The sequence below is a fragment of the Myxocyprinus asiaticus genome, chromosome 16 (genome assembly GCF_019703515.2).
Source record: "Myxocyprinus asiaticus isolate MX2 ecotype Aquarium Trade chromosome 16, UBuf_Myxa_2, whole genome shotgun sequence".
Taxonomy (NCBI): domain Eukaryota; kingdom Metazoa; phylum Chordata; class Actinopteri; order Cypriniformes; family Catostomidae; genus Myxocyprinus; species Myxocyprinus asiaticus.
In genome coordinates, this window is record NC_059359.1 from 48,914,249 (window position 1) to 49,058,427 (window position 144,179).

At 39.6% G+C, this 144,179-nt stretch overlaps 1 protein-coding gene and 1 pseudogene across 1 annotated transcript; both read right to left on the reverse strand.

Annotated features, from left to right (window-relative positions):
• Nucleotides 1-20,718: 20,718 nt before the first annotated feature.
• On the reverse strand, nucleotides 20,719-106,610 carry LOC127453811 (nuclear factor of activated T-cells, cytoplasmic 1-like). Its single transcript, XM_051720500.1, has 14 exons — nucleotides 106,488-106,610; nucleotides 95,110-95,216; nucleotides 94,831-95,063; nucleotides 86,311-86,366; nucleotides 86,059-86,204; nucleotides 85,898-85,938; nucleotides 83,782-83,856; nucleotides 77,009-78,002; nucleotides 73,034-73,193; nucleotides 44,646-44,848; nucleotides 37,663-37,835; nucleotides 35,957-36,097; nucleotides 28,429-28,484; nucleotides 20,719-20,958 (listed from the first exon to the last, which is right to left on the reverse strand). Exons 1-14 carry the CDS (start codon nucleotides 106,608-106,610, stop codon nucleotides 20,719-20,721), a joined length of 2,748 nt encoding a protein of 915 aa, XP_051576460.1.
• A 35,264-nt stretch (nucleotides 106,611-141,874) lies between these two features.
• The window catches only part of LOC127453812 (uncharacterized), a 7,317-nt pseudogene continuing 5,012 nt past the window's right edge, over nucleotides 141,875-144,179 (reverse strand).

A 144,179-nucleotide genomic window follows, 5' to 3' on the forward strand; every position in this document is an offset into this window, starting at 1 on the left:
TATGAGGACATTCGCATATCTTGAAAAACATGGCCGCACCAGACCAATCAACTTTTAGCAGCTATTTTAACTAGTATTTGCCCAATCGGAAACCAAACCAGGGCAGAAATATTCTCCCAATATTAATTATCAAAAAAAGTTAGAACCTTCGATTCATCGTCACAACGGTATGCCAAAATGTTCAAAGTGGCACTTTTACGTAAATGGCTATAACTCTTGAATGAATTGAGATATTTTCACCAAACTTTACATACTTATGTATGGGCTCAATCTGAGGATGCATAAAAAAATCCATAAGGTTTTGCCACTTGGTGGTGCTATAACAGGAAAAACATGAAATTGGCTATAACTACGGAACCGTTGGTCCGATTGTCTTCAAACTTCAGTGCAGTGTGTCTTAGCTGCCATCATTGTCTTTGAGGACATTTGCGTAAGTTGAGAAACATGGCCGCCATCGGCCAATCAGATTTCACCAACAATTAGACAAGGTTATCAAAGGTTGATCGGATGAAACTCGGTGGACCTATTTGACCCTTGGCCTAAGATGTCTGTGCAAAGTTGAAAAAAAAAAATCGGCCACTGGGAGGCATTATCACGATTTTTGTGCACGTTAACGGTTTTATATAGCACAGTGTTTACAAAAAACACAAGTAATTCATATCATATGATAGCTCTTCTCATTCTGAACAAATTTGCCTCAAGAACCATTGGTGTCAGTCAAAACGTTCATTAAATATTTGAGATTACATTAGAAACATACTTTTGCGAACTAGTCCTAGGCTTTTCGCCCAATTCGAATGAAACAAGTGCCATAAGATTCTATTTATCAATAATTATCAAAAAAAATTTAACTTTCGATTTTACGTGTCGATGGCATGCTAAAATATAAGTAGTTGACTTTTACTTAACTTAAATAACTATAACTCTTAAACAGAATGAGATATTGTCATGAAATTTGACACATTATAAGGACACACATATAAGAAATGGGTCTTGGCCACTTGGTGGCACTATAAAAATAACAAAATGTAAAATGACTAACAACGGGACCTCTATTTCCATCGAGTTGGCATTTTGTATTCAATTTGTGCATTGTCTTTTTTGCATATTGTTTAAGAAATACTTAATATAATGCAGAACATGGGATTAAAGGCCCTACGGTGCTTGAACCCGATAATTGTTGCTTGTAGCTATATTTATTATTATTCTGCCGCAAAACTAATAATGCAGACCAAACCGTAAGTCCTAGAGACCTGAAATTTTCAGGTATGCTAGAACTCCAGCTGACATGACTGACGTATATTTTCGCCCTGATCAGCCACACGGTGGCACTACAGTTATCAAAACAAACAAATTTTCCAAAATGGCCATAACTTTTGAACCATATGTGAAATTCAAGTGCCTTATCTCATTGGATTCCATGGCTCAAGAAAAACAAAATCTCTAATTTTACTTCCATCATGAATTTTTTTTCGCAATTTGTGATTTTACATAAAACATACTTTTGCGAACTAGTTCTAGGCCTTTTGACCAATCGTAACCAAACCAGTGCAGAAATATTTGTTGGAGTCCCAATATCAATAATTATCAAAACATTTTGAACTTTCAATTCAGCATGGCCATGCCTATCCAAAATGTCCATAGTATGCGGGGCCAATTTTACTTAAATGGCTATAACTTTTGAATGGAAATAGCTATCTTCACCAAACTTTACATACTAATGTAGGAGATCATTTTGAGGACACACAAAAAATGTGGCTGCGATTGCCACTTGGTGGCTCTATAATTTGAACAAACATGAAAATTGCTCTTTCTATGTTACCCCGATTGACTTGAAATTTTGAATGTCCAACACCCCATCAATACCTAAGAGGACATTTGCATATCTAAAAAAATATGGCTGCCATTAGCCAATTAAAAATCATGTGCTTTTAGACAAGGTTAGCAATGGCCGATCGAAACGAAACTTCATGGGCTTATTCGACTCTGGGTCACAGACATCTGTATGACATTTGAAAAACAATCGGCCACCGGGAGGCGCTATCACATTTTACAAGCACAGAAATGTCTGTATGTCTCGCAGTGTTTAACAAATACTTAAGTAATTCATAAAGTTAGATAGGTCTCCTCACCCTGAACAACTTTGCCTCAAGAACTATTGCTGTAAATTAAATCAAAAAAATAGTTTTCGAAAATAGTTTTTTGTCCGATCAAAATGAAACCAGATTATAAAGATTGTTTGGAGTCCCTAAATCAACAATTATCAAAAACATGTTGAACTTCATGTTTTGCATGGCTATAATAGACCAATGAAATCTTGTGGGCGGAGCCTAAACCACATAAGGCTATAACTTCTGAACAAAATGAGCAATCTCAACCACACTTGAGACAAATGTGTAGAGTATCAAAGTAAGGACACCTAATAAATTATCCTTGGATTGGCCACTAGGTGGCACTATAATAATAATTAAAAATCTACAAATGGCTCTAACTATGGAACCTGTCATCTGAATTACTTGCTGTGTCTGTTCAAGGTGCCAACAAGGTCCATGAGGACTTCTGCATATCTTGAAAAAACATGGCTTCTGTTGACCAATCAGGTTTTAGCAGCTTTAAGACAAGGTTAAAAAAGACAGATCGGAACAAAACGGGGTGGGCCTATTTGTCTGTTGGTCTTGAGACAAAGAGGTCTGCGCAAAATGTGAAGGAAAAAAAATCGGCCACCAGGTGGCGCAATCGCATTTTGGTCTGTCATTTTTATTTGTATAGCGCTTTTCACAACACACATCATTTCAAAGCAGCTTTACAGAAATTAATGGTTTAACAGAAAATAAAACTGTAATATCTATAAAGTCTTCACTGTGTAGTTTGATTAAATAGGATTGTAAATTGTGTATAAAAATAAATAATTAAATCAATAATGGTATTTATAACCCCAGTGAGCAAGCTGAAGGCGACTGTGGCAAGGAACACAAAACTCCATAAGATGGTTAATGGAGAAAAATAACCTTGGGTGAAACCAGACTCACTGTGGAAGCCAGTTCCCCTCTGGCATGTTTACATGCATGTAAATTGTTGAATAATGTACGGTTTGTCACAAACTTACATACTGTTTATATCACATGATACATCTCTTTCTAAACAACTTTGGCTAAACAACAATTGATGTAAATAAAAAAATTAATTAAATATTTGAGTTTTATTGAAAAACCTACTTTTGCAAACCTGATAGTTATAAACATAATGACATTTTTTCACTGTTTTTGGTGATATCTGACAACAAGCACATATGTAATTGATTTATTGATCAATAATTAAACTGCTTCAATGGCTTGAATTCCGAGAATTGCTGCTTGCAGCTATATTTAGCGGCCAAGCACAGAATGTGCATAGGCACCTATTGTTTCTGTAAGTGTTATTTTATTATTATTATTATTATTCTGTATACGTTTCCTATGGCAGCCCATAGAACTGTTCACGGGAAAGTTATGAAATTTTGCACACAAGTAGAGGACATTCTGAAGTACTACCATAGCACATTTATCTCAAACCCTATAGTGCCACCAACAGTTCAAAGTTTCCCTCATGTTTATGCTAATAACTTTTTAACCGTAAGTCCAAGAGACAAACTTCCTGAGCTAATGCAGAATTGAAAGCATACCATGTTTTTTCGAACTCGTCCTAGGCCGTACGTCTGATTTGCATGAAAATTGGTGTGCTTCATCTGGAGACACTCAGGACAAAAAGTTATTAAAATAATTTTGATAGACCGAACCGTTTTTGAATGGCGCTTCAACAAATTCAATGAATAACGTGTCAAATTGAATTTTAGGCTGTATTTTTGTGACGAAACTTGGTATGTTTCATAGCCATCATGCCCTGAGGTGACCTGCAGCGTTTCGGCACAGCACACTCTACAGGTCAGGAGATACAAAAAACAGCTATTTTTGCTTATAACTTCTGAACGTTTTGTCCTAAAATCACGAAACTGGACTCTTTAGATTCTGTGGGGCATACTGTGTTGAATGATACCAATTTTGCCTATGTCGGCCATTTTGAAAATAAAAATGTTAACAACTTTTGATAATTTTTGCCTATTGTTATGACATTGGTCTTGACAAATTCCTTGGGTCAAGCCAAGTTCAATGATACAACATTTATCATGGTCGGCCAAACTTCCTGTTGGCCATTATTAATTTAATTGAAAACCAACTTTTTCTAACTCCTCCCAGAGCGATAATCGAATTTTCACCAAATTTTGCTCAGATCATCTTCAGACCATGCTAAGTTTTTGTGAGCTTGCAGTCTAAACTGAACGTAACAACACCAAAAAACCTGTACCACCAAATAATTCCAAAAAACACCTCTTTCTTGTTGTCATTTTCACTCATTCCACTAAATTTACTCAAATTCACAAAATTACTCTATAGCATCGCCTCTAATCATCGAAATAATTCACTCTTACTCACAAACTTGCATGTTGATTCAGCCCAAGTTGCTCGTAAAGCCTACGATTAACTTACACTAACGATGCTTTTGGGAAACACAGCCAAGAACAGTTAATAAATGAACATCTGTCTCACTGCACTGCATTTCTTTACTCTGTCATCTCTGACTTCAAAATAACAAATATTTGGTCTATTATCTCCTTAACTGGCACTCCCCTTTTTTAGCATTTACCAGAAAATTACATTTTCTTTTTTTTTTTTTCATAATTAACATTTTTTATTGATTCAAAGAAAAAACACAACAGAGAAAAACACAACATATCCACACCAAATCAACATTTAACTTTTAACCCTCATTAACATCCCTCCCCAAACACCAATCCCACCCTACCCCAAAGAACACCCCTGTGGTCACATAAAACAATACACACACACAAACAATTAAATAAAAATAAATAAAAAATAAAATATATAATAAACATGCATAATTAAACTAAACATCTCCCTCCTCATCCCTTCCCCTAGAGTCCTCCATAACTGCCATTTGGCAGCAATGGCAAATAAGTCCTCCAGCCCCAGCCTTCCATCTATCATCTTCTCATAAGCCTCGACCCTCCCCATCTCCGCACACCACTCCGGAAATGGTGGCGCTCCATCTGACTTCCATCCCCTTAAAATAATTTGTCTGCCAATCATCATGCCAGTCAGAACCCAATTTCTTATATATTTGTCCCCCGAATTTATAACTTCCCCATCGCCCAAAATGCAAAGTCTGGGACAAAGTAAAATTTGAGTGTCCAGAATGTCATGCAAATAATTCTGAATCTTTAACCAAAAATCTTGGATCTTAACGCATCCCCAAAAAACATGGGCTATGTCTCTAACTTCTGATTGGCATCGCCAGCATGTGGGTGTGTCTTTAAGACCAAGCCTGTATAATCTAGAGGGGGTCCAATAAAATCTTTGTAAAATCTTAAATTGCATAAGGCGAAACCTTGCATCACTAGATGCAGTCTTGACATTTTTCAGAATCTTAGTCCACACTCCATCCTCCAATAACAAATTCAAATCTTTCTCCCATAATCTCTTAATAGAAGTTAAGCTCCATCCCCCATACTCTGAATTAACAGGGAGTAGTACACTGATGCCTCATGATTTTTTCCAAAAGCCGCAATCACCTCTCCCAAAGCATCTGCCTCCTCAGGGGGGTGTGTGCTACTCCCAAAAATAGTACAAAGCAGGTGGCGCAATTGTAAATACCTTCCGAACAGGACTGATTTTAAATTGACTCCCATTCAAGATGTGACAACTTTTCCCTGTAATAACTCCTTTAGAGGATTCAATCTACTTACTATCACTCCACCACTCATACTTTCTATCTATCATGCCATCACTTTCTTTTTCTATCTTTACATTACTCTTTTTATTCTTTCTTTCACTCTATCACTTTAACACCCTAGCAACTGCATACAACCTAGCAACCATTTAGTGCACCCTAGCAACCAAAACCCATTGACTTCCATTCAAAATGTCTCAGATGGATATCTTCTGATCAGAATGTCCTACAGACATGAGAGTTGGATTGTTTGAATTGGGTGAGCAATCAGTCTTCAAGTATCATCATGGAAACTACTCAGCCACGCCCTAATAACCATTTAGAGCACCCTAGCAACCAAACCCCTTTGACTTCTATTCAAAAAGGCTGAGTGTGATATCTTCAGGTCAGAATATACTACAGACATGAGAGTTGGCTTGTTTGAATAGGGTTAGCAATCAGTCTTCAAATATCATCACGGAAACTACTAAGCCACACCCTAGCAACCATTTAGAGTACCCTAGCAACCAAACACCACTGACTTAATTTTACTAAGGTGGGTATCACAGGATCAGAATGTTGTAGAGACTTCCAGGTTGACTTATTTCACTCAGGATAGCAAGGAGCCATGTTAAGTATCACCCTGGTAACTGCCTAGCAACTAGATGGGGTTACCCTAGCAACCAATTTGCCATTCAGAAAAACAAGCAAGGGTTAGGGTTGCATAGGACTTCTTGCAGCTGGCTGTCTATCTGTATGATGTTCCATCTGTCTGTCTGACTGTAAGACCTTCAAACTTCCAAATCCTCAAACTATTTTAAACTATCAGACAAGGCTTTGTCAAGCCAACATAAAGTTTTTCTTCAAACTTTACTATCTAGTTTTATTTGTTTCCCTGTCTCAACTTCGGGACTCCTATCCTGAGGTCACCAGAACCGGCCAGATCCAGCTCCGTTCCTGCTTGGTGTTGGACTCGCTGTGTGATGATGACTAATAGCAGCCGGTGCCAGCCAAACATCACTTCAATCTATTATGATGGACTTCAGAGGATGAACTGATGCCAACTCCAACCATAAGACGTGGGATACTTCATATGCCAAAGCCTGAACCTTGGATTTAGGATAGACCTCACCGAAATTACCAGCCAGTTTGACTGCGATGCACCTAACTGTTCTCTGCCTGTATCACCTCGATCTAATGATGGACTACACTCTTGAAATGGAATACACAGACTATCAATTAATTGCCAACAAATCACTTCATCAGCCAACTAACAAAGACAATTGCATCTATGTGAACTTCTGCAGTTAATCCAGGATGGACTTCAAAGACATTAGTCATTAATCTTTCAGTTCATTCAAAATCTTTGTTTTAAACACTGACCCTTAACACTTAGTTTAATAATTTTAAACCATGACTTGCACTATATAAGTAATATTGGCATTATATTCATGATGTAAGCCAGAGGGGAACTGGCCTCCACAGTGAGTCTGGTTTCTCCCAAGATTATCTTTCTCCATTAACCAACATCTTATCGAGTTTTGTGTTTCTTGCCACAGTCGCCTTCGGCTTGCTCACTGGGGATATAAATACAATTATTATTTAATTACTTATTTTTAAACAATTCACAATCGTATTTTATCAAACTACACAATGATGACACTAAGACTTTATAGATATTACCGTTTTATCTTCTGTTAATTCTGTAAAGCTGCTTTGAAACAATGTGTTGTGAAAGGCGCTATACAAATAAAAATGACTTGACTTGTCTTGGCTGGAAATCGAGCAAGCTCACACGGTTCCTGCTTGGCGATCTGCAGAGGGAGACAGGCCACGATCAATTCTGGCCAAATTTCTGAGATCATCCAACAAAGATCTTGTGTTACATGAGGCGAGGAGTAAAGGAAGGCTTTCCTGGAAAAACCACAGCATTTTTTGTTTCCCAGACTTTGCGAATTCAACAAGAGAGAAACATGATCGATTCAAGGAATGCAAGAAACTTTTACATCAATGGAAGGTCGCTTTTGCACTGATATTCCCAGCCAAACTGAGAATAGATGCTAAGGATGGCCGTAAAACATTCACATGCCCACAGCAAGCGATGTCCTTCATAAAGTCAATGGAGTGAGTAAGTCATCTTGTGGTACTCACGTTGCAGCCGAGTGGACCGGCTCACTGAACATTCACTTGACTGTTTGAGGAAACTGAGCGCTTTTTTTGTGCTGTTCCACCTAGTGGCTGGAGTTTACTTTGTAGAGTAACACACCTTTAGGACAGTTTTATGGATGAAGCTACACACTCTTTGTACTTATTCCTCCTATTGTCTGGAGTTTGTTTTGTGGAGTATTTCTTGCAAAGACATTGGAGTGATTAAGTCATTTGTTTGCACTCATGTTGCAGCTAAGTGGACCGGCACACTGAACATTCGTTTGACTGTTTGATGAATCTGCACACTTTTTTTGTGCTGGTTCCACCTAGCGGCTGAAGTTTATTTTGTAGAGTAACACACCTTCAGGACAGTTTTATGGATGAATCTACATGCTCTTTGTGTTTATTCCACCTATTGGCTGGAGTTTGATTTATAGATTATCTTTTGCCGTGTAATTCTGTCTCACGAATTTGTATAGAAACACCAGACTTCAGTAATCCAACGGCGAAGTTGTCGTGGGGTTTCTCGTAGGCGTGCATGGACTGTTTGAGTTTAGAGGGTCGGACCCCAGTTGGCACTGTCATGCACGGGGTTAATTCACACCTTATTTTCTATTTGTATGGTTCTGGGGGATGTTCGGGATTTGATGGTTGCACTAATGTTGGAATGTGGTCTTTATGATCTTGTTTTTGACACACAATCAATTTTTTCTTATATGTCAAAATGTAAAATGTTAATATTAGTGAATTGTCTCTCTCCACGTGGAATGTGAATGGGTTGGGGCAACCCATACAAAGAAGCAAGGTTATTTATCTTCTTAAGTGTAAAAAATATGATATAGTGTTTCTTCAAGAAACGCATCTTTCCCTGCAGGAAGCTGAAAAATCTGGGAGGATATGGGGTGGGCATGTCTTCTTTAGTGCTGGCTTGAGTAAGAGCAGGGGAGTCATTACACTGATAAGTAAACATCTACAATTCAAAAGTCTCAAACAGCTTAAAGATAAATTAGGAAGAGTCATTATTGTTTTAGCTGAAAATCAGGGGCAAAGTCTTATTTTGGCTAATATTTATGCACCAAACGTTGATGATCAGGGCTTTTTTATAGATCTTGAAGGGATGTTGCAAGCTGCTGGCCCCTCATTATATAATACTGGGTGGAGACTTTATTCTTTTGATGGACTCAGTCCTCAACCATAGTGAAGCAAAAGTGTGCAAGCCCCCTAGAGCAACATTTTTTCACAGGATGTGTAAAAATCTTGGCTTACAGATATTTGGAGACTTTTGAAACCATCTGGAGGGACTATACATTTTTTTCATCAGTCCATAAGATTTATTCTAGAATAGATTTTTATATATATCTAAGTCCCTCATTTCATTAGTTGCTGATTGCTCAATTGTAAACATTTTAGTCTCAGATCATGCCCTGGTGTGTTTAGAGGTGTTGCTACATATGGAAATCATATAGCTGGCGCTTTAATGTATCCCTTTTGCAAAATCCTGTATTCCAACAAATGTTAAAGGCTGAAATCAATGTCTATATGGAGACCAACTGGTCCTCAGTATCCTCTGTGGGCATGGCTTGGGAGGCACTTCAGGTAGTTCTTAGGAGCCGGATCATACAGTAGGCCGCATTCACCAAAAAGGGAATATTAAAAGTGCCGAGGCAGAGCTGAAGCACCGAATGTCGTCTAATGGCCTCAGAGAATTGACCTGATTGAAATACATATATAATACTATTTTGTCACGGAAGGTGGAGTTTTGGCTATTCAGGGCAAGACAGTCATACTTTGAGTCGGGGGACAATATATATAAAACAGAGGGAGTCTTTTTCTACCATTCCCTCAGTGAAATCTGCTGGTGGTGAAATATTTACCTCGGCCATTGATATTAATAATGCATTTAAAGAATTCTATCTTGATCTCTATAAATCCACATCTTCGTCTATTGAACCATAGAAATTTGTGGAACCATTAGAACTTCCTAAACTGACAAAAGAAATTCTCTTGATTCTGAGATAAACTTGGAGGAGTTTGGCGAGGTAATTAAGGCCTTGACTACAGGCAAGACTCTGGGGCCAGATGGCTTTGCCGCTGAGTTTTTTAGATCTTATGCTACAGAACTGACTCCACTTTGCTAGAAGTTCATATGGAATCCTTAAAGAATGGAAAGAATCCGCCAACCATGACGCAAGCCCGGATCAGTCTGATTCTTAAAAAAGACAAAGATCCAAGTGAGTGTAAGAGTTACTGTCCAATTTCCCTGATCCAGCTAGATGTTAAAATATTGTCAAAAATTTTGGCTAACTGATTAAGTAAAGTTATGACATCTCTGATACATATATATCAGTTGGGGTTTATTCGGGGCCATAACTCTTCTGATAACATTAGGCATTTCATTAATGTCATGTGGGCAGTAGCGAACAATCAGTCTCTGGTTGCTGCCATCTCACTTGACGCCTAAAAGGAATTTGATATGGTAGAATTGGATTATCTTTTTAAGATTTTGGAAATGTATGTGTTTGGGAATACTTTTATTGGGTGGATTAAGTTACTTTATAGACACCCGGTAGCGGTGGTTCAAATGAATGGATTAATTTTCAGATTTTTTACTCTGGATAGGGGCACCCGACAGAGTTGTCCTCTTTCCCCCTTATTGTTCTGTCTTGCCCTGGAGCCATTAGCAGCCACGATAAGAAAGGAGGATGATTATCCAGAGTAAATTTTGACCCTTTAATAAAAAATGATGTGGTTAGATGGGCTTCATTACATTTATCTATGATTGTGAAGGTTAATGTTATTAAAATGAATTGTATTCCAAAATTCAACAACCTGCTATAATCTCTCCCTATACATGTCCCCCTATCTTATTTCAAGCAATTTGATAGCATAGCATAGTCCTTCATTTGGAATGGTAAACGTCCTAGATTACATTTCAGTAAGTAACATAGGCCGATTGACAAAGGTGGACTAGGTCTACCCAAGATTTTGTTTTCTTATTATGCATTCGGTCTCAGACATTTAGCTCATTGGTTAGTCCCACCTGAGAGAGCCCCATCCTGGTTCTGTATTGAACAGGAAGTTCTTGCCCCTGTTTCACCATGGCAAAGCCTGTCTATCAAACCGGAAAAGTTAAGTTGCACCCCGTTATCTCGTATTTGCACTCGGTATGGACAAAAGTGTCCAGAGTGTTTAATTCGGACATTTATTTAAATGTTGCCTCGAACATGTGGCCGAACCCAAAATTATGTATTAATAAGTCCCCTTTCTGCTAGACAGAGTGGATTGTGAGGGAGGTTAATACACTTGGTGACCTATTTGAGAGTGGAGCGTTGAGATCCTTTGAAAATATGTTTCAACATTTTGGGATTCCCAGGTCTCAGTTCTTTAGGTATTTACAGCTGTGCCACCTGCTCTGTACTATTTTTGGGAGTAGCATACACCCCCATAAAGTGGCAGAGTGGTGATTTCTGCTTTTGGAAAAGGTCATGAGGCATCAGTGTATTACTCCCTGCTAATTCAGAGACTGGGGGACGGGGCTTTGGCTTCTCTCAAGAGATTATGGGAGAAAGATTTAAACTTGGAATTGGAGGAGGGAGTGTGGGCTAGGATTCTAAAAAACATTAAGTCTACATCTAGAGATGCAAAGGGGCGCATTATGCAATTTAAAATTTTACATCGATTCTATTGTACCCCCTTTAAGATTATATAGGCTTGGTGTTAAAGACACACCCACCTGCTGGCGATGGCAATCAGAAGGGGGTCACAACCCATGTTTTTTTGAATTGAGTTGAGCGCGGATGCTGCGGTGGATGGCGTGAAGCCTCCACACGAGCTATGTCTAGGATCTAGTCCTAGGCTGTTCACCCGATCGGAACCAAACCAGTGCAGAAAGATTCTCTGGAGTCCTAAAATGAAAACCAATAAAAAGGAATTTTGAAAGTTTGGTTCATCACCAAACGGAATGCCAAAATGTTACGCCAAAACATACGTAGTGCGCACTGCCACTTTTACAGAACGGTTATAAATCTTGAACGGAAAGAGATATTGTCACCAGATTTTGTACACTTATGCATGGGGGGTCATTCTAAGGACATACTCCAAATATTACATGTCTCTACCTCTTGGTGGTGCTATAATAATTAAAAATCTAAAAAGGTCTAACTATCAATTCACTGTCGCAAAGCTATGCCAAATGGAACATATCGGGAGTGACCACTTTTTCTTGAATGGTTAAAATTCTTGAACAGAATGAGATATTATCACCAAAATTTAAACACTTATGTAGGAGATCAATATGAGGATATATGGAAAACAAATGTGTACCTCTGCCTCTTGGTGACACTATAACAGTTAGGAGTGTAAAAATTACCATATATCTGTGCTTCCTAACATGATGTTTCTTAAAATTAAGGCGCTTTATCATTGTTTTAGGTGCTAACAGACAGTCTAATTAATATTTAATATCTGTTACATATATACAGGACCTTAAAGGCTTGAACCCCATTATTCACTGCTTGCAGGTATATATATTATTATTATTATGCTGCCCTTAAACTGATCGTGCAGACCAAACTGTAAGGCCTAGAGACATGAAACTTTAGGGAATGGTAGTAGTCACACAACGTAGACATACACGTTCTTAACCCTGATCGGTCAATAAGTGGCACAATAACACAGGCAAATGTGTTTTGGGCTATAACTGCAACCGTAAGGGCTAGAATCAAAATATTTATTTCCTCTGAATCCTTGAGTCAAGCCCTAAACAATTTATATCTCTGATTTCATTTCCATCTATAATTTTTTTCCGGCATTTTAAATTTTTTGAAAAACATACTTTTTTGAACTCCTCCTAGACCCTTAGTCCAATCAGCACGAAATTTGGTATACATTATCTACAGACCTCCCTAACAAAAAATTATCAAAAGAATACCTCAAAGATACCTCAATTCATTCTGAAGATATTAACGATACAATTCCTTCAGTTTAACGTGATTTGAGTAATTGATCAATATTTACTCAATGCAAACTCCAAACATAACCAAACTCGATATACATAGTCGACAGTATGTTTAGAAGACGTCAGCAAGTTTTGTACAATTCCACCCCTAGGGGACACTGCAACTAAAAAACTGTTATAACCTTGCAGCAGTTTGAGCGACAAAGTTCAAATACGCATCTTTGGTTCAAATGATAACATATTCGTAAAAAATTTATTCGACAAATGAACAAAAATGTCTGCCAACGGCCAATAAAATTTCAGCACCTTATAACTCGTATTGGGAATGACCGAGGGTTCTGGAAATTACTATACACAAGCAGGGTGTCAGTTTTGTGACAATAGGCCACACGGTGGTGCTATAATTAGCTAATTCGTGTTTTTGCTAATAACTCCGGAATGGTATAGACTACAATCAATTTTGTAGCTTCTCTGAATCCACCAGTGCCCTCTAATGATATTGTCACTTGGATTTCCATTCCCAACCGAATGTTTTTTTTTATCATGTATCATTATTTTTTAAAACCTACTTTTTCTTACGCACCCTAGGCCATTTTCCCAATTCGCACGAAACTTGGCATACATAATCTACAGACCCTCCTGACAAAAAATTATCAAAAGAATTTGATACATCTAATCATTCCGAAGATATAAGCAAATATATTCTGGGGCGTGGCTTACAATGACTAATTAGCTTATATCTTGTAAGAGCAATTTTCAAACTTAACAAAACTTTGTACACATAGACAAGAGAACACTCTGAGGTTACATGCCAATTTCCATTCATTTCTTAAGCTAGGGGGCGCTATACCTTAAGAAAATCCAAATTGTGCAACTGTGCTCAAAGCAGTTGAATTAACTCCAGAACTGTATATGATAAAAACATATATTTGTATTTCTGTGAATCCATCAGTGCCTCCAAATCATTTGGTTATATGAATTTCCATTTCCACAAAAAAACTTGTCTACTATTTTGATTTGATTTAAAAAAATATTTTAACTCGTCTTTTGCTGTTTGCCCGATTCACATGAAGCTTCGTACACATTATCTACAGACATTCCTGACAAAAAGTTATCGTTCAGAAGATATTAGCCGACAGGTTTTTGCATGTGGCATATATCTTGTGAGCCCAGTTTTTAAACTTAACAAAACGTAAAGTTCATGCGCAAAAGAACATTTTGAGGTAACATGCAAAATGTCATCAATGTCATCAGTGCTATAACAGAAGAAATAGCTATTTTTACAACTGCATTTTAGACATGCTGTTTTACTGTTTGCCTACCAGAGGGAGCCACAAGACAAAAAATTGTAAATGTCTGATTCCACAGAAATTCTAACATACTGTATTTTGCCACAGCCCCTGTAAATCAGATAATCTTTTGAAGTCCATTAGACACCGCTCTCTGACTGTCATTAAATTGTTGCAGGGATTACATAATGGTTAAACATTTCGTGCATCTTAATTCAGGTCATTTTAAATATGCATAGTGATTTAACACCGATTTAACATTTAAATCTCAGTTATGGATTAACTTTAAATTTGCAGCTGAGGTCAAATAAATATTAAATTGACCTACAATTAAACATGAATAACTTTATAAAAGAACATTGAATATACCGTCAGCCCTCTGAGAAACATTTATCATATTATTTATATTTATTATGGACCAAAATCTATGGCCATCAGCCGCAATATATGCTTTCAAATCCAGGGTGCGAGTGTGATGGCTCATCTCAGTGTTGGCGTGATTACTGCTTCCCCAATTCTCTCGAGAAGAAATTATAAAGAAGCGTTAATTCGGCACTTAATTAGAGCATTTATAAGTAACAGGTGATCATTGCTTGTAATTGCAACAAAATTTTTTAAGCTCTTAACTATGTTTCTATGTTTCTTAACTAAGTCTCACGTACCTCAAGTGCACATACTTATCTCTGTTTATTTCAAGTTGGACATCTTAAGAAAGTAATGATAACTTGCCAAGTCAGAGTAAGATCATGTTTAACCACTCTGTGGATTCAGTGAAGAATTTGCTAGAATGACTCAAAATGACAATTGTTTGTGAGACTTTCTGAACAATTAATTAAATGAACTGAAGATTAACACATTCGTGAACTGGACTGATGTGTTTATCATTGCGTGCACAGCAGTTGCGGATCGCACCAATGGAGCGGGTGAGTAAATGATGAGAGAATTTTCATTTTTGGATGAACTATTCTTTTAAAAGGCACCAATACCATAAACATAAGGTAATATGTTTCTTTTGACCAATTGTGTTTGGATTTCAAACAGAGGGTCTCTGATTTTTTTTACTTTCTACATCACTCAATACATAAGTGTGTTGCTGCACGATTATTGTGTTGCTTAAAGCACAAGCAAAAAGTATTATAAAAAATAAAAGTATGAAAAAAGCAGTTCATTAATTCTGTGCGCAACAGTCACACAATAAAAATATTTTAAAATGTCTGTTTTGTTAAATAGTCACGAATGTCAAATAATAATAATAAAAAAAGGGTTATGGTTTATGTCAGCGGTCACCAATTAGCGGACCACAGTCAGGGTCCGGACCTCGGCTGGGTTCCATTCGGACCGCGAGACATCATGACATCGGCTGACCCATCTCACTGTTTCTGCACTTCAAGCGATCAGCACGACAAAACAACGGAGCTGTGTATAGCGCAAGCACTTCGGCATAGATAGCACTGATCTTTCAGTGCTGTATACTCAAATATTTTTCTCTATTAGAGAGCACGCTTCATTTATACCCTTTCGTGCTCTGCGCGCATTGCTAGACATGGCGCCGCGTACAGATTTGCAGATGTGGTGATTTTTATGACAGTAGGCAGTAGCAGAAAAATACAGTGCGTAGCAATATAGATACTGGCATCTTTAGCTAAAACACGCTGCAGAAAACAAGAATGAAGCATAGTGAACTTCATGTGTCTGAAATTAATCCGACCATTCAGCTAAACCAGGTTTAGGACAACGTGCTTCCAGAGCGCCTTTAAACAATTACGTTTTTTTACGTCTAACATTGCTTTTATTATGATCAGCATGTTTAAAGTCTTTCACAAACTGATCATTTTTGTGAAAATTAATCAAAGATGTCAACATCTCTGGCATAGGTTCATGGGCACTACCATCTCACAGGACCTGAAGTGGGAGACACACATTGACTCCACTGTAAAAAAGGCCCAGCAGTGGTTGTACTTCCTTCGCCAGCTGAGGAAGTTCAACCTGCCACAGGCGCTGCTGATACAGTTCTACTCAGCAGTCATTGAGTCTGTCCTCTGCACTTCAATAACTGTCTGGTTTGGTTCAGCTACGAAATCAGACATCAGAAGACTACAAAGGTCAATTCGGACTGCTGAGAGGATTATTGGTTGCCCCCCCCTTCAAGAACTATACACTTCCAGAGTGAGGAAAAAGGCTGGAAAAATCACTCTGGACCCCACTCACCCTGCCCAATACCTTTTTGAACTGTTGCCTTCTGGCCGACACTTCAGAGCTTTGAGCACCAGAACCATCAGGCAGAGGAACAGTTTTTTTCCTCAGGCTATCCATCTCATGAACAGTTAAATTGCCCCATTGAGCAATAACTATGTGCAATACACAGTTTAGTCTTTCTTATATTTATCCAACACATCCAACCTCTTCTGCCATTTCATTCCTCTGGGGGAAAAAAAAAAAAAAAAAAAAAAAATGTACATAACAGATTTGTATTTGCACTGTACATAACAGATTTGTATTAGATTGCACTGTGTATGTGTATATGTATGTATGTGTGTGACTGTGTGTGTATGTGTATAACTATTTTTTCTTTTTATTATTAATATCTATGTGTTGCTGCTGTTTTTGTATTGTTTTTGTATTGTTGTACACTGGAAGCTCCTATCACCAAGACAAATTCCTTGTATGTGTAAGCATACTTTGCAATAAAGCTCATTCTGTTTTTGATAGATGGCAAAGAAAAACAACCAGAAATGTGATATTACTAGTAGTATAGTGGAGTTCTCATGAGAATGTTTCCATTATTTGATATTTATATTCCATTTATAAGCCTACTTAACTTTAGCTAACAGTATTTTAAGCTTTACTATTGTGATGTACATTGTTTGTTGTTGGCAGATTTTCACTTTATGGAAAATATAAAAACGGTCCATTCAGACTTTTACATTTTTATACATTTTCTCTTGGGGGTACCCCTGAACCTCCATGATGTATCTTTCTTCAGTCACAAGGCCTGCTATGCCCCTTAGGTATATCAATTATACAAACACAAATACTGGACTGCTGCCATTCAGCTTCAAAACAAACAGTTGATTTTATCTTTTAATATTCATATCAAAGTGCACTCGATTGATGAACTTATTGAAATGTTTGAAACTTTTGGTAGAATATTTCCCCAACCCCACTACTTTGGCTTTGTCTCTGGGGCCCAAATATCATAATCCTTGCCTAATTTTGAAGAGACTGTTTTGACTTTTATATTTTTTCTTTTACAAAGTACTACTGCTGCCAACTTATACATTTATAATAACTATTTCATAAAATTAAGCATTCCTTATGTCATTTCATAGCTACAGTATACTGACTACTGACACCATGTAAGTTATTGCCTGGGCCTTTGCTGGGAAGGAAATGTAGAGACCGGACCTCTTGGAACTTTAATTGAATACCCCTGGTTTATATCAAATCAAGTTAATATTTATTGCAACAACAGATGCCTATACACAGGATATAGTATTCGGAGGCACCTCTGCTAGTCATGCTCGTTCATAAGAACTATTTTGCATATTGCATTGTTATGCAGGACTGTTTGCAGAACACACTGCAAGAGTTCAAATGTTTTATATATTCGCATATGTCATTGGCTATGTTCTGTTCATGGTTAAATTATTTTATGGAGAAATAATGGGTATACAAAAGCAACATTACACACTCAATGGATTTCCCATTTATTTATCATCAAAGGTGTTTCTTGTCTTCTCAAATTTATTATTTCTTTTAGATCTGCATACGAAAAGGTTAATTAGTGTTTGATAAAGAAGCGCTTGGTGCAGATGTAACCTGACACCAGTACCCGCTCGCACTGCAAAGCTTAATAAACAGATCCTATCTGATCATATCCAATTTTTTTGTCTCACCTGTTTTCACTTAAGACATATTTTATAAGTGTTTACAGACTTTTTACAGAGTGTGCATTCCCGTGCTGGTAAAAAACATGCAGAGTGTTTTATCTACTTTCTATAAACCGCCCTGTAATAATTAACTTTAATTTATTGCTGCATGTTATGTTTATTCATGCAGACAAAACTATCATAAATATCATAATAAAATAAATAAAAAATAAACAAATAATTCCACCTTCCTAGTAGGAAAAGTGCAATAGCACATCACTTGATGTTAGATGTTGATGTTCCAACTTGGAAATTCCTACAAATTATTGCACTCAAGACGCAGAGGCCTGTCGTCACACAAACATTCCAAAACAAGAAAGATGACTTGGTACTATACCTTGACATTTATTAAAAAATATCACTCTGTGAAAAGACACATGTTCTAATCATGCTACATTGTACTCTTTCTATAAGTACCTGTAATGCAAATGCAAGCATTGCAGCATCATTTATAATATGGTTGCTCTGACATGTCTCTGACTACAGTCTAACACCTGCTAGGCTAACAGGATTGTTCCAATTTTGTTTTCTTATAATAGTATGATCATCACGCAATTAAATGTCATAATGATCAAACATCAAAGATATCAAGTAGCAATATCCCACATCCAGGTTTCATGTAACACAACATAATAACTAGACTTTCATTCTGATAACAGTTACATAATGGCAACCAAAAAAATACAATTCCTGCATTCATCTCCAAAACATCACATTCTGTGACAATACCAGTCCGGTATCATGACATATAGGGAACTTTGTACACTCTGTATACAACAGAACTTTTGTTGTCTATTGTTAACCAGTTGTTACTTTTTGCATTTCATGATTATTCCTATGAACTTACTCTAAGACGCTTGAACCCCAATAATTGCTGCTTGCTACTATATTTATATATTGAATTATCGTTATTTGAGGGGCTCTCAATATTTACATATGCAATTAATTGCAATTAATTAATCGGCATACCACGTAATTAATTCGATTAAAAATTTTAATCGATTGACAACCCTAATTTTCTTCCTAGTTGTCACACAGGGTAGACTATAGGGCTACATCTTAGTAACGATAAGATTTGTCAAAAGTCCAAATACACAAATGTATTTTATTTTGCGAAGGTTTTGTGTGTTGGTTTCAAACACCTAGTAATTTAGTGAATTCTACCCTCCAAAGTAGATTTTCACTATCATCATATTTTTGTCATGGCCATTGAGTAAACAGGCAAACAAAATAAAAGCACACTAGCATTCATTAAAGGAAGGGTCAATTATATTATGAAGGCAGATTTTTACCGAAAGGCTTAAATGTGTTCTTAGGACAAAGGAATTTTTCAAGAAACTCAGGTCAGGGCATGTTGTCACATATGTTTTAAATGCAGTGGCGATTTCTCAGGGCCAGTAAAGCCTTCTCTGCTGGCGTAACATGCCTAATAAATACATATTTTTTCATCCTTTCATTCTCATTGACCTTTTTGCCTATGTATTTTCAATCGCTTTCCACTCCTAATTCATCTACAATGAAAAAAAGCATTGAGGAATTTATTACACAAATCGCATGCCCGGAGACGAAGCAGTGCGTGAGTCTGAGCTCCACCCCGTTAGGCCTTCAGAATTTCTGCAGAATCCCTCAACACTGCAGTGAATAGGCATCTAAATCAGATTGTCAGATTCATCAGCCAATCAGATTGATTTATTTGTTCTTGGTGGGTGTGGTCTGTAGGATATGTCCCAGTCCAGGCCTTCTAGCTGGCCATGAGTGATACAATCACGCTTTAATTGATGTACGTAATTTGAAAGTGAAGAGCGTGAGATCTTGCTGATGAGTCGGCTGTCATCACTGCCTCATCACCATTGAGAAAGATATACTTATGGATTTAAAAACCTGAGATGTTCTGCATGATCATGCGATTGATTAATTAAACAGGAAAGGAGGGCTGATTTTCACTTCAAGCAAATTGGTAAGTGCTTTTTGCATTGCTATAACAACAACAGGAGTTTCTAAGTGTAAATTAGGCTGCTTGAGCATTCAGTGTTTGTGCCAGCAAAATTTAAATCGCAAGTATTATTAGAGAGTTTTTCTTGGTATTAGACCTCCTTGGTTCTGGCTTTTGTGCATGGACATGTTTGTAAAATGTCAATTGGTATTATTATTTGGCTACAACGTAATGAATGATAGGCATACGGTGTTTTCTTAATGACATGAATCGCACGAAGGCCTAGACTTAAAATGCACGGGCCACAGATGTTTAAATGTTAATTTATCCAATTTATCAATTGCAATTGGCGAAAACAGTAGCCAAAACAGTGTTTAGATAATTTATACTTTACCTTCTCCATTTTTGTTGCTTCATGAATAATTTTGTGCTTCATAAATGTTTTACTTTTTACATTTTGCTGAAAAGCCCGAAGAGAGGTGTACTGTAGAGTTTGTTTCAGTCGTAGTGGTGGGTTGAGAGTAGAACGTGCCCCCCAATGTTCACCTGAAACCTACGCCACTGGTTTAATAACTTACCCCATATAGTGTGAGAACATACCCCACCCTATTTTGAAAAGCGCTATAAAATTAAACTGGAATTGGAGTAAGCTTTGATTTCTTAATGTTACAGTGAGCTCTGAGAGTACAGTGAACTCTTTTATCCCAAAAAATTCTTGGCAAATTTGATTTCATGAAATTGAGGGTAGATGGTTTGCTGTATTGCACAGATAAAGTCAGGAGAAAGGTGTTCATTAAAGCACTCACTACCACAGGGAAGATAGGTGAAGCGTTGGTACTGACTCTGTTTCCTTTTGCCACTGCACACGTAGAAACTGACCTGCACTGGACCAGAGATCTGCTGACGCCAGTACGGAGGAACTTCAACAACCAATGATGTCTGAAATAGAGGAAAATATACTCTATGACTCGCTCTTTAACAGACTTTGAAGAAATTGTTCAGCCAAAAATGTCATGTCACTCCAAACTCTAGAAACATGAAACTGGGTCTGTCGAGCTCCAAAATGGCTAAAAAAAGCACCATTAAAGGATCAAAGTTGTGGCCCATACGACTTGTGCACTATATTCCAAGTTTCTTTGAAGCCACACAATAGCTTTGTGTGACAAACAGAGCAAAATTTTAAGGAATAGTTTGCCCAAAAATTAAAATTCTGTCATTATTTACTGTCCCTCATTGTTGTCTCAAAACTGTATGACTTAGTTTTTTTATTTTTTGTGTGGAACACAACAGGAAACATTTTAATGAATATCTCGGCCGTCTTTCCAATACACTGGCAGTAGACAGGGACTCACATAAATTTTTTACAGAGGACACATTGGTATCATAAAAGTAGTCTATACAACTCATGCGTCATTTTTAAAGTCTTCTGAAGCATAAGTTTGGTGAGTAATTTTTCAATGAAAGTATTTTTAGTTGTCTATTCATGAACGCTATGAGAAAAGCTCATTCACCGTGGTTCGCACGTTCAAGAGAGAACTTACTGTTTTTAGCGTGAACGCCAGCTGGAACGTCACGAGGGCGAGTAAATTATGCCAGAATTTTCATTTTTGGGTGAACTATTGCTTTCAGTGATTCACAAAAACCATATTTCTGTCTGCTGAAGCTCTGAAATGGACTAAAAACGTTGAGCATCCATTTGATGCCAAACAGCCTTTGCGTCACATGACCAAAAATCATTGACGTCAATGCTGCCATATTTGATTTGAAAGCTTCAGCGAATAATCTTAAATTTCTTTAAATTTAAATTTCTTAAGACTTCAAGAATTCCAATCTGTTCCTCGCAGAAATGTATGATTTGGAATACAGCGCACCAGTTGTACCGACCACTTTTATAATGCTTTTTGACATTTTGGTCCCCATTCACTAACATCATATTTAAAAGAGCAGGCAGGATATATTTAAAGAATGCCCTGGCCGAATTATTTTTATTTATTTAAATTTTGGTGTACCCACAGAGAGTGTGAGCACAGAACATGTTCTTCTCAAGCAAATGAAGTCCTGAATCAATTTTATACTGATTTAATAAATATTGGGGTAAAACAGAACAAAGCATACACTCATCACTCTTGACTCTTTAGCTGTAATAAGCCATATGAAAACAAACATTATCACAAAGTAAAAATAAATTAAAAAATCTTGTTAGAAGGTGCAAAATAACACCTGGATTAATCATGCATGAATATGTAGTAATTAAATATATATTTGTTTAAAAGTTGTTGTCACAGAAGGCTAATCCATTGATTTCCTTCAGAATCAAAACACATGCTTATCATGTTCTACTAAAAAGAGAGAAGGCGACAGGAAGTGGTGTAATTCTGAAAATTTACTGTGATAAACCCTTGGACTTTCATTAAAAAAATTCACAGAACTAAATAATAACGTTATTAACTGGTTACCAGCATGTAAAAATAACATCTGCAACAACAAAACAAAAAAAAATGTGTTCCTTGAATCACTTTTCGTCCCCATTTTTAACTACAGGAAACCAAATCAAAGAGATTTAAAGCCAAAAGCATGTTGAGAGGCTTTCAGTTCTATTTAATGAGAGGAAGAACTCAGAGGGGCAAAGAAGGTGGTATTGACAGAAGCTGTATTTGTGAGTCTAGGTGAAATGACCTATTTGACAGAGCTGTGGATGGCAGGGACCTCACTGATGATGGAGGGGCAGGAAATCGTTCTTGCTGATTTGGTGTTTTATTTTTATTTTTCAGAGCAGAAGTCAAGGCTAAAGTCCCTCAGATGCTCCTAGCGCTACCTGTGGTGTGTGTCATGCCCCTGGCCACATAGGCATCAGTTCCTGCAGGCAACAGAAGAGCGGCACGGGGGGATGGGGTGGGGGATGAGGGGGCCCTGTTTATGAGCTCCAAATAGAAATAGGTCTATTTGCTTTCAACCTTTCACACACACTGTAATTTTCCAGCATCTGGGAGCAGCTCTAAAATCACCTGCCCTACAGGCCAATTAGAGTGCAGGAAACAGCCTTTGCTTCATGAGCTGATGCAATACAACATTTGCAGAGAAAACACAATTAAAACAGCAGTTAACAATAATAACATCTGGGCTAATGTTTTCATGGACCATAAAATCCAAGCAGGTTAGATGTGCTACAATGTCTAAATATTCACTGCAAATAAAAACATTTCATCAGTATCTTTGTCTTGTTTCCAGTAAAAATATCTAAACATCCTTATGATGTTTATGTTTAAAACAATAACCAAATAAATCAATATATCACCAATCGGGTACAAAAATCTTCTAAAAATTTGCTTCTCAAGTAAATATATCTTCTTTTAAGGATGTTTAGAAAAAGTTTTACATTTTAACTAGACTAAGTGTGTGTGTGTCCATTAATAATGCTTTTTGTTGAAAAGCATTATTAAACAAAAAACATAAATTCTCTAATGGGATAGTTATGGAAGTGATAATACAGCAGACTAACAGCTCACACTGAAATGTCTAGCAAGGGTAACATCAGGACAGAGAGAGAGAGAGAGAGAGCTTGACTAAATCTTGCATAAGCAATTTATGAAATATTCCTTAAAAAAATCTAGTTTCATAGATTTCATTACAAAATAGCACACCAGGCCACAGACAAAAATTGTATTTATGGACAATTTCAGTCAGGATTTAGGCCCCATCACAGAGATTGCACTTATCAGAGTTACAAATGACTTGCTTTAATCATCTGATCATGGCTGCATTTCTCTTCTAGTACTTTTAGATCTTAGTGCTACCTTCGGCACGATAGATCGCTACATTCTCTTGAATAGGCTGGAGAATTATGTTGGCATTAGTGGACTTTATCATGGCATTATCATGGTTTAGGTCCTATTTATCAGACCACTACCACTTTGTATATGTAAATGAGGAATTGTCAAATCAAACAAAAGTTAAGTATGGAGTGCCACAGGGATCAGTTTTAGGACCTCTGCTTTTCTGCTTATACATGCTTCCCCTGGGAGATATTATCAGGAATCATGGAATAAGTTTCCACCATTATGCCGATGATACCCAACGTTATATTTCTTCTAAACCCAACGAAAATTCACAATTCTCCAAATTAGCAGAGTGTATCAATGAAATCAAAGATTGGATGGCCAGAAATTTCCTCATTGGTGGGCCGTGCATTTAAAGTCTAGGCCTTCAGTGTGATTCATGCCATTAAGAAAACACAGTTTCACAATGAATAAGACACCCTATGCCTTTGGGCATCATACATTAGGTTGCAGCTAACTAGTAATACAAATTGACATTTCAAAAACATGTCCATGCACAAAAGCCAGAACTTGAACCGACACTTAATGCTCAAGCAAGCCTAATTTTAACTGCAGCATGACTGTTTTGTGAAATGAACGTCTCCCAAACAGACATTCAAAAATCATAATTTGATTTGCCATTCTGTTATAACCTACAGTTGTATATGAATCCCATAAGAAATAAAAGAAATGTGTTTTGCCTGCTCACTCATGCTTTCTTTAAAAATGGTACATATATTACCAATTCTCCAAGGGTATGCAAACATTTGAGCACAACTAGTTGAGCACATTTCTTTTATTTCTTATAGGATTCATATTCAAATGTAGGTTATAACAGAATGGCACAATCATAAAACAAAACATGGCAACAAAGAAAAAAATGAAATGACTCCTGTTCAAAAGTCTGCATACCCTTAGTTCTTAATACTGTGTATTGCCCCCTTTAGCATCAATGACAGCGTGCAGTCTTTTGTAATAGTTGTCTATGATTAATTCTTGCAGGTGGTATATCTGCCCAATCGTCTTGGCAAAATGCCTCCAGGTCATGCAAAGTCTTTGGTTGTCTTGAATGAACTGCACGTTTGAGATCTCCCCAGAGTGGCTCGATGATATTAGACTGCGATGTCCACTCTAGGACTTTCACCTTTTTCTGCTGTAACCACTGGAGGGTCAACTTGGCCTTGTGCTTAGGGTCATTGTCGTGCTGGAAAGTCCAAGAGCGTCCCATGTGCAGCTTTCGTGCAGAAGAATGCAAATTGTCTGCCAGTATTTTCTGATAACATGCTGCATTCATCATGCTATTAATTTTCACAAGATTCCCCATGCCTTTAGAGCTCACACACCCCCAAAACATCAGTGAGCCACCACCATGCTTCACAGTGGGGTTGGTATTCTTTTCACTATAGGCCTTGTTGACCCCTCTCCAAACATAGTGCTTATGGTTGTGACCATAAAGCTCTATTTTGGTCTCATCACTCCAAATTACAGTGTGCCAGAAGCTGTGAGGCATGTCAAGGTGTTGTCGGGTATATTGTAACCGGGCTTTTTTGTGGCATTGGTGCAGTAAAGGCTTCTTTTTGGCAACTCGACCATGCAGCACATTTTTGTTCAAGTATCATCGTATTGTGCTCCTTGAAACAACCACACCGTCTTTTTCCAGAGCAGCCTGTATTTCTCCTGAGGTTACCTGTGGGTTTTTCTCCCAAACAATTCTTCTGGCAGTTGTGGCTGAAATCTTTCTTGGTCTACCTGACCTTGGCTTGGTATCAAGAGATCCCCGAATTTTCCACTTCTTAATAAGTGATTGAACAGTACTGACTGGCATTTTTATGGCTTTTTATATCCTTTTCCATCTTTATGAAGTTCCATTACCTTGTTACGCAGGTCTTTTGACAGTTCTTTTCTGCTCCCCATGGCTCAGTATCTAGCCTGCTCAGTGCATCCACGTGAGAGCTAACAAATGCATTGACTATTTATACACACTGATTGCAATTTAAAAAGCCACAGGTGTGGGAAATTAACCTTTAATTGCCATTTAAACCTGTGTGTGTCACCTTGTGTGTCTGTAACAAGGCTAAACATTCAAGGGTATGTAAACTTTGATCAGGGCTATTTGGGTGATTTCTGTTATCATTATGATTTAAAAAGGAGCCAAACAACTATGTGATAATAAATGGCTCCATATGATCACTATCCTTAAATAAAAGACATATTTTTGTATGATCAGTCATATTTTCAAAATCAATGCCAAAATTTCACAATTTCTGCCAGGGCATGCAAACTTTTGAACACAACTTATTTTATTTTTTTGGCAATAGAAAATTAAAGCATTTACAGAACTTCCAAAGTCAGCTCCCCTGGGAAAACTTTTAGGAAAACATCTAACTGCCTGTTAAAACACCTTACAGCCATTGGTCCACGACATCAGTAGGTGTGACCTGAAACTCCACCTACTTTGTTTACATTGTTCAGTCAGTCAAGATCAGTCAAAATGAACACATCGGCATGCAGAGTTATTAGCGAGCTGGTGCAAATTTACCTACATCTGCTGGATGGAAACACCAAAATGCAAATAAATCTCAAATGCGCATAAAGTTTACTTAAAATGATTTAAAATGAGTTAATAAGCTATAATATAATCATTGAACTTGCTAAAATAAATCTACAAATGCTAAAAAACACTAAAAATCAAGATGCACAATGTAATGTGACATCATATTTCTTATTTTATTTCAGAAACTCACTACAACAACTGGTATTATTGAAGAATATACAGAATATACAGAAACTTCTGGAATCGCATGTTAATGTCATGTAAATTATTTCAATCTATTGACATTTCTAGTGTCTGTTAATAAAATTTGGGGCCTTCAAATATTATCTTGGACAATGTGGGGCCTTGGGAGTCAAAAAGGTTGAGAACTGCTGCTCTAAACTGCAAGTATTTTATTACTAAAAGAGTCACAGTGGCTAAAAATTTTTCGGAAGTGACGATTTTGGTCTTTTGAACACATGGGATGGAAACGTGGCTTTATTCGCACATTGTTTTTGCGATATTATGGTTTTTGGTATAAATTAAATTTGCAACTTGAATGGAAACATAGCTACTGGTGTTGCGTCTCACTAGTTTTCAGAGCCTCTAGTTATAAGCGCACTATTTTTATAACAATATGTCAAGTTAAACGTAGTTTGAAACTTTGAAAAACTCATTGCAAAATCCCTGCATTCTGTTGTGCTCCATCCAGCATCCTTTGTGCGCAAAAGCACATCTGTGGAAGGCTGAGCTGCCTGCTCATTGGTTTGATGTGGCATATTGACTGTACATCTGAAGCACTGACTGCCTCCTACTGCATCAATGTGGTACATCAAGATTGAATTGCTCCGATGGTAACATTCCTTTTTATGGAATTTATGAATTCACAGTCCGAGGGCATGATTAATTGTGTTAATAATTTATAAAACATACTGCGTTAAAGACATTCATTTCAATTAGGGCTGTCGATTTAACGTGTTAATTTAGTGCAAATAATTATATAACAAATAGCACATAAAATAACAATTACGCAATTAATCATCCCCCCTGATGTGTACGTAAATTCCGTAATAAAAGTACGGATTTTCCTACCATACGAGCCGCAAGTGGGCAGAGAGATCTTCCAATGTTCATTACGTATGCGAGATGGTTGTAGAGGTGATGTCAGCAAGCGAAATCACCGACTTCTTCGAGCTTGTAGAACATCGGTTTTTAAAAGCCGCGTGAAAAGGTGGCAGCGCGCCTCAAACCTCACAAGCAGTGCAGCCACAGAATGAGAACCGCTTACTGAGGAAGCACAACAGGTGGGCAGAACAACAGAATACATGAATCTTGAGATGTGATTTTAAAAGTTTTCACTACGTTTAACTTGACACAGCATCCTAAAAATGCGGTGTTTATGATGCTGAATACCAGTGAGACGCTCCAAACACACCCATCTGAGGCATGCACATGTTCATAGAGAGAAAATTAAAAATAGCGCAGACTGAACGCAAGAACGCATACTGTGAGAACTGGACACATTGACGAACTCAATGCAAAACAGATTGCTGTCAACTGTAGGCTTGTTTAATGACATGAGAAGAAAACAAACACTATATTGAGTTCTTAAGCCACTTTTTTATTGTCCAATCTATATTTTATTCATCTGCCACAATAATGCAAACTTAAACTGAATTTCAATCTGTATTATATATTTATTATAGGCCTTAAATATTATATTTATAAATATTTGAATTATGCATTATTTATATGAATTATCTTTATTTGATGTATGCGATTAATTAATTAATCTGCATGTCACGTAATTAATTCGATTAAAATATTTAACCGATTGACAGTCCTAATTTCAAAACTACTTATGTCAAAAACAGCTTCATAAGGACAGAAACAAATAAAAAACAAAATGCAATTTTTATGATCTCTCTTAATTAAAAAAAACTGCAGATGATCATCAAACATCCTGCCGATTCTGCAAGGGGTATATAAACATATTAACAGAACAGTAGATAGACTGTAAATATACAGTAGATAATGCAGAGATAGACTGATGTGACTTACGGACGTGAAAGAATCCTTGTCTACTTTTGCTTCAGTTTTCCACAAATGATGCCCATCTAGAAAGAAAGGGGTTTAATACAAGTTTTTTAATATAAAAACTAGGCATCAACTGTGTTTTACCTATGAAATCTCATATTACATTTATGTTGACATCTCATTAATGTATTTTCTTATCATTTCAACATCTGTTCTATTATCAAATAACGTTTGCAGCAACGTCTCCTCAAAATCAGATTGTTTAAACTGGCAGGCCACACTTCTGTTTCACAATTCAATGTGATACAGAAGCATTATTGCAGGGTTTAAAGTGTCATGAAACCACCCTAGTTCAGCACCAGTTGTTCACACCTCAGACTTAAAAAAAGGGTCATGAAAGGGTGAGATAGAGATGGCTGAACATCATAATGTTAGAGGAAACAAAAGCTAAGAAGTTTTGGGGCACTTTAATGTATATCAATTATAAGACAAAGTATGAACGTGTAACGAGTGAAAGTAATAGAACAGTTTGCAAATCAAAGATTCTGATATTTTGTTTAAACGTTTGAGAATGAATTGAAAGCAGTAATAGATATTTATTCTTACAAGGAATGTTTCGGGTTTAATACAAGTTAAACTCTATTGATAGTGTTTGTGGGATAATGTTGATAACCACAGGAAAAAAAAAAAAAAAAAAAATCGACTTTTCTAAAGATATCTTGTTTTTCGAACGAGTTCAGTAAGGTACATAAAGTAAATGGGTCCAATACACAAAACATTATATGTGTTATTTAGTATTTCAAATTTAAATGCCGGTAAACCCTGTAGGCTTAAATCCTGGTAAATTTCGCCCAATGTAAAAGAAAACAGAGTTCACAGGACTCTGTTTTTGATCAAGCCATTGTGTTATCCTGTCCACGATCAGACGTATGAAGAAGACACGATGGAATGTATGCGGTGTATTTATCGACTGCAATATCAACTGAGGTTCCGAACTCTCCACGTTGTTTAGTGTAAAAGTCAGCTCTCAGATCTGGGACAGGAACCGTTGTCACGTCCGCGTGTGATTTTGAATTCTCCGCTGTAATGCGATCTCACCATGGAGCCCCTCTCATATCTGATCTGCAAGTGCTGTTGAAATTGCGCTGACCAGGAACCACTGTCACGTCTGTGAGTGATTTTGAATTCTCTGCTGTAAGGAAGGCTCATGCGAGAAGCAGCACAGTGATTGGATGGAGGTGTTCCTTTACATGATTAATGTGGAGAAACGCTCAGAATCAAATGATGTATTAGCGTACTCTACTACCAGTCACAACCCAGAGTTTATGCATATACTGCACCTCATATTTCATGAAGTTTGATGGAGACTGTGCCAGCGGTTCAATGTCACCTGTGATTAGTGAAGGAATTGTTCATTTGAACTGCTTTTCTTGAATATATCAATTCAAAAATCCAACTCAATCTTACCCTTAAACAGTTATATGATGAATGTTGTGTACAGTATATGAGGTGGAGCACTGCTGCAGTACAGTATGTGCTCCTCACATGAGGGACTATGTGCTGCCCCACTGAAACATCACACTTCCACATCAACATTCAACATGTAAACATGTTTGCAGCTCACGCCACTGTCTGCCTGCACCTCTCTCTCTCTCGTTCACACACACAAGCAGGGTCGGGAGGGTTACTTCTGAAATGTATTCCACTACAGATTACAGAATACATGATGTAAAATGTAATTTGTAATGTATTCCGTTAGATTACTCAAGGTCAGTAATGTATTCTAAATACTTTGGATTACTTCTGCAGCACTGGTAGATTATTTCACTTGTTTTGACTATAAAAACTCTGTCAGTACAGTAAGACAAAATACACATGTTAAAAATACATTCTCTGAAAAACCTAAATATCTTATGCAGTGTTGTTTCTAAAACAAGATAAATCAAATTGATCTTGTTTTAAAGATTTGTAGATATTTTTTTACAGGAAAACAATAAAAAAAAATCATCAAGAATATGATTTTTGCCCTAATATCAAAGGTCTTACTAGAAAAAAGTAATTATGATCCAACGTGAATTTTCTTGATAAAGAAATATGATCGTGCCTGGTAACGTGCATGTAAAATGACTAGAAATAGCATTTTAGCTTAGCGTAAAGCTGACAATTTATACAAGGTTTATTTCTATTTCTTCTGCCCCAAACTTACTTCAAACTTACTTCTCTGTCTGCTCGTATGAATGTAACACATCATAAGAAAGTGTTTCACTGCTGTTCAAATGCACTTTGGATCGCATCATTTATATGTATAAATGTTTTCCATCTGAAAGGACTAAATATTAAATGAAACAAATGACAATAAAATGCAAAGTAATCTCTTCAGTAATCAAAATACTTTTTGAATGTAACTGTATTCTAATTACCAATGATTTAAATTGTAACTAGTGGAATACACACACACACACACACTATCTGTCTCTCTCAATCTCAATTAAATTCACTTCAATACAATTCAATTCAATTGAAGTACTTTATTGGCTTGGTCAGGGAGATCATGTGTCAGCAACTCATGTAGAAGGCCATCTATACAACATTCATTCTAGGACTCTTTAAGACACCATTTTCTTTCTTCTTACTCTTTCATTGTGATCAGAAAATCAAATGGGTCTTTAATTTATCTTTCCAAATCTTCTATGTTTTTAATGATGTTATTCTGATCAGACTTTTGGGTAGAGCTATACAGTTTATGGAAATTATTTTTCTATAGCTCTCCATTTTATATTGCCATTTCTTCTTGTTTTGGTTTATATAATAATTAAAATTTATATTCTGAGTGTGGGTTTATATTGTTTTAATGCCTCACAACAGATCCTGATTGTCTGGCTATCTGTGTTTGGATAATTTTTAGATGTTTTTCCTCAGAGTTTGTCTGTGTCTAATTTCTGTACCTGAGTGCCAGTTTGCTTTTTTGTGCTGTTTTGTAGAATATGGTATTTAAATGTCAGTTTTTAGGGTATTCCTGTGTTTTGTCAGTGGGGGTACAGTGACGTAAGCTTAGTTCCTCTTGGTATGCCCTGTAGTTTGGGGACAACGCTGGGGGTGGAGGGCAGGGTGTTGAATAATTATTTGTATTGCTATTTGTTTAAAAAATATGAAACGTAGGGGCCTGGGAAGCTCAGCGAGTACTGACGCTGTCTACCACCCCTGGAGTCACGAGTTCGAATCCAGGGTGTGCTGAGTGACTCCAGCCAGGTCTCCTAAGCAACCAAATTGGCCCGGTTGCTAGGGAGGGTAGAGTCACATGGGGTAACCTCCTCGTGGTTGCGATTAGTGGTTCTCACTCTCAGTGGGGCGTATGGATCGCGGATCGCCTCCACATGCTGTGATTCTCTGTGGTGTCATGCAGAGCGAGCCACATTATAAGATGCGCGGATTGACTGTCTCAGAAGTGGAGGCAACTGATCAACTGTCTTTCGCCATCCGGATTGAGGTGAGTAACCGCACCATGAGGACCTACTAAGTAGTGGGAATTGGGCGTGCTAAACTGGGGAGAAAAGGTGATAAAACATTTTTTGTCAGATTTACCCTTATCGAGGACTTGTTTTAACTTAAAATTTTCAGTTTTATTAATTACATGAAACATTAACTTCCGAAGGCTTGAATCATGCGCAGAGTGCTAAACTGCGCTATAGGAAGTGTAATCGAGCTTGAAATCATGATCGCCAAGGAGGAGACTGCTGTCAAGATGTACAGTAAAAAAGGAGTTTTATTTTGGTCTGTTCTCACCCATGTTGGGCCTCATGTATTCAGATAGAAGACAAAGAAAGCCTAACACAGTCGTAAAAACCTAACTCAAGCCCCCACATACCAAGTCGTATATCTTACTGATAAAAATCGCGCCAAAATCAAACAAAGGGAGTCCAAAACAGACTACAAATCCCATGAAGCCTTGCTCACTAAAGGATCGAACTCTCAACTCCTATTGGATGAGGCACACAACAGAACGTCCCTCAAACCATGACATCATCAGGATTAGAAATACCTCTGAAATGCTTCCGGGATTTACTTCCAGCAACTTTGTTCACAGTGTATAGACGCAGCTCATCGCTGCTCTCAGGTGCAACCTGATGGCACAAGGAAGTAACGTCCGACTTGAAACTGTGGCCATACAATCTCCATCTCGCTGGATGAGTTGAGATTACTCTGTGTTCAACCGAACACTCTAACGGATCCGAAGGAGACCGCCGAGCAATCCGCATCTTCATCCGTTTGCCTGCAGAAGTGAAGAGATTAAAGATTTCTCTTCCATCTTCAATCAAGTCGACATTTCTGACTTCTCCGCCAGCCCGCCGAGAATCAGCAGCCGTGCCCGCCGACAGAGCGAGGAAATGGCCTCCCGTCATCACCCCAGCCTCGAGGAACTGAGTCTGAGTTAAAGGACAGATGAACACACATTCTGCCTCCTCCTGCGATTTAAGTAAGAGGTTTACATCTGGGCAGAGATAAAATATTATAGTGTGTTATTCTTGTGTTTCAAGGTTTTTGCTTGTACAGTTTACGGACCGCCATGTCCGCTCATTATTAATACTCAGGGTATTAATTATCACGAATTTGTTTTGCTGTATTGTGGTCCAACCAAATTGGACTGTTGTGCATTTTCGCCATCGCGGGTGAGACCGGCAAACTGAGTTTATCCATTAAAGAGTCAAAGAACGCGGGACTTTTACGAGCAGTCCACCGCTTCTCTGAGTGATAAACTAACAGCTGCTTTCTCTCCCACGATCGCGAAATCGGCTTTAGGGCCAAGTCACTTTATTCTCTCTCTCGTACTAACCACACACACATGCACGCGACCCTTCACAAACATTCTGGCACACATTTCTGGCTCGTAGATAGCTTCGTGCTAAAGCTCAGCTTTGTCCCTAAGCTATCGTACAAGCGGATACACGCGGTAACTGGTAGACGCCATTGACTGGTTTCTCTCCGCCCACATTCGCGGCCATATTTCCTGGCCGGAAGTCTCGCGTGACACTCTAAACAAGAGTCACGTCCGCCATTTTGTGTGTGTGTCCCTCCTCACACACACACACACACACACACACACACACACACACACACACCCTCATGTGTTATAGGATTATTTTGATTCCCATATCTAATCATATCACTATTTAGTTTGTAGTTGTATGTCGGAAGTTTATTGACTGCATTGTATTAATTATTAATTGATATTACTGCATAAATAAACTTGGTTTATATTACCAAGAGAAGTGTTTTGGTTTGTTTTGCATACGCCTGTGTCATGCTGATGTCAGTGCTCGGATTCAAGCCTTCGTTCATTGTTTTTTTCCCGAAAATCGATATTCTTCGGATGTCGATTTTCCTAAGAAAACAATCTAATATTGAGACTGTTATACTATCTGGTTATTAGTCCCTGATTCCATGGTGGTGCCCCGTCAATGTTAATCCTTATTAATATTCTGTTGATTTTTGATAATTGATAATTATCTTTGATGATTGTTGAATTTGAATGATCAATAAGCTAGTGTTAATTTTAATGTTTCATCGATGTTAACAATTAAAGATTATCTTTGATAATTGTTGATTTAAAGGATTAAAAAAGCTAACATTGATTCTCATCAATGTTCTATTGATTTTAATAATTAATAATTATCTTTGATAATTATTAATTATTGCTAATAACCAAACCCGCTCCTAAACGTAGTGCACTACATTTACTGGAGCCCCATATGAGGTTTTAATGAGTTACATTCAATTAATTAATTTAAATATTAATTAATAACTAAAGAAATAATTATTAATTATTTCTGATAGTAACACTGATCTAAACAACCAGTAAAGCCCTACACCCAAAACCGACTGGATCACTTCAGAAGACATTGATTAAACCACTTAAGTCATATGGACTTTTGCTTATCTCCTTTTTGGAGCTTTTAGAGTACTGATTACCATTCACTTGCATTATTTGGACCTACAGAGCTGAGATATTCTTCCAAAAAGCTTTGTTCGTGTTCAGCAGAAGAAAGAAAGTCATACACATCTGGAATGGAATGAGGGTGAGTAAATGATGGGATAATTTTCTAGGACGCGATAAAAAGTAGAAAAATCTTAACCTTAAAAAAAAAAAAAGAAAAAAAAAAGAAAGAGAAGACCACTGTTGCCAAGCTTCAGGAGACACACTTATCAGATAGTAAATATCTAAAACTGAACGGAGACTGGGTAGGGAAAAAACACTCAATGGCCACTTGTACACCTGTACATTTATTTATTCATGTGATTATCTAATCAGCCAATCGTGTGGCAGCAGTGTAATGGGTCAGGAGCTTCAGTTAATGTTCACATCAACCATCAGAATGGGTAAAAAATTTGATCTCAGTGATTTTGGCATGACTGTTGGTGCCAGACAGACTGCTTTGAGTATTTCTGTAACTGCTGTTCTCCTGGGATTTTCACACACAATAGTCTCTAGAGTGTAAAGAGAATGGTGCGAAAAACAAAAAAAACATCCAGCAAGCGGCAGTTCTATGGACGAAAATGCCTTGTTAATGACAGGGGTCAGAGGAGAATGGCCAGTCTGGTCCAAGCTGACAGGAAGGTGACAGTAACCCAAATAAACATATGCTACAACAGTTCTAGGCAGAAAAGCATTTCTAAACATACAACACGTCGAACAATGAGGCAGCTGGGCTGCAGCAGCAGAAGACCCCTCTGGGTACCAAAACTGTCAGCCAAGAACAGAAAACTGAGGCTGCAGTGGGCACAGGCTCAACGAAACTGGACAGTAGACGACTGGAAAAACGTCGCCTGGTCTGACAAATCTGGATTTCACAGATACACAGATTGTAGGCCCACTGCAGCCTCAGTTTTCTGTTCTTGGCTGACAGAAGTGGAACCCAATGTGGTCTTCTGCTGTTGTAGCCCATCCGCCTCAAGTTTCAACATGTTGTGCAATCTGAGATGCTATTCTACTCACTACAATTGTACAGAGTGGTTATCTGAGTTACCATAGCTTTCTGTCAGTTTGAACCAGTCTGGCCATTTCCACTGACCTCTCTCATCAACAAGGCGTTTTTGTCCACAGAACTGCCACTCACTGGTTGTTAATCTACTGCTTCTAATGTGAATAGAATGTGGCAGAAATTTATATTATTTATAGTATATGCAGTGTGGAGCAAATGACAGCTGCAGTGCCAGTGACATCTTTGTCTTTTCTATAATTCATATAATAAACAAAAAAATACAAGAGACTGGAAAATATTGGTAAACCATATGTGGCCGTAATCATTTATTTATTTATGTTCCATCAGTCCAAACAATATTTTATGCTTATGAAGGTTATAAGGAAAATACTGTAATGGAATGTTATGTGGAAATCCTTGTCATGTGGCCTGTGAGGTATGAATGAAACTTCTGCATTTGTAAACATATTTGGGGTAAAAATAATGTGTCTTATTTTGCACCATATGTGGTCTCTGGCAAATTCTGCTATTTTAGACCAAGGTGCAGAGAAAAATAGAAATGGAAAAGACTTTACCTTGAGTTTTCTCCACAAACATCACCTTGGAGTCAGGCAGGAAGTTGTGTCCACTCAGGAGCATCGTCCGGCCTCCAGCAGCATGGCAGCAGTCTACACTGTGTTTCTCCAGCAGGGGCAGCTCCTGTGCTGAGCGCTGTGCTACAAACAACCAAAAACAGTCAAAGAGAAGCCATAGCTTCACCCAGCCAAATCCCCATCTGTCCCTGGGTCTCATGTATAAACCTCATATAGGTTTCATCCTAAGGCCAGAAACATACTAAACAAACACTAATGCAAATACTTGGCCAATACATTCCAAGCGTGTTGTCCTGTTGAACACACTTAATGAGCATTCCTGCGTTACTGTGGTGGAAACAAACCTCAGTACTCAAGGAGGCGATAAAGTTTCTTCAAAGTCTGTGTCATTAAACCGCATGTGTTATTGTTCAGGTGCCTAGCTATAAACATGTTGACAGTCTACCTAACTTTACCAAACTTGTTTAGCAATATGACAGTAGTTGACCTGTAAGAAAAAAAACTTACCACTGAAGAAGGGTAACACTTTACACCATTGTTCCCTTTGTTAAGGGTTTATAAAGGGGTTTATTAATTAATAATAATTAATTTATAAATACAGTATAAATCTTTGACGTGATTATAACAACATGCATGAGAAGAGTGACTTTCATACATACTTGTCAAATAATGAGCCATTTTACCTCAAATGTTATAAATGCTTCATAACACTTATTCAACATTAGTGACCTAAGAAAATGCAAAATGCAAAAAAATCATTCTGCACATATTTAAGTATGAACAAGTGTATTTATTAAGCATTTATAACATGCAAGTTAAAATGTTCACTATTTGGCAAGTATTGCATGAGTCACCCTTTTTATTTATGTTGTTATAACTGCATATCAATGATTTATAATGCATTTGTAAATTATTATTAGTCATTAACAAACCCTTTTATAAACCCTTAACAAAGGGAACATTAATGTAAAGTGTTATAGCACCCCTCGAGGCAACATTGACAATGCAACATGTACATTTATTGCTTTATGATTTGCGGCCTCACGCATTTTGGAATGCAACAACAAACTAAAACAAACTTGCCTAGCTAGAAGCTTCAGCATTCACGTACTTGTGTAGAGTATACTTAGACTAAAGTATGCATAACCACAATTGGCAAAATGTGTGTATGCACAAAAAGTAATGTAGTGCAGTACTGTATATGCCACCTTTGTGAGGATGAACTGTACCAGCAAACCTATTCAGAAAGTGTTAATACAATCTAAACGGTTGGCTGCTGTGAAACTTCCAGAAGTCAGGGTGCACAAGTTTTCATCAGTCCACCAGGAAACACAAGGTTTTGTTTACAAGTAATTAGCCACAGGATGTGGTGTCATTTGTGAGGTTCTTGGCGTAAAATCTTTAAAAGATATTCAGAGTTTTGTTTGAGGCACTTGGCAAGAAAACTAGAGACAGAACTGCTTTGCTTTCAGGATTGTGTTTAACATTATGTTAAACAATCAGTAGATTCAGTACTTATTTCATTTGGATGGATGGTATCCACAAAGTCTACACAAATACTAATTTCTTCAAACTTGAATGATGGTGATTTTATATGCTCTTCCTTTTCTAAGTAGCCAGATTAAACTACACTGTGGCTGGGCAACACTAGGTTGAGTACAGGACAGAAGTAGACACAGTGTACTCACAGCACTCAATGGGGCTGGATGCCGTTTGAAGAGACACCGTTCTGCCGTTGGGTTGACTGATGTGGACACGAAATACCATCCTCACACGAGTGTTCTTACGACCGATATCTGTTTCTCCCTTTCGCAGCTCGATGTCAGAGTTACGCAGTTTCAAAATGCCTGCGCAGTCAATTCTGTGGTAGCAGACATGGAAAAAGACAGATACAGCAACCTTCAAAAGAAGGCTTCTGTGAAATGAAGAAGAAATTTCTCCAAACTTTTGTAGTAATATTGAAAAAAACAAACAAACATTAGCTTATGTATACATACTGTATACTATTACAGTATCTGTGACCTGCTCCAGAATTTTAAATCACTTTGACCTAGAGACACTTTTTGAGAGTTGTAACGGTACCATTCCAAACTGTTGTCGAGATATGATTATTTATGGAAATTAATTGGTTAATTCCATTGCTCGAATCTGATTGGACGACTGAAGCGTTTCAAAGAGTGCTGATATAGGATTTCAACTGTACTGGGACACTGTTTGTATCACTCCACTTGTATTTGTGATGTTCCAAACCAGAGTAATGAGGTGGAAATTTTGATTAATCGCTGTGAAATTACACATTTATGCCGGGAAATGGCAACAAATGACCGTTTTTTATATTTTGTGAGTTTTTCATTGAGAGAGAGAGTCTGCATTGTCTGTCAGTGAGCGGATTTACTCACAGTCAGAACATCTGTATTTACAGATCCGTTTTCTTTGACAGCGAAAGACTCCTTTTATACGCATGGAAAATGTGGTTCTCATCAGGAATTGGATGTATGCTTGGTTAAAATGATAGACAAATGTAAGTATTATTAATCATATTGGTCAAGTAACACACAAATCATGGCTAGTATTAACACTGACTTTATCGGCCTTCCAGGTTAGGCTGTGGATTTTTGTACGCACTTCACTTCTGCTGGCCAAAATGTTTATGCTTTTAAAATTGAAAATCATTTATTGTAACACAAAAAAATTTTCAAATTATTCTTCAAACTAAATGAAAATATAATCAAAAAACGAAGTGGTCAAAAAATCCTATATAATCACCTCCCATAAAATTCAAACATTTTACCCTCTCCAACTTCTTCCACCAGCCTCTTTAGCAGTGACTTAAATATCACTCTATGACAACAGGTGGGAAAATATTTATACAAATTATATTGTGAATACAATTGTAAATGGTAAAAATTGTTCTTAGAATTACCACTCTCACAAAAATTAGATAAGACATTGCGCACGGTTATTGTGCATTGCGCTGTGCCTAGTGCGGTCAAGAAAATAGGGCCCTTAGGATGAATCACTGTTGCTGTAAATATATAGAGCAGTGTTGGGGAAGCAACTCATAACTTAAAGTAGCTAAACTACAGTCAAGCTACTCTTCTCAAAATAAGCTACACTAGCTATTAACAAAAAGTAGCTAACTACATTGAAGCTATTTAAAGTTGAAAATAATTTTAGATAAACAACAATAGATGACATTTAAATTTGCAATTAGAAGTGTCTGAATTCAATAAAGTATACATTTATTTTAAATTTAATTTTGTCATCCCATTTGTTTTACCATTATGACAATTAACCATGGTTTCAATATAGTAATATTGCAGTAACCATAGTTCAACCATGGTTCCCTATCTGTCACTCACTCGACGTTGTGTCGATGTAGTGACACTAGGGGGTCGCACTTGTCAGCCCCAAACACCTCTGATCTTTGAGAAAAGGCCAATGGGAATTGGCGAGTGGACTTTGCACGCCACTCCCCCGGACATATGGGTATAAAAGGAGCTGGCTCGCAACCACTCATTCGGATTTTCTCTTTGGAGCCGAGCAGTTGTATTCAGTGAGCTGAATTACTCCACCGATCCATTCACCTCAAAAGCTGTTGGATTTACGGCACATTACAGCGGTTTCTTCCCCTCGTGCAGCGGTGGAGTGCAGAGAACGCCCCTGGGTGCTTCAGCAGCTAAAAGAGTATATTTTCCCTTCTAAAAGAGTGGCACTGACAGAGAGCGTCTTTTTAAAGCCGACGCGGAGCTGGCGGCCATGCTTGCCCGGGCGGCTGCGAGCGTCGGGCTGGAGCGGAACCCTCCACTCTCCCCTGAACCCTCGTGGTTCCTGGGCTCAGAGCACCGCTCATGGCCGCGCTCCACCCCCTTTCTTCCCGGAGGTGCATGAGGAGCTTACGAGGTCATGGCGGGCACCTTTCACTGCCCGGACCCGGTCTCTTAGCTCCTCCACTCTCAGTACCCTCGATGGTGGGGCTTCCAGGGGGTACTCTGTGATTCCCCAGGTGGATAAGGCGGTTGCGGTGCACCTGTGCCCACAAAACGCTGCCACCTGGTGGAACCGCCCGAGACTCCCATCCAGGGCCTGTAGGTTTACGTCGTCTCTGGCGACTCAGGCCTATGGTGCTGCTGGACAGGCCGCCTCTGCCCTGCACGCCATGGCTCTCCTGCAATTGCATCAAGCCAAAGCGCTAAAAGAACTGCACGAGGGTAGTTCTGACCCAGGATTGATGCAGGAGCTGCATTCGGTGACCGATCTTGCTCTACGGGTGACGAAGGTCACGGCGCGGACTCTCGGCCAGGTGATGTCCACCCTTGTGGTACAGGAACGCCACCTTTGGCTCAACCTGGTCGAGATGAGGGAGGCTGACAAGGTACGGTTCCTTGACACCCCCATCTCCCAGGTTGGCCTATTCGGTGACACCGTCGTGGACTTTGCCCAGCAGTTCTCAGTGGTTAAGAAGCTGATGGAGGCGATTCAGCACATCCTACCCCAGCGCAGATCAAGATCCCGCATCCCGTCTGCTCGTCACTAAAGGCGTCCCCCTGTGGCAAAAACACAGGCTCCGCCGCAGCCTGCCCCGGTGGCCCAGCCCCAGTGTGGAGCCACCGGCAGGAAGCAGACGCCCCCCGTCTCACGGCCCGCCACCAAGAACCCGAGGAAGGCTTCGAAGTGCCCTTGAGATGGGCGACCCAGGGACATGGAGATCCGCTGCATTGGAGGCGGTAAGCAGACCACTCCATCCCCCGGTGGAGGGCCGGGAGAAGAATCTTTGGTTTCCTTTTCTTTTCATTTCACTGCATGCCCAAAGGGAAGAGCGGTTTCCTCATTTCCCTGGGTCACACATCCAGTGTTCACGGCCGTCGTTATCACAACCACCGGACACCACACCTTTACGGCAGGCATGGCGCTCCGGAGACGGGCCCCCCACCCCTGCGCGCCCAGCTGTGGCACAAACACACCCACGCCAGGGCGGTTTTGACGAACTACGAGGATGATTTCCCTCCTCCCTTGTCCCTGACCGGTCCTATGGTGGGTATCTGGAGCCAGGTAAGTGCTGCGATGTCCCCAGACTCAGCATGGCCACGACTTAGGGGCTCGAGCCCCCTCAACGTGGCACCTCAGGCTCCGCCCCGCCACGAGGCCCCACCCGCCGGTATGTCCGACGCGATTGTCCCCATGGTCCCCCTCGCCCGGAGTTTGGAGGCGTGGCGTGCACTCTCCAATCCGTCGCGATAGCTGACCAGGACCGTCTGACTTGGCTATGCGATTCAGTTCGCCAGGCATCCGCCCAGGTTCAACAGCATCCGTTTCACCTCAGTGAAGGGCGAGAACGCCGCTGCCCTGCATGCGGAGATCGTGACCCTTCTGCGGAAGGATGCAATAGAGCCTGTTCCTCCAGCCAAGATGAAGAAAGGGTTCTACAGCCCCTACTTCATCGTACCAAAGAAAGGCGGTGGGTTGTGGCCAATATTGGACCTGTGACTACTGAACCGGTCCTTGCACAGACTCGCGTTCAAGATGTTGATGCAGAAACGCATTTTAGCAAGCATTTGGCATCAAGATTGATTTTGAAGGATGCGTACTTCCACGTCTCGGTTTTACCTCGACACAGACCCTTCCTGCGGTTTGCTTTCGAGGGTCAGGCGTACCAGTACAAGGTGCTCCCCTTCGGTCTATCCCTGTCGCTTCGCATCTTCACGAAAGTCGCAGAGGCAGCCCTTGCCCCGCTAAGGGAAGTGGGCATCCATATCCTCAACTATCTCAATGACTGGCTAATCCTAGCTAATCCTGGCATTTCTACGGGCAGGGGTTCCCCTAGAGCAGGTGTCCAGGTGAGTCGTCGTCACGACAGATGCCTCCAAGTCAGGCTGGAGTGCCGTGTGAATCGGGCACACAATCTCCTGTACTGGGCTGTGACTGTGTTGGCACATTAACTGCCTTGAGTTGCTGGCAGTGTTGCTCGCCCTGCGGAGGCTTCGGCCGTTGATCCAGGGCAAGCACTTGTTGGTCCAGACAGACAACGCGGCGACGGTAGCATACATCAACTACCAAGGCATCTTGTGCTCCCATCGCATGATGCAACTCGCCCGCCGTCTCCTCCTCTGGAGTCAGCAGTTACTCAAGTCGTTGCGATCCACTCACATCCCGGGGACCCTCAGAGGAGAGTGGTCCAGCTAATTGGAGTCGATTCGGTCAAGCGCAGGTAGACCTGTTCGCTTCCCGGGAATCCTCCCACTGCCCGCTCTGGTACGCCCTGACCGAAGCTCCCCTTGGTACAGATGCGCTGGCAGACAGCTGGCCCCGGGGGCTACGCAAGTATATGTTCCCCCCAGTAAGCCTACTTGCACAGACTCTGTGCAAGGTCAGGGAGGACGAGGAGGAGCTTGTCCTAGTAGCACCCTACTGGCCCACCCAGACCCGTTGGTAAACCCGTGTCTTCTTTGGGCAGAGTCCCTTCTGCCACTGGTCGCCATGTTTATAGAGCTCCATCCCCTCTGGGTAGGACCTACCACTGGGACTTCTCCACATGCAACACAGCTGACAAAACTCGGTAAGACCATGTGACGTATTTCCACACATTACCTCCCCTTCGGGCAGGGTGTGGTCTCCGTGGTGTCTTCCCCTTGGGAGTGACACCCCGTCGACGTGGACCAGTTGATCAATTTCCACTCTTTTTTGGGGAGAAAAAAGAAGAGAAGAGGCCACGGCTGGGGTAGCCTGTCCCCATTTTTTGGGCAGTCGACTTGTCCCCGAGGTGCAGGGGACTGTACGACGTTCGTATGAGCGTTGGGGGAGGTTATGTGACAGCCAGGTGCACTGGCTACGAGGCACGCAATGGTCTGCCCGTCTCACACCGCCAGTCCACATAACACAGTTCAGATAGTTGTGGTGTTTCGTATAGGGGCCCCTAGTGTCACTACATCGACAAAACATCGAGTGAGTGACAGATAGGGAATGTCCTGGTTATTTTCGTAACCTCCATTCCCTGATGGAGGGAACAAGACATTGTGTCCCTCCTGCCACAACACTGAACTACCCGCTGAAATGACCGGGACCTTGTCTCGGCTCCTCAGCACAAAACCTGAATGAGTGGTTGCGAGCCTGCTCCTTTTATACCCGTATGTCTGGGGGAGTGGCATTCAAATTCCACTCGTGAATTCCCATTGGCCTTTTCTCAAAGATCAGAGGTGTTTGGGGCTCCCAAGCGCAAACTTCTTGTTCCCTCCATCAGGGAACGATGGTTACGAAAGTAACCAGGACGTTAATTTTCATAACAAATCGCATGACAACATTAAATTGAACATAAATGTATACTTAATATACACTATTAAACTAGAACACACTATTTTGTATAACTGAATTCAAAAAAATAAAGCTCCAATTTTAATTATAAGTGAATCATTTGTTTTAACTAATTCATTTACAAAGAACCGATTCACCTAAATGATTTGGTTTTCCCAGCGCTACAAGAGTGTTTGATTACTCCCTTAGCTCTATTTGCATTCACTTTGCAATATGGCAAATGAAGCATTTTCTGAATCTACAGCGCTACTCGTTAAAAAACGTAGCTTGTTACTGGAAAAGCCACACTACTGTGAAAATAGCTGAGCTACTGTCACGCTACTGAAAAATGCAGTTAAGTTTGTAGTGTCGCTACTTTTAGTTAACTACTGCCCAAAACTGTATTAGGTGAAGTAAAATTTTTCAGCAGAACCATTACAAAAGTGCAAAGCAAAACTATAAACAAATTAAGGTTACAAGGTTAGGCTGGTAGTCTGGACTGGCCAATTTTGGTCAAACTAGGGAAAATGTGCAAAAAGTGCAATGTTAAGGCTGCCCTGCAGTCATCTGTTGTTAAAGTGCTTTGTTTCAGGGTTTTGACTTTTTATGTTCATTCTGCCATTGCAATGTGGAGAACATTACAGACACTGCCGTCTTGCGATCTTGTCACCTGATTAAATTATCTCTCGTCTCCCCCCACTCGTGTCTCTCTTCTGGATTGTTTTCTAATTATTAGTAGCATTTTTTTAGATACCATAATCTGTCAAAGTGATGGTAAGCTTTTCAATTATCCATCAATATTTTTAAGTTTGATTTTGTCCTTTCAGAGAAGTCTCTTTTAGCCCACACCCCAAAGAAGTGCTAAGGAGATTGTCAGTGGCTGGACAGATACTCTGCAACTCTGTGAGTCTTTGGTCACTTATAAATCTATCCAATAAGTCCTATAAATAGGATCTCTACATCCAGAGTGGAGACACATTTGACTGCAAGGCGTAAATGCAACCCTGCTAAAGATTATCCAGATAACATCTGGATATGAAATGCATGTTAATGTCAGCTGTAAATGGGGCCTCTGTTTGACATTAGAACAGCTCAGAGCCTACATTTATAATTTTAGATTTACAGCATTTCCTTTAGCACCGATGAGCCTCATGGTTTACAATGAACTTTTCATTCATCAACAAACCCATCTCAGGCATATTCCCAGTCCAACAGCTCAAATGAAGGAACAATACAGAACAGAAATTTAATCATAAACCTTGCCAAACATTCATAAAAGGAATGAAAGGAACGGAGGAAATAAATGGTAAAAATAAGTAAAAACTTAGTGGTAAGGAGGGTTAACTTTAGTTCAATATGCCACAGGAAGACTCAATGCACTCACATAGCTCTCATGTTGTTCTCAGGCAGTAAAGGGATCTCCAACACTTTTGCGTTCGACTGCAGGACCTCGTGACAGGCAGTGGAGACGGTTTTGCCAGTTATACGGTGGACCTGGTAGAAGGTGTGGGGTCGCAGCAGGCGATCGTCTGCAGTCCCGATGAATAGTTGCAGGGTGAGGGGCTCCATCTCCATGTAGCCATAGAGCTGCAACACGACAAAAAGACCAGTCCCTTCACTTTACAAATACTTCTCACACAAAATACAATTTGGACATAATTCAAGTGATTAAGTCACTAATAGTGATGTACTTATGCTTAGATATCCTACAGTAGCACAGGGGTTGGGAATCTTTTCAGCTGGCAGAAAAAAAAAAAAAAAAAAACATTGAGAGTTTTGGTTTACAGAGCTAAAGAATAGTTAATCTTATTTGTTTAATGTTTTTTATATTATTATTTTTACAGAAATACACATGTTTGAATGTAAAAAAAAAAAAGACGTTTCATACCATGTATGCCGTCAAAAACTAAAATCGAAAATACATGTGCATTTAGTTTTTTTTTCCAAAACCTGGCAGCCTGGAGTTAGAAATGACTCACATGATATACAAAGCCTGCTAAATTAAAGCAGTACAGTAACATGACAAATCCCCATCTACCAGTACATACTGTATGTCAACATTAAGTCTGCGATATGCACTTCTTAAAATTAACACCTGCCAAATGCGGGTAATCTTTGCACAGTTGCTCATCTCCCAGCCAAAGTGGCAGCCGGCCTGCCGACCTGTATGTATGGGAGTGACATTTGACAAGAGATACCATTGCTTTGACACAAAGATAAGCACTTGAAGGAACACATATAAGAACAGATGAAAGAAAAGCTACTGGTGCATGTGTCTGATTCGCTATTTGCTGAGATGTACATTGGCGCTCTGCCGCTCATGAGTTCAATTAAACGTACTCATTAAAATTTAATTATTATAACATTATAAAAATAAGATTATTATAAAACTCTTAACTCATTATTGAACAGTACACACTGTTCTTGTACTCCTCTTTATCGTGATGCGTATCATATCGTGACATTGTTGGTTATACACAGAAATGCTGTGGATAACTAAGAATAAAATCATAAATGTGATTTCTGGTGCTGCTGATTTTACAGTGTGCTTTGTAGGGCTGCCAACTACCTCACACTACAGTATAACACGCAATGTGAATCTTGATGTGATACATATGCCAAGATTCAATTAATCGCAGTACTCTACATCCCAACTGAAACGTCACCAAACGTGCACCAATAGAGACCCTGCATGTCCATGATAGAAAGAGTGAATCTGCAGGCTCATAATACTTCATGTAAATTAACTAATACTTCATAAGTGTACTAAATTAATGCATTTGCATGAAATACATAAAATCATTTATGGTTTATCGTTATACGATTGGCATCACCATTTCAAAAGATTAGCTCAAACTTTACATATGCTCTACAAACGAGACAAAACGTTATTTACGTTATTCGATTCCGAGCGTTTCTCCACATTATTCATGAGAAGGAATGCTTCCATCCAATCACTGCGCTGCCTCATGCATGAGCTCGTATTACAGCAGAGAATTCAAAATCACACACGGACGTGACAGCAGTTCATGGCCGGTGTCATTCTGATTTTTTACTCACTAGTATGGTTATGTTTAGGGGTAGATGTAGGTGTAGGCCACATTTTTTGGCTAAAGGTCTGCTACTCACGCTCCAAACTTAAGGTCAACTTATATATCGGATTTATAGATTAATCAGGGCTGATAGTTGCATTTAACTAACAGCCATCACAAAAAAATCAACACTGGAGAACTGCATTGCCGACAAGGTGGAGAGAGGATAATATTAGAGTTAACATTAGCTGTTTGAATGGTTAGAAAAATGTTACAAAGTCAAGAATAGAAACTGCATACCTTTCCACTTATTTTGCCGTTTTGAATGAAAAAAGTCACTTATGAATTCATGCAGAGTTTTTTTTTTCTTTTTTTTTCGGGGTTGTAAGACTGTCACAAAAATTATCTGCACCACTTCTGGGAAAGTCAAAGAACTCTGCGAGAACCAACGTCATAAATCTCTCACACAGAGGAGCATCTCCACCTGAGAAAACACACCTCACTGATTGGGGACAGTAAAATGCAAATCACACTCACATCTGCTCTCTCTCTCTCTCTCTCTTTCACCTCAGGTCACTTTAAGGACACTAAAAACTAAGTTATGAGTTAGCCTGTTCTGTAATGTGAAAGGTTTTCTGATCAGACATGTTTGATATCATTCAAAAGGTCTCAGTGCAACTAGTAAAACGGTCTCATTCCCTTTCAGCAAAGTCAAATCACAAGTAAGATTTAAGAACTTAATAAAATACAGTATTCTATCCGGGGCATGCCCCTCCCAAGTCTCATACAGAGACCAGATGCTGTATGCAGATTAGGTGTATTCTTTGTAAACATCAAACAACCTACTCAAAGGTTGACTCCTAAATTGTTATTAAATAAATAACAACTCCCTAAATTGTAAACCAAATCCTAAATAACATCAAACATACACATCTGAAATAACAATGGAATCGTTTGGTACTTAATGAAGGATGGCAGAGAAGCTCTGGGAATCTGTAAGCCAGATCTCCCATGCTTCGTCAGCTGCATGTAGTTTTTATCTCTACCAGGTAATTCTTATTATTGATAAATGTTTGAAGGAATCTGTAAGCAGATCTCCCATGCTGAACCGCTGCATGTAGTTTATATTTATCAAAGTCTCTCTGTAGCCTGAAGATTCACACAGTAAACATTGTGTGTAGTTTTTTCTCTACCAGGTAATTGCAATTTGTATTTCTTATGTTTGGTAAATGTTTGAATGGAATGCAACTTTAATTATATTATTATGCTTGGTTCACCGATAGCTTTGAGTTTGAATTATTATTTTAATTGGATTGTTTGAATGTATTACTATTACCTGGTAAATAAATTGTTATTATGATTCATTCTGAAGGACTGTTTTCTAGTATATTTCTTATTAACTACAAATCTATGGTCAGAGTCTACTTCAGAAGTAACCCATTAGTTAAGTATGTAAAAGGCTAAACGGTAAACCGAGAATCTATAACAGAACTTAGCCAAGTAGAATTAAACGGGAATACTAAGGGTAGGACCGAGAATCTGTAAAACAGAACTTAATTGACTGGGGCTAAACAGTAAACCGAGAATCTATAATAGAACTTAGCCAAATAAGACTAAACGGATAAAGCCGAGAACCTATAAGGACTTAGTCTAAAACTTACTAATATCTGAAACTGATGAATTTGTAGTTAAAGGACCTGTGTCCGGCCGGCACAGGACCCAAATAACATTGAAATAATAAATGCAGTCTAGAAGAGAGAATTACTAAAATTCAGAGCATAGATACATCAACGAGGTTTTTCATAATTGGAGTCAGATGAAATAAAGAAAATAATTAATGATAAGATTAATAAAACATGGAACTCAAATCAAATGATAAAAGTATTATTTAATGTCGGACAGTATTATTTAATGTAAGACAGAACATGCAGGAGACCTTCAGCCACGCCACTGGATACCGTCCTTGGACCAGTGGGTGACTTCCCCCTTACAGGGTTGAAGGGCGTCCAGTGAGGTTATAAACATGGGCGCTCCAAAAAGGTTGTTGCGAAGCAGATTTATAAGTTAATTATCAGTAGTAAATCATAATTTCATGTTAATGTCAACCTTATGTGAAAATGTTACCTGAGATTTTGCTTTAGCTTGGACATTTGCTTGCGTCAAAATACCAGGCGCGAGCACAGTACATTGTGTGAATGCACACGCACAGTAACAGTTTTATAGTTTTTGGTTTTATCGTTTTTTGACTATAAAGTTTCCCAAAATGTTTTCCGTTCTGACAAAATAAACTTCTGTCCAAGCTTCCTATGTTATGACATTGTTGTGTACAAAAGAAACAGAAGAGCATGGTCAAATACTGTATACATTATAAATCTGAAATATAAATGTGATATTCATCAGTGGGCACACTGATATATAAAATATACAATGTTTTCATGTGAGGGGACATGGATATATAATATATACATTCTAAAATTACATTTAAAAATACAAGACTTAACTCATCCGGGGGTCCGAGTAGCGGGTCTGGCGATGCATCTAATTCGGCCGAACCCTCCCCGCTCTGGTCCTGGGCATGCGAGGATGCCAGTGTGCACACACAGAGATTTTGAAGCCGGTTACTTGAGAAGAGGTGCGCTCTGCATTTTAAAGACAGCAGTGATGAAGCATTATTCACATCAGGTGTGCTTCATCCACCACTGTCAGAACGAGGGGTATTAATTATGCACCTCTCCTCACTCCTGCCCAACTCCCGTCATGAGCCTGGCTAAAGGACGGCCCTATGAGGCGGGGCAACGATGATGAGAGGAGGGGCGTGTCGTTCCGCCACAATTTATATATATATATATATTATTATTATTATTTTTATTTTTTTATTTTTTTTCAGTGGTCATGAAGCATACAGTCACCATTTGGCTTTGTAAGGCAGTGTTTTATGTTACTGCTGAGCAACAAACACATTTGATCTGTAATATCTTTATTAATATTTTCATTCATTTTAAATGGCAAAGGCTTTGAAGAAGGTACCAGTGTGGGAGAAATGTATTAAAATATGGCCATTGAAAGTGATACTTACAAAAGTTCAGCACTATTTTACATTGAGTGAAAAGTTTTCATTCATATTATACATTTTCAAAAATATCGGCCGATTAACCCTCTGGGGTCTGAGGGTGTTTTGGGCCCTGGAGAAGTTTTGACATGCCTTGACATTTGTGCATTTTTCAGTTGCTTAAAACATATTAATTGCTAAAGTCTGATAACACTGTATTCAACACAAACTAGGCTACAATAATATGTGAGCAACATGTATGTACATGTTTGTATTTTTGAGAAAATAACGTTTATGCGTGGTTTTTGAAAAAACAAAGATTTTAAGTCAATGAAATAAGGCCATATAACACATATTAAACATTTGTTCACAAGACTTTTGAGAACTGGATCTTGTAGCCTAGAGTTCCCTATTTGTCACTCACTCGACATTGTGTCGATGTAGTGACACTAGGGGTCACTCTTGGGAGCCCCAAACACCTCTGCTTTTTTGAAAGCAGGCCAATGAGAACTGGCGAGTGGAATTTGCATGCCACTCCCCCGGACATACGGGTATAAAAGGAGCTGGTATGCAACCACTCATTCAGATTTTCTCTTCGGAGCCGAGTGGTTCTATTCATTGAAGCTGAATTCATCCGTGAAGTTCATTCACCTCATCTGCAGGATTCTACAGTGCATTTCAGCGGCTTCTCCCCCTCTGCACCCGTGGAGTGCAGAGAACGCCCCTGGGCTCTTCGGCAGAAACAACTAAAAGAGTATATTCAAAAAAGAGTATATTTTCAAGAGTGGCACACAAGGAACTTCTTTTTAAAGATGTTTTTGCGTTTGTGTGTTATTCCTGGTTGCGGTCGATATCTCTCCGCTTCTGACGGCCACGATCGCTGTCTTATGTCTCTGGGCACTGCCCACATGCAGACATCGTTTGTGGATGAGTCATGTCCTCATTGTGAGAACATGACCATGGCAACGTTGTGGTCGCGGCTTGCTTTCGTTCGGAGCTCCGGAAGACGATGAGTTATCGAGCGCAGCATCGGAGAGCGGGCTCATCCAGTCTGATGCAGAGGCTTCGGCTGGGCTTCCTCCTTCGGGAACGGTTGCGCAGTCTCATGCTGACGCGGAAATGATGGACATGCTTTCCCGGGCAGCCATGAGCGTCGGGCTAGAGTGGAACCCTCCACTCTCCACTGAACCCTCACGGCTCGATGATCAGTTCCTGGGCACGGGGTGCCGCCCACGGCCACGCCCCGCCCCTTTCTTCCCGGAAGTGCATGAGGAGCTGACAAGATCATGGGAGGCACCTTTTACTGCTCGGTCCCAGTCTTTCAGCTCCCCCACTCTCACTACCCTCGATGGTGGAGCGGCCAGAGGGTATTCAGTGATTCCCCAGGTGGATAAGATGCTCGCAGTGCACTTGTGTCTGCAGAGCGCAGCCACCTGGCGCGGGCGCCTGAAGACATCGGAGAACAGCAGTTCCACTGAAACTTTTTCAGAGGCTCCTGGGGCATATGGCATCCTCAGCGGCGGCCACACCGCTCGGGTTGTTGCATATGAGACCGCTTCAGCACTGGCTTCAGACTCGAGTCCCGAGATGGGCATGGCGCCGCGGGACACATTGCATGGCAATCACGCCGATCTGTCGCCGCCTCTTCAGCCCTTGGACCGACCTTGCATGTATGCCTTGAAGTGGCGTCTGTTCACTAAATGGTGTTCTTCCAGATGTGAAGACCCCCAGAGATGCGCAGTCGGATCAGTGCTTTCCTTCTTGCAGGAGAGGCTGGAGGGGCGGCTGTCCCCCTCCACCCTGAAGGTGTATGTAGCCGCTATTTCGGCTCATCATGATGCAGTAGATGGTAAGTATTTGGGGAAGCATGACTTGATCATAAGGTTCCTGAGAGTCGCTAGGAGGTTGAATCCCTCCAGACCGTGCCTCGTGCTGAGCTTAAGGCATTCTCTTTGAAGACTGCCCTTCTGACTGCGCTCACTTCCATCAAAAGGGTAGGGGACCTACAGGCATTCTCTGTCAGCGAATCGTGCCTGGATTTCAGTCCGGGTTACTCTCACGAGATCCTGAGACCCCGACCGGGCTATGTGCCCAAGGTTCCCACGACTCCTTTTAGGGATCAGGTGGTGAACCTACAAGCGCTGCCCCAGGAGGAGGCAGACCCAGCCTTGGCATTGCTGTGTCTGGTGCGAGCTTTACGCATCTATTTGGATCGCACGCAGAGCCTTAGAAGTTCCGAGCAGCTCTTTGTTTGCTTTGGTGGTCAGCAGAAAGGAAGCGCTGTCTCCAAACAGAGGATCGCCCACTGGGTCATCGACACCATCACGATGGTATATCAGGCTCAGGACGTGCCAGCCCCTGTGGGGTTACGAGCCCAACACCTTTGCAATGTTCTACAATCTCCGGGTTGAGCCGGTCTCGTCCCGTGTATTGGCAGGCACGAGCAGGTAAGTTCCAGGACAACTGGCCGGGTGTACCACTTGCGCATAGGTAAACACCCCCAACAATGCCTTAAAAAAACATTAAGTTCATCATCAGATTCATTCACTTTCCTGCGCGTATGGAAGATGGCATGCTACACAGGTGAGGAAGCTTTACAGATGGTCCTAGATAGTGACGAAGAGTTCACATTTTCCTCAGAAGAAGAGCAGGACTCTGACGATGAACGTTTGAAGAGCAACTTGATCCAGCCGAGGATACAATTTTGGATGAGTAGGTCTTTACTTACATTAGTTGACATGCTATTTTATATAAACATGTACATATTTTACCAGTTGGACTATTTCCAGACTTGCCAGCCAGTATTCAAAGTATTGAAATTTGAAATATGTCCTAATAGGCAAGTTTTAGTTACATTTAAATGTTGTTTCGGCTAAAGCAGGTATTTAAATTGTATGATGTATGATATAAATGTGATATGTAATATGAAATAAAAAAATATGAATGTTTAGATTATATTTTAACTAGTGTTTATGCTGCCTCATTATCATCAATGAAGCTTGTGCTTGCAAATATCTGTTCGGGTATAAATGTGTAAAATGTGCTGTAAATATGCCCATATTAGAAAATCAGCATATCAGAACGATTTCTGAAGGATCATGTTACACTGAAGACTGCAGTAACGATGCTGAAAATTCAGCTTTGATCACAGGAATAAATAGCATTTTACAATATATTCAAATAGAAAACAGTTATTTTAAATTGTAAAAATATTTCACAATATCACTGTTTTTGCTGTATTTTCGATCAAATAAATGCAGCCTTGGTGAGCAGAAGAGACTTCTTTTAAAAACATTAAAAAATCTTACCGATCTAAAACTTTTAAATGGTAGTGTAGGTCTAAAGTTTTTAGGTAAAGTCTTTATGTAAAGAAAATGTATAGTCAGATTACTTTTAACTGAAACTTGATTTTGTTAATAAGCTACAAACAATACATTCAATCATTAAATCTCCTCACATTCATTCTCTCTCAGGGGAGGGGTCTTTGTCTCCTCAGGTGTGAATCACATGAATATTCATGATCATCCACGCCTCCTCGCATATGACCTTTCTAAAACTAAAAAAGTATTACAACAGTTAAATGACTATATTGTTTTGTATAAATGAGTGATCAGGATGGTTCACATCATTTTGTAGCAAAAACTCAAAAAAGATCTAGTTCTCAAAAGTCTTGTGAACAAATGTTTAGTATGTGTTACATGGCCTTATTTCAGTGACTTAAAATTTTAGTTTTTTCAAAAACCACACATAAACTTTTTTTTCCAAAAATTCTAACATGTACATACATGTTGCTCACATATTATTGTAGCCTAGTTTGTGCTGAATACAGTGTTATCAGACTTTAGCCATTAATATGTTTTTAAGCAACTGACAAAAGCATGTCAAGGCATGTCAAAACTTCTCCAGGGCCCAAAAAACCCTCAGACCCCAGAGGGTTAAGCAATATATCACAAGCAATATATTGTGCTGTTGTACTGAATACAAGTTTGTTTAAAAATGCAGTGGTGTGTTGAAAAGAAATTGTTCTATTTTTTACTTGTTAAAAGTTAAACATTTTAAGAATTACTTTGATTAAACACCATTTGGATGATGAAATTAAATTAAACTTTAAAACGTAATTCTATAAAATTAATTTTTTAAAAAAGAAAGGAAAAAAGGATTTGTGGAAAAATAAAACAGATTTCGGAAGGGCCCTACTTAAAAACACTTAAGCAATGTATACTTAATTGAAAAACACTTAAAGAAAACATGCATTTCTTTTAATTGTTTATTTAAATTTAAATTTAATTAGGCTAAAAATGTGCGTTTAACATTACATTACCATATAAGCATACAGTATTTTCACTGTAGTATCAAAATTGGTTTAGAGAACCGTGAAACTTCACTGGTATCGGTTCCGATTACTGAAACTTTGGTATTGTGATAACACTACAATGTATAAAAACATATTCATAATGTACAAAGACACATCGTTTTTGTGAGCACTTGACCATACACTCACCAAAAAAATTTAAATAAAATTATACTAATATTTCTTGTTGCACTCTAATCTCTTTTTTTGCATAGTACTTTTCTGATGCAATTGAAACTTTGTAATGCGGCACTTCTCATGCTACTGTCTCCTTAAGATGAATTGCTGGAGTATGTTCTTAAAAGGTTCCTGGTTTGGTTTAGGTTTTAGTTCCACATGGAACTAGTTCATGTGGTGGAAAAACAAGGTGAACCTGAAATAGTTCCAGGAACTATGAAAAGTTCCTGCAGTGGAAAAAAAACACCTTATGTGAACTCAAGAAAGAAAAAAGATGATAAGCAGTTTTTTTGTCAATACATTGCATTTTGTTTGTGTTTGATCCAGTCCAGGTTTTGTATGTTCAAGTACGCACATTCCGGCTCCATCTATTTATTTTTATTTTTTATTTTTTAAGTTGTAGACTTACACATGGGAGAGTCAATTGTATTTTTTATACAGCATATGTACATTTTTAATAAATATAACATGCCCTCTTCTCATTCCTGTCCATGGTTTACCACTGAGCTCTGGGCTATGAAGGCGGCCGGACGACACCTTGAGCGTCTATACAGGAAAACATCCTGTTACTTTCGTAACCTCCGTTCCCTGATGGAGGGAACGAGACGTTGTGTCAATGTAGTGACACTAGGGGTCACTCTTAGGAGCCCTCTGCTTTTTTGAAAAAAGGCCAATGAGAATTGGCGAGTGGAATTTGTATGCAATTCCCCTGGACATACGGGTATAAAAGGAGCTGGTATGCAACCACTCATTCAGGTTTTGTGCTGAGTCGTCGAGACCAGGTCCCGGCCATTTCAGCGGGTAGTTCAGTGTTGTGGCAAGAGGGACACAATGTCTCATTCCCTCCATCAGGGAACAGAGGTTATGAAAGTAATCAGGACGTTCCCTATCTGTCACTCACTCGATGTTGTGTCGATGTAGTGACACTAGGGGTCCCTATACAAAACTTTTATGGGCGTCGAATAGTCCATCAGGAACAAGTCGACTGCCCAACTACAGGGACAGGCTAGCCCAGCCGAGGCCTCTTTTCCCTCTCTTTTTTCCCCAAAAATAGTGGAATTTGTTAACTGACTGGGAGCCATAAATGTCTGTGTCGGGTGGTGTCCCTCCCAAGGGGAAGACACTGCGGAGACCACACCCCGCCGAGAAAAGGGGGGGGGGTACTTCAAGTGGAAATACATCACATGGTCTTACCGAGCCTTGCACAAGCGGTACACCCGGCCAGTCGGGGTCAGTCGGGGTCTCAGGATCACGTGAGAGTAACCCAGACCGAACTCCTGGCATGAGTCGCTGACAGAGAACGCTTGCAGGTCCCCTACCCTCTTGATGGAAGTGAGCGCAGTCAGGAGGGCAGCCTTCAAAGAGAATGCCTTAACCTCAGCTGACTCCAAGGGCTCACGAGAGCTCCCTGTAGACCCTGAAGGACTACAGAGAGGTCCCACGGAACGAGGTGCGGTCTAGATGGGTTCAACCTCCTACCGCCTCTCAGGAACCTGATGCTCAAGTCCTGCTTCCCCAGATACTTACCATCTACTGCATCGTGATGAGCCGAAATAGCTGCTACATACACCTTAAAGTTGGAGGGGGACAGCCGCCCCTCCAACCTCTCCTGCAGTAAGGAAAGCACCGATCCGACTGCACATCTCTGGGGGTCTTCCCGTCGGGAAGAACACCACTTAGACACCACTTCAAGGCTTACAGATGCCTCGTAGAGGGAGCCCTAGCCTGAGTGATCGTGTCTTCCACCGCGGGCGGTAGGGCACTTAAGCCAGACGTGGAGATTCCAGAGGTCTGGTAACGGGTGCCAGATGGTGCCCCATCCCTGAGAAAGAAAGTCCTTCCTCAGGGGAATTCGCCGGGGGGGGGGCTGTCACGAGGAGCGTGAGATCCGAGAACCATGTCTGGGTGGGCCAGTAGGGTGCAACTAGGATGACTTGCTCCCCGTCCTCCCTGACCTTGCACAGGGTCTGTGCAAGTAGGCTCACTGGGGGAAACACATACTTGCGTAATCCAGGGGGCCAGCTGTGTGCCAACGCGTCTATACCGAGAGGTGCCTCGGTCAGGGCGTACCAAAGTGGGCAGCTCAACCAAATCGACTCCAAATCAACTGGACCACCTGAGGGTGGAGTCTCCACTCTCCCCTGAGGGTAACCTGACGTGACAGCGTGTCCGCTGCGGTGTTGAGGTCGCCCGGGATGTGGGTGGCTCATAGCGACTTGAGGCATTGCTGACTCCAGAGGAGGCCACGTCAAGGGGACTCAAGTCCCGTGGCCATGCTGAGTCCAGGGACATCGAAGCACTTACCTGGCTCCTGCCACCCACCATAAGATTGGTCGAGGAGGGGGAGGAGGAATCTCGTCCCCGTAATCCACACAGGGGTGGGGGGGGTCTGCCACTGGAGCACCATACCTGCCAAAATGGGACGGTGGACGTGACGACGGCCATGCGCACCGGATATGTGACCCAGGAGACAAGGGACCCATTCTTTTGTCAGGCTTTTGGGTGCCGCAGCCTCCTGGGCATGCGGTGACAAAAGATTCTCCTCCCAGCCCTCCACCGGGGGATGGAGTGGTCTGTCGACCAGCCCCAGAGAAGTGGATCTGGGTCACCCGTCTCGGGGGCGCTTCGAAGCCTTCCTCGGTTTCTTAGCAGCCGGCCGTGAGACGGGTGGACGTCTGCTTCCTGCGGAGGGCTCCACGCCGGAGCAGGGCCACGGGAGCAGGCAGCGGCAGAGCCGGTGTTGTTGCTGCAGGAGGATACCCTTGGCGATGAGCAGATAGGGTGCGGGGTCTTAAGCCGTGCTGGGACAGGATATGTTGTAAAACCTCCGTCTGCTTCTTCACCACCGAGAACTGCTGGGCAAAGTCCTCGACGGCGTTGCCAAACAGGCCAACCTGGGAAATGGGGGCATCAAGGAACCGTGCCTTGTCCGCTTCTCCCATCTCAACCAAGTTGAGCCAAAGGTGGCGCTCCTGGACCACCAGGGTGGACATCACCTGCCCGAGAGACCGCTCTGTGACCTTCGTCGCCCGGAGAGCGAGGTTGGTCACCGAGCACAGTTCCTGCATCAATCCCAGGTCAGAACTACCCTCGTGCAGTTCCTTTAGTGCCTTGGCTTGGTGTACTTGCAGGAGAGCCATGGCGTGGAGTGCGGAGGCGGCTTGTCCAGCGGCACTGTAGGCTCTAGTCATCAGGGACGACGTAAACCGATGACGTGCGCCGCGAGCACCTTGTCCACCTGGGGGATCACCGAATACCCCCTGGCTGCTCTGGCATCGAGGGTAGCGAGAGCAGGGGAGCTGAAACACCGGAACCGGGAAGTAAAAGGTGCCTCCCATGATCTTGTCAGCTCCTCATGCACTTCCGGGAAGAAAGGAAAGGGGGCGGGGCATGGCCGGCGCCCCGTGCCCAGGAACTGATCGTCGAGCCGCGAGGGTTCAGGGGAGAGTGGAGGGTTCCACTCAAGCCTGACGCTCGTGGCCGCCCGGGAAAGCACGTCCATCATTTCCGCATCGGCGTGAGGCTGGGCGACCGTTCCCGAAGGAGGAAGCCGAGCCGTAGCCTCTGCATCAGACTGGACGAGCCCACTCACCGATGCTGCGCTCGATAACTCACTGTCTTCCAGAGCTCCAAACAAGAAGTCGAACTTGCGCGAGAGCCCGATCGGGGCAAGCGAGCGTGCTGGGGAATGGGAGGTCCGTGGGCGGATATCTTACGAAAGCAAGCCGCGACCGCAACATTGCCATGGTCATGTTCTCCATGAAGCAGAGAGATGACGACCGCAACCAGGAATAACACACAAATGGAAAGGCATCTTTAAAAAGATGTTCCGTGTGTGCCGCTCTTTCAGAAAGAAAATATACTCTTTTAGAATATACTCTTTTAAATGTTCTGCCGAAGCGCCCACGGGCGTTCTCTGCAAACTACAGATGCAGAGGGGGAGAAGCCGCTGAAATGCGCTGTAAAATCCAGCAGAGAGAGGTGAATGAACTCAGCAGATGAATTCAGCTCAATGAATAGAACCGCTCGGCTCCGAAGAGAAAATCTGAATGAGTAGTTGCATACCAGCTCTTCCTTTTTCTCCTAAACCTAGCAGTAGGCCTAGAACACTCTTTGCCACCATGAGCGAACTCAGAAAAACTCCTGTAGAAAACATCCCTGGCATTGATGCTTTGTCAATCCTTCTTACATTTCTTTCATGACAAAATTATGTTTACATAAACAGTACCAACTATTTCCCACTAACATGACTGATATTTATCCTCAACTTCCTGTTTTTCCAGGTTTATTCCCACCTCTTCATCCACTGTTAAAGAATTAATTATGATATCTAATTCCCCTAAATCTAATCTGCCCCAACATCTCTCTGCAAAACCTGTCAACCCACATTTCTCACTTGATAAAGAGATCTTTCGAATCGGCAACTATCCCTCTCAATCTAAAAATGCAGCAATTAGACCAATTTAAATTAAACCTGGATTAGACCCTTCTGGCCTCACCAACTACAGGCCCATCTCCAACCTCCCCTTTGTAGCCAAACTTTTAGAATGGGTTGTCGCAACCCAATTGCAATCTTACTTACTTTCCAAAAATCTGTATGACCCCTTCAGGTTTCTGTCCTTTCCACAGCACTGAAGCAGTCTCCATAGAGTTTTGAATGATCTCATTTTCTCTGCGAACTCTGGGGCCCTCAGTATTCTCATTCTTTTAGATCTCAGCTCTAAGTTCGATACCATTTCCCATTCCATACTTCTCTCCAGGCTTTCACCTATTGGTATATTTGGTACTGCAATTTCTTGGTTTGAATCCTATCTGTGTGACAGGCAGTACTATGTATCCAAAGGTCAACATACAGCAAATTCTCCTGTGCCTCTCTCTCACAAGATGTATCCTCAGGGTTCGGCCCTTGGTCCACTTCTCTTCATCATATATCCGTTACCTCTTGGTCACATAATTCACCATTGTTGGGCCTCATGTATACAGATAGAAGACAAAGGCAGGCCTAACAGTCATAAAAGCCTGACCACACACTCCGTCATAAATCGTACTGATAAAAACCATGCCAAAATCAAACAAAGGGAGTCCAAAACAGACTACAAATCCCATGAAGCCTTGCTCAATAAATGATCAAACTCTCAACTCCTATTGGATAAGGCACACAACAGAACGCCCCTCAACCATGACATCATCAGGAATAGAAATACCTCTGAAATACTTCCGGGATTTGCTTCCAGCATCTTTGCTCGCCGTGTGTAGACGCAGCTCATTGCTGCTCTCAGGTGTAGCCTCATGGCACAAGGAAGTAACATCCAACTTGAAACTGTGGCCATACAATCTCCATCTCGCTGGACGAGTTGAGATTACTCTGTGTTCCACCAAACACTCTAACGGATCCAAAGGAGACCACCGAGCAATCTGCATCTTCATCCGTTTGCCTGCAGAAGTGAAGAGATTAAAGATTTCTCTTACATCTTCAATCAAGTTGACGTCGCTGATTTCTCCGCAGCCGCCGAGAATCAGCAGCCGTACCGCCTGCTGACAGAGCAAGGAAACGGCCTCCTGTTGAGTCGGTGTCAAACGACGGATGAACACACATTCTAGCTGCATCCTCATGCGATTCAATTAAGAGGTTTACGTCTGGGCAGAGATAGAATATTATAGTGTGTTATTCTTGTGTATAAAAGTTATTGCTTGTACAGTTTACAGACCGCCGAGTCCGCTCATTGCTAATAATAATACTCAAGGTATTACTGTAGTGACTTATCACAAATGAGATCTGCTGTGTTGTAGTCCAACCACATTGGACTGTTGTGCATTTCTGCCATCACGGGTGAGGCCGGCACACTGAGTTTATCCATTAAAGTATCAAAGACCGTGGGACGGTTTACGAGCCATCCACCACGTCTCTAACAGCTGCTTTCTCTCCCACGATCACGAAACCGGCTTTGGGGCCGTCACTTTATTCTCTCTCTCTCTCGTACTAACCACACACACACACACACACGCGACCCCTCACAAACATTCTCGCACACATTTTTGGCTAGTAGATAGCTTCATGATAAAGCTCAGCTTTGTCCCTAAGCTATCATACAAGTGGATACACGCGGAAAACTGGCAGACGCCATTGACTGGTTTCTCTCCGCCCACATTCGCGGCCATATTCTCTGGCCGGACGTCTCGCATGACATACTCTCCACGAGAGTCATGTCCACCATTTTGTGCATGTCCCTCCTTACACACACACACACACACACACACACACACACACTCTCTCTCTCTCACACACCCTCATGTGTTATAGGATTATTTTGGTTTCCATATCTAATCATATCACTGTTTATTTTGTAGTTGTAAGTCGGAAGTTTATTGACTGCATTGTATTAATTATTAATTGATATTACTGCATAAATAAACTTTGTTATATTTCAAAGAGAAGTGTTTTGGTTTGTTTTGCATACACCTGTGTCCAATGCTGACGGGATGTCAGTGCTCGGATTCAAGCCTTCATTCATTGTTTTGTTTTTTTTCGAAAATCGATGTCGATTTTCCTAAGAGAACAATCTAATATTGATACTGTTAGACTATCTGGTTATTAGTCCCTGATTCCAGGGTGGTGCCCCGGCGAAATTAATCCTAATTAATATTATTTAGACTTTTTTGATAATTGATAATTATCTTTGATGATTGTTGAATTTGAATGGTCAATAAGCTAGTGTTAATTTTAATCAATGTTTTATCGATGTTAACAATTAATGATTATCTTTGATAACTGTTGATTTAAAGGATTAAAAAAGCTAACATTGATTCAAATCAGTGTTTTATTGATTTTAATAATTAATAATTATCTTTGATAATTATTAATTATTGCTAATAACCAAACCCTCTCCTAAACGTAGTGCACTACATTTATTGGAGCCCCATATGAGGTTTTAATGAGTTAGATTATATTATTTAATTTCAATATTAACTAATAACTAAAGAAATAATTATTAATTATTTCTGATAGTAACACTGATCTAAACAACCAGTAAAGCCCTACACCGTCATGGTTTCTGATATCACTGTTATGCTGATGATGCACAGATTTATCTAAGCACCTGCTCTCTCACATCCCTGACATCTCTTTCACTAGAAGCATGTATCACTGAAATTAAAGAATGGCTGAACTAAAATTTTCTAAAACTAAACCCTACCAAAAATGAAATAATGCTTATTGGATCTCAAACACTAATTTCTAGGCACTCTGATTTCTCCTTGGACATTGATGGAGTCCTTTTTAAACCCGCCAAGACTGCCCGTAACCTAGGTGTTATATTTGACCCCTCCCTCAACTTCGAAGACCATATCTGTTCCATTGCTAAAACTGCTTTTTACTATTTCTGTAACATAGATCGTCTATGCCATATGCTCAGTCAGTAAGATGCTCAAACTCTGGTCCATGCCTTCATCACTTCACGCCTTGATTACTGCAATGCCCTTCTCATTGTACTTCCTTCTAAAACCATCTCCAGACTTCCGATTAACACTTTTTATTGATTCACACAATTGACACAGTAAAGCAAAAAATGTATTCACAGAATCAACATTTAACCCCCATTATTCTCTTTCCCCCTCCCAATCCCCAACCCCACCCCCACCCTGACCCTCAACAAATATCCCTGTGGTCGCAACTTGAGTATACACAAAAAAACAAAAAACAAAAACAAAATAAAAAAAAATAATAATACTAATCACACACATTTAAAACTACACTTCTCTCTCCACTGCCCCTCCCCGAGAGCCCTCCAAAAAGGCCAAATAGCTGCCCCATTTTTTTATTAAATGAATCTAAGTTGCCTAGCCTTCTACATGACATTTCCTCGAATGCCACTACCCTGCCCATCTCTGTGCAACACTCTTGAAATTAGGGAGCTCCAGCCGAATTCCATACCCTAAGAATGATCTGTCTGCCGATCATTTAAGCATTTATTCCCTATATTAATGACTGCCCCATAGCCTAAAATACAGAGTCTGGGACAAAATTAAATTTGAGTGTCCAATACCTAAAACTCTGAACCCTCAACCAAAATTCTTGGATCTTAACATACCACCAAAAAACATGGGTTGTGTCCCCATTTTCTGATTGGCATCGCCAGCAGGTGGTAGTGTCTTTAAGACCAAGCCTATAGAATCTAGAGGGGGTCCAAAAGAATCGATGTAAAATCTTAAATTGCATAATTGCATCTCTAGATGTAGACTTGACATTTTTTAGAATCCTAGCCCACACTCCCTCCTCCAATACCAAGTTTAAATCTTTCTCCCATAATCTCTTGAGAGAAGCTGAAGCTCTGTCCCCCAAACTCTGAATTAACATACACTGATGCCTCATGACCTTTTTCAAAAGCAGTAATCACCACTCCCAGAGTATCTGCCGCTCTAGGGGGTTGTATGCTACTCCCAAAAATAGTACAGAGCAGGTGGCTCAGCTGTAAATACCTGAAGAATTGAGACCTGGGAATCCCAAAATGGTGAACAATATTTTCAAAGGATCTCAACACTCCACTCTCATATAGGTCACCGAGCGTTTTAACCTCCCTTGCAATCCACTCTGTCCAGAAGAAAGGGGACTTATTAATACATAACTTTGGGTCCAGCCATATGCTCAAAGCAACATTTAAATAAATGTCTGAATTAAACACTCTGGACACTTTTGTCCATATCGCGAGATAATGAGGTGTAACTTCTCCAGTTAATTTAATAGAAAGGCTTTGCAATGGCGAAAAAGGGGCAAGAACTTCCTGTTCAATACAAAACCACGGAGGGGCTCTCTCAGGTGGAAGCAACAAATAAGCCAAAGGTCTGAAACCGAATGCATAATAACAAAACAAAATCTTGGAAAGGCCTAGCCCACCTTTGTCAATCGGCCTATGCAACTTACTGAAATGTAATCAGGGACGTTTACCATTCCAAATGAAGGACAATGCTATGCTAGTGGTAGCTGGGGGCAGTGGTAGCTCAGCAGTTAAGGCTCTGGGTTACTGATCAGAAGGTCGGGGGTTCAAGCCCCATCACCGCCAAGATGCCACTGTTGGGCCCTTGAGCAAGGCCCTTGAACCTATCTGCTCCAGGGGCGCCGTATCATGGCTGACCCTGCACTCTGACCCCAGCCTAGCTGGGATATGTGAAAAAGAAGAATTTCACTGTATATGTGCAAAATGTATAATGTGTGATAAATAAAGAAAATTATTATTATTATTATGCTATCAAATTGCTTGAAATAAGAGAGGGGGACATCTATAGGAAGAGATTGTACCAGGTAGTTGAATTTTGGAATACAATTCATTTTAATAACATTAACCTTCCCAATCATAGATAAATGTAATGAAGCCCACCTGCCCACATCGCTCGAAAAACTTTTTATTAAAGGGTCAAAATTAACTCTGACTAAATCACAAAACTTTGCTGGGAATAAAATACCCAAATACTTAATGCCCTGTTTGGGCCACTGGTAGGCACCCTGCTGAAAAGCTGTTACTGGACAGTACACTGTCAGATACAAAGCTTTGGAATTAGACCAATTAACTCTGTATCCTGAGAACTTAGAAAAGGAATTAATAATTCTGTGGAGGCAAGGCATAGATCTAGTAGGGTCAGAAATGAATAATAAAATATCATCTGAGTAAAGAAAAAGCTTATGTGCCACACCTCCCGCCATCACCCCTGGAAAATCATCCTCCTTTCTTATCGCGGCTGCTAATGTTTCCAGGGCAAGACAGAACAACAATGGGGAAAGAGGGCAACCCTGCCGGGTGCCCCTATCCAGAGTAAAATAATCTGAAATTAATCCATTTGTTTGTACCGCCACTACCGGGTGTCTATAAAGTAACTTAATCCATCCAATAAAAGTATTCCCGAACCTGTACATTTCCAAAATCCTAAAAAGATAATCCCATTCTACCATATCAAACGTCTTTTCGGCATCAAGGGAGATGGCAGCGACCGGAGTCTGATCATTCGCCACTGACCACATGATATTGATGAAATGCCTAATGTTATCAGAGGAACTATGGCTCCGAATAAACCCCACCTGATCTATATGTATAAGAGATGTCATAACTTTACTTAATCCGTTAGCCAAAATTTTTGACAATATTTTAACGTCTAGCTGGATCAGGAAAATTGGACGGTAACTCTTACACTCGCTTGGATCTTTGTCCTTTTTAAGAAACAGACTGATCCGGGCTTGTGTCATTGTTGGTGGAAGCTTTCCATTCTGTAATGTTTCTGTATAAACTTCTAGCAAAAGTGGATCCAGTTCTGTAGCATAAGATCTAAAACAATTCATAAATATTAGACAAAATAAGACTTTGTCCCTGAATTTCAGCTAAAACAATAATGACTCTTCCTAATTTATCTTTACTCTGTTTGAGACATTTGAATTGTAGATGTTTACTGATCAGCGTAATGACTCCCCTGCTCTTACTCGAGCCAGCAATATAAAAAAAAAAATGCCCACCCCATATCTTCCCAAATTTTTCAGCTTCCTGTGGAGAAAGGTGCATTTCTTGAAGAAACACTATATATTATTTCTTACGCTTGAGAAATATCCTTCCTTCTTTTTATTGGGTGCACCAAACCATTCACATTCCACGTGGAGAGAGACAATCCACTCATATTAACATTTGACATTTTGACATATAAGAAAAAAATAGATTGAGTGTCAAAAACAAGATTATAAAGACAACATTCCAACATTAGTACACAGAAACCCGAACATCCCCTGACTGGCATCCATCGCTCCAAACTCAAACAGTCCATGCACGTCTACAAGAACCCCCATGACAGCCTTGCTATCGGATTGCTCAAGTTTAACTAAACTAATTTTGTGAGACAGAATTACACAGCAAAAGATCATCTATAAAACAAACTCCAGCCAATAGGCGAAATAGCACAAAAAGCATGTAGATTCATTCATAAAACTGTCCTGAAGGTGTGTTGCTCTACAAAATACTGTAAACTGTAAACTCCAGCTGCTAGGTGGAACCAGCACAAAAAGAACGCGCAGATTTTTCAAACAGTCAAGTGAATGTTCAGTGAGCCGGTCAACACAGCTGCAATGTGAGAACAACCAGATGACTTACTCACTCAATTGACTTTATGAAAGACATCGCTTGCTGTGGGCCTGTGAGTGTTTTACGGCCATCCTTAGCATCTATTTTCAATTTGACCGGGAATATCAGTGCAAAAGCAACCTTCCGTTGATGTAAAAGATTCTTGCATTCCTTGAATCGATCACGTTTCTCTCTTGTCGAATTCGCAAAGTCTGGGAACAAGAAAATGCTGTGGTTCTTCCAAGAAAGACTTCCTTTACTCCTCATGTAACACAAGATCTTTATCGGATGATCTCAGAAATTTGGCCAGAATTGATCGGGCCCTGTCTCCCTCCGGGGATCGGTGATCAGGAACCCTGTAAGCTCACTCAATTTCCAGCTTATGGCCTGCTATGTCGAGCAGATTCGGGAAGAGCCCATCCAGGAATTTCACCATATCCTGTCCCTCTTCGCCCTCAGGAATTCTGACGAATCGGACATTATTCCACCGGCTACGGTTCTCCATGTCCTCCAACTTCTCCCAGACACGCTCCAAATCCACCTTGGTCACTAGCGGATTAGCAGATAATTCCCTCTCCGATGACTCCAGATAATCGATCCGTTTCTCTACATCCCCCTCTCTTGTAACCACATTAGTGAACATCGCCTCCATGGCAGTGATCGATCGACGTATCACAGTAAGATCCTCCAAGTCAGCAACGACCTTCGTCAGCATTGCCGACATGTTCAGCATCTCTCGCCATATTTCCCGCACTTCCCCGACTAAATTGACTTAAACGGAGGGCATTTGGAGACTTAGATGAGTGCTGATTCAATTTAGTTTGGAAAGGCCCCACTTAATGTTAACTAAAGTCAATGTGAAAATGTTGACCTGATAAGGTCTTCACTATAATATGTTGAAAAGAAAGAGAAGAATGTAGATCCATGAGTAAGTTACACTATTAGACAAATCTGACCATCAACATCTCATTTTCTTAAACAAATCAAACAATGGCGTGTCTGCAAAGGATGGTTCATCACTTTCTTCTGCAGCTCACAAACAAAGATTTTTAGAAGAATAAATTTCATTTTTGGATGAAAATTCTCTCATAATTTGCTCACCTTCATGCTATACCAGATTTGTATGACTTTCTTCTGCTGAACAAAAACAAAGATATTTAGAAGAATATCTCAGCTCTGTTAGTCAGCTCTTTATAAGCTTTTGAACCTTCAAAGTTCTGATCACCATTCACTTGCATTATATGGACCTACAGAGCTGATTTATTCTTCTAAAAATCTTTGTTTGTGAGCTGCAGAAGAAAGTCATACACATCTTAGATGGCATTAGGTGAGTAAATGATGAGAGAATTTTCATTTTTGGATGAACCATCCTTTCTCAGCAGTCATTCTGCACACTATATAACCAAATGTGTGTCACTTTATTTTACTTTGTTGACTTAAAAACCAATAGTGCTTTACTGCATGCAGCCATGTATGTACAGACTATGTAGTTTATTAAAGCATAATTGAGACTGAATGGTCATACAAGGCCAAACAATGTCAACAATTTCACATTGTATTGTGAACACAGCAATGGAGTAGAGGGAGTAATCAAACACACTCACCTAAAACGTTCTCTCTCTCTCTCTCTCATCATTGTAAGTAGACCAAGTTCTTATAAATGAACTGGTTAAAATAAACGACTGCCTTTTATTTAGCGTTGGGAACTCCAATTCATTTTAGTGAGTCAGTTATTTTCGGACGGTTCATGTAAATGAATTAGTTCACATAAATGATTCACTGATTCACTTGAGCCCCGCACTCTGTAATTGCTGCTGTTTGTCACTATAATTAGATTCAGTTAATTAAGAATAATTTTATGTTCAATTAAATTCTGTCACCCTATTTGTTTAACCCTTACAAAAAATTAAACACGTATGTACTATATTAAAGGGATAGGTCACCCAAAAATAAAAATTCTCTCATCACTTACTCACCCTCATGCCATCCCAGATATGTATGACTTTCTTTCTTCTGCAGAACACAAACAAAGATTTTTAGAAGAATATTTCAGCTCTGTAGGTCCATACAATGCAAGTGAATGGTGACCAAAACTTTAAAGCCCAAAAAAGCACATAATGGCAGCATAAAAGTAATCCATATGACTCCAGTGTTTTAATCCATGTCTAAGCGATCCAATCAGTTTTGGGTCTGAACAGACCAAAATATAATTGCTTTTTCACTAGAAATCTTGACAGCAGTTTCCTTGGTGATTATGATTTGAAGTTTGTTTACACATGCTAGTGCCATCTAGTGCTCTACACATACGTCAAGCACTAGAAAGTGTATTCGAGTTTGAAATCATGATCATGCCTAGAAACTGCAATGGCAAGATGTACAGTGAAAAAGGAGTTATATTTTTTGGTCAGTTCTCACCCAAAATTGATTATTGTATTGTATTTATACAATTATCAATTATAACATATTTTTTGTTAGTAACTTGTAAGTGTAGCTAACTACTTTTTTAAAAGCTTGACTGTAGTTTAACTACTTCAGGTTATGAGTAGCTTGTAGCTAGGGAAGATACAGTTTCATTGTAGCATCCCCAGCACTGCATACGTGTATGAATACAAGTTCTTAGTTATTGGTCTGTGGTTATTTGAAAAATTATGTATAATTCAATGTTCTGTTTCAGCAGAAGTCATTAATCGTGTGGTCTTCCATGTGAAGCAAGATTTTTCCCTTAAGAATCCATTGTGAAGATGTTGGACTGTGGTGTAAAGGCAAGACAGCTTTGCAGGGTGTGAGGCATCAGCCGAAAAGCAGTTACAAAAATACCTCTGCTTGTTCCGACAGATAATGATAAGAACAGAATGATGAGAACTTATTGTATGAGACTTATTATCTGATTCCATCAAAACTCCAAACTCTCAGTAGCTGGGTTTCCATCCATATAATATATGCAATTTTTGGGATATCACATCAAATGTGCTGGATGGAAACACCACCATTTTTCCTATAGGATTTATAAAGGCATATATTTAGATGTGCATCAAAAAAGTAATGTGACTTTGCCTCAACAAGCCATGTGAATACATAATTTGCTTAGAGAATATCATCAATATCATCGCTCCCAGACATAAGACATCTGTCGCTGAACGCTAGTTCATCAGAGCGTTTTGTCTAAACCCCAAGTAATTGATTACATTTAATAAAAGAGACACATTGGCTTCAACTGCCATTTTCATTACTATTTTTTATTACTAGTGACAATTTTGTTCTCTTAAACACATTAAACACTGCTTAATTCAAAAATTGTTTTTGCGATATTCAGATTTTGCATATAAATTAAATTCGTAACTTGGATGGAAACATGTCTACTTTCAACAACTAACTGAGTACAAACAGTCTTGATTAGAATGGAAAAGGGTTAGTTGTGACCTTCTGTTTTGTGGTGGTGGTTGATGTTTTCAAAGTATTTATTTGGCCACTAACTTTAAAGATAAGTGTCCACATTTGGAAGGCTGTAAAGGTCCGTGTATACTTCATTTTTGCGCGCTCCGGATCGCCTCACGCCCAGTCGACCACGTTGCCTTTCTGAGTATACTTTTCTGACTGCGAATGAATAGGAATGTGTTCAACGCATGCAAACCACAAATGTTGTGACACTCTTTTAATACAATCAATGGCCAGCGCATGCACAGACGACGTGCACAGTCGAGGACCATGTGCGCGAGTCAAGAAAACCGCGTGGCTGTGCTGATGAAGCAACAATCACACCTGAAGTATATTTTGGCCTTTAGGCAGATTGCTCTGGAAGCACTTTGAGGGATGTGAACCCCACCAGAAACAACATCAACTGTGAGGTTCCCTTGGAGCCGACAATGCAGCTTTAGTCTCTCTCTGGAAGTCTCGCTCCCTTGAGCTTCACCGTAGGTGCCTTAATCATCAGGAAGCAAAAGATCCTCGAGGGGAAATAGAGTTTCTACCCATCTGCCTGAGAAGAATCGAACCTCTTAGTGCAGCGCTCCTTATGTCCTCTGTCTGTCCTTCTTGGTGACTCATCTAAGTCAGTCAAATTCAGGGCAGTTGGATCCAGTGGCATGCAGTGCATAAATCGGGTACTCCTTCAGTTAGTGACTGGGCAATAATTACGATTGAGCACAGCAGGAAAGCTGTCAATTAGTCCATTTGTTTAAAATAAATAATGTCATTTGGATTTGTCAGCGTAAAATCCACCATGGATTTTAAGACTGCTTGTTTTGTCTGTAGCTGGGACATGTCCCTCTGTTCACCGTCAGCCTCAGGTTGAGACACAAACGCTGCTGCAAGAAGAAAAAGTTTCCTTATTTACATTCAATGCGTAGGCCCTTCTCCTCTGAGCTGTCAAAGTGCAGACTATTGACGGCCAACCCCCAATGTGAAAATAACACATTTGATTGTTCAGATTTTCTGTCACTCTGCTTATACAAACGAATAACAGAACCCTATGCAGTAACGTACAGCGCGATAATGGTTTTGACTGGCTGTCACGGACCGCTTACACTCCGTCAAACAGGATAAACAATGAGAAGATATTTGTCTCACTAGATTTCACTTTTCAGTGCCTCTAGTCAGAAGCACTGTGTTTTTAGGATGCTGTGTCTGTGTTATCGTCAATAAAATCTCTGACGAAAACATTTGTTGACTAAGGATTCAATGATACTGAATATGAGACGAAAAAGATGCATAATGACGATAATTAAAAGATTTTATCAAAGCATACTGTTGACGAAAATATGACGAGAAAAAAAGTAACATTGCAAGATATGAACAGTGCAAGATTTAAACAGAAGAATAAAAATCTAGAGAAGCATACTGTATTTTTATAGAAGATATTAGATATGGATTCGTCTAATCCAATAATCCAGTATGTTGATGATTTCCCTGCTTGAGTTGCATGAGTTGAACACGCTGAACACCAGAAAAATGAAGCGCTTCTAAACGGGTTAATTATCTCAAATGCATCCTATTTACTGTATTCATGAGATTAATCACTATATCCACATGTCTCCACAGTATTTGACAAGAGTTTGATCTGTTATAGTTTGACACATGTCATTTTGCACATTATCATCAACAAAAAGATATTATTTTTATTGACTAAAATTATATGCCATATTAATCAGAGTAAAACTGATTAAAATTAATGAATATGACAAAGGACTTTTTCATCAAAATCTCAATGTAACCCTTCTAAACTGCTTAACTGAACTGATTTTACTTACAGCTGTAAACAGCTTTCCCTTCCGTCACACACTAGTTTTGTGGAGGAAGTGCTTAGAGAAGTTAGAGCATCTCATCTGTGGATGGCTGTATGCTGCCTGCTCATTGGTTTGAGGAGACATGTTGCCTGTACTGCTGGTGTGCTGGCTGCCCCCTAATGAATCATCTGGCTAGAATGGAACATGATTAATTGCATTCATTTTTCAAACACATTATTCTTCATATAATTAATCACACTAAATTCACACATTAAATCAAATGCCCTAATAATAACATCAACCGCAAAAATAATCTACTATGGTTTTGTTGAACAAGTACAATTTAACCACAAGGAACAACTTGGTTGGTATATTGTACAGTTTATTGCACTCGAGGTTCTCTGCCATTTTTTTTAATTCAGCGTTTTAAACTTTTAAATGTCTCCTCAGCTCTCCTGGCATTATAAGATGGTACAGTGTCCAGTGGATGCACACTGCAGAATCTCGCCAGATGTAGTAGGCCATCCGGGTATTTACAGAGACTATTTAGCTGAGAAAGGGCAACTTCTATAAAATTTATGTGAGAAATTGGAACACCCAATCGTCAACAAATTAAGAAAGGAAATCCTGCCTTACAGGTAAAAGAGCCAGTCACCTTTTAGATACAGACATCACCTGTCAATTAACTCGAGAATGCACATGTGCATTCATTTTACAAGCTGAGAAAATTGTGTTTTTTAGCATAATCTGAGATAAGCAGTACAATTTATGAGACCAGTGTTATCAGATTTTACTGCTGATTTGAAATATGTTCTTTAATCGTAATCTTGACCAACCATTTAGGAGATTTCTGTCTTTCCCCATTCAATTGGTAGGAGCTGCACCTGTATGCCGCTTGTTTACGCTGCCCGGGAGCATTCAAAAGATGATGCCGGATGGACTGACTTGCTAAAAAGACTTTGGTATTTCTCACCTACTCTTTAATTAATACTGAGGATTCAGACACACTACTCAATTGGCATACTGTTTTTGGTATTCTATATAGTAGGGAAGTATGCATATTCGGACACAGCTAAAATAAATGAAATCAGGGGTTTAAACCATAGCAAACTTTATAGCAAATGAACAGATTCTAAGCAGGTTAGTTCGACAGAAGTTTGACGATCAACATTTTCTGACGGTTACACACCTAATTTCACTGACCATTTGTTGAAAAAATAAAATAAATAAATGCTTCAATTTGTTTTTTTTTTTACAACTTTCAGGTGCAATTTTGTACCCTGTTTATAGAAATGTCAATATTATTATTTTTTTTTTATGTGAACATTTGTAAGAGGAAAAGAAAACTGAGTGTACCTTTAAATCAAGATTAAAGCAGCTTTCAAAAAAGAGCCAGAGATCTCATGAGCAGAAGATAATGTCCTGTGTGTCGCCATGCATTTTTGAGTGACCTGAGGCCTTTTAGTGGCGCCAAGTACAATATTCTGATGCTCCATGCTGATGATGCCACAGTCATTTACATCCATTGACCCCATGACCTGTTACAGACTTGACTCCTGCATCCAAGAGCCATTAATAATGTATGTGCATGCACACACACACACACACACACACACACACACACACACACACACACACACACACACACACACACACACACACACACACGCGTGCATGCGCGCACACACGCAAACACACATTCCAGTCATCAGAAAACAAAGATCCTGTTTAATAAAGACAGAGTCATGGTGAGATCTTTCTGTCTTCCAACAAGTATTATGAATCTGTCAAACTAAAACAACACACATGACTAAAAAGTGAACAGCAAGGGTAAATCTTGACTCATAATGCATCCAAGATGCAGGAGCTTGTTAAATATACAGTATAACCTAATAGACCTCCCAGATAATTGATAATAAGGATCAAGGCAGTTAGAAATAACAAGAGTCCACTCAAAACAAGGTGAGACAGCGTTTAGCTATTTTGCCACCTGTAGCTGGAACCAGCTTCCAGTAGAGGTCAGGTGTGCTCAAACAGTAGTCACATTCAAATCCAGACTGAAAACACATCTGTTTATCAATTTACTGACTGAGTACTGTACTGCACTTTACTGATTGCACTGTATCATTTTATTTCTGTTTTATTTTCTTTCATTTTCATTCATTTAAATATCTGATGAAAACATCTGAACGAAAAAGGTGGAGGTTATTAAAGACTACAAGAATGGTTGCTTCAAAATCATGGGGTGACAGTCATTAGGACCTCAGGAAGATGATTTTTAAAGGTCATAGGGATAGCAGCTTTAATATCATGGGGTGATCGACCTTCGGACCTCTTTTTCAGTGTTTCTACTCAGATAAGGAGTGCCCAAACTCAATGTCAAAATCTTAATTTTTATTTATTGTTCTTACTGATTGCACTATATCATTTTATTTCATTTAAATACCTGATGGAAACATCTGAATGAAAAAGGTGAGGGTTATTAAAGACTATGGAAGTGGATGCTTAGGACCTCAAGTAGGTGGTTATAAAAGGTCATGGAAGTGGCCGTTTTAATATCATGGTGTGATCCAACTTTCGGACCCCTAGGGCACCTGTTCAGCGTTTCCACTGAAGGGGCACCCTGAACTCAGTTTAAAATACTTATGTCTTTTTTATTGTTATTTTTATTTTCTTGTTCTTGAGTGATTTTAAAATGAACTTTTCTGTATCTTTTATTTTCTTTATTCTTAATTTCCATGTAAAGCAATTTAATTTAATACTGTGTATGAAATGTGCTATATGAATAAACTTGCCTTGCCTATTATCAGATCTGCAGTTATTTTAGGCTTCAGTTGAGTTGAATCAGTACCTGCACCACTGGGTGACCACCTGAGTGGGCCTTCACTGCCCCCCGGCTGCCCTCTGTCTCGTAATGGGCTCGGTGGTGAGATTTGGGTTGAACTTCAATCTGCAGGCTGTACGCACCAGAGTGGGACGGAAGCTGCCAGTCCAGTGGCTTTACAGGCAGACTGCAAGAGAAACATTAAACACTTTTATTGATAAAGCCATCCAATAATGCACACAAACATACGGATTCTTTTACAAAAAAAAAAAAAAACACATGATTTTTCATTTGGATTTGAATCCATACTTTTCACTATTCTATCTAGTCCAGTCTTAACATTGATGCTAGTTCATTTCTAAAATTGCAAACTAAATTTATTTTAACAGTTTATTTTAAAATTGAATGTAGTTGATTTCCAGTTTGACTATAATAACAGGCATTAATATTAACAAAAATATGCAAAACTGAACAAGTTATGGTTGAGAAGATATTTTTCCCTTCTGACTTGACACACTGTTAAAGGGAAAGTTCACACAAAAATGAAAATCAATCACTCACTCTCATGCTGTTCCAAACCCATTTGACTTCCCTTCCTCCGTTGTAAAGATGATGTTAGGCAGTATGCTAGTCTCAGTCACCATTCACTTTCATTGCATCTTGATCCATACAAGAAGTGTATGGTGACTGATGCTGTTATTCTGTTGAACATCTCCTTTTGTGTGCTCTACAGAAATTAGAAAGATATATGGGTTTGGAACAACATAAGTGTGAGTAAATGATTTTTCATTTTCATTTCTTTTTTCAACTATTCCTTCAAAAAATAAAACTGACAACAGAATAATGCTGAAAAAAGTGCAGTCTTATTGCTGTCTAACAGCTCTCCTTTTAACTGTTACATAAGCAAATATGCAGTAATAATAATGTCCATTTTGCTTACATATGAAAGAAATTCTCTCAGCTGATACAGATAATTCACAATTTTTAGCATTTAAAAATATTTTATTTATAAATAAACATTTTATTTTATCATTGTTTTTTTCATCGCTTTGGTCACATTTTATCTTTTTTTTTTATTTACAAATCAAATGTATTCTATCAATAAATATTATGTCTCAAAATTACATACTTCATATTGCATATATGACTGAAGTTCAGCCATGTAACTATGTGGTGCAAGCTGATTATCGGTTAGCCTATTGGCTCACTCACATGTGTACGGTGGCCGTGAAGCGCAAAACAACAAATCTAAAAACACAACGGCAAATCCAAAGACAAAATAACAATTCAGAAACACATCAACAAATCAGAAAACACAATGACAAATCCAAAAACAAAAGAGCAAATCAGAAAACAAGACACCAAATCCAGAAACAAAACAACAAGTTAGAAAACACAACAGCAAATCCAAAAACACAAAGCAATTCAGTCAAAACGGAAAGGGTAGGTACTATAGTTTCTCACCTGATTGGCTATGTAGAGAATACCTCCTTTCCTCAGGACTGGTTTTCTGCCCACTTGGCGATTATTTTAAAACGTATTCCAAATGCTCAATTATTCGAAATTGTAAGTGGTTTGTCACTCAGTAAAACAGCAATGGGACACTTTATAACACAGAGAGCAAAAACAGCAAGCGGGAAAAGTTTTAGGTACGATGTTCAGCCAAGGTAAGTAAGGGACCGTCTAAAACTTCCACAAACTGCGCTAAAACGCCAGTGTCCAAGCGTTAGTTCAATTGATTCGCATGTTCTAACATAACAAACACTGTTATTAAAAAAGCATTTTCTCATTCTAAAGGTTGCAGTAGACTACCGGCGTGATGGCTCACTTTCTACATTTGAAGCCATCATGTCCAATTATGAGTACAGTGAAATTTTACCAAGATATTATTTTCATATTGTAAAGGTTGTAGAAGGCTGTTATTAGATATGCTGATTTACTCTAGATGAGATTTTCCCAGGATTTGGAATTATACATATACAGTATTCAATATTTTTTTCAAATAATAGTAATAATAATAAAACAATGTAAGTTAGTCATTCACACCACTGCACAGCCTGCTACAACCTTTGTAATGTAAAAATTACATCTTGATGAATTTTAGTGGTGTTTTTTCAAAAATTATTATTATATTCATATAATTAGATATACTTGGAAAATCTATCCATTGGCAGCAACCGGAACCTTTATCATTTTGATTTTTATTAAAACATTTTAAACAATTCAGTGTTTTTTTAGTTTAGAATATGCTAATTGAATGAACGCTTTGGACGCCACCAACATTTTAGCGCAGTTTGTGGACTTTAAGACAGTCCCTTACGCACTAGATGAACCATGAGACCATAGATGAACATCGTACCTAAAACTAACTTTTCCCGCTCGCTGTTTTTACTCTCTGTGTTATAAAGTTTCCTGTTACTGTTCTCCTGAGAGACAAAACACTCCAAATTATTTCGTTTTTCAGTCAGTGACATTTTGGCATGGATTTTGATATAATCAGTGAACCAATCCTGAAGAAAGCACTAGGTCTCATTCACACAGCCAATCAGGTGAGAAGCTATGGTACCTACCCTTTCCGTTTCGATTGAATTGCTGTTGTTTTTTGTCTTGCTGATGTGTTTTATGATTTGCTGTTGTGTTTTCTGATTTGCTGTTTTGTTTCTGGATTTGGTGTCGTGTTTTCTGATTTGCTCTTACGTTTTTTTGGATTTGCCATTGTGTTTTATGATTTGTTGATGTGTTTCTGAATTGTTATTTTTTCTTTGGATTTGCCATTGTGTTTTATATTTGTTGTTTTGTTTTGCACTTCACGGCCACCATACATGTGACATGTTAAGCCAATCAGCTCACGTGGAGAAAGACAATCAACTTGTGTCTCCCTCTCTTTGTCTAATTTAAATAGCTCAATTTTGCAGATAAGCTGGTTTCACTGTAGCACACTGAAATCATTTTTCACTGAAACCCACCAACACCCCATCTTCACCTGTCTAGATCTGCTACATGAGGATTGTATGTCTATTTGAGCAGCAGCAAGTCCTACATGCTCGATACATCATGTCTTGTGTTTTATCAAAAATGCAGCAGCATGTCCACATGTGTGTCAATGCACTCAGTATGTCTGTGTATGTTCTAGCAGTAACAAGTCTCAGTACTTGCTCTGCAGCAGCAGTAGCGTAGCAGATCTAGTCCGCCAAGACTAATATCCTATCAATATGTCATTCCCACATTAACATGCTAAATATTATATATACTGTATATACAATGTATTGTTACTTGCTTATTTTTTACATGCATAATTTGTACTGTTTACAAGAATTTCCATTGATATGTAGAACAAGTGCTTAAACCGTACTGTCTCTTTAACAATAGCGGCAGTTCAAAGAGTATCTCATAGAAGTGTCTTGTTTGAGCACATATTAGATAGAGTGTCGAATGGCTTATTTACTGCATCCGTGCTATGTGTGATTATAATTAAATGTTTCTATTTTTGTTGTTTTTGATCAACAACTGACCGTACCACAACCGAAAGTGTAGACATTAAAGAGACATTATTCAAGGACAAATGGATTGCATGGATCTCGTCTTTGGACACACATTACACAGAATGAATCAAACCAAACTTTTAATCTCAACACGCAGAGAAAGGATCTTGGTGCTGAACGTATTCACCAATATACTACTCAATCACTGGTGAGTGAAATTTTAACATTTACCAGCCAATGGCTAATCAGTGGCTAAATGCATGATTTACTTGCATAGGTAAAGGATCAAACTTGGGATTTTAAGAATCGATATTGGCATCGCTCAAAGATCGTGATTAATCTGAAAATCAGTATTTTTACCTAGCCCTACTGATTTGGTGGATCTCTCTTCATAGTTATGGGTGGTGTAGTTCTTCACCTATAATTTGGCTATTAAACATGAGATGTCACACTGAGATCTGGTTTTTAGAGAAGCATATATCACTGTTATTGAGTTTTAGGGTTTAAAACCCTCTCGTACCTGACGCAAGGCTTGGCTTTGATCCAGGAGTAGGGGTGTTGTGGCACAAACAAATAGTCAGTGCAGTAACTCTCCTCTTTGAAGGGCCGTTGGGTGCTGTTGCTGTAGATATCTTCCACAGATTCTGCTTTCAGACTCAAAGTGGGGTTCTGCTCCAGGCAGGTCCTGCGAGACTTGAAGGGTACCCCGTCATCCAGGTCACCCGACCCATCTGTGCTCAGGGTGTTGATCGCAGCAACAATGGCAGAGTTTGTGTACTGGTTTGTGTTACTCATCCATTTATCGTCGGCCGTGATGGGCTGCGGAGAGCCTTGCGGGGAGGGTACAGGTGACGGGCCAGGTGAGTGAGACATCTGCCTGAGGAAGCCGCTACTGAAGCTGTACCTCTTCTTGCTTTGGCCTCCAACACTGCAGGATGGGGAATTGGACCTGGAACCAAATGGGGGCCCAGTCCAGATGTCTTCACTGGGCGAGTGGTGAGAGGAAGCAATGGAGGCCGCTGCATGAGGGCAGGAGGGCACAGAAGGGGACCCTTTGGGTGAGACGCAGGGTGACTGCCAGGATGCGTTCTGGGGAGAGTTGTCGTAGTTGTAGAAGCCCGATTCATAGGAGGCATCTGAGTTACAGCTGCGAGACGAGAGGCTTCTGGCAGGGCTGAAGTAGTTCGGGTCTCGGTATGCATCTGCGCTGGGCAGAGTTAGAGTCGTTACTATGTTGATTTGCTTGGCCATGGGATCCATCGCACTGGTCCATCCCACATCTTCCTTTGGATAATGTCTGTAGGAGGTGATTTCAATACGTGGGCTGTCCAGAGAGACCACTCCATTAGACTGGACGCCATGGGAAAGATAGTACTTGGAGGCCACGGCCTCTTCCCTTTGGCTGACAGTGATCACAGGACTCGACTGCAGACTGTGGTATTGATCAGCCAAACAAGGGTTTTCCACAGATAAAGGCACAGACAGGCTCATTGTGGAAGGATAGGAAAAAGCATCTGCAATAAAGAAAGGAAGGAATATTATGCCACTAGTCATGTTTCCATCCAACTTATGAATTTAATTTACACACATATTTGGAATATCACAATGTAGGGCTTTACTGGTTGTTGAGATCAGTGTTACTATCAGAAATAATTAATAATTATTTCTGTAGTTATTAATCAATATTTAAATTAATTAATTGGATCTAACTCATTAAAACCTCATATGGGACTCCAATAAATGTAGTGTGCTACGTTTAGGAGCAAGTTTGGTTATTAGCAATAATTAATAATTATCAAAGATAATTATTAATTATTAAAATCAATAGAACATTGATGAGAATCAATGTTAGCTTTTTTAAATCCTTTAAATCAACAGTTATCAAAGATAATCGTTAATTGTTAACGTCGATGAAACATTAATTAAAATTAACACTAGCTTGTTGATCATTCAAATTCAATCAAAGATAATTATCAATTATCAAAAATCAATAGAATATTAATAAGGATTAACATTGACGGGGCACCACCCTGGAATCAGGGACTAATAACCGAATATTAAAACAGTCTCAATATTTGATTGTTTTCTTAGGAAAATCGGCATCCGAAGAATATTGATTTTCGGGAAAAAAACAATGAATGAAGGTTTGAATCCGAGCACTGACATCCCGTCAGCACGACACAGGCATATGCAAAACAAACCAAAACACTTCTCTTTGTAATATAAACAAAAGTTTATTTATGCAGTAATATCAATTAATAATTAATACAATGCAGTCGATAAACTTCCGACTTACAACTACAAACTAAACAGTGACATGATTAGATATGGAAATAAAAATAATCCTATAACACATAAGGTGTGTGTGTGAGACAGTGTGTGTGTGTGTGTGTGTGTGTGTGTGTGTGTGTGTGTGTGTGTGTGTGTGTGTCAGTGTGGTTAGTGAGAGAGAGAGAGAGATGATTAAGTGACAGCCCGAAAGCTGATTTCGCGATAGCTGGAGATAAAGCAGCCGTGTTCATCACTCAGAGATGCGGTTTTACGAGCGGGGCTCGTAAAAGTCCTGCGTTATTTGACTCTAATGGATGAACTCAGTTGCTGTCTCACCCGCGATGGCGAAAATGCACAACAGTCCAATTTGGTTGGACCACAATACAGCAAAACAAATTTGTGATAATTAATACCCTGAGTATTAATAATTAGCGGACATGGGGGTCCGTAAACTGTACAAGCAAAAACCTTGAAACACAAGAATAGCACACTATAATATTCTATCTCTGCCCAGACGTAAACCTCTTACTTGAATCGCATGAGGACACAGGTAGAATGTGTTTTCCCCCGTCCTTTAACTCTGACCCGGTTCCTTGAGGCTCGTGTGATGACGGGGGGGCTGTTTCCTCGCGCTGTCGGCGGGCGGTACGGCTGTTGATTCTCGGCGGGCTGGCGGAGAACTCAGAAATGTCGACTTGATTGAAGATGGAAGAGAAATCTTTAATCTCTACACTTCTGTAGGCCAACGGATGAAGATGCGAATTGCTCGGCGGTCTCCTTCGGATCTGTTCGGTTGAACACAGAGTAATCTCAACTCGTTCAGCGAGATGGAGATTGTATGGCTACAGTTTCAAGTCGGACATTACTTCCTTAAGCCACGAGGTTGCACCAGAGAGCAGCAAAAAGCTACGTCCGTATTCGGTGAACTAAGTCGCTGGAAGCAACTTTGGAAGCATTTCAGAATTATTTGAAGTCCTGATGATGTCATGTTTGAGGGACGTTCTGTTGTGTGCCTCATCCAATAGGAGTGGAGTGCTCGATCCTTTAGTGAGCAAGGCTTCATGGATTTGTAGTCTGTTTTGGACTCCCTTTGTTTGATTTTGGCGCGATTTTTATCAGTAAAATTTACGACTTAGAAGGAGGGGGCTTGAGAAATGTTTTTGACTGTTAGGCCTGCCTTTAACTTCTATCTGAATACATGAGGCCCAACAACGAAAACAATTTGTGAATAAAGCAGCATTTCCATCCCATGTGTTTAAAGGTGCAATATGTAAAATTCTTCATGTAATATTCACCTTTTCTTTTGCCAATGTGTGAACGGCTTGTAACGCAACTTAAAAAATTAGCCCTTCCCGGACTTCCTAGGTTGCTTATTAAAGCCTGTAGACTGATTTTCATGTGAAGGGAGAGGGTCGCTTTTGCCGGGAAAATCCAAAGGATGTGACATTTGCGCGCTCCCGAGAGCCTTGCCTCAGTGATTCTGCTATTTAACAGTGTCAACAGACAGTCTGCAACACTAGGTAATGTTATCTTAGAGATGGAATCCAGCAAACGACCGGCTCCAAACACAACACTGACTCCTACACAAACTCCAAAAAGTAAGAGTAAGCCAAAAAAATAAAATAAATACATTTACTGAATCCAGTCTGGCTAAGTGGGAATGTGATCGTGATCGAGCGAAAGCTAGAGTGAACACTGGCAGTACATTTGATTCCTGGAGGGAACTTCATTTGATTTTGGGGATCAGAACTGACCCTGAATTGGCATTCTTCTTATTGGACAGGTAAGCTTACATAACTGCAAAGCATGTGAAATATAGTGCCATAAGGATTGATCTGTGTAATTTTAGCCAACTTGACCTTGCCTGCTAACGCCAACGAATTGCAAGCTACCTTGCTTCGTAACTTTCAAATAATTTCAACAATCTTCTCTTTATACTAAAAGTCAGGTATGCTGATTCACAGTAACTGACATAATGTTAATCTGTAATTATTCAGCAAGGCAAACTACAATAACACATGAAATGAATGCTAGACAATGTTCAAGATAATGCAAAAAGACCCATTCATTAGTGTAACCTAACTTGGTTATACAGAAAATATATACAATCTATTACTATAAAACAATTGCACATCGATATATCAAAATGACAGTTATAATGGAATCACATCAATACTGAATTGTGTCAACATATTTATAATGTACAGTCTATTTTATAAACCGGTACTGTCATCATCCACCAAATTTAGCTAACAGCTATTGATAAAGCTGGCTAGCTAGCTAACGCCAACATAGGCTATCGTATAAATGCAGTCAATGTATCATGCAAAGAAAAGTGATTACTTCAAACTACATTCTCACATAGTCAGACCTATATCCACACTTTGTTTTAGTCCTGTTCCAGCACTGGAGAGTCAGATATAATATACAGTCTCAAAGTTTGTAGTAAAACAATCATAACTGTGTAATTTTAATTATGCTACCTCAGAATTTTGAGAAGAGAGTTTCTCGGGGGGAGGGAAAGTCAGTAATTGTGAAATAACAAGCAATATTACTCTGATCCACACAAATGTTTATATATTTCTATTTTTTTTAAACAAAACAAATAAAAAGCATGTCATTTAACATTAGCACTTGAGATCAGTGCAGTAGCTCATTGTGTGTGTGTGTGTGTGTGTGAGAGAGAGAGAGAGAGACAGTCCTCCTTGGTTTGTGTGCTATATTTGCAAACCACAACAGTACGAACACAGGACATGTGAAAAAATGAACCTGTTATGCATCACAAAATGCGTGGGGAGAGCAAAGTTAAATTAATTTATGGTAGATTTCCTGCAGAAATAGTTGGATAAACTATTCACACTTCATTAAATGTGCTGGTTCAACAGTATATTTGTAACATTTCTATAGCTGCAGCATTAACAAGCTAGCTAGATAGATAAGCCCCTTTCCCACATTAGGAACTAAAGCCCGTTTTATGTCCTTTTATGTCGCTTTCGCACATGAGGAATTATAGTTCCCCTTAGTTGTTTAGAGAGACGTTTTTTAGCTCCTACTCCGTGGTAGGCACTTTTTGAGTAAAGGGACTGTGGGAGGTGCTGCAACCTGTGATTGGTCAGTTATTACATTTATTTACATTTATTAATTTAGCAGACACTTTTAACCAAAGCGACTTACAAAATGAGGAAGGATACAACATAAGCACTTCATCTTAAGGAGGTAGTAGTACGAAAAGTGCTGCATTACAATTCAATTTCAATTGCATTTGAAAAGTATTAGCCAAGACAGAGATTAGAGTGTAAATTTTTTTTTTTTATTTATTTATTAGAAAAAGTGTCTTTAGCTATATTTTGAAGACAGAGAGGGAGTCTGCTTCACGGATTGAGTTGGGAGGTTGTTCTATCACAGAGGTATAGTGAAGCCGAAATTCTGGGAAAGTGATTTTCTACCTCTTTGTATTAGAACAAGGCGCCACTACATTGCAGACCGCAGCCTTCTGGTAGGGACACAGATTTTCTTGAATGATAAACGGCAAGAGTCTGCATCCGCCATGAGTAAACAAACTTTAAGCTGCTAGCCTGCTACTCAGAGGATTGCGGCAAGTTGCTGCGTGACTTCAATGGAAGACGCGGTTCAAGTTTTCAATTGCACCTTTACTGTATGACTATACAGAAAATACTCTTCTACTACATAGAATTCTTCCTGGGATAATGGACATAAATAATAAGATGTTTATCGAGAGTGGGTAATTGTAATATATTATAAACTTGTCCATGAAATCTAATTAACATGAGGAAAGTATTGTGTGTCTGTTACCAAGTGGTTAATTTGGTCAAGACATTTCATTTTTAGTCAATGGGTGAGTAGTGTAGTCCAGTATTTTATGTTGAGTCATAAAAGCATTTATTGTAAAATATTGTGTTGATAAATAGGTTTATAATGCATTTTCAACAAGTTTTCTGCTAAATTCAGCGTGTGCTGCATGGTTAAAATAATCTCTCCTCTCACTGTGCTTCAGGGATGCAGCACTGGCCGTGTGAGACGCGCGTGCAGTGCTGTGTCCCTGAAGTCGCAGTGAGAGGAAAGATGATACGGTTTGTGTAAATTAGCCCTAACAAAAGTGCAGCTCCGATCCTGGTGTTCTCCATCGGTGTTGTTTTTGCTATTGAATTGCGCATGCAAACAACATCAGAAGAAAAATGGTGTACACTAGATGACATCCCTGCGGGGTTTCTTTGTGTGCAAATGCAAGAAGGTGAAAAGTCTCCCATTCCTCTTAGTAGTTATAAAGTTCAAGGGTGGGAATGAAACGCCAGCCATACAGACAGACAGACGCGCGCGTTTTGTGTGTGTGTGTGTGTGCGTGCGTGCGTGCGTGCGTGCGTGTGTGTGTGTGTGTGAGTGTGTACATACATACATAGAGAAGATTAGAAATCTCTATGACAAAACCCATGCAGAAAGTTAATAGCAAATTAACCAGCTATCAACACACACACACACACGTTTTGAAATTACAAATGTACAAATACATTACATATTTTTAGCATAACAATTTGAGTGAAAAGTTGAATTGAAAACTAACATGAAATTCTTAATATATCGTATGTCGCCTTTTCGCTTTAATGAGAGCATGCACTGAGAATGTTCCAAACAGCAATCTTGTGTGCGTCAGTAGAAGGTAACTGACCATCGGCACAAAAGAGTTTAGTCTACATGATCAACACAAATTTTACATTTTTCAAAATCAAAAAGCTTTTTATTAATTAAAGAAATAAAAATTTGGAATTTCGGACTTCACTGTACACAGAGTTGCATTTTATACGAACTAACGGCAACACGACACTGTGTGCTAAACAAAATACATGTCTACATTGTTAATAATATAAACAGTAATGTTTGATATTAGAATGACAAGCAGGAGGGACTGTATTTAAAGCCTTTGTTGTTTATACAACTGTGCAATCAGTCTTATAAATCTGAAAGGTTAACTGGAACTTTTGGGAATTTTTCGTTTCAGTGACTTACCCTCTGCTGCAGATGACTGCATGATGATGATGATGATGTCAGTGTGATTGACCTCGTGCTGCAGTGTGATGAAGTCTTCAACCAGTGAATGGAGATGTGTTCATGACAGTGCGTGTAGTAGTGTTTTGCATGAGTTCATGCTGTGCGTGTAATGCGAGTATTTTCCAACGCGCTCTCAGTCTTTTAAGGCTGGGAAACACCCCTACAGACGCACTGAAGCGCTCTGGGGATTCTCTCTCTCTGTGTGTGTGTGTGTGTGTGTGTTTCTTTTCTGTTTAACATCTAACCAATTTCTTACTGCATTCTCCTGGGCAGCATGTAGCCTATCATATCTGAAGAGAGTAATACAATCTATGCGTCATTTTACGATATTTTGATTAATCCTACAGTAATACTATATTAATTATTTTCTTATTTCATTCAAGGTCACGGTACAATATATATATATATAATTGTTTTTTCTTTTTTTTTTTTTTTTTTTTAGAATTAATCAACTGTGGCATGTTCTTTTGTCAGTGGGGTTACTCCTAACTAAAATTAACAGTGCCAGTATCACCGCTGACAAATTTCAAAGTTGATTTTCAAGATAAACATTTCCTACAGAATTCTACCATTGATCTTTAAACCACCTATTGGTAGTATATTTAAATACATTTTGATTAATAATCTAACATACAGTAGGCCTAAATGGCATAACAGGGTTACACTACTAACCATTTGAAAAGGCCCTTTATATTCAAAACTCCTTATATATTTCATGGACATTCACAAAAGAATACAACATGTAGAAACTCATTGTTTGGTCAGTGGATTCCCCCTCACCATACATGACCTTTGGCCTTAAGTGTCAGAAGGATGAGACCAGAGATCCAAGTGCAGAGGCAAAGGAACAGATTTTATTGATAATAAACACAGCAGAGCTGGTGAAGCATGAGGGGAACACGGCATCGACTGCAGCGTGGAGATGGAGAGTGTGTTCATAGGCTTGTGTGCATTGTGGTAGTGTAGAGCGCAGATCCACGAGGAATCCTCTGTATGATAGTGTGTTCATAGGTTTGTGTGCGTCGTTGTAGTGTGAAGAGCAGATCCAGTGCAGAGAGGTAACCTATAAGGAATACTCAGGTGAAGCGGCAAGGCAAGCGAAGCGACCAACAGGATCGTAACCACAATCCAGGCACTACAGCAAAGACTGGCAACCAATATAGAAAACATGCAACAGGACAGACTAGGGCAGAGAGAGAGAGAGAGTGGTGAGTAAATAACACACAACAACAATCTAGCAAAGAACACGATGTCGATCGATATCGTCATTCCATTCTGCTGGTGAGGCGGTGCGAGAAAAAGGTGCACGGATGCACCTTCCCGACCGAGGAAGAGTGCTGCGACAGAACAGCTCCGACACCGACCTCTGACACATACACCTCCACGATGAAAGGGTCAGGAGTGATTAGAATGGGGCGGTAGTAAACCTTTCTTTTAATTTAGAAAATGTGGCTTCAGCCCGTGGGGACCAGCAAAACTTAGTATGGGTGGAGGTGAGATCCGCCAGAGGCGCGGCGAGCTGGCTGTAGTTTCTAATTAAACGGCGATTAAAAAAAAAAAAAAAAAAATTGGCAAACCCCAGAAACATTTGCAGGGATTTGCGGGAATCTGGGGTTGGCAAATCGGAAACTGCTCTGACCTTAACTGGATCCATGCGCACTCCCTCGGATGAGACGATGAACCCCAGGAATGGATCTGACTGCGCATGAAAAGCACACTTCACCTTAACGAACAGCCGGTTCTCTAGCAGTCACTGAAGCACCCGCCTGACGTGCTGGACATGGTCCTTGATATTCTGGGAGAAGATCAGAATATCATCCAAGTAAACAAAACACAGATTGGTTGACCATGTCCCGAAGCACATCATTCACGAGCCCCTGGAATATTCAAAGTGCCCCTATGAGTGTTAAAGGCTGTCTTCTACTCATCCCCTTCCCTTATCCGAACAAGGTGATAAGCATTGTGTAGGTACAACTTCGTAAAGACATTCCCTGCAAGAGTTAAAAAGCTGAAGACATCAATTGCAAAGGATAACGATTCTTCGTGATGTCATTCAGCCCCTGATAAACTATACAGGGTCTAAGCGAGCCATCCTTCTCCATGAAGAACCCTGCCCTGCAGGAGAAGAGGAAGGATGGATGAGACCAGATGTCAGAGAATCATTAATGCATTTATTTATGGCCTCCCTCTCAGGAGCAGAGTGCGAATATAACCAAACTCGTGGGGGAGAAGTACCAGGAAGCAGATCGATTGCGCAATCGTAAGGGACGATGAGGAGGAAGGGTCGCGGCACGGGACCGACTGAACACCGCTCTCAAATCATGGTATGCCACAGGTTCTCTGGATAAATCTGCCGGTTCATCCTGAAATGAAACATAAGTCTGGATAGAAGAGACAGCACAGTTAAGACAATGGAACAGACAATACGGACTCCAGGCAAGAACAGAATTGTTTGACCAGTCAATGTGAGGATTGTGCATTACTAACCATGGGTGCCCTAGCACCACCGGTGCAGACGAAGACTGGACCAGGAGGATGGACAGCTGTTAAGAATGGTTGCCGGAGATGAGGGTAAACGGTTTAGTGGAATGGGTGACGATGGCCAGGGGTGTGCCGCTGATGGAGTACGCCGTGATGGGCTTATCCAGTGTTGGGCCTCATGTATTCAGATAGAAGACAAAGGCAGGCCTAACAGTCATAAAAAACATTCCTCAAGCCCCCTCCTTCTAAGTCGTAAATCTTACTGATAAAATCGCGCCAAAATCAAACAAAGGGAGTCCAAAACAGACTACAGATCCATGAAGCCTTGCCCACTAAAGGATCGAGCACTCAACTCCTATTGGATGAGGCACACAACAGAACGTCCCTCGAACATGACATCATCAGGACTTCAAATAATTCTGAAATGCTTCCAAAGTGGCTTCCGGCAACTTCGTTCACCGAATACGGACGTAGCTTTTTGCTGCTCTCCGGTGTAACCTCGTAGCATAAGGAAGTAATGTCCGACTTGAAACTGTAGCCATACAATCTCCATCTCGCTGAACGAGTTGAGATTACTCTGTGTTCAACCGAACAGATCCGAAGGAGACCGCCGAGCAATTCGCATCTTCATCTGTTGGCCTACAGAAGTGAAGAGATTAAAGATTTCTCTTCAATCTTCAATCAAGTCGACATTTCTGAGTTCTCCGCCAGCCCGCCGAGAATCAACAGCCGTACCGCCCTCTGAGAATCAACAGCCGTACCGGCCGCCGACAGCGCGAGGAAACGGCTCTCGTCATCACACGAGCCTCAAGAAACCGGGTCAAAGTTAAAGGACGGAGGAAAACACATTCTACCTGTGTCCTCATGCGATTCAAGTAAGAGGTTTACGTCTGGGCAGAGATAGAATATTATAGCGTGTTATTCTTGTGTTTCAAGGTTTTTGCTTGTACAGTTTACGGACCGCCATGTCCGCTAATTATTAATACTCAGGGTATTAATTATCACGAATTTGTTTTGCTGTATTGTAGTCCAACCAAATTGGACTGTTGTGCATTTTCGCCATCGCGGGTGAGACAGCAACTGAGTTCATCCATTAAAGAGTCAAATAACAAGGGACTTTTACGAGCCCCGCTCGTAAAACCGCGTCTCTGAGTGATGAACACGGCTGCTTCATCTCCAGCTATCGCGAAATCAGCTTTCGGGCTGTCACTTAATCATCTCTCTCTCTCTCTCTCTCTCTCTCTCTCACTAACCACACTGACACACACACACACACACACTGTCACACACACACCTTATGTGTTATAGGATTATTTTTATTTCCATATCTAATCATATCACTTTAGTTTGTAGTTGTAAGTCGGAAGTTTATTGACTGCATTGTATTAATTATTAATTGATATTACTGCATAAATAAACTTTGTTTATATTACAAAGAGAAGTGTTTTGGTTTGTTTTGCATACGCCTGTGTCGTGCTGACGGGATGTCAGTGCTCGGATTCAAACCTTCATTCATTGTTTTTTTATTCGAAAATTGATATTCTTCGGATGTCGATTTTCCTAAGAAAACAATCTAATATTGAGACTGTTTTAATATTCGGTTATTAGTCCCTGATTTCAGGGTGGTGCCCCGTCAGTGTTAATCCTTATTAATATTCTATTGATTTTTGATAATTGATAATTATCTTTGATTGAATTAGAATGATCAATAAGCTAGTGTTAATTTTAATGTTTCATCGATGTTAACAATTGATAAGTGTTGATTTTAAAGGATTAAAAAAAAGCTAACATTGATTCTCATCAATGTTCTATTGATTTTAATAATTAATAATTATCTTTGATAATTATTAATTATTGCTAATAACCAAACTTGCTCCTAAACGTAGCACACTACATTTACTGGAGTCCTATATGAGGTTTTAATGAGTTAGATCCAATTAATTAATTTAAATATTGATTAATAACTACAGAAATAATTATTAATTATTTCTGATAGTAACACTGATCTAAACAACCAGTAAAGCCCTACATAATAATTGGTGCCCCGTGTGAGGAATCCTACCTGCCAGTTCTGTCACAGTGTGTATGCATAAGAATCCAAAGTAATAACTTGAAATCCTTACTTCAAAGTTCGGTTCTGTTTGACAATTTACTTCTCAAAACTTGCCAAACATAAGCCAGTGTGGTGTGAAAGTGCTCTTAAGAGTGAATTAGGGGTTGGTAAATTTACTATAGTCTTCTTAAAATCTGCTGTTAAAACTCCTAACGCTTTCATCTAAATGTTACAGAGAGGTGCCAAGTCACTTCATTGACGTCCACCAAAGAGAGAACACAGTGAAATTTGCACATTACATAACAGTAGACCGTAAGCCACAGGTCGAAGCCTCTCAACTGTGCTTTCGTGTTAGCATTATATCAACTGTAAAACAACAAGCTGTCAGAGCCACTATCACAAGAATTTTTATGGCCCCAGTAAAATGAGTCACCAATCGCCCTGCGTGACTGGAGCTAAAGCTCCACAGAGGTTAGTCGACCCAGCACTGCAAGATGTAGTTGCTGCTGTCCTCCGTCTCTCCATAGAGGAGAGAAATAACCTTAACGGCTACAATGTTCGTCGTTGTGATGAAGCATTGCAGGAACTAGTTGATTATGTCAACAACCCGGTCGGGAAGCCAATGCGCACAATCCTGAACCTTGTGGGCCAAATGTTCCTTCTTCATCACCACAAAACCCAACTGCAAACCGCCGAGCACCAGGCCCAGCTCGCACAGCTGCAGAGCAGCTATCATGCGGTGCAGAGGGAAAATCTCAGCCTGCACCAAGAAATTAGGTGCACTCAAGCTGAGAAAGTCCAGGCACAGAAAGATAATGCCTGGATGCAGGAGGAAAACGAAGCCCTGCGCAGGCAACTTCAAGCTGCCCAGCTAAAAGTAGAATCAGATCAGGTAAGTGCAGCTGAAACGCACCGCACGACATCTGACATAGAAGAGGGCTCCCTTTTTAGCGATACGCATAGAAATGTGCTCCTGAGAAACCCAGGAACACACGCTAGGAGCCGAGCTACCCCTAGTGGTACAGTCTCTGACTTCGTCCTCCAAGACACCTTTCAAAATCCTCCAGCGGCCCGCTGGTTGGATGCAGGTGTCCCTCCTTATAGTTGCCCTCCTCAGTCATTTTTTAGTCACGACACCGTGCGTTTCAAACCGACTGATTCCACACCACGAAGGGGGGACAATTATTTTCAAGCCCAGAGTGGTGTGAGCGGCTCAAAGATCCCATTAGCCAGGGAGCTGTACGCAACCCGGGGTCCACCCCCACGCGTTGACTGGACTCCTTCCCCACCACGAAGGGGAGGAAGTCGTCCTCATCGCTATAGCGATCCGAGTGACTATGATGTTTCGGATGACTCGGACGACCCGTGGTCATACCGACACCAGCGCTTGCGCATCCGACAACTCGAGTCCCTCGCAGGGGACATAGAACGCTTTGACCCAAATAATCGAGATTCAAACATCGACAATTATCTTAGGGAAATTGAGCACTGCCTGATTGATTTGCCTTACACTTCGTCGCGCGAAAAACTCAAGCTCATATGGAAGACCACGGTAAGGAGTGTCCATGCGTTCATGGAAACGCTACCGACTGGTACGCGAAACCGCTACTCAGCTCTGTGTAAAGCCCTACGCGAGGAGTATTCGCTGTATATCGACGAAGCCTCCGCTACCATAGCTGCTTTCGCCATCACCCAGAAGAGGCACGAGCCTCCGCGTGAGTATTATAGACACCTGAGAACCACGTACTTCCAAGGAAGTAATGCACCAGGTCTGGAGGAGGAACGAGCTTTCAAGTCTCTCTTCCTTCACAACCTCCACGAGTGCGTGCGATATGATGTCACAATGCACTGCAGAATGGGCAACCCCACCATGCAGGAAATCAGAAAGTACGCGCAACTGGCATGGGAGACACGCGTGCGCCCTGCCCGAGGGCATGAAGGCGACGCCAGAGCCCTGGGGATCCAAGCCTCATATGCAGACCTAGTGCTTGAAGGCAACGAAATGCCTCGCGTTAAGGTGAATGCTAGAACCGGACCCCAGAGGCGCCGATCACCCCGCCAGCAGGGTAAGCAACATAACCAGGGGGGTGGTAACCAGACACACCCCCAGGGTCACGGCAGGCCTAAACAACAAAACGTTCGCTGGCCGAAAGGAAATGCGTGTTTCAAACGAAAACCCAAACAAGAAGGTGAGTGGGTAGGAAAGGTTTCAAATACCCTCAGAGAACAAGATTTGAGAGAGGAAATGGAGGATATTAGGAGACGCTTGACTGAGTTGGTAACTAAGCTTGACGTGCTCCGTTGTTCACCAGGTCCATCGACCTCCTCAAAGGAACACGGCGCTGAAACCTCATCAGTATGACTAGACGATGTACCCCCTTCCGTTAATGCCAAAGTTTACTTTGTAGGTCGGGAAAAGGGGAACAGTGTCCAAGTTGCTCCCCAAAACAGTCACTCCTAACATGCCACACCCTCCTTTTCTGACCTTCTTGGGCGATCTGTACCGTAAGGGCAACGCCTGACACGTGGGTCATTCAACTCCCACACACTACTCAACACCGGTTCCGAAATAGTCTAATGGGTTCCAACACCTTCGCAGAGGTGGCTAGAGCAAAGCTCTCCCTTGGCAAACCGTTATAGACAGAGACCAGCAACGTAAGCGTCACAAGCTACACACAAGATAGGTCGTCTATCACAAAACGGGCCTGGATTGACACCTTTCAAGGGATGATGCTAACAGACCCTGTTTACATATGTCCCATTAATACGGAACCACCATTAGTTGGCCAGGACCTACTGAACCGATTGGCTCTGCTCATTGACTGCCGTCGTGGACACATGTGGGCTCAGGTTGACATACCGAGACCACTTGGTCCAGAAAACAGTTCGCCAGCTTCAGATACACACGTCGCCATCGTCCAAAAATCCAGCAGAGACGACGACTCCAATAAGAACAATTACAGGGCCTGAATAAAACCCTTCAGGGTACTATAGTCACTGTAAATTCACAATCCGTTCTTATCAATAACACTTTGCACTCTTTAGGGATTTTGTCAGAGAAAACAACTTATGCGTGTATCGTTAGAGATCTAATGCAGGACCTCAGGGAAATTAGCTCTTCAGTCAACAGTCTGAGTGATGGAAGGATTCCAGCTTACCTGGTCTCCTTAAACCTTGTCAAACAAATCCTTAGATCTGCAACTATCTCCATTGTGCAACCTTCACAGATACACATGGCATATAGTTTTGGCATTGAAATTCCAATCCATGTAAATCCTCAGAACCTCAAAATAGGATTTATCCTCAATCTACCATCATAGGCAGAATATATATAGACTAAAATCTGTATTTAATGTTGGTTTTCAGAGAGGTAATGCACACATTCACCTCAAAACACCACCAACACTCGCCTACCATGATGACGACCCCTCGCTCTACCTTATCTCTAACCTAAACATGTGTACTAAGACAAAGTACATTCATTGGGTTTGTCAAAATGCAACCCCTTTGTTAGAGAGGTGACTACCTCTGCGGCCAAAGAGCCGAATTCCATGAACAAGTGTCATGGTAGCATGTCCATCAAAGATGAAGGAACAGAGACAAAGGTAGAGCGAGCAGGCAGTTGCTGGCTCGTTAACACACCAGCCACCGAAGTCATACGACTGCCATGATACAGCCACTAAGCTAAGGCCACTAAACTAAGGCTACCAAACCAAACGGTGTTCTTAATGGTTCCCCAAAGAGCCATCGTGCACACTGACGATATTGTCCTCCATCATCTCAACGTCAACAAACATGACGCAGAAATAGAGATCATGGACGCATTTAGAGGTCACAGCCTCACCGTTGATGACACCCTTCGACAGCAGCTTCAGGCTGAAGGGATGGAATTAGTGAAGTTCAGTCTCAAACCGACTGGCTTGACCACTATATTTCATAGTCACATAAGCAGATCGTCGTCTTACCGAGAACACCCTATCAGTTTGGTTGCCCTCTGGCTCCTCCTTAGTGGTTGGATCATCATCGCAATTATTGCACACGCCATGTACAGGTACATTCAACACCTACAGGCCAGACTGGACTCACTTCTCATACAGCCGCGTTTTACACACCAGTCTGAGCCCATCACACAGGTTAACTCCATCATTTCCAAGGATAAGCCTTTTAACCTTTAACCCTCCTTTCCTCTAACATTTTGTTCCTAGTAACCAATGTCAGGTTCTACTTTGATTTTGTGTTATGACCAAAGAACAACAAAGGATTGTGTTATGGTTAATGCTGTGCCTTCCAATAACTTGAAATGTTTATGTGTGATAAATGTAGTTTTAGAATTAGCTAGAAGTTCTATGCCCAGATGTGCCTCAATCTCTGTCCAGACGATAAAACCTCTGTGAACTCTAATGAACTGTATGGACTGTGCAACCATTTCTCTTTCCTATCAGGAATACATGGATGGCGTAACCCACAGGTTACTGTGAACCGACAAGAACTGTTCGGCCCTTCAGTTGCTCTAAAGATGCTGGACAACAACTAACTCTTCAGAACAAAGGGGGGAATGTTGGGCCTCATGTATTCAGATAGAAGACAAAGGCAGGCCTAACAGTCATAAAAAACATTCCTCAAGCCCCCTCCTTCTAAGTCGTAAATCTTACTGATAAAATCGCGCCAAAATCAAACAAAGGGAGTCCAAAACAGACTACAGATCCATGAAGCCTTGCCCACTAAAGGATCGAGCACTCAACTCCTATTGGATGAGGCACACAACAGAACGTCCCTCGAACATGACATCATCAGGACTTCAAATAATTCTGAAATGCTTCCAAAGTGGCTTCCGGCGACTTCGTTCACCGAATACGGACGTAGCTTTTTGCTGCTCTCCGGTGTAACCTCGTGGCATAAGGAAGTAATGTCCGACTTGAAACTGTAGCCATACAATCTCCATCTCGCTGGACGAGTTGAGATTACTCTGTTCAACCGAACACTCTAACGGATCCGAAGGAGACCGCCGAGCAATTCGCATCTTCATCTGTTGGCCTACAGAAGTGAAGAGATTAAAGATTTCTCTTCAATCTTCAATCAAGTCGACATTTCTGAGTTCTCCGCCAGCCCGCCGAGAATCAACAGCCGTACCGCCCTCTGAGAATCAACAGCCGTACCGGCCGCCGACAGCGCGAGGAAACGGCTCTCGTCATCACACGAGCCTCAAGAAACCGGGTCAAAGTTAAAGGACGGAGGAAAACACATTCTACCTGTGTCCTCATGCGATTCAAGTAAGAGGTTTACGTCTGGGCAGAGATAGAATATTATAGCGTGTTATTCTTGTGTTTCAAGGTTTTTGCTTGTACAGTTTACGGACCGCCATGTCCGCTAATTATTAATACTCAGGGTATTAATTATCACGAATTTGTTTTGCTGTATTGTAGTCCAACCAAATTGGACTGTTGTGCATTTTCGCCATCGCGGGTGAGACAGCAACTGAGTTCATCCATTAAAGAGTCAAATAACAAGGGACTTTTACGAGCCCCGCTCGTAAAACCGCGTCTCTGAGTGATGAACACGGCTGCTTCATCTCCAGCTGTCGCGAAATCAGCTTTCGGGCTGTCACTTAATCATCTCTCTCTCTCTCTCTCTCTCTCTCTCACTAACCACACTGACACACACACACACACACACTGTCACACACACACCTTATGTGTTATAGGATTATTTTTATTTCCATATCTAATCATATCACTTTAGTTTGTAGTTGTAAGTCGGAAGTTTATTGACTGCATTGTATTAATTATTAATTGATATTACTGCATAAATAAACTTTGTTTATATTACAAAGAGAAGTGTTTTGGTTTGTTTTGCATACGCCTGTGTCGTGCTGACGGGATGTCAGTGCTCGGATTCAAGCCTTCATTCATTGTTTTTTTATTCGAAAATCGATATTCTTCAGATGTCGATTTTCCTAAGAAAACAATCTAATATTGAGACTATTTTAATATTCGGTTATTAGTCCCTGATTTAAGGGTGGTGCCCCGTCAATGTTAATCCTTATTAATATTCTATTGATTTTTGATAATTGATAATTATCTTTGATTGAATTAGAATGATCAATAAGCTAGTGTTAATTTTAATGTTTCATCGATGTTAACAATTGATAAGTGTTGATTTTAAAGGATTAAAAAAAAGCTAACATTGATTCTCATCAATGTTCTATTGATTTTAATAATTATCTTTGATAATTATTAATTATTGCTAATAACCAAACTTGCTCCTAAACGTAGCACACTACATTTACTGGAGTCCTATATGAGGTTTTAATGAGTTAGATCCAATTAATTAATTTAAATATTGATTAATAACTACAGAAATAATTATTAATTATTTCTGATAGTAACACTGATCTAAACAACCAGTAAAGCCCTACACCAGCTTGACCACCGGAATCCGCCATCTGGAAGCTGTGGTGACATCCAGGAAATTACCCTCTGCTCCAGAGTCCACCAAGGCAGAGACAGTATGGCTGGTTGGTCCGTACTGCAGTCGGGCCGGGAGAAGAGTCCGTAGTGCGGGGGTTTTGCTTAGTGGAGTAGCGCTCGCCAGCAACCCCCTTCCTACAGACGAGCATCGGCTTTTACTGCGCAGTTTACGGAGATGTGACAGGTGCCAGCATAGTAGAGGCAGAGAGAATGGTGAGTAACCAACACACAACAACAATCTAGCAAAGAACACAAAACAGAGTGGGATAAATATAGGCAGAAAACAAATCATGATCAGGTGCTGCTCGTCTGCTGAAAGTTGGCATGATCAGCGTTCCCATGGAAACTATCAGGGTTCCGATGGCAATGCTGATTCCGTGAGCCAGCGGCACCTGAAACACATGAAGAGAACGTAAACACAAATGGAACAAACCAGCGGACTCACCGAGACCGTGACATTAAGGCCTGTGAAAAGGTGTGATGGTAAAGCTCTTACATTGAAATTATGGCTCAACCGCAATAGCATGTCAGTGCAAATATGTTTATTTACAGTAGTCTGTTGTTCACAACTAGTTCCCTGAGTGCAAAAAATATTTACAAAATAAAGGGAAAAAAGTATCAAAGAAATAAATGTATATACAAACTATTTACAGAGCTTAGCAGAAAAGCACTAGCTAGCAATTAAACTCCTTCTATAAGGATAAAAAAAACACTGATACACACAATTTTGGCAGCACAACTCCTGCATGCACAACTCCTCTCCTTCAAATGAGCATGAGCCACGCTCCTGCTCGGATTATACAGATTATACTATTATCAGGTACAGTAAGTATTAATAACATCACCCTTCTACATAAAGGTAAGTATACTTCACATATTATTATGCATATAATGTAAATATAAATATTATTCAATTAATACATAAAAGCATCCATCAATTTACAGAAAACAAACTTTTCTTTCCCCAAAACACAGAAACACTTAGGACAGTCCAGCCACTGGAGAAATCATGCAGGCGCGGTGCGGGCACACCCTCAATAAGAGGACCCGCAATCTGCCGCTCCTGTTTGGCCCCACTCTGTTACCGTCCAATCAGAAGTCTGGATGCAGAAGACGCGACATGACAAACAATTCACAACACAAGACGAAGACAAATGAAATGTACAGATAAGTTAATAAAGATGTTATGTGAACTTATCTGGTGTGTGTGGTGTGGTTATTTGCAGTGTAGAAAATATAACATGTATTGGGAATTATGATGAGGAAGAGGGCATGGCTGGGCCATGATGGTGGTCTATGAGGTTTGTGCGACAAGGGAGAGGCGAGAACACGTCTATGAATTCCGCTTGCAATTTAGCTGCTTTTTGAGGTATCTCCCTGCTATCACTGTAACAAGAAACAGCTGTTAGAAATCATGTCAACCAGCTTGACGAGCCACACCACTCCCTCTCTCCCGCAAACAGACACACGACCATGGCCCCATCACCAAAGGAATGTATGCATGTGTGAAACAGGGATGTCAAGCCGACCCAAGTGTGCACCCAAGGGAATGGCTAAACAACTGCATTTTGGAGGTAATGGTGTAAATGTCTAGAAGAGGACAGAAGTATGAGTGCTGTCACGGCTGGTGACAGACCCCTCTGTCACAAGGCCCAAATATACGTCATACTAAAATCGAAGAACGAACAGGTATGACATCATTTAGAACAAAATCTGACCAAAAAGGTGTTTCTGGGTGCGTTCCATTCCGAAGGGCTCATCCCTAAACCCTAATCCCTTCAGAGGGTTTGCCCTCCAGAGTAAGAGCTTTGGAGGGATGAAGGGTGTAGGGCTCAAAAATATCAGTAATTCGGAACGCACTTCATCATCATCATCTATGCAAGCCAAAGGAGCCGCTGCCGTCACACAAAGGCTGACGATAATGAAAATCACCTGCCCCTAATCAGAAATATTTATACATGATTTTGCCTTACTATTAACTATTTTCAGAATGCAAAACAAAACAAAATGCTTTAAAACTTTTAGACTTTATGAAGAAATGCATGCTTCATGTTTAAATGTTTTATTTAAAAAATATGAACCAAAAAAATTAACCACTATACAAATGTACAGTATATGTTCAATTATTAAATAAATAAAATGCCACTGTGTATATTTGTTTTATTTAAACTCTTTTATTAGAATGACAGATCAAGCAAATTTACAGGAAAATAACACAAACAAAAGCCAGTTCCAGACAAAAAGCAAGGGATTTAATTTTTTTTTTTTTTTTTTTTTAAAGTTCATTATAATAATTAAAAGCCTTTATAAATCACAGACTTTGTTTTTACCTATCTAGTGTGAATTCTACTCATACAATGGGGCATAAAGTCAAGTCAAGCTTTATTATAAGCCCAAGGGGCAATTTTTAGTGCAGCATAAACATTTGTTAACAAATACATTAAAACATTCATTACATAAAATTACACTAACATCAAAACACAATATTCAAACACCTTACAAGTTTAAAAGCCTTACAGCAGTGGGGATAAAGGAATTCCTATACTGATTACTTTTAAGTCTAGGAATACTATAGCAAATACCAGAAGGAAGCACTGAAAAAGTGAGTGGTTAGGAACACCAAAATTGGCTCTGGCTTTCTGTTAAACAAACTGTTCAAAAATATTTGATAATCCAGTCTGCTTAACGCCTAGTATCTTTGTATACATTGATTGACAATACCATTCAGTGTGTTCCGATGTTTAAAATTTAAATTACCATACCAACAGCAGATAGAAAAGTACAGATTCAACGTAAGATTTATAATACATGCTCATAAGAGTCCTACTGATATTAAAAGAAGAGAACCTCCATAGACAATGTAGCCGCTGCTGGCCATTCTTGCATAATGTCAAAATGCAACATGTTGTTGATAATAGTTCCAAGGTACTTGTAACTACTAGCCCATTCCACCATTTGACCTTTTATGTATGTTTGGTTGCGGGACAATAGGGCTAGATCTATAATCAATTACCATATCTTTAGTCTTTTGTACATTTACTTGCAAAAAGTAATTGTCACACCATCTCATAAAATCATTCACCACTGGACTATGACATGCCTCATCCTTATTCAACAAACTAACCACAACAGTGTCATCTGCAAATTTGAAAATAAACCTATCTGTGTATTTGCTCACACAGTCATTAGTATACAAAATGTAGAGTAAGGGTGAAAGAACACATCCTTGACGTGAACCCATGGACGTTGTTAGAATGTCTAAAAAAGTGTTGTTTACTCTGACTCTGTGTTCAATCAGTTAAAAAGTCTAATAGCCACCCCACTATCTTAAACTCCAGTTTAAAATTTGAAATAAGTTTATTTGCTCAAACTTGTGGCTTAATAGTATTAAAAGCAGAAGAAAAATCTACAAAAAGCAATTTAACATGGGTTTTGCTTCCCCCCAGATGTTTCAAAATCATATTTAACAAGGTAGTTGAGGCATCCTCTGCTCCCCGTCTAGCCTGATAAACAAACTGCAAGGGATCTAAAAGACTTTGTGTTTCCAGCAGAAGTTCATCTCTGATCAATTTCTCAAAACATTTCATCACCAAGGATGTAAGAGCAACGGGTTTGAAATAATTTAAAACTTTAGGATAGCTTGTCTTTCCTACAGGCACAACGATGGCCTCTTACCACAATTTAGGTATTTTCTGAAGATTAAGCAACTTCTGGAAGATATTATAGAAAACAGGGCCCAGCTGATCAGCACAGTCTTCAGTCTTAAGTAGATGTCCCCTAATCATATCTGGGCCAAAATATTTTATCACCTTGGTCTTTTTAAAAACTCGTATAATATCCAGCTTATTAAAAAATTTACACTCCTTATTACACATTGTCACATTCCTTAGTGCATTCACTTCATTTGTAAAATCCCCCACAATTCTTGTGCCAATTGTTTGTCGTATTGATAACCAACCAGTTTTTACTCATACATTACTCTTAGATCCAGTTATAATATGCATACTCTCCCCCTCCACTTTCTCCTTATAACTATTTTTGCCTTCCTAATTTTATACTTTATTTCTCTTTGCAAATCACACTTCCTATCCAAGTCATCTACAAGAAATGCCCAGTTTCTCTCAATCATAAGAGACTTTATAGATTTGGTTATCCACGGCTTTGTATTATCAAATGTTCATATAGCTTTTTGAGGGATAAGCATATCCTCACAAAATTAATATAGCTACTTATGACATCTGTAAGTTCATCAATGCCAGAACATGAATTTTCAAAAACTTCCCAGTTTGTACATTCAAAACATCCTTGCAGAGCTAAAGATGAGTCTGCAGACCATTTCCTGATGGATTTGTTTTCAGCCTTATACTTTTTATAGGTCACTGATAACACATTTTAATGTCACATTAGTTAAGGTTTTACTGAGTGTACTCATATTTAAATGCTCCTCTAAACGCCTCCCACAGCGGTGTGTGGGGAGTCTGAATGTTCAGAAACAGTATACTGTTGCTCGGCTGTTTAGAACTTCTTTTTACCCCTGAAAGAAGAACGAATAAGAACTTCTCTGGAAGTATATTGAGGCATTTAGTAAGAACTTAAGTGTTTTTGGTGTTACCACTGACATTAAAATAACTGTCTTATGTAAATTATTGACTACAATTTAATCACATTTTTTACTTTTTCCATTTTTAGATTGAAACAATATCTTACATAGATATTTTTGCTATCTTTATTACTTTTTTAAACTGTAGAAATGTTTCTGTGGATCTATCTATCTATCTATCTATCTATCTATCTATTGATCTCTGTCTATGTGAGTCTCTGTTTTTCTCGGCACAAGGGCATCTTCCCACTTTAATGTTTAATGTGAGTTTGGCTCTGGGTCAGGCCGAGAGGAAACAGACCCTCCGTCTCACTCTGTCTTTTTGGCAATCGTATTTTCAAAGCAATGCAAAAATAACAAAAATTAAAGTACCTTAACATTGTGTTTTGTGTGGTACACTAAACATCCCACAAAATAATGTCAGCAAAAATACATTTATACTGAAAGCATGCACACACACTTATCCAGAGCAACATAAAAAAGTGCTTAAGCTTCACATATGAACACAACACTTATTAAGGTACTTATTGTGTGTTACTGCAGTGTTTCCCAACATTTATTGTCTTATGTACCCCCACAGACCCATCAGTAAGCCTCAAGTACCCCTTCATCACTCCAAACCAGAAATGTGTTTCTCATGTTATATTGGATATTATTTAGCATTTTCATTAATAATGGCCATCATAAGTGACCATTATAAGACATCAATTATTCACTTTTAAACGAAAACAACGATATATGGGTGAAAAACAAGAGTCACAAGTATCTTCCTCTGCATTTATATATATATATATATATATATATATATATATATATATATATATATACTGATGAGCCAAAACATTATGACCACTCACAGGTGAAGTGAATAACATTGATCATCTCCTAACCAGGCCACATGTCAAGGACTGGGTAGATTAAATGGTAAGTGAACGATCAGTTCTCGTAGTCAACATGTTGAATGCAGGAGAAAGGGGCAGGAGTAAAGACCTGAGCGACTTTGACAAGGGCTAAATAGTTATGGCCAGATGACTAGGTCAGAGCATCTCTGAAACGGCAAGGCTTTTGGGGTGCTCCCGGTCAGCAGTGTTGAGTACCTACCGACAGTTGTCCGAGGAGGGACATGGTTTTAATGATGGTTATGGGAGGAATGTGTCACAACACACAGTGAAGAGCACCCTGCTGCATATGGGGCTGCGTAGCCGCAGACCAGTCAGAGTGCCCATGATAACCCCTGTCCACCATTGAATGTGCCTTCAATGGGCACGTGAGTGTCGGAACTGGACCTTGGAGCAGTGGAAGAAGGTTGCCTGGTCCAATGAGTCCCATTTTCTTTTACATCACATGGACATCTTTGTACGTGTGCGCGGTTTACCTGGGGAAGTGATGGCACCAGGATGCACTGTGGGAAGACAAGCCGGTGGAGGGAGTGTGATGCTCTGGGCAATGATCTGCTGGGAAACCCTGGGTCTGGCCATTCATGTGGACGTCAATTTGACATGTGCCACCTACCTAAACATCGTTGCAGACAGGTACACCCCTTCATGGCAATGGTATTCCCTGATGACACTGGCCTCTTTCAGCAGGATAATGTGCCCTGCCACGCTGTACACATTGTTCTGGAATGGTTTGAGGAACATGATGAAGAGTTCAAGGTGTTGCCCTGGCCTCCAAATTCCCCAGATCTCAATCCAATGGAGCATCTGTGGGATGTGCTGGACCAACAAGTCCGATAACACAGGACACCTTCAGGGGTCTTGTAGAGTCCATGCCTCAGCAGGTCACGATGTTTTGGCAGCACATGGAGGACCAACAGCATTTTAGGCAGGTGGTCATAATGTAGTGGCTCATCAGTGTGATATAGATATATATATATATATATATATATATATATATACACACACTAGGGGTGTAAAGGTACACAGAATTCACGGTTCGGTATGTACCTCGGTTTTGGGGTCACGGTTCGATACGAGTTCGGTACAACAGGAAAAAGCAACAAATCCCAAATGCTAGGTTTCTTTTCATTTATTTTGAACAGACAGTAGTGCAAATTACAGTTTGTTCCACCTTGCATTTAGTCCCCCCTGAGGTAGTTCGTTCAGTACAGCCTCCTTTAGTGTATTAAGCACTAAGCAGTAAACAGAATGCACTCTTGCATAGGCCATATTTTGTTTTTTTTTGTTTTTTTGTGGGGTTGGTAAAAAACGAAAGATATTTGGTCACAATCAGCTACAAAACTGAAAAGCATCTCTTGTGTTATAAAAATACAAAATAAATAGAATGATGAAAAATAAAACTTGTGCATTAGGAGAAGTCATTATTGTTTTGGGTTGGTGCATACAGTGCATCTGGAAAGTATTCACAGTGCTTCACTTTTTCCACATTTTGTTATGTTACAGCCTTATTCCAAAATGGATTAAATTCATTATTTTCCTCAATTCTACAAACAATACCCCATAATGACAATGTGAAAGAAGTTTGTATGAAATCTTTGCAAATTTATTAAAAATAAAAAACGAAAAAAAAAAAAGAAAAAAAAAAAAAATCACATGTACATAAGTGTTCACAGCCTTTGCTCAATACTTTGTTGAAGCACCTTTGGCACCAATTACAGCCTCAAGTCTTTTGAGTATGATGCTACAAGCTTGGCACACCTATTTTTGGGCAGTTTCTCCCATTCTTCTTTACAGGACCTCTCAAGCTCCATCAGGTTGGATGGGGAGTGTCGGTGCACAGCCATTTTCAGATCTCTCCAGAGATGTTCAATCGGGTTCAAGTCTGGGCTCTGGCTGGGCCACTCAAGGACATTCACAGAGTTGTCCCGGAGCCACTCCTTTGTTATCTTGGCTGTGTGCTTAGGGTCGTTGTCCTGTTGGAAGATGAACCTTTGCCCCAGTCTGAGGTCCAGAGCGCTCTGGAGCAGGTTTTCATCAAGGATGTCTATGTACATTGCTGCATTCATCTTTCCCTCAATCCTGACTAGTCTCCCAGTTCCTGCCACTGAAAAACATCCCCACAGCATGATGCTGCCACCACCATGCTTCACTGTAGGGATGGTATTGGCCAGGTGATGAGTGGTGCCTGGTTTCCTCCAGACATGACGCTTGCCATTCAAGCCAAAGAGTTCAATCTTTGTTTCTCATGGTCTGGGCGGGCTGTCATGTACCTTTTACTGAGGAGTGGCTTCCATCTGGCCACTCTACCATACAGGCCTGATTGGTGGAGTGCTGCAGAGATGGTTGTTCTCCTGGAAGGTTCTCCTCTCTCCACAGAGAAATGCTGGAGCTCTGTCAGAGTGACCATTGGGTTCTTGGTCACCTCCCTGACTAAGGCCCTTCTCCCCCGATCACTCAGTTTGGCCAGGTGGCCAGCTCTAGGAAGAGTCCTGGTGGTTCCAAACTTCTTTCATTTACAGATGATGGAGGCCACTGTGCTCATTGGGACCTTCAATGCTGCGAAAATTTTTCTGCACCCTTCCCCAGATCTGTGCCTCGATACAATCCTGTCTCGGTGGTCTACAGACAATTGCTTGGACTTCATGGCTTGGTTTGTGCTCTGACATGCACTGTTAACTGTGGGAACTTATATAGACAGGGGTGTGCCTTTCCAAATCATGTCCAATCAACTGAATTTACTACAGGTGGACTCCAATCAAGTTGTAGAAACATCTCAATGATGATCAATGGAAACAGGATGCACCTGAGCTCAATTTTGAGTGTCATGGCAAAGGCTGTGAATACTTATGTACATGTGATTTTTTTTCATTTTTTATTTTTAATAAATTTGCAAAGATTTCAAACAAACTTCTTTCACATTTTCATTATGGGGTATTGTTTGTAGAATTTTGAGGAAAATAATGAATTTAATCCATTTTGGAATAAGGCTGTAACATAACAAAATGTGGAAAAAGTGAAGCGCTGTGAAGTAGATGGTCTCTTCTTTCTTTGCTGTTTTTACTGTTGTGGCGGTTAGCAAACAGTGTTGCATTACCGTGCACGCCCCCTTTTGGATTGGAGTGGATCGCCTGTGACTGACTCAGATGTATTCTTCGTCTGACTGCATGCACCGAACCGTGACATCAGTGCCGTGATGGTTCGGGACGAATACATGTACCGTTACACCCCTAATATATACACATACATACAGGGCCATAGTTTCCAGGAGGGATGGGTTAACCCCCCCCCAATAATCACAACAAGCAAGTACAAATATATATATTCTGTATGCACATAAATTTGTACAATGAATGTAATCCAAACTGCAGAACATCATGGTTACTTTCATAACCTCCATTCCCTGATGGAGGGAACGAGATGTTGTGTCAATGTAGTGACACTAGGGGTCACTCTTGGGAGCCCCAAACACCTCTGCTTTTTTGAAAAAAGGCCAATGAGAATTGGCGAGTGGAATTTGCATGCCACTCCCCCAGACATATGGGTATAAAAGGAGCTTGTATGCAACCACTTATTCAGGTTTTGTTCTGAGGAGCCGAGACCAGGTCCCAGCCATTTCAGCAGGTAGTTAAGCATTGTGGCAAGAGGGACACAACGTCTCGTTCCATCCATCAGGGAATGGAGGTTATGAAAGTAACCATGATGTTCCCTATCTGTCACTCACTCAATGTAGTGACACTAGGGGTCCCTATACAAAATGCCACAACTATCTGAACTGTGTTACGTGAACTGGCAGTGTGTGACGGGCAGACCGCTGTGTGCCTCGTAGCCAGCGCACCAGGCCGTCACGTAACCTCCCCCAACGCTCTTATGAGCGTCGAACGGTCCTTCAGGAACAAGTCGACTGCCCAACGTTAGGGACAGGCTAGCCCAGCCGAGGCCTCTTTTCCTCTCTTTCCTCCCCAAAGAGAGTGGAATTTGTTAACCAACTGGGATACATAAGTGTCTGCGTCAGGGGGTGTCCCTCCCAAGGGGGAAGATACCGCGGAGACCACACCCCACCCAAAAAGGGGGGGGGGAGGTATTTTGAGTGGAATACATCACATGGTCTTACCGAGTCTTGTCGGAAGTATGTCATGTGGAGAGGTTCCATGGTAGGTCCTACTCGAAGGGGGAGGAGTTTCTACAGAGTGGCCTCTGCCCAAGGAAGACGCAGTTTACCGTCAGGGAAATGATTTTGCGGAAGATATCACATGGGGTCCAGCACATGTGGAGCACCTACCTCAGTTCAGGGTCTCATTAGCACACGTACTGGGCCGGCAGCGAGTTTCTCCGCAAACTCAACTGCCAGAGGGCTAAGGAGGAAAGTCATCCAGGGATCACAGTCTGTGAACACAACTGGGAGTCAAGAGCACACGTCTTCGCCTCAAGGGAGGGGAAAGGCGCTATGCGCAAGCGGTACACCCAGCCAGCTGTCCCGGAACTTACCTGCTCGTGCCTGCCAATACACGGGATGAGACTGGCTCAACCCAGAGATTGTAGAACCTCGCAAAGGTGTTGGGTGCTGCCCAGCCCACTGTTCTGCAGATGTCTGCCAAAGAGGCGCCACTGTCCAGTGCCCAGAAGGCTGCCACACTCCTGGTAGAGTGGGCTCGTAACCCCGCAGGGGGTGTCACATCCTGAGCCTGATATGCCATTGCGATGGCGTCAATGACCCAGTGGGCGATCCTCTGTTTGGAGACAGCACTTCCTTTCCGCTGTCTACCAAAGCAGACAAAGAGCTGCTCGGAGCTTCTAAAGCTCTACGTTCAATCCAAATAGATGCGTAAAGCCCGCACCGGACACAGCAATGCCAAGGCTGGGTCTGCCTCCTCCTGGGGCAGCGCTTGCAGGTTCAGCACCTAATCCCTAAAAGGGGTTGTGGGAACCTTGGGCACATAGCCCAGTCAGGGTCTCAGGATCACGTGAGAGTAACCTGGACCGAGCAGCATGCACGATTCGCTGACAGAGAACGCCTGCAGGTCCCCTACCTTTTTGATGGAAGTGAGCACAGTCAGGAGGGCAGTCTTCAAAGAGAGTGCCTTAAGCTCAGCTGACTCCAAGGGCTTCTTTTCCAGAAGATGAGAGAGACCTTTCAGCACCGTCAGAAGCTTGTTAATGACCCAGGCAGAAGTGTTCATATCCTCTCCAGCTTCCCAAAATTCCTGAATACTAAAGGATTGGTAAGTTTGGAATGAGATGTTTAGAATGGCTTGAAATTTGAATGTATTTCCTGTAGAAATGGTGGATCAAGACTTCACTCTCCTATTGATGAAGAGACATCCTCCAGGCTGCTTCAGAAATGGGATGTGTCCTTCAAGCCAAATGTCATAAAAGAGGCTAAGCAGCTCACTTCAACGCCAGAGTTGCGTCGCTTGGTGCGGTCAGCAGAAAGTCCCCCAGGAAGTGATCTTGCTGAGGCAACAAATGAGTTGCATTTGTTTTGCTTGTTTTAAAGCATTTGCTATAATTGAAATTACAGTTGCTTCATTCATTATTTTCATGACTATATGATTAAAATTAGGAAATGAAAGCACCTGTGTCTTTTACTAGATTTAATTTGTTTATTCTGTGTAACTCTGAAAGCAATAGATATATGAACAATAGATGGATGACTGTTTAAAACTATCTCATAATGCCTCCCTGTTCTCATTCAGACTTGAAAAGTATTAAATTTGAAGAGTTTTCAGTTAATTTTTGTGACTCTTTGTCCTCAGCCTATGACCAAGAAATGGCCTCCTTTTTGTTGTTGATACATCTCCTTCCACCACCATCAGGGGACTGAAGTCTCCAAAAATTAGTGCGCGTGATGCAGTTGAAAGACTTGTAGTCTTTCATAAGGTAATTATATTATTAAGGTGATGATAATAATTTGTCACGTCACCTTCTTAGCCACATGTGTAAATGAGGGTTGTTAAAATGTGGATGAAATTGAAATAAAGTTTTCACAGGCATTCCCATCTTGCACTAGCCAGAGAGAAGATGTATGAATAATCGCTTCTATAATATAGTTTTTTTCTGTGGCTGCACATTATTCTTCTGTCTGATGTTCAGTTTCTTTATCTCAACCCTAGTCATGCTGCAGTTTGGAGGAGCATTTCTGCCACCAGCAGGGTCAACAGCCGTACCTCCTCGCTGTTGGGCGTCAGAAGAGCAAGACTGACAGCTTCTACATCACCATGGATAAACATCTCATCCCATTCCAGGCAAACTGCTTCCTCAGGGCATTTGATGAACTTTTCAAAGCACATTTTGTTTAATTTGTCTTATGATGTTGCATTCAAAGCATGATATTCAAAGCTCATACAACATTTCAGATGAAAGTTTGTACATTATACCTTCATTCACAATGTTTTAATTCAACTGTATGAATGACTGCAAGGGTGAAAAGGCAAAAATAAATGTTATTTTTGAAAATTATTTTATTTATTGGAATAAATTCTTATAATTAATAAAAAAAAAAGAAAAAAAAGAAAAGAAAATCAGTGTAGATAGTTTGACATTTTAGGGAGTGAAACTAACACTACCCAAATAGTAAAAACAAAAAAATGTAACAGAGCAGTGTTATTTGTCTAATCCCTTAGTGTTACTTTAACTCTGTTTTACGAGTTAAAGAAGGAACTCTGGCATAGTGTTGAATGTTTAACTATTTTGAAAGTGTTAATTATCTCTAAAGAGTGTGGTACTACATAAACCCTGAAAAAGTGTTGAAATCAACTCTGTGGGAGTTAATTCAACACTGGACTTTTTGCTGTGTAAACTTAATTGATATGACTCATGCACTATATTCCAAATGTTCTGAAGAAATACAATCATTTTGATGCCATATTGATAACATTCAACCTCATTGGTTCTTTTAGCGTCTCGTGACCAAATGCCATGATGTCATATTGCACATTTGATCATGAGACGCAATGAGAACCAATGAGATTTGATGTTATCGACGTTGCCACCACATTTGTTGTTGACCTGAGTCACTATTCACTTACATTACTATACACAACTATTCCTTTAAGTATCTTTTAGGGTACACGTATCCCTGTTTGGCAATACTAGATTGTTGTAAAACACGTTTGTGTCATACAAAAATGAGGGACAACACACAACACAAATATTTAAACATGCAGGTGCTGAGTTCTGAACTCTTTTTCTCTTTGGGTTTTAATAGTCTCTGCTCAGTTTTGTTCAAACGTCTGTTTCCTATTGTTTAGGTTGGTCATTTGGAAACACGGGGCAATTCCCTTTTGAGGGGGTATTTCTGTACCTGGGTGGGATGGTGAAATTGAGACCATGAGTTTATCTGAATGTGTTTAATTCATACTGACTTAAATAGCAGAATAGCATAAAATACATATAGAGAACACACACATGGTCCATGTGTCAAGCAGATCTTTGAACAGAAAAGATAGAGATAGAAGGTTAATTTTTAACCAGAACTTACAAAAAAAGATCAGACATGAGAGCTGTGATTCATGCCACATTTATAGATATGCAGTGTGTGATTACAGTGTGTGATTCAAATAGTCCAGTGACCTGTCTTTAATGTAGTAAATGAGGGTCACATTTTGAGATCACATGACCAGCAGAATACTATGTGCTTCATCTCAGTAGCCTCCCTGTTTTTGGACACTTTGACTGATGGAATAAATAAATCATGGCTGACTGGAAAAAATGTATTGCTTTTAAGGCATCAGTCACCAAAAACGTTTGCTTTCACATAATGCTGCATCCATGCCGCTAGGTGTAAGTGTAAGTCCAAGACAACTGACATATTATCCAGCGCAACAAAACCCAAAAATAACTGAGTGCACCATTAAATGATAGTAAACGAGATTTACAAATCCTCATTTGTCAGGTGTCTGATATGGTATTTCTTTAACAATAGCTCTGGTCAAAGGAGAGAGGCGAGAAGTAAAATTATGATTTACCATTTATACATTCAATACTAGAAGTAACATTTTGATTATTCAATTAATACATTCAATACTGGAAAGGTATTGAATGTATTACTGGTATAATCAAAATTTTACTTCTCGCCTCTCTTGTTAATCCAAGGCTGTCCACATCACTGAGAAGACATAAAGCAGGAGACAGAGGGTTGCTGTGGCACAGGGCACAGGACATTGTGAAGATAACTGTAGCTGTCAACCTGTGTTTTACTGCAGTGCTGACAGGTTTGAGTCCTTAAAAATCCTATTAGATGTGATATCCTCTGAATTTATTGAGGTAAGTATTAATAAGCTTTATAATTAATTAACTGAAGCCTGGAGAGTCTTGGTTCTAACCGATGTCTCACCATGGTAGCTGCATCTTACGGGCAACTGAATTCAAGTTCACAAATGTTGATCGTTTACTCTGTGTTGGATGCCATTGTGTACCCCTCTTCGAGGAATCAAGATTAATTCATGCACGTCGTCATGCATAAGTACTTATTGTACAGGGTCTGATTACATCCATTAAGTTAAGATGATGCTTTTTGCGTTCTGCCAATCTCTCCTAGTGTTTTCTTGACTGGATCGCTGATGCAACTTTAAACTGCCAGCAGGAGTGAAGCCACCGGAAGTGTCCGAGTGGCCATCTTAGTATGCCCAAACTGCCATAGAGCATCACTGACTGACAGAAAACACCCCATTTCACTAAGGGAAGTTAGTGAGGGAAGGGCATAAAAATTTGAAGTGGAACGCATATCAGTGGCCTTTATCCGCATCTCCTTAAAGTGGAAGTATCACCTGTTCTGCGTGCCCTTTGACACCTAGCTGTAGTCATTGCTCATTACACTCAGCATTTAATTGACAGCACAATGCATTTGGCTGCTCTCATACAAATAATCATATCAAACCAAGGGTATATCTTATATCACAGTTATGTTACATGTTTCTTTTTATTAGAGTTTTTTTTTTTGGCATCATTACACTGAAGAGATTTTATTATCCTGGGTTACTTTAAATTATTCATTCTATATTAGTGGTAGGACTATGAAGCTTTCTAAACAATGAGGCCTTTCTATACAATGGGGCTTTATCAAAATGTTTGAAATTCCATGCTTCATCACTCAAGTTTCCACATACTGTTCATTTTCTGAATCTGTTGTCAAAACATAAGCTCCCCATTAATGCTCTCTACATTAGTTTAACAACACTATGTTTATTTTAAGTTATCTATTTTGCCCCTTACACTGTATATGTGCTCGTGGCCGAAGCAGTAACATTTAGTAGCAGGTAAGTAAGGTATGTTTTATTTTACGGGTATAACAACTGCTGGATTAGCACTTATTTTGAGCAGATACCAAATATTCAGTTAGCTTCACACGTAATGGACCATGCATACGTGTTGTTGGTTTGGCATGGGCTTCATCAAAGCTTCCACATCAGACATCCCATCATTATTTGCATTTTCATGTTTTCCCTTTTGATCTGCATCTTGCGGTATTCGCTGTCCCTTACCCTTCATTCACCTAGATTTCAAATAGTTATATAGCCATTTAGGATTTTTTAAATCCTAAACTTTCTTTAACAATTGATGTCCATGGGGGCCTTGGTAGCTCAGCAAATAAAGATGCTGATTACCACATCTGGAGTCGCAAGTTCGAATCCAGGGTGTGCTGAGTGACTCCAGTCAGGCTTCCTAAGCAACCAGTTGGAACGATTGCTAGGGTGTGTAGGGTCACGTTGGGTTAACCTCCTCGTGGTCGCTATGATGTGGTTCTTGCTCTCAGTGGGGCGCGTGGTGAGTTGTGCATGGATGCCGTGGAGAGTAGCATGGGCCTCCACACACGCTACATCTCCGTGGTAAAGCACTCAAAAAGCCATGTGATATGATGCGAGGATTGACGGTCTCAGATGCAGAGGCAACTGAGATTCGTCCTCCTCCACCCGGATTGAGGCGAGTCACTACGCCACAACAAGGACTTAGTAATAATTCCAATCATCCAGAGTCTTTTCTGATAGAAATGGAAGCGTAAACAGTAGTTCTAGCAGGAAGACTCTGGGTCCTTATGCTTTAATCAATCAGGCATCTCATCCAGTCACAATAGTCTTGAATACTAATTTCCAAGTCTTTTCAATTGGTGAGGATTGAAAGGAAAATGGATGGTGCCATGTACACCCAAATTCTTTAGAAACATCTGTGGCCCTCTGCTTGACAACTGAAGATGGGCAGGTGGTTAACCTTTCAGCATGGCAATGATCCCAAACACACCACCAAAAAAAAAAAAAAAATGCAGTATCTTAAGGATAGGAAGGTCAAAGTCCTTGAATGGCCAAGTCAGAGCCCTGACCTAAATCTAATAGAAAACCTGTGGATGGACATGAAGAGAGCAGTCCATCACCGCTCACCCCGCAATTTGGCTTAAACAATTCTGCAGGGAAGAATGGGCAAATATTCCCCAATCTAGGTGTGCGAAGCTAGTAGAGACATATCCAAACAGACTGGTGGCTGTCATTAAAGCAAAATTTTGCTCTATGAACTATTAAATCCAGGGGTGTGATCAATTTCAAACTCTGTTACTCTAGTTTTCATCTTTTATACATTTTTGGAACTGTTGCCTTTTTTCATTACTTGAATGGCCTATCCACCTTATTCTGCAACGTGTAAGTAAGCAAGTGGCTGCATTTTAAGCAAGTGTGACAAAGTTCCACTGTTCTTTACCGCAATGTAAATAACTAGAAGAAGAAGAAGAATACCAGAATCTAGGGCTTATAACTATCACACAACATCAGAATGTACAGCAGGATAATATCCTAATGTCTGATCATTTTCTAATGTCAGCATTTTGCCATTGGCTTTCTGTTCTCTTTCTTCCTTCTGCTGGTTGTGTAGTTTGTGGTAGCCATGACAGATGGAGCTGTGCGTTTCAGCACCTGATCTCTCACTCATTGATGCAGTTATCTGCCTGTGTAACTGTATGTGGTAAAATGATAGCAAAATGTGATAAACGGTAAAACTATATGTGCTTAAAACTAATGTGTTCATGAAAAGAATAATAAATGATAATAATACAATACCATGTTTTGCCAGCCTTCAATATTAAGAAATATAAATTAGTATTTTTGTATCGCTGAGATGGCTGGAGGTGGATTATACCGGAAGAGTTCCACATTCAAGGTTAATAATGGTGGCGCCCTAGTTACGGTGAAAAATAAGGTGCATATCATCAAGCTAGTTGAACAAACTCAGGGTTACAGGATTGGTTTCGAATAGACAAAACCAAACCAATCCAATCAAGCTTAATTGGTACCAAAGTTGATGCTGCTCATCAACTTTCTCTGTCAACTCAGGCTTTTTTGCACATGAATGAGGGATGTTTGCAGCGAACAGCCAATCATGAGAAACGTGAAGAGAAAGAACGTTTCACTTCTCGTGAGAGATTTACCTCTCTGCTGAAGGTCGATCATTATGAAAATATGAAGAATTTGAATACATTTAAACAGCACAACAAGAGATTGTTTTAAGAATATGAAAAATTTAAATGCATTTACACTGCACAAGCAATCAAAATGAAATCACAAAGAATTAAAACACATGATTTACATAGCACAAAGGATCACTGTACAATTGTGAAGAAATTAAAGACATTTACACAGCAAGAAGAAACACCGTGGCTGCTGTGAGAGCTCAAGAGGACTGCTGGAAACAAATTTTTAATGTGATAAAAAAATATAAAACAGCTGAGGCCTGCACCATGAAGGTCGCTGAACCTTGGTTTCAGGTTGACAAATTCAAACCGATCCAGTCAGGCTTAACTGGTACCATGATGCAGCTCATCAACTTTCTCTGTCAACACAGGCTTCGATCCTGACTTTAAGATTAGATTAGGTGCTCATGCACATGAATGAGTGACGTTTGCAGCGCACAACCAATTGTGTGAGAGAACACACAGTTTCACTTCTCGTGAGAGACTCAGCAGGATTTACCTCTCTGCTGAAAGCTGATGATTATAAAAATAAGAATTTAAATTCATTCTGCACAAGATATTGTTTTAAATATATATAATGCATTTACACTGCTCAAGAGTTCTGCATGAAATCATGAAGACTTAAAACACATGATTTACACAATACAAGGGATAACTGTAAAATTATGATGTGATTAAAGACATTTACACAACCAGAAGAAACAGCAGCTGCCACGAGAGCTCAAGAGGACAGCTGCAAACAAAGTCTTAATGTGATAAAAAAAAAACAAAAAAAACAGCTGGTATGATGTGTAATTGAATTCATATAGGCCCACAACAAGAACACACATTCTTATTCAATTTAAAAGCTTAAATCTATTTAAAATATAAAAGCTTTTATATTTATTTGAATTAAAAACTTTATATATCATTTAAAACTATTACAAATAAATATAAGCTAGTATTGATTACAAAATGAATAGAGACCATAAAGATAAACATTCTCCCTAAGTTTATTTTCCTTTTTCAAAATCTACCAGTTAGTATATCAAAACATGTTTTAGACAATGGAATAAACTACTTTGTAAATATATATGGGATAACAGGAAACCTAGAATTAGTGTTAAAATTATTAAGATGTCAAAAAGGCTTGGAGGTGTAGAATTCCCAAATTTAATAAATCTGCCAAATTCAACCTATATTGATTTGGATGAACGAAGAATCTAAAGTGAAATGGAGGAAGATGGAAATGTATCAAATGGAGAAACCTATTAGTATATCCCTTTTCCAAGGGATTCCAAACAAAACAACAAATTTAAATCAATAGATCATATTTGTATTAATCGTACTTTTAGAATTTGGTTAGAAAAAAATACATATTGTAAAATTAAGAAAGATATGAGAAATTGCTAAAGATCCTGATTTCATGCAAAATAGATTAGATAATACATTTACATTTTGGGCAGATAGAGGTCTGAAAAGGGATCACCAAATGTTCACTGATATAGGAATGGATCCCTTTTCAAACCTAGCAAAAAAGTGTGACCAAATTATTATTTTTTAATTATTATTATTTACAGGTAAGAAGATATTTATTAACAGAAGTTAAAGTAAAAGAAATAAAAAAGGAAATGCATCCCATTAATAAATGATATCATTGATACATACAATACAATTAATCCAATACAAATTTTAGGAATTTTAAAGAGTGCACTTAAAAGTTGACTTTGATTATGCCATGTGCTAAATTTGATCATGGGTTTCCTCGCATGGGCAATCTCTGATTGCTTGTCAGCGTAATGAGCCACACCTGTTTCCCATTCCCCTTGATTAATTTGCTTCTTATTTATTCCTCTTTTGTGTGCTCTTTGCCAGATCGTTGTTTGCCCTAGTGCCTTCAACAGCCAGACAGCTTGCCAGTTTTTACCTATTGATTTGTCTTGCCCTGATTTTTCTGAACTCTCTGCCTGCCCCTGTCTTCCCTGTATTTGATCTCAGCCTGTCTTTGAGTTAACCTGCCCTGTGCCTGGTTCTGGTTGCCTTTCCCTCTTCACCCCCTTGGTTCGAATCTCAGCCTCTCCCTGACTTTGTCTGATCCAGTCTGCCTAGTCCCCCTGTTCTACCTGCTCTGGCTCCAGCCTGTTCTGACAACGAAACCTTCCTGCCCCTCTATGACTCTGTCAGCTTGCTTCACCTGACCACCTGTGCTGATCTCGCCTGGCTGTCTGACTGTTTTTGTTCTCGACTTCTGGGGTTGTTTTGGGTTTTGCCAGACTTGTTTTGAATGAAACTTATCTGATCATGGATTAACCTGCTTTTGGGTTCTCTCTGCTGCCCTGACAAATAGGCTATAGACTACTATTGAATAATTAAACAAGTATGCAATAATTGGTGTGCAATAATAAAATGAAAGAAGGGGTTTGGGAGGCATGTATACCTTTCTATAGCTATGTTGTGGAGTGATTTTAGCTTTTAATATTTCCAAATAAGTCATTATTGGCAAGTTTTATAATCCATTTTACTAATTGTTTTGTAGATAACTTAATATAATCTGTTACAATGCATGGAGTGTAAGTTACTATGGCGATGAACAATGGTAAAAGCTGACCCACCTTCATGGTACCTAAAACCCAGGGTTGAGGCAAACTAAACTGAAACTTACCTGGCTAGCTACCTAAACAGGCTTCATAATACACGCCCCTGGGGGGTATTCCAGAAAGAAAGGTGAATTTACCGTGACATAAACCCTGAACTCTTGGTTGATTAACCAAAGCATTGCTTACTTGCGGTTACTGGTTCCAGAATACCAGTTCTGGGATAGTTCACTCAACCTTGAATTTGAAACCCAGAGTTTGTGCGCGGTCACGGTGAACTCAGAAAGGCATTCTTGCCAGAGTGCAGAATCCATGAGTCATCATGGAAATAGATGCTAAGAAGAAATGTGCACCATATTTCAGTGATGCAGAACAAAAAGAGGTCTGCCCACCTCCACCCCCTCCCACATCATCTCTGACAGCTGAGGAATTTGCCCCATTTTCAGAAAAAATAACCATCAGCAGTCAATTCTCTGTACCACAAACCCACAACCCCATACTTCTCTCTTTTTCTCCCTTCTCTGAAGTTAAAGTCTCTAAACTTTCCTCTCCATTCATCCTACTACCTGCCCCCTGGATCCTATTCCCTCCCATCTCCTCAAAGCCATTTCAGTCATGACAACTGTCAGAAAGATTTATCAATATTTATTGATGGTAATGGCATGTACATGTATTTGATCTTGGAGGGCTAGATCTGCTTACCCTGCTGCTGAGCAAGTATGAGACTTACCACTGCAAAAAACATACGTAGGTATAAGACCTGGTATACACCGTGCAGCAACTGTTACTTCAAGAAAAGGACAACATTAAAACCCTGTAAGCAGATCTAGACAGGTTGAGCTGGGGAGGGGGTGTAAATCTCAATGTGCGCTGCAGAGAAACGTGCTTGCTGCTGAGACGAGGTGTGACTATATTTAAGTGTTTGACATAATAGGTGTACGATTTGGTTGGCTGGATAGAATTACATACGGGAGCCTATTAGTTTGTGTGCGTGTGTAAGGAGAGAAGGAGGGCACAAAATGACGGACGTGGCTCTCCTGGAGAGTACATCACGCGAGGTTTATGGCCAGAGAATGTGGCCGCGAATGTGGGCAGAGAGACTGGTTAATGGCGTCTGCCCGTTTAACGCATGTTTCCGCTGGTACGATAACTTAGGAACAAAGCAGTCTCTATCGCCAAGTTATCTGCTCGCCAAATGTGTGTGCGGGTATGTTTGTGAGGGGTCCTGTGTGTGCAGTTAGTACGAGAGAGAGAGAACCGAAGCCGGTTTTAGCGATCGTGGGAGAGAAGGCAACCGTTATTTTATCACTCAGAGATGCGGTGAACGGCTCGTAATCCGTCTGCCGCGGTCGTTGGTTCTTTAATGGATAAACTCAGTGTGCCTGTCTCACCCTTGATGGCGGAAATACACAAACAGTCCAACGTGGTTGGACGACAACACAGCAAATTTAATTCATTGTAACAGTAAGTTACAGAAATTGTTTGAGTATTTTTAACAGCAATGAGCGGACTCAGTGGTCCGTAAACTGTACAAGCAATAGCCTTGATACACAAGAATAACACACTATAATAATCTATCTCTGCCCAGACGTAAACCTCTTTCTTGAGTCGCGTGAGGATGTGGGTAGAATGTGTGTTCGTCCGTCGTTTGACTCCGACTCAGTTCTTCGAAGCTCGGGTGATGACGGGAGTTTCCTCGCTCTGTCGGCAGACGGTACGGCAGCTGATTATCGGCGGGCTGGTGGAGAAATCAGCGAAGTCGACTCGGTTGAAGAGGGAAGAGAAATCTTCTTTCTTCACTTCTTCTTTCTTCACTTCTGCAGGCAAATGGGTGAGACACGGATTGCTCAGCGGTCTCCTTCGGATCTGTTAGCGTGCTCGGTGGAACACGTAGAAATCTTGGCTTATCCAGCGAGATGAGATTGTATGGCCTAAGTTCAGGTACGTATGTTACTTCCTTGGGCAATGAGGCTACACCTGGGAACAGCAGGGCTGCAACTAGACGAGGCACAATTATTTCTTTAGTTATTAATTCATATTTAAATTAATTAATTGAATCTAACTCATTAAAACCTCATATGGGGCTCCAGTAAATGTAGTGCATATTTTTAAAAATGAATAAAAATATAACGTTTAACCATACTTGTAAAAGCTTAATTCAACATTTATATTAGACCTCTCTCGCCTACATTAATGTTTAATAGTTCCAATGTTATGTGATTTGTTTGCACTGAACTTCATAATAAGTATTAACATTCATATTCTATTACTGTTATAATAATAGGCTATACTATATGTACCTTTATATTTTTAAAAACAGGTTCATTTTTTTTTATTTTAAGGTTAGTTTTACTGGTATTTACAGTGTACTGTGCATGCTCACTTTATTTAACTGTATGTCATGTGAATTGCATGTACTTTTATTTTTAATATCATTTGATGTACCCAGTTTAACATGTGGGTTTCTGAAAACTTACTTCAAATTATCATCATATCATCTTCCATTTCCCACAGTTGCTGATGGTGTCATTGTATTGATAGACCTTCTTTCAATTGTAGGATCACCCACAGTTTTGATAATTTTCCATAGATTTAATGTAATGCTTATCAGTAGGCCACACATGATTATTCGTGTGCATTATAATATGAAGATCTGCTGTAACAGATGTTGAAAATTATGGAATACCCAGAGAGTTATATGTCCTTTATGTCCTATTCTAAATTAGTGTGGCATTAAAACTTGCTTGTTGTGTTGTCCCCTAAAATGCTATGGCTGGGCATTCTCATGTAGGGTCCATCTGCCTTCAGCAACTTGGTACTGAATGAAATTATGTTGTTTTAATTGAAGATCATGTGTCTGATTATACATATACAGGGTTGCTGCAGAGTTTTTAAAATCAAATGTAAGACTTTTTAAGACCTTTTTTAAGATCTGAACAAATAAAATTAATGCAGAATGTCCATACAGAACAAAACAAACACAATCTCAAAATAAATCATGTATCACAGATTCTTTCACTTAAACAGGCTGGGACACACATTCAACACGGCCTTAGAACTTGTAACACTGTTTATCAATAAAACAGCGTATCTGCAAGTTTAAAATACTCGACTCAGTTTAAAAGATACGTTTTCCACATATATATAAATCATATTAAAGTTGGTTTATGAACCAATATATAAAAAATATGAATTAGAGGTCCAGATATTGGATTTTGATGATATGATGATAATGTGTTGAAAGAAAGGCAAGAACAGATGAATCTGCCTATTACAAATGTCAATGCTTAGTTTCTACCATGTGTGATCTGTGCAAATTAAACATTATTAAACATTAAAATGACTTTAGACTTATGACTATAGTTTTTAAAAATTGACATGTAAATTGAACATGTTCAAAAATGTTCTTTACCTTTCCTTCCTGAGACAGAGGTTACAAGAGTCAAAATTGAATTAAATGCCAGATGCAGTTTATTGTGCAATCAAAATACCATCAATAACCAGAAAAAAAAAAAAAAAAAAAAAAAAGATTTTATGCATAACGCATAAATAAATGCTTTTAACTTTTAATTTTTTAAATGTCTGTGCTTCACTGCTTCAAAGAGATAAGGAAAACAAAAATCGTACGTTCATTTACAAGGTATTACAATAGAAACATTTTAAAGTAAACATTGGCATAATTCAACAACAGTAGATTGTCAGTGATGGCTTGTCATAAATGTATACATTGCAAAATGCTCTGAAGCCACTGGAAACACTGAATTTTGAGTTCCCCACGTGCTTTTCACTTTGAAGCCCGCCACACACGCAGCTGATACTTTAGTTTAATAATCACATTAAAGTTTTATAATCACATTATTGCCATATCGTGATTCTGGTCTTTACAGTACATCCCCAAATTTAAGACATCTTTAAATGTTAATTAAGACTTTTGTTATACCATTTAAGATATTTAAAGGGATGGCTGACTCAAAAATGAAAATTCTCTCATCATTTACTGACCCTCATCTAAGATGTGCATGTCAGCATAAAAGTAATCCATACGACTCTAGTGGTTTAATCAATGTCATCTGAAGCGATCCAGTTGGTTTTTGGTGAGAACAGACCAAAATATAAAGTCATACACATCTTAGATGGCATGAGAGTGAGTAAATAATGACAGAATTTTCATTTTGGGGTGAACTAACCCTGTAATTGGTCATAAAATGTGATCTCATCTTCATCAAAGTCACAAGTACAGACAAAAACAATGTGCTTAAGCTAACAACACACAAACAATTATAATCTTTCATGTCTTTGTTGAACACTTCCCATTAAACATTCACAGTGCTGTGGAAAAAGTAATTGAACCCTTGGATTTAATAATTGGTCGATCCTCCTTTGGCAGCAATAACCTCAACTAAGTGTTTCTGGTAGCTGTGGATTAGACCTACACAACATTCAGAAGGAATTTTGGACCATTCTTCCTTACAGAACTGCTTCAGCTCAGCCATATTCTTAGGATTTCTGATGTGAACGGCTCTCTTGATGTCATTCCACAGCATCACTATTGGGGTAAGATCTGGGCTCTGACTGGGCTACTCCAAAAGGTGGATTTTCTTTTTGTTTATGTGGTGGCCTTTTTATGCCATATGTAGTGCTGTGTGTTCTTCCCAAACAATTCAACCTTAGTTTCATCAGTCCACAAAACATTTCCCCAGTAGCGTTGTGGAGTGTCAGGTTGGTCTTTGTCAAACGTCAGGCACGCAGCAATGTCAGGCAAAACAGAGATGTTAACCAGTTCCAATGATTCCTTCAAGTATTTAGATGTCACTCTAGGGTTCTTTTGTATCTCATTGAGTATTCTGCGGTGTGCCCTTTGAGTCTTCTTGGCTGGATGGCCACTACTAAACTGTCTCCATTTATAGACAATTTGTCTAACTGTGGACAGATGAGTAACTACTCTCTTCAAGATAACTTTGTAACCCTTTCCAGCTTTATGCAAAGTAACAATTCTTGATCGTAGGTCTTCCGAGATCTCTTTTTCTTGCGAGGCATGGTCCACGTCAGCAGATGCTTCTTGTGAATTGCAAACTCGAATGTTTGAGTGCTTTTTATAAGTCAAAGTGGCTCTAACCCACACCACCAATCTCGTTTGATTAATTTAAGATTCAAGATCTTATTAGCTTTTGTTGACATCATTAGCCTAGGGGTACACATACTTTTTCCAATTTACAATGTTTGAGTGATGTATTCAGTATGTACAAGAACAATACAATGATTTGTGTGTTATTAGTTAAAACGGATTGTGTGTGTTCATTATTGTAATGTAAGTGAAGATCAAAAGGGTATGCATGCACTGACAACCTCTGAAACTTAATGAAATACTTAAAATAAACTAACCCTGGAACATAACCTGCTGCTTTGATTTCAGGCTGTAAGAAATAAAAAGTGACTGTTCCAAAGGGATATGATGATTTTCTATAGGCACTGTATTTAATAAATGATTAGGGGAACACATTTTATAACTAACAGTTGTAATGCTTATTATGCAAGTGTGCTGTCATGCAGATTAAAAACATCACACATATTCTTTCTCTAAAGCTGTAAATAATTAACGTGATGCAAACTCAGGTATGTGATTGTCTGTGCAAATAACAAAAATAACGAGAATAATTTCTTCTTTAGCCTTACTCTGTAGTTGGTTCAACCCCTGCCTAGGTGTAAGATGAACATGAATGCTAATTCTCTTTAAAGAAATGTGAAGTTAACATGAGAATTCATCAGTGTTTCTCCAACTGCGCACACTTTAATGGCCTTAATGGAGGCTGTTTACTGGAGCCTGATGACTGTCATGACTAATATATATAGGAGCATGCATGATTAAACAGGAACGTGTCTCTTTATAAAATTCAATAACTCGTTGATTTTTCATGTTTGATATGTACACAGATCAAGAAAGTACTGTCACTGTAACATTTTTATCAGTGGAGAACTATTTGAAGCTGGAGACTTTCACCTTTCTTTCACAAATAATTTTAAAGATTATATAAGAAAGCTATAATGCTAGAACTTTAATGTTACCATTAAGTTATTGCATTTTTTATTTGCATTTTATCTCCATTTACAAATCAAAGTGTCATTATTCTAGCCTATTTCTTTCTGTCGCAACAAAGGTGCAAAAAGTGAATGTATTTTGTTTTATAACCCTAACCCCATAAATGTCTTTTTTTATGGCAAACTGTGTTATATCAGTGCACCTGTGTTATAAAGTGTGCCTGTGGCGTGAACCTGAAACATCAGAGTACTGATCTGCCATTAATAATAGATGAGCCTTTGCCGTCATCTGCTGGACAAAATCAAACACTACATGCAAATCTCATACGGTTTATGATGTGCACATCTGTGTTGGGTGCAGAGGTTTTTACATTCACTATTTCAGGTAATAGGAAGAGTATTTAACATGGGTATCCAAAACTTAACAGCAAAGGGTTCATATTAAGGTGCTGTTTTTGGTAAAGATTCTTTGGAACGATATGTGTTGTGGAAAAACTCTAAGAAGTGTAAAATGTAATTTACTTGAAAACTGCAAAAGTGCTAATTAAACTGTTGCATTACTAAAGTGACCTGTTCTCCAACCTCAATCATATCCTCATTAATAATAATAATAATTTCAATTTATATTTCACTTTTCATTGCAATCTCAAGGCGCTTAACAATTCATAATAATAATAATAATAATGATTGGCCTTAATGATAAATGATGTTCTAACAAGCCTCTTCACAAATTTACAAGTGAGCCAAGTCTATAGTAGAGACCACTACTCTAGTGAATATTTCTCCGGGTGGGATTATTTTTGATATTTTATTTTCTATATACACATACTTTAACCTTAAATTATATAGACCTTTTGTGATAACATGCCCCACCACTATATGAACTAAGTTGTTAAAATGGAACCTGCCATTAAACAGCCTATTATAGCCTTTTATTATAGTATTCTAAAACAAAGAAATTAATGAAACAGCAAAAGGTAAAAGGTAAGGTTTTGGTCAAGAAATATTGTAATGAATAAAAATACATTTGTAACATTTAAAACACGTGATGACAACATCCCCATGTGACTACTAGCCCCATAGACAGTCTTTATGAACAGTCTTTATCCAATTTTAGCTGTATTCAGTTGATGCATTGTTGCTGTATCATGCTAGACTGGCTGCTCAAACAAACAAAGTGTTGATAGCGTTATACTTTTACTGAAATAACCCTACATATGTCTTACATATAGTTCACTCTGCATAATAAGCTGAGATACGAGAAAGAATCTTAACATTGAAAAATTACAGTCATCAGCTTTGATATGTGTGAATGTGTGCATGTATTATTACTGTAAGTTTGTAGGCTGTAGGCTGTAACTCTAGTGGACATGAGATACGGCGCAGGTTCAGGACATCCATGGGTAGTTGAACATTGACTTTTCAACATCAAGCTTTTTGGTTAAATGTACATAAATGTTTAATGGAAACTGGTTATTATGTCTGTTTTTCAATAAAAAAAATTTTCACCTTTTTGCAGCTTGCTTAAATGAGTCCTGCTGTGTGACAAATTAATTTTTAAACGTGTCAATACGGAAGTGCAGTCTCTCAATTAATATGAGCTCATAAAACTAATATATATAAACTCAGCAAAAATAGAAAAATCCTTTCACTTTCAACTGCTTTTATTTTCAGCAAACTTAACATGTGTAAATATTTGTATGAACATAAAAAGATTCAACAACTAAGACATAAACTGAACAAGTTTCACAGACATGTGACTAACAGAAATGGAATAATGTGTCCCTGAACAAAGGGGGGGTCAAAATCAAAGTAACAGTCAGTATCTGGTGTGGCCACCAGCTGCATGAAGTACTGCAGTGCATCTCCTCCTCATGGACTGCACCAGATTTGCCAGTTCTTGCTGTGAGATGTTACCCCACTCTTCCACCAAGGCACTTGCAAGTTCCTGGAAATTTCTGGGGGGAATGGCCCTAGCCCTCACCCTCCTATCCAACAGGTCCCAGACGTGCTCAATGGGATTGAGATCCAGGCTCTTCGCTGGCCATGGCAGAACACTGACATTCCTGTCTAGTAGGAAATCACGCACAGAACGAGCTGGTGTGGCTGGTGGCACTGTCATGCTGGAGGGTCATATCAGGATGAGCCTGCAGGAAGGGTACCACATGAGGGAGGAGGATGTCTTCCCTGTAATGCACAGCATTAAGATTGCCTGCAATGACAACAAGCTCAGTCCGATGATGCTGTGACACACTGCCCCAGACCATGATGGACCCTCCACCTCCAAATCGATCCCGCTCCAGAGTACAGGCCTCGGTGTAAACGCTCATTCCTTTGATGATAAACGCGAGTCCGACCATCACCCCTGGTGAGACAAAACCTTGGCTCATCAGTGAAGAGCACTTTTTGCCAGTCCTGTCTGGTCCAGCGAAGGTGGGTTTGTGCCCATAGTCAACGTTGTTGCCGGTGTTGTCTGGTAAGGACCTGTCTTACAACAGGCCTACAAGCCCTCAGTCCAGACTCTCCCAGCCTATTGCGGACAGTCTGAGCACTGATGGAGGGATTGTGCATTCCTGGTGTAACTCAGGCAGTTGTTGTTGTATTATATAGTTTGTATATAGTTGTATTATCTTCCCTGAGGTCCACTGATAATGTTAAGTTTTTTTTGCACCAATCTTTTGCATAATTTAGTAATATATGATCATTGTCCACCATGTCTCTAAACCTCTGTTTGAATTGCTCGGTTTTGGCCTAAGCACCTCATTAAAACTTCAATGTAAACGCCCACTGTTATGATTGGCTGACAGTGTGCAGCCCCTTGAAATCAGCCATATTTGAAACTCAATCACAAGAGAATGAAAAACCCCACAATATTATAAAACTACATTTCAGGGTTTACAAATAATGCAAATCCAACACATTGCATCTGAAAATATTAAACTGTTCATCTCAAGCACAACTGTTATCACTCAGCATCATAAACTATCAAACAGTCATGACATTTGAAATATTCATGAATGAATCATTTACTTACTGTTTTGCATCGGATTCAAGTGTTTTTCACTGCCCCATCCTTCAAAAATAGTTGCTTTGCAAAGCTTGAATCGTATTATGACTGGTTCACACGAAATCCACGCTGACATTAGCCAGAAAAACATGCAATCCATTCTGAAATATGATAAAAATACATCCACATGACGCACATTATCCAAAACACGGTGTGAATTAGATGCACAAACATACAGCATCACATCACTGGAAATGTATCAAAATGGTCAAAGACATTCATCTACCGCATGTTTTCATACACCAACAATTAAAAATAGCCATGATGGGTTTGTGCTCAAAACAACAAGAGGAAGAGCAGCTGAATGGAACTGAATTGCTTCTCCTTTTCAGAGTTGTAACTTGACACTGTGTCTTTTAAAAGCGGTGCAAGATATGTATTAAGTGGTCAGATATGTCTGTCTAGTGCATGAATATATACAAAAATAATCCAAAATAATCCAGATGGGTCCCCTTTGGTGTTCAGGAACAGTTAGGCCACAGCAAGCCTTGTTTGTCCTTCACTCTCAGTTTATGAACTGAAGCACCAGTGGGAAGGGCCAAGGGTGTGTTGATGTAAAAGTAGGCATTGATGTTTTTGAGCTGTAGAGGCACTCATTAATTAATATACCCCTAGTGACATAAGGTAGGTGCGGAAGTAGAGAATGAGGTGTTTTTGCAGCTTGGTTTCAATAAATGCTTTTATTGCATTGGAGATTAAGTTTTGAGTTCTGAAATTTACAGTATGTTTTCATAGTAGAATGACCTCTTATATGTCAAAATATATAGGAAAATTTAATTCTTCATGACATGACCACTTTAATGTACATTATTTAACATGTACAGTATATTACTTTAAACAGACATAAACAGACATGAATTACTATGAGTGTAGAAACGAATTGCCAAATCCCACTGCTATTTTTATTGCAAGGATAGAATATCACAAAGTATTCCTGTAATTGAGATATTTTTCTCACCATGCACAAGAAACCATGAATTCAATACAAATATGCATTATTTACAGTAAATAAAGAAAAGACCATGAGGCATTCAAATTCAAACACAACTCATGTAGATACTGTAGCACATTATAATACAATGCAATACAATACAATACAATACAATACAATTTAATATAATGAGCACAGTTTGATGTGACAGCTGTTTTTTTTTTTTTTTTTTTTTAGGCCTTGGCTGATGTGATCGAGCTTCTCTGAAGCAATACTAACTGATAATGAGCAGACGTGTCCATCAGTGACATGTCCCACACACACTAATAAACATGCAGTCTGCAGGGGGGTATTAATAGAGCAGTAATGATGCCGTTGAACCCGGCCTGTTGTTCTGCTGCCCACCCACTTCGACTCACTGTCACTTTTTGCCAGCCGTGTGTCATCCTTGACAATCACACACACACACACACACACACACACACACACACACACACACACACGTTTGCTCAGCTATATAAATGGGGACATACTTTAGACTTCTATTGTTTTTATATAAACTAACTAGGGTTGTCACAATACCAAAATTTCAGTATTCGAAACAGATACCAGAAAAATTTCACATTCTTGATGCCATTTTCGATACCACAGCAAAAATGGGCAATATGTGATAGCACACACTATTTTAGTCTATTTAAAAAGTTACATATCAATGTAAATAATAAATTAAAGCAATTGCATGTTTTCTTCAAGTGTTTCTTAATTAAGTAAATGTTGCTTTGTTTTTTTTTTTTTTTTTTTTTTTTTAACTAGGGCCAATTGAAACATTACATATTTTCCCATATCCTGTTTTTCCATAAAAATAAAAAAAATCTGAATTCCTTGTTTGAAGTTTAATAATATTTAATGAATGAATGAACATCACATATATATATATAGTGCTTTTCTGACACTACACTCAAACGGTTTACATTGTGAATGGGACGTTCCTCAACCACCACCAGTGTGCAGCATCCACCTGATGATGCGACGGCAGCCATAGTGCACCCAGTATGCTCACCACACACCAGCTATTGGTAGAGAGGAGAATGATACAGCCAATTCATGGATGAGGATTATTAGGAGGCCATGATTGATAAGGGCCAATTGGGGGGGTGGGGAGGTTTGGCCAGGACACCGGAGTTACACCCCACACTTTACAAGAAATGCCCTGGGATTTTTAACAACCACAGAGATTCAGGACCTCAGTTTAATATCTCATCCAAAAGACAGTGCCTTTTTTATAGTATAGTGTCCCCATCACTATACTGGGGCATAAGGACCCACACAGACCGCAGTGTGAGCACCCCCTGCTGGCCTCACTAACACCTCTTCCAGTAGCAACCTGAGTTTTCCCCAGGAGGTCTCCCATCCAGGTACTGACCAGGCTCAACCCTGCTTAGCTTCAGTGGGTAAGCAGGCAAGAGTGGCAGGCTGAAATGGCTGCTGGCAATAATCAATTAATCGTCAAATGTAATAATAAAACATGGTGGCTCAGTGGGTATAACTGGTGCCTCAGAGCAAGAAGGTCCTTGGTTCAAGTCCCTGGCTCACATAGGGCCTTTCTGTGGGGAGTTTGCATGTTCTCCCCATGTTTGTGTGAGTTTCCTCCAGGTTCTCCAGTCATGATGGATGGCTAGATGGACTTACAAATGAGGAACATAGCAAGCAATTTGTCATACAAAGTTCAACAACATCTGCAGTGTTCTCAAGGTGGCTGGAGTAGTATAGGTGCTAGCATAGCACCTATACTACTCATATGTTTTCTTTCTTTCTTTTTTTTTTTTTTTTTTTGTACAGTAAGTACAAGCTAAGTTCAGTAGTAACTGCAATTAGTGTGGATTAGTTAAGTGCTCGTGGAACAGATGTGTTTTCAGCTGGTTCTTGAATGTTGAGATGGTATCAGCAGATCGTGTGAAGGTTGAAAGCTCATTCCATCACAGAGGACTAGAGAAAGTGAACGACTGTGAAACAGACTTTGAGCCTCTTTGATTTTTTGGATGTAGTCACTCAAATCCATTTAGGTTTTCATAGTCTGAGCACGACAAACACACATTAAATCTGATTTTTACAAGCCTCATCCAAACCACATTCGTAGGTAGTTTGGAATCCGATTAAAATCTGATTTTTCTTAATGCGTCTCAGTCTGAATGGTCAGATCAAATTTCATGTGGTTTTTTCGAAGAGAAAACATACTGCGCTCCAAACGGCATAATTAATGCTTTCACAGGGCATTTCAAATTTAATACAATAATGATGGTCACGAAGTAGGATCGTTACAAACAGAATTTATTATAAAAAAGACTTCAAAAGTGAGTTCAGCCTGTTTTATTTCACATTTCAGCCCTAAAAAACTCTCACAGTGGAAGGTAAACAGGGCATACAGATCATCACTTCTGAATAATACACACTCATATGTAATTTATATGTTACAGGTTACGCAAAGCACTGCAAACCTCTTATAATAACACAGACATTGGCTTAATTTACCCAAAGATATGTGCTAAGGTGCTGTAACCCATACCAGTTGCGAGAAACCACAACGCGATAAAGTATTGAATGTCACGCGAATATGGGACGTTTGAGCATTTTATCACAGGACGCGGGTCCTTGTCTCACCGTCCGACCTTTTTATGATTTAATACAGTACACAAAGCCTTCAATACAGGATGTTTCGTGCTCTGCTAAAATACAAGACCCCAAGATAAAAGGCGTCCCGTGTAAGATGTCGTAATTTCGGCCAAAATACAGGATGTTCCCACTAAAATGGACAGCAACAACACTAGCAGCAACAAACATTGCATATCCCACCTCTCACATTTTTAAACTGTTGTCTGTGAAGAATGTTCATATTTGGGCACTGCCCTCATGAAAAGCATAATCAATTGTAACACATCCATCGCTAAAATCTCATGCATGGTGAATATACGCAAGTTTTCTGCATTACCATGACAACTAATGTGGACATGATAGCAAAAGTGACTGTAGTCTGAAAAGAAAAAAATCTGATCTGGCCACATATAACTTGCAGTTTGAACATTCACTCAAAAAAATCGGATTTGAGGAAAAATGTGAACAAAACCTTTATGAATTCAGATCCTCACAGGGGAAGTGATTTAAGCATTTAGGGGGCTGCTAGTTAGTTTGCTCACTAAAACACAGCTTGTTACACACTTTTAGCTAGTTAGGTTTTTAAATGCTAAATTAATTGTTCTGTTTGCTAGGAATGACCAGTTCATTTCATTTAACCTTAAATGCATCTTTAGCAGCCTGACACTGCATAGATGATCACAAACAGTAAAAATGATAATAAATTATTTAAACATCTAATTAGATGATTTCTGTATAAACTTGTGTCTTGCTTACTGTGTTTACCTATTGCCTGATGTCACTATTAAAGCTCATCCTTTATATTGTGAGGATTTTTAGTTTTTGATTTTGATTTGAGATGTTTTAAATTGAATAACATATTAATATGTAGACAGAAAATATATAAATTCACATTTACAGCTTTTTCATATACTGTATTATTGCATACCACTGTTTCATTGTTGTGCAACATAGGAGTCTTTAAGCTTAATTGTTTCTAACTCAACTGGGTTTAAATTTAATTCACACATGCATTAACGGCTGACATGTAAAATATTTAGGCATTTTTAGGCTTAATATTTACTGAATAAATAAATAAAAATGTGTTAGAATTATTCCTGCTCTCACCCACTAATTTGTATCAATTTTATGCAAACTATAGGCCTATAACCTATTAAAACATAAGAATAATAAAGTAATAAACAAACCACACTATATGCTGTGATAGTGAACTTAGATACAGTATAATAAAAATATATTTAAGTGCAAATATATTACTACTTTTACTGTCCCAGGTCATTAGCAACCTTCACCGTGTCCTAACCAGATGCGATGCGATGCCGTGACATGCAATAAAAAGTATCTTTTCCATGTTAATCAACCAGCCGCGACACATGACACATGACCGCAACACACGACGAACGACAGGGTTTTCTATTTTTGGAATGGTTTCTATTTCTGTCAACTAATAGGTCTATTCTTGTTGCAGTATACAAAGACAGTCTGTGCTACCTGCTCAAGATGTGCTACCAGCAGTAAAAAAGTGATATGTAAGTTAAAACATGGGTAGCACATGTTGGGAGGCAAGGGAGAACCTGTTGGTATGTACTACAACAGCATGAAATGGGTTAAAAACCTAGGTAGCACATCTTGTCGGGCAGATAATACCCAGGATGTGCTACCAGCATAACTATGATACAGTGTGATATGGTGTGAGGCTGTACTAAGTCCTAACCCTAACCCTACACTGTCAAAAAAAATCCTGTTCCGTTTACGGTAAATAACTGCCAGCTGTGGTTGCAAGACATTCACCGTAAAAAATACGGTAACCACATTTCAGGCTTTACGGAATATAATTTTGATGCCTGTATATTTTACGGTGCATTACCATCGTTTATATTATTAAATAATAAACTTGATATATTAACCTTCACAAACTGTTAAAATCTGCTTTTCACTTTATAATGTATTGTTAATCACCATAGTAATTACAAAAGGGCACTGTCACAGTCTGTCTCCATCATCTTCTTCAAGGACTCTTATTTTGAAGTTTTCCCCCGGACTTCATTTCCCATAGTGCACTGCCCTCATCACTTCCATCTGTTTCTTACTATCCTCACCTGTATTCTGTTCCCTCATTAGTTGTTTTTGTATAAATATTCTCTAGTTTTACACACTCCTTTGTTAGTCCCTGAAGTGTTACGCTGAGTTAAATTTTGATGTTAAGATTTATTGTTCGTGTCCACTCCAGCAATTATTATTTAAAGATTTTACTCCTGCGTCTCCTCTTCCACTCCTAGACACCAAGATTACAGGGCACAAGATGACATGAAGTTCATCGATAGAGACCCTTCCTGGAGCAATGACCAATAAACATGTAGAGACAGTGCTCAGTGTCTCTACACAAACACTAAACAATAACACATATGAAATTAAAATAATTTAATAAACATGAACTAAACTACATCAAATATAAAACAGAACACCCCAATGTACGTAACTGATATTAAAAATAAGAAGAAACATAACTATTCCCATAAAATATATTGAAATATGATGGGTCATGCAGGCAATTGTGGGAATGCCCTATTAATGTTTTTACCATAATTTTAACAATAATTTATTGTAAAATGTACATGTACTATCTTGTTAAACATAATATTCATTTTTACAGGTGTACCCCAAACCCTAACCCTAAAACTATACGAGCATAGTGTGGGTAGCACATCCTGATAAGTAGCATATATTTTCAGTACACTGGCATCTCATTTGCCACATTACAACTTAAATTTTGGCCGAGGGTGTCACACACTTACCGAATGTTGTGCTTGAGGTTTCGTTCTCTTTATCCGGAGCTCTGTCTCTCTCTCTCACTCACTCACTCACTCACTCACACACACACACACACACACACACACACACACACACACACACACACACACACACACACACACACACACACACACAGAGAGACAGAGACAGAGACACAGAGACAGGTTCAGAATGGTAGTGGGGAGACATCCCAGCTTATTTCAACTTTCTCTCCACTTCCCTGTTACGGGGAGATTGGCGAAATAACAACAGGAGTACCATGTGAACATAAACAATCATAACAGACTGAAGAAGGTTGCATTCATAAAGTAACTTTTCCCCGTATCTGTGCGTGATTGTGTATTTATCCCCATGGGGCTTGCTGTAGAAAGTGTTACAGAGCTTCAATGGGAAAATGAGTTGCGTTCAATAAACACACTGCACTGTCTATGACTGCTCTGATTCCTACATTTTATTGTCAATAATCTTTTAGTGTATGAATTTCACTGTGTTGCGTCACGTCTGGTGTGGATAGGCAGATAGCTTGTTGCTGGAATCTTATCGCGTCGCATCTGATTAGGGCGAGGTGTTATACATTTTCAAGCAGTTGAAAATGTTATTTCCTTTTCAATTTTGGCATGTTACACTATTTGTAACAGAAAGTTTGAGGAAAATTAAAGATGTGGAAGCATATTGCCAAAAATGGATGAAGCAGATGGGGTGGAATCTGGTATGCATTTAAAGACCCAAGAAATCAAAAAGGTTTTGCTGGTTTTAGTCCATATCTTCTATCTTAAAGGTCATCTACACTAGAGTACTCTTAAATCTGGACAAAATCCATTGTCAGTGAATATTTAAGGAATATTTAGGATAATATAAGGAAATTGTTTAGGAAATAATTGTAAAAATAATAATAATAATAATTGTATGTGTTATTAAATCAAGAGAATTTTCTGAAATGTTTCATATTTGTTAGGGAAAAGACAGGAAGGGGAAGTGCAGGGTGGACAGGCTTCAGGAAAGAGAAGAGATTCCAGGTGAGAAAGAGAACACAGATGACTGTGGCAAGACAACAACAATCCTTTGAGGAAGGGCATCCCATTCAATTGCTTTTAACATGATTTGTCATGTTCCAAGGTATAGAAATATGGAGTTTATCATTGCCATCAACCAAACAGTAACCATTTTGCCCTTTACTGTAAATTCAGCTGTAAAAAGTGTTTCAAAAAGTGAAATTAAACGCTTTGGTGCTGTAAAAAAAAAAAAAAAAAGAAAAATCTCCAAAGGGAGTATGCCTCTGGAACCCCTTAGAAAATAAGGTGACACTTTCAGAATTATTGGGGGGCCTGTGCCACAGCAATGATACAAGTCTAGAAACATCCCTGGTTCCTCACAGCATAATCTAAAACAAAATATTGGTGTCATTTTTTGAAGAAAACATTTATTCAGAACAACAGCACTCTTGATTGTGAGATATTGCTTATTAATATTATTAATAGTTATTATTTTTGAAAAATGATAATAATTATTATTACTGAATATACAATTTTATTATAGTAATATATTTCCATTGTAAGCTGACTCACGCAGTGGTCTCATAGACATTTTATAGGCGGTATATTGGAGAGAAGACAAGAGGCTGTTTTTTTTATATATATTTTTTATATGAATGAATGAATTAATATTAATATTTTATGAAAAAATATATACAAGGCATATTTTATTTATAGAAACTACAATAGTATAATAGTGCTACATTTAAAAATGTGTGTTCCATTAAGTTTTGACGCACTTCCGTTTTATGCCCTGCCCACATCCGGTTTTATCTGAATACAGATACACATCATTTTGCCATAGCAACAGATACAGATACAGATAATGGCTTCACTGCACACCACTAATATATATAATATGTAAAATTATAATAATGTAAAATACATTATTTTAAAGTAAATATAAAAGTACAGCCGCAAATCCATATTCTTGTCTCTACATCATATAATAACTCTTTTAAGCAAAGCTAATTCTAAATTGAGCATGCACCGTGCGGAACCCTAACCCTAACCCTTATTTATTTTTACCACTGCCTACAGAGGTAGGTTACTGCCTACCTAGCAACAGCCTTCATAATAAAACTCACCCACACATTCACTGTAAAGTGCACAGCACAGCAGACAGTAAATTAATTCAATTGCATCCTTGTGGGGTTTAATAATTATACTAGGGTATATCACAAATTTAATTTGATTAATTGTGCATTCTATTTTTTTCCAAACTGTGTCAAATTCATTATTGAGTTGGTACTACAGGTACTGCAAAAATACTGGTATTGTGACATCTTTTTATTTAAGTATCAACTTGGTACTGAAGTACTGGTACTTTTGACATCCCTAAAGCTAACTATAATTACTATAAACTGACCCACACCCTATACCTTACCCTAACAGAAAACTTTTTGCATTATTAGAATTTTTTAAATAATTATTTAATTTATGTATGGATTGTTTTTCCACAGGAGGACATCCCAAAATAAGGGAGGTTTTGTCTGATTTAGCTCACTGCTGGGTACAAATTGTCCCTAAACTATTGCTAAGTAAGTACACACACAAACACACACTGCACTCTGCTATATACACACTGTGAATAAGAGGACACACTTCTAACTGTGAAAACTTTTATACTTAAATCTTTTATAAAATGTATAAACACTTTCTGTTCTTTAGAGTTTCTCATATCTTTAAACATTTGTCTTAGATAAAATACTGGATAGCAAGCATGGCAAGATTACAAACAAAATAAATAAAAATGAAATAACCAATAGTAATAAAAACATGCAATCAATGTTACATTGCACCAATGTAAAATATATGTTTATTTACATAAAATGAAAACAACATGAAATCCAACATGGGATATGCCTTGAAATGTACAGTAAACTTTCAAAGAGACAAAAGCCTCCAGTTGTAATCAAGAATAATCAAGTAATACACCTTCCCCAAAAGTTAGCCTACTACTACAAAAAAAAAAAGAAAAAAAAAAAGTAATCAGTTACTAATAACAAATTTTACTAGACTGCAATGGAATTATTATTATTATTATTATTATTATTATTATTATTATTATTATTTTACATTTAGATTAAAAAATGTATTAACATTTATTGAAAAATAAAAGAATGTGTAGTTAGTTGTAAATAGTGCACACAGACCTTATGATAGCCGTCACTGAAGGTGATTATGGACAAAAGAAGACTGTGCATTGCCATGCTATTATAAACCTGTATTAGTGTTTAAAGAGACTATTTAAAGGAATAGTTCAAAATAAATAAAATAAAAAACGGTAACACTTTACAATAAGTTTTCATTTGTTAACATTAGTTAACAACATTAGTTAACATGAACTAACAATGAAAATACTTATTAAGCATAACTATACATTTTTAAAATCAAAAGTTGTATTTGTTAACATTATGCACTCAGCAATTTTTTTCCTAATTAAAAAACTTGTATTACTTAAAAAATGTATTGTAATTTTGAAACACATGTATAAAATCATGAGTACTTACATTAGATGAAGACTCTAGTCATATCAGTAACCTTATAAAAAGCCATTTTATTCTACATGGAGAGGGTCCCCTCATGGGGGCGACCATGTTAAGATTACATGACCAGCCGAATATACTCGCTTAATCTTAGTAACCACCCTGTTATTAGACACTTTCACTCATGGGTTAAATTGATCATGGTTGACTGTGAATAGTGCATTTCTTCAATGGCATCTAAAAACTGTTGTGTTTGAATGATGCTGCATCCACACCACTAGGTGTCAGCGCAAGACCAAGAAAACATGCATCAAAAAATACATGCACATTTAATGCTCTATGAACTAACATGAACTAACAACGAACAATAGTATTTATATGAACTAACATTAACAAAGATTAATAACTGATAACTGAAAAATATATTGTCAGTTCTTTGTTCATCATACCCAATGCATCAACTAATGTAAACGAATAAAACCTTATTGTAAAGTGTTACCTAAAAAACATTCATTTTTGTCTTGAACATCATCAGCCAACTTAGCATTCTAATTGGAAATTAATAGCAGACAGGCAGTCTGCTGGGTGTTTTCAGTCTGTGGTTTATTCATATTATTTATTTATTTTTTACCACAAAACACATTTATATGTAAATTATATCTAAATAATTATGTCTGCAAATTAATTAGTTCCCTTTGTAACACTAGCTGGATTTAGGGGCAAACGAATTACATAAACATATTATCCTTATGTTTTCTCAGTCGTACTAGGCAAAATGTCAAGTTTGCCTGACTGTTAATGTGATTGTGTAATTTCGTTGGGCTAAAGCGTGATAGAGAGCAAGATGATATTTATACATTAAAGAGCAGGAGTCGAGTTCTGCTGCAGGCTCTTTAAACTAATCATTTGTCAACATACACAAATAACAAAATATCTGCGCTTAATAATATCTAACTATATGCATTAAAATAAAGGTAAGGTATTTTGTTGTACAAAACATGTTTTACTATTTACTTACTATTTTTTCTCCAGTGTTACAATTAAAAACACTTTACATAAATGTGGCTTGGCTGATACATAAATATAAAATTCAAAGAAACAGTTCATCCAAACATGAAAATTATTTAAACAGCTCTTTTCCATACAATGACAGTTTACAGTGACCACTGCTGCCAAGAAAGGGACAGAAAACGCACAGTGACTGACACCCGTAGCCACTACAAACTGTCGTAGTATGGAAAAGAGCTGAATTTTCACTCTCATTTTTGGGTTAACAAATCCTTTAGAGGAATATTGTTGGTGTTTACACACTGAGGGACGAGTCAACATTGAGGTCTATGATTAACAATGCAACACTCGTCTTTGTCAACATATTGTTATGATTATTGCAGTCCACCCTCCACTCATTTGGGGTACTGGTTAATCATGCCACTAATTAAATTAAACTGCCCTGGGCAATTATTGATCTACAGATATTGCTGATGTAATTATGAACATGCTCTGCCATTACCTAAACATGATTAGCTAAATATTGAACTGTGACATGTATACATAAAATGCACAATTATTTAATTAGCTGGATGATCTGAATTGGCCAAGTGCAAATGCTCTCAGTTCATTGTGCTCTGCAATCCTCAGTGCAGTCTGTTTGATGCCCAGTGTTTATCTTCTTAAAGCTATCATGCTACAATTCACATGTTGCAGTGCTGTCAGCACACAGGTAATGTGGTTACCTTTCAGTCCTGTGAATGAGCTATATCACTAAAGACACAGATGGAGTGTAAATATGCCTGTCCTTCATTTTTATACAAGCTTTAAATAATAGCAAAATCACACATAAAAATAACATCCTTCTTTCTAAATGAGCAAGAAAGCTAAAAAAAATAAAAAATACAATGCTTTAATAGAAAATTCTTTGAGAAGTTTACAATTGGTGTGATTTCAACAGTGAAGATAAGCAGAATTAAGGGAGTATTCTGATATGTTTGTTTATTTCATGTTAATGACTGGCTGACTGTACATGGGAAGTAGATTCCTGACATAAATGGTTGCTGATTCTATAAGTGTGTATGTGGGTGTGTTTTTTTTTTTTTTTTTTTTTCACTCTGCTGCTGACGATTTGTTAGTGGATTCATAAATTTTCACATGTAAATTAAACCCACTGATTTTTTTAACTCGACCCACTATGTTGAGGTCGAGTTAAAAAAGCTGCCATTATTTTATTTTCACCATAGAGTCCATAAAAAGTGATTTTGCATACCATACATTCTGTATGTTCACATCCCATTCTCATTCTAAACAATACAAATTAATTATTTTCTTTTTTGTTTACCATCACATACAGGCCCACGTCTGTTGATTATTACTGAAGCGAATCGAGCAAGAATATATGCATGATTTGTTTTTCCATCTGCATGGAAGCCAACTTGGCACCTGGCATCATAAAGTATGCATTCCCCGCCGACAATATTTGAAAAGATTTAATTGGGATAAAATCCAGGTAGTGCCTTCACATGTTCAAGGGTATCTGGGAATTTAATTTTACCAGTCATCTCAGTGAAGGTTAGTTTGAGTTGATTGATAGGATTTGTATTGTTAGGCTATTACCGGAAGGTAATTGTTGATATATATCTTGGAAAAACTTGTTTTAATGCTACCATAATTTTATATATATATTTCGCAAATTTCACTACTGATTTAAAATGAGTTCTACTTAATTTTGTATAATTATTTCAAAAAATTATTACATATTCTCAGCAAATACACACATTCATGTGGTTAAAGCTAAGTATAGTTTTTAGTTGAATCAGCTCTTTCAAAAAAAGTTAGGGTTTGGATTTTGGAAACTGAACCTATACCAGCAGTTACAGAAAAACATCAGCTTTATCACGGAGCATCAATCGGACACAGTAATCAGTGGATTGAGTGAGCTATATGCGAGTGAAAATTAATGAGGATTTTTATAATTCCATTGATTTTCCCCTTAAGCTTGACGATTAATTTTGGGGGTTTACAGTATGTCACTTGGGAAGACACTGCCTTCTAATGGCTACCCCTGTCAACGACCCTGAATCTTAAAGGGGTCATGACATTGTTCTTTGAGGTTCACTTATAATATTAGTAAAGATTTTGCACAAAAAACAGTCATATATTTGTAAAACGTGACCATTTTCCACCCTCATTCTGACCCTCTGTCAGAAACGCTTGGTTTTGTGCCGGTTCGCCTTTAAGACTTGTCTAAACGCCCACTGTCATGATTAGCTCTCTGGTCCTGACTGACATGCTCTTTTCTTGCCATCTCACTGCTCACGCAGCTGGGCAGGCTATGGAAAACATAAGGTAAATTATACTTTGATATGTTTGATGTAGAGGCAGTCTGATGCAAGTGTCTGCCACAGTGTGACATCACAATGTGGAGGAAGTAGAGAATGAGTCATTTTGGCAGCTTGGTTTCAACAAATGCTTTTTTTGCAGAGAGGAGGAAGTTTTGAGTTCGGTAACTTACAGTCTGTTTTACTCACCCTTATACCATCTCAAACTCATATTACTTTATTTCTTCTGTGGAACACAAACAAAAATTTTATGAAGGATATAGGATGTGTGCAGCCTGATCTCATGAAAATTATGTGACCTTGCCAACATTTTTGCAAAATGAAATTACATGCTTCATTACTCATCTCGCTGCAGTTTCCCAGTGAAATGTCCAGCAAGGAGGTAAAACGTACCTCCCTAACCTAAAACGTTAACCCAAACATAACCAACAGTGTCCTAAAAACAAATGAAAGAGGTGAACAAATTTTCTGAAGCAACCACGTCATTTTGTGTCATTTCTATGACACTTTCGTCTCACGTGACAGCTTGCATGCTTGGCTGGACTTGAGCCTCGGTCTTCCAAGTCCAAAGTCCAACACTCAGATGAGCTACCGCGCTAGCTAATCATTTTGGAATATGTGTGTAAATGAAGGGTGGGTCTGTAATATAAGTGTTAAAATTTATAATTTTTCAAATAATACATTAGAGCAGGAGTTTCAAACCACCAGCCCACAGGCCGAAATAGTTTCATTTGGCCTGCATGAGTGATAATAGTTTATCTTCAAACCTGGCTGTATTTTCTTTTGGACTTTAATGTTTCTAGTAGTTCTTTTAAATGATTATTAAACAACAGCCTATTAAATTCCACATGGCTTATACAGACTTAACAAAACTAGATCACTTCCATCATAATCTACATAGCTTTCTGTACTGGAAACATCTGTTGATGCGACGCCACGTTCAGGTAACGGCTGCTCCATTTCTATTTTTGATGTGCTGTACAGCTACTCAAGTCACCTATTTTGCCCATCCAACTGAACTAAAATGATTTCATTTACAATACAAATACAGTATGTGTTAACTGATTGCTATGCAAGTTATGTCCTTTTATTTTTAAATAACTTAAATAATTCTAGATACATCAAAGTACCTCGGCATGTTTCTCATCTCTAAACCAGACTGCTACTTCCAGTAGGTCTGCAGTTCTCACGAAATACAATATCGGGTGTTATTACTCCACTAAACATGCAGAGTAGTCTGCTAGGTATGAATGAGAGATGAGTCGCTCAACTCCAAAAACATCTGTCAATGCATGATGCATAACTGTAGGCAATAACTGCACCAATAACTAAAACTGTTAACTGAGCGCTATTCACTGGTGTGCTCTGCCTCTGCTCAGTGTAGAGAGCCACAAATAAAAAATAAATATATTTTATTGTGAAATGTAGGGTGACCAAACATCCTCTTTTTTGTGTGTGTGCTATATTTCTCACCTAAAGCGATCATATCTCTTAAGAAGATATGGATTAAACCACTCTAGTCGCATGGATTAATTTTATGCTGCCCTTGCCTCCTTTCCAGAGCTTTAAAAGTTTGGACCCCATTGATTTACATTGTATGGACAAATAGACATAATATAGTCTTCAAAATATATATTTTTATGTTCTGCAGAAGAAAGAAATACGAGTTTGACAATGCACGAGGATGGGTAACTAATGAGAGAATTATAGTTTTTGGGTGAACTATTCCTTCAAGTACTTAATGGAAAATGTAGGGGGAGAGCATGGCTTGTTGTCACACATCACTCCAGTGAATATTTCTGAGGTTTGGTTTATTTTTAAAGTTAATTTCTGTATATTCACATACCATGAAGTCATGGCTACAACATTTTCAAAAAAAAAATAAATAAATAAATAAATAAAAAGTAAAAAATAAATAAATAAAAAAAATCCAAGGAAAAAAAGATACACTCTTACTATAAAAAAAAATAAAAAAAATACACATTTATGTAATTTGACTTTTTACTCAAAGCCTTATAGTTACTGAGCTATAGCCCTTGTGACAACTTTCCCTGTGACAACTAGCTCTAGTCTCCCCCATAGTTCTCAGTGCTCCAAAACTGAAAATTTTACTCAAAATGATTATGAAAAGATTGTAGACAGCTTCATTCAGATGAGTTCCTTCCTTCCAACAAAATTGATTACAGTATGGGTGGTGATGTATGGAACTGGAACCGTTGAAAATAGGTGAAACTAGATTGTTGGAAACTAGATTCATTCTTTAATAAATTCAGCATTTTCTGTTTCAGTTATTTAAAATCAAAAACTTTGTTCAACTTTTTGTCTTGGTCTTGGTCTTGAGGCCAGGTCTTGGTCTGGATCTGGGCCTTGAGGTGTCTAGTCTTGGTCTGTATCTGGGTCTCAGTGGTTCAGGTCTTAGTCTGGACCTGGGTTTTAAAGGAGCAAGTCTTGGTCTGGATCTGGGCCTTGAGGGGTCTAGTCTTGGTCAGGATCTGGGTCTCAAAGATTCGAGTCTTAGTCTGGATCTAGGTTTTAAAGGGTCTCGTATTGGTCTGAGTGTGCGTCTCGGAGGGTCTGGTCTTGACTTCAACTCTAAGTCAGAATTAATTAAATTACTGACAATGTCTGGAGAATAATCTACTGAGTTTTAAACTAAATGCTTAAAGATAAATCATCATAAGTATTTTTTGGGTTTTAGGGTCCTCCTTATTTAAATGACAAATTACCATTTACTAAACGACCTCGAATTAAGTTGGCTACTATACAGCGTAACAAAATAGATGGAGGTTTGGCTTTCCCTAATTTCAAATTATATGATCAGTCTTTCGTCCTTTGTCCGTTTTCTGTCTGGTCTAATTTCATGGCAGGCAGTTTAATAATCCTCTTTCTCCTTATGAGTTAAAGCATATTGTTTTCTCTGTTGTTTCGCTTAGACAATGTAAATTACATTTCGGCCCCATTATATCCCATTTTATCTCCATCTGGAGAGCAGTCGAGAGACAGACCTAGTCCACAATGCTTTGGCATCCACCTTTTTTTCATAATAACATTTTTTTGGGTCTGGGTTGGGTCTAAATAATCTTATTTGCACTTATACTTTTTGTATTTAATTGATTATTCAATAAAAATATGTTCACAAAAAAATTTCCATTTACTGTAATATACAGATGAGCCAAAACATTATGACCACCTGCCTAATATGCTGTTGGTCCTCTGCGTTCCACCAAAACAGCACCGACCCGCCGAGGTATGGACTCTACATGACCCCTGAAGGTGTTCTGTGGTATCTGGCACCAAGATATTAGCAGCAGATCCTTTAAGTCCTGTAAGTTGCGAGGTGGAGCCACCATGGAATCGGACTTGTTGGTCCAGCATATCCCACAGATGCTCAATTGAATTGAGATCTGGGGAATTTGGAGGCCAGGACAACACCTTGAACTCTTCATCATGTTCCTCAAACCATTCACGAACAATGTGTGCAATGTGGCAAGGTGCATTATCCTGCTGAAAGAAGCCACTGCCATCAGGGAATACCATTGCCTAAAGGGGTGTACCTGGTCTACAACAATGTCAACATGAATGGCCAGACCGAGGGTTTCCCAGCAAAATATTGCCCAAAGCATCACACTCCCTCCACCAGCTTGTCGTGTTTCCACAGTGCATCCTTGTGTCATCACTTCCCCAGTTATTCGACGCACATGTACACAGCTGTCTATGTGATGTAAAATAAAACGGGACTCATCGGACCAGGTGACCTTCTCGCTCTGCTCCAAGGTCCAGTTCCGACGCTTGCATGCCCATTGTAGGCACTTTCGACAGTGGACAGGGTCATCATGGGCACTCTGACCTGTCTGAGGCTATGCAGCCCCATACGCAGTAGGGTGCGATGCACTGTGTGTTGTGACACACTCCTCCCGTAACCATCATTAAGGAGCTGCACAGCATATTCGGACAGGAAGTTACTGGTTTTGCTTATTTTCTGATTTTCTCAGGTTCCTGGCTGTCCTGGTTGGTGTTAGTTGAACCGTGATGTTGTACAGTGATGTTGTCAACAGATGGGTTGGCGGGAATCACTGCATATCATCTGTGTAGCAGTGATAAGATAAGCTATGTGAATAAGCTTAAGAATCGGATCCAGTGATGCTATACGGAATGTGTAGTAAAATGTACATATATTGAGATTACAAGGGGGCCAAGCACTGATCCCTGAGGAACACCAGTGGATAGCTGATGTGACTTGGACAGCCTTACAGGAGACCTTGAAGGATCTGCCTGTAAGGTGACGATTTGAAGCACAGTTCCTGTGAGAGGGTGGACACACTTTGTCAAAGGCAGCAGGTCAAGTAATATGATGGATGATTTGGAGTTAGCTCTTTCCTTCCCATGGGTTTTAACAATGGGCAGGAAGGCAGTCTCCTTGGAATGTCTTCTTCTGAAGTCGGATTGATGTCAATCAAGTAGGTAGTTCTGAAAATGACAAGCAGACAATTGATTTGAACACAACCCTTTGAGGAGTTTTTGAAAGAAAACAGTCCCATTAGAATTTTGATCCACTTTTTTCACATTGTGCTGCGGTTTTTCTTAAAAACTGCTGCATTTTTTTTGTGTTGTTTTTCATTCACTAACTGTGCGAACACAAATATTTGTGTGTGAAATTTGAGTATGATTGTTTCACAAAGAAATAATGATTCATCAGTCAAGATTGCATTAAAATATATTCTAAATTCTAAATTTAATTGGCAACCAGCTCACCTTTACAGGTACTCGCCTCTGCGCCATCTGTGAGCCCATGGTATCGTTCTCTCCTTTTCCTCCCTCAAGGCATCTTCCTCCAAACTGGGCTGAGTTGAGAGGCTTCTACAGTTTTCAAATGGCACCCCCCTTCCTCAATGTTTTGTCGATTTAAGCCCCTGACATCTCTGGGAGCTTGACGGTAGAACCAGCATCCTGGTACTACCCCCACTATCCACCGCTCAACTCTATGATGTTAGCCCATCACCAGGTTTGCTCTGCCACCACTCCTTCTGCTTTATCCAGATCCACCGGGTTGCCGCCTAGCTGAGCCTTCAATACCATGCAGGCCAAGAGCTCTCCAGAGCGACTGCCCTGCAAAGCCCCTGTAGCTGACTTCCACTGGCAGGTTCCAGGTTCAATCCATTCCTTTGGCTCTCGAGGATGAGGGCCTAATATTTCTTTAGCTTACACTCATGTGCCTTCTCCATCCTCGCTTCCCAGGGTACTGTAAGCTCGATAAGTACCACCTGCTTTTTACCTTTAGACCAGAGAACAATATCGGGTCTGAGGCTAGTATGGGTTATCTCCACTGGGAATTTGAGCTGCTTCTTAAGGTCTGCCCACATCTCCTAGTCACTTATCGTGGCCAGGACCCCTTTGCTCCTCATCTCTGCTGCTGCACTCTCCCCAGACCTAAGGAAATGAATGAAACAGGGCCCCTTAGAAAGTTGTTTTGGCTTCTTTCTTGCCTGCTCCACACCAGAGTTAGAATCTGCTCATGTCCCCACCGAAATTTCCCATCCACCAAACTTGACCGACACGAGGAGTGGACATGCTCAAGATTGGCTGGCCTTCCACAGAGTGTGCAGCTGGGGCTCTGTGCCAGCCCCCATGTATGGAGGTTTGATGGAGTAGGCAGGACATCATACATGGAACACAACAGAAACTTAATCCGGTGTCCTTCCATGCTCCAGATGTCCTGCCAGGTCAGTGCCCTCTCTTGCACACTCTCCCACCTCATCCAGCTGACCTGCTTGTTCATGGCTACAGCCTTGACATCTTGACTTTCCTCCTCTGCCTTGCAGACTCCCTCTAAACCATGTCACACCGGTCCTTAGGATTAGCCTTATTCCAGCTTGCCCTAATAGAGCAACCTAGACTTTGCCTGCCCTGGGCCACTGACCCGACAATGTCGGCATGATGCAGGCGATCCTCCACCTTCCTCGGTGCTCTGCTGGCTGACCTCTTGCAACCTGTTCTGACCTCAATGTCTGCCTAACGTACTCTTTCATCTTTGCTTTCACGCAGCATCATAGCCTGGCATGTTTTTGTTGCTTTGTACTGCTTGACCACTGATGTCACTGGCAGCTGCAGCTTGCTGCCTGTGCTGTACAGGCCAATGGAGCAGAAGCTTCTCGGGATGCCCAGCCATCTCCTCAGGTAGGTGTTCATCTTCCTCTCCAACCCCTCTACAATGGAGACGGGTACCTCGTAAATGAGCAGTGGCCAGAGCAGTCTGGGAAACACCCCATGTTGGTATCCCCAGGTCTTATAATTGCTGGGTAGGCCGCTTTTCTCCAGAGATGTCATCCAGGTTTCAACTTGAATGAGCATTTCCTTCACACTCTGCTTGTCGTTGAGGTCTGCCCTGTACCACTTCCCCAAGCTCTTCACTGGTTTCTCTTGGACCATCAGGATGATGTCCTCTTTGATCTTAAAACGAAACCAATCCTGGACATGTCCCCTCCTCAGCACGAAACTTCTGGATTTTGCAGGTTTGAACTCCATTCTTGCCCAATCGCTGAGTTCGACCAAGTCCTCCAAAATCCATCTCCCTTCAGGTACTGATTTCGCCGTGATGGTAAGGTCATCCATGAATGCCCTGATTGGCACATGTTGGATGCCACTTGCCAGTATTGCACCACGACATAATTTCTCTGCTAACTTGACACAAAGGTTCATTGCCACGGAAAACAGAATCACTGAGATTGTATACCCAGTGACAATGCCCACCTCCAGCCTCTTCCAGTCAGTGGTGAAGGTCTCACAGGTGAAATGCATGTTAAACTTGTCAAAGTAGCACTGCAAGAGCTTCTGGAATCGCTCCGGGACATGGTAGGTCTTCAGTGTTTTTTTTTCTTTTTCCATTTAACACTTTTTATTGATTCACACAAATGAAACAGAAAAGCAAACATATATATACCAAATCAACTTTTAAACCCCATTATTCCCTTTCCCCCTCCCAATCCCCAACCCCACCCTGACCCTCAACAAATATCCCTGTGGTCCAACTTGAGAATACACACACACACACACACACACACACACACACACACACACACAAATCACACACATTTAAAACTACACATCTCTTTCCACTTCCCCTCCCCGAAAGCCTTCCAAAAATGAGAAATAGCTGCCCCCTTTTTTAAGATTTTTTTTTATCCCCTTTTCTCCCAATTTTGGAATGCCCAATTCCCACTACTTAGTAGGTCCTCGTGGTGGCGTGGTTACTCACCTCAATCTGGGTGGCAGAGAACAAGTCTCAGTTGCCTCTGCTTCTGAGACTGCCAATCTGTGCATCTTATCATGTGGCTTGTTGTGCATGACACAGAGACTCTGCATGTGGAGACTCATGCTACTCTCCACGATCCACACACAATTTACCATGCGCCCCATTGAGAGCGAGAACCACTAATCGTGACCATGAGGAGGTTACCCCATGTGACTCTACCCTCCCTAGCAACCGGGCCA

Bases quoted from the DNA above. Each gene is read 5' to 3' on its own strand.
- LOC127453811 (XM_051720500.1), bottom strand. From the start codon at position 106,610: ATGTGCTTTGAAAAGTTCATCAAATGCCCTGAGGAAGCAGTTTGCCTG. The intron at 78,003-83,781 runs GTAAGTCACTGA...TCTTTATTGCAG, and splicing joins GCAGTCATCTGCAGCAGAGG to ATGCTTTTTCCTATCCTTCC. The intron at 37,836-44,645 runs GTGAGTGCATTG...CTGCTACCACAG, and splicing joins GAGAACAACATGAGAGCTAT to AATTGACTGCGCAGGCATTT.